Genomic DNA, 144,179 nt, shown 5'->3' on the forward strand with positions numbered 1-144,179 from the left:
CTGGGAACCTAGGCAGACTGCACATTGTATTTTATAACCAAATCCCCCAGAGTCCTTACACAAAACCTAAGCCATATACACATCTCTACTTTGAAACAGTGGAATCTTGGGGTGCAGCCAACCTTCACAAAACAAGTCAAGGAATTTCCCATGATGCCAAGGACTCCAGTCAGAGTGTGTAGTATATGGGCCACCACTTTCCCCTTTTACCCAGTTCAAATATATATATATATATATATTTTGCCGTACGCGGGCCTCTCACTGCTGTGGCCTCTCCCGTTGCGGAGCACAGGCTCCGGACGCGCAGGCTCAGCGGCCATGGCTCGCAGGCCCAGCCGCTCCGCGGCATGTGGGATCTTCCCAGACCGGGGCGCGAACCCGTGTCCCCTGCATCGGCAGGCGGACTCTCAACCACTGCGCCACCAGGGAAGCCCAAAGAAAGTTTTTGTGGTTTTTTTTGTTGTTGTTTGTTTTCTTTTTTTGAGGTACGTGGGCCTCTCACTGTTGTCAAATATTTTTTTAAGAAAGGAAGGAAGAAAAGAAGGAAGGAGGGAAGGAAGGAAGAAAAGAAGGAAGGAGGGAAGGAAGGAAGGAAGGAAGGAAGTCTCAGATAGATAGATGGATAGATAGATAGATAGATAGATGATAGTTCTTTCATGCTTCTATACCTTTGTACACATTCTACCCTCTCTTATAACACTTATTTGTTTTGCATGCCTATGTCTCCCATTTATATCTTTCACATTCATATCCTGGTCTATCATCACACCTAAAGGAAGAGGTCACAGGTAGAATATTTTTAAAATTCCTCACAGTTTAGGTCCTTTGGTCGGTTGACTGTATTCATGGCCCCAGTTCCTCACTTGTGCCATGTATGTGGCAGTGCTCTCATGCTCTGGGCTGAGTATTCTGCCCCACCCCTGACTCTGGGCTCAGAGAGGGGACTTGCTTCGGCCAAAGGGGTGTTAGCAAACAATTCAAGCAGAGGCTGTAAAAGTGCTTACACATTTCCACTTGTACTCATGTGCCTCTACCATTTCCGTGAGAACATGTTCAGGCGAACCTGCTGGCTAGTTATGTAGCACAGTGGCCCCCAACCTTTGTTGCACCAGGGACCAGTTTCATGGAAGACAATTTTTCCACGGACGAGGAAGGGGGCGCAGATGGAATGGCTCAGGTGGCAATGCGAGGGATGGGGAGTGATGGGGGGCGGCAGATACAGCGTCACCTGCTCGCTCACCTGCCGCTCACCTCCTGCTGTGCGGCCCGGGTCCTAACACACAGGAGGATTGGGGACTCCTGATGTAGCAGAACCAAGTTGCCATGGTTGCCACACAGCCAAGGCTATCCTAGAGCAGCTCACCAATCCTCAGACAAGTAAATGAACCCATCCTACATCAGCAGAGCTGCTAAGCCAACTCACAGCTGATTACAGGTTCATAAACAAGTGCAGCCCAGAGAAACCAAGCCCAGTGCAGAGCAGAGTCATGAGCTAAATCAGGGGTCAGCCTACTATGACCCATGGGCCAAATCTGGCCCACCACCTGTTTTTACATGGCCCATGGAAAAAAGTAATCACAGGCCATTCAATTTCATGGTTGAAAAATAACATTTCATAACACATGAAATAATATTTTATAAGAAAAATTATATGAAATTCCAATTTCAGTTCCATTAAAGTTTTATTGGAACATAGACACATTCATTTGTTTATATATTGTCTATGGCTGCCTTTGCACTACAAAGGCAGAGCTGAGTGTTTGTGACATGGCCTGAGAAGCCTAAAATATTTACTTTCTGGCCCCGTAAGAAAAAAGATTGCTACCCCCTGAACTAAGTGAATGTTTATTTCTGTATGCCCCTGGGGCTCAACGGTATTTTGTTATGATGCATCACTGAAGCAAAAGTTCACTGACACAACTTCTCATCTGAAAGCTAATTCCTTTCTCTCCCATTAGAGAGTGCTGGTGAAGCAGCAGGGGCTTAGGGTCAGAACAAAACCAGGCCCTCCTCACCACCACAGGGCTGAACTTCACCACCAAGGCTCCAAGGAAGAATGCCAGTACATCAAAGAATGTCACCTTCTTCAATGGTTCCCAGTCCAGGGAACAGATCACATCGACCTCTCTGCCACAGTGAGTGACAAGTGAGGATCCAAAAGGCCCCTATCCTGATGACAGAGCCACAAAACCTATGAGCCAGGGATTCCACATATTGCCAGCTGTATACCCAGAGATCAACTTGCATAGGAGTAGAGGTAGGGAGAAGAAATATGGAAGAGGAAACGAAACTGAGTGTTTACCTAGATCATCATATTGGACTAAGTTTACCAAATTGGACTAAAATTTAATTCCCACCTTGGAACCCAGTGATGGAAACTTGGAGGAACATTATTTCAATTAATAAAGAAAAATTAACAAGTTACCTGTTCTTTTCCTCTTTCAGTATAATATGAGCTAATTTTACAAACCTGATAGGAATTTTTGTGGAATAAATAAATAGATTAATGAAAAAATGAATGGTAAACTTCCCACCATACTGCTGTGTACTCTTACTAACACCTCCTGGCATTTCTACCCAGTCAAGTTATTAGTCTGGAAATAACCCATTCTTCCTCTTGAACTGCCTTCCAACTTCCAGAAGCAAGCAGTAACTTTTAGGTCCAGAACCCCTCATTCAGAAATGCCTAAACACCCTCCCTCTGATCCTTTGGTTCAGGAATCTAAATAGGTGGTCTCAAAGACTTAGATAAATTTACATGAAACAGGCATCTTCTGGGTTAGAGGAACTTGGATCTTTCAGTAGACTTTGGCCTTAAACCTGTACTGAATATCTTCTGAGATTGTAATGAGGCAATGTTTTCCCCAAGAGGAGAAAAAGTCAGATTCCCACATCTGGAGTTTGACCTTTGTGCATGTTGTCATTTCACCCACCATAGGAAACCTTTCTGGGATGGGCTGAAATGTGTAACTTCTCAACAGTGAGGCTGGTAGCAATCCCACCCAGCTGTGTGGAACGGGAAGTGACAGGGTAATTAATATTCTGTTAAAATTTCAGGGGGCTACACTAAAGCTGGCCAGATTTCAGGGCTGACTCATCATGTTAAAACCAAACATGGTATTATCTGTCCACTCTGCTGACTCACTTGTCATCCCTAAGAAATATGTACCAGGCAGAGCTGCAAGGTCTTGGATCTGCCTTTTTAGGGGGTTACCCTTCAGTACCAGCCATGCCAGTTCACTCTGTGAAGAAGCTTCTATAATAAGCCACGGATGGTTTTCAAATGTGTGAGGGACTGTTTTGTGAAGGGAGATGGCCAGCCTCTTTCCTGCATTGCTTTATATGAAAAAAACCAGCATGGATAGCCAACACAACTGACATTTGAGAAGAACCATAGCATTTCCAAGCTGGAAGGGAGGCTTAGAGATCAAGCTAAAAGTACTTTCCTAAGAGGGTGGGAGGATATAGAGCACAGTGGATAAGAGCTTTGAGTCAGGCATCCTGAATTCATGTCCCATCTCTGCCACTCATAGTGGAATTATAAGTAGGAGGATAATGTAGCTATTAAGTAACTTTAAGCAAATTGCTCAGACTCCCTGAGCTTCGATTTCCTTATCTGTAAAATGAGGAATAATTATAGTACCCGTCTCACTGGGCTATTGTGAGGATTAAAGGGGATAAAGTATAAAAAGAGTACAGTGCTTTGCACAAAGTGCTCAAATAGTAGCTATTATTAAGGCTGATGGGGCAATCCATGGAAACCTCTTTCCTGGAAACAGGATAGATGCCCCATGTGTTTGGTATTAGATGGGTAAAGGGTAGAAGAATATCATTGCAAGCTGGGTATTGATGGGGGTGGGGCAGGCAAAAGAGGAAAAGTTGCCCAGAGAAAGGATGGGTCCTCAGTGTCTTCAGGGGCTGTGCCTTGGGACCTCAGGTAGGGAAGGCCCCATCTTTTGGTCCCAGTTTTAGATCTGCTGAAGATAGTCATTCATTTTCAAAAAAAGACCTCTCTGATTATAAGTCTGTGAAGGCTCTGCTCAGATTTCCCTTTAAGGGCCTTAAATGCACACACAAGCCAGCACAGACCAGTTTAAAAAAAAAAAAAGCCTGGCCAGTAATGGCACACAGAAACTAATACTTACATGATACTGTTAAGTGCACTCTTTTTAAACCACTAATTCTTATTCCACGAAAAGTGGTCTTTATGGCAAAGTCCTTAAGAGATCCAACAGCTTGTATAACCAGCAAACCTCATGGTTGGTTAGCAGCTTCAGGACTTGGATTCCCAGTGATAAACAAAAGAATTCCAAAGGCCACAATCCATAAACTCTCCATAGAAACATATGGAACTACTTAAGTCAGTTGGCTCAGAGCTGTTGTTTTGAAAACAAGTATCCTCAGCCAGAATCTCCACTGAGTGCTATTTATTGAATGGTTAGAAGGGCAAGACCCCGTGGGTCCTGTAGGGCAGCTCTTGAGCAGTCTCAAACATCCTGCAGATATCTCTCCGAGCCTCCTGATACCCAGGAGAGGATAGAGGAAGTCATTTCTACATTTCTACCCATTCCACCAAAGGCATCGAGGACACTCATTGAGGAGTGTGCACTCCTCAAATATCCTTCTACAAACCTCTGATCGCAAGATCGTATGCCTCCAACTCTCTCCTTTCTTACTCTCATTTCTTTTTTGATGATCACCCCTACCATCAAGATTCAACTCACCACTCTGTGCTTTGTACCTTGACAATAGTCCATGAAAGCATACAATAACTGATTCCAAGCCTGTCTCCTACTGCTGAACTGTAAGTTCCCTGAGAGCAGCAACTTTTATCTGCTTCTCTTCCATATCTCCAGGATTTGACTTAGTAGGTGCTTCACAATTGTTTTCTTGTTGTATTAATAAAATCTAATTAATTAAGATTATAAATTACTGAATACATACTTAGGTCCTGACTATCCTGAACTGCTCAGTCAGTGGTAGAGCCAATGACTAGAACTCAAAATTCTGATACTCACTATTATGAGTTACTTCACAAGGACTTACTTAGTAAACCCATCATGTAATTGCTCACGCTCTTTGATGGAAAGAAATTATGTGGCCACCAAGATGCAGATGTAGGATAGCTTTGGGATCTATTGGTCATCATACTTCAAAACACGGACATAGCCAACTTTTCTGGCTTGTGCTCTGTGAGTAATTTGTCCTGGTCCCTGATCAACACAGATTGTCATTCTCTTTTTAAAACAAATAATGGGAGTTTTTTTTTTCTCATTATTAAAGTATTACTCAAGACTTTCTGTTCTAGCAAAATGCAGACTAAGATAAATCTCACTATAAAAACCTAGAAATGCTGGATAAAATATGTTTTAAATTCATAGTCAAGCTCTCAAGAAAGAAAGAGAAATCCTCAGGCACCAGAAACAGAGAGGTAATTGAAAACAGAACAAAGTTTCAAAGTGCATTATAGTGATGGAGAGTTTATTATTGATCTATTCACCTAAGTGCTTGGAATTTCATGCTCATGTGGAGATATAAGGTGGGCATTGGCCCATATGTACAGAGATGGAACTGAGGACACTGCATAAAAGTTACAACCCTTAAAGGACTGCACCCTATGTGAAGGAGCTAAGTAAAAATCCATCCATAGTGTAGGCAGATATCAAGGAAATTAAAAATGTAAATGGATGGGTTACAGAGCAATTCGATACAGCAAGAAAAGTCATAAACTGGAAAACAGATTTGAGGAAATTATCCAGAAGTCACAAGGACATAAAAGTCTGGAAAATATGAAAGATTAAGAGACATGGAAGATGGAATGAGGAAGTATAACATATATTTAATTCCAAAAGTGGAAAATAGAGAAAATAGGACACTTAAAAAAATTTTTTTAAGATAATGGCTGAATTTTTACATAAATGACTAAAAGACTTGAATCCTGAAGTTCAGTAATAATAAAAAGTTCTGAGAAGAATAAATTAAACTAAACCCAGAGCTTGCCATAACATAATAAAACTTCAGCAATTCAAAGACAAAGAAGAGATCTCAAAGTGCCATGCAAAAATAACCATGAATGTAGAATTCAATGCCCAGCTAAGCTCTCATTAAAAAATGAAGGTAAAATAAACATATATTTTTGGTGGGCTTCCCTGGTGGCACAGTGGTTGAGAATCCTCCCGCCAATGCAGGGGACATGGGTTCAAGCCCTGGTCCGGGAAGATCCCAAATGCCGCAGAGCAACTAAGCCTGTGCACCGCAACTACTAAGCCTGCGCTCTAGAGCCTAAGAGCCACAACTACTGAAGCCCACACGACTAGAGCCCGTGCTCCGCAGCAAAGAGAAGCCACTGCAGTGAGAAGCCTGAGCACCGCGACAAAGAGTAGCCCCCACTCACCACAACTAAAAAGGAAGAAAGCCCGCACACAGCAACAAAGACCCAATGCAGCCAAAAAAATAAAAAAAATAAAAAGTGACGAGATGCCTCAGTTTGGTCAGGGGTGTCCTCATTTAAAAATAATAATAATAAATAAATAAATAAATATATATATATATATTTTAAAGACCAAGAAAGTTTACTGCTCACAGATGATGAAATTAGCACCTCCATAACTGATCAAACTTTATGCTATGATTTCTAAAAGTTAAAAATTGAACTGACAAAAATATTCTAATGTTCTACTCCTTGAACAACAATCATGACCCCTTTATAGACCTTCAATGCCATATTCCTCTATTTTTTCAGAACAAAGAACCCCCTTCTTTTAGAAGGCATATTTGAATCTTTCTATGTATATATATTTGAAATCTTTCAGCCTTCTTGTTTTGAAAATGTATAGTTGACCCTCTTTTGAAATTTGTTTATTTGTGAGTACTAGCCCTCCCTTCCTTGTGGATCCTAAAGTAATTCTTGGAAGGGGTACATGTTTGCATGGGGGTGGAGAAGAACCTTGCATTCACATTTAAAAGAGAACTTACAAAATGTATGTACAAAGAAATGAGTTGTGATATGTAGTTCTGGCCTCTGGTTGCCAGTCTTTTCATTTCTTCCTGCATAAAGATCTTAAATAAATGACAAAAAGGCACATTTTAAAATACTAAATCTGTAGGTTTTCCAAAACATGGCCGCTTATTGAAAGAAATACTAAAGATATACTCACAAAGAAGAAAATTTTAACCAAAAAGTAAAGTGGAATGCAAAGAGCAATGGTGCTCAGAGTAATTAATAAATGTGGGTAAATTTAAACAAACATGTATTGGGAATTCCCTGGTGGTCCAGTGGTGAGGACTCAGTGCTTTCACTGCTGGGGCCTGGGTTCAATTCCTGGTCAGGGAACTAAGAAGATCCCACAGGGCACGGCCTGCCCCAAAAAAAACAAACACGTATTAGTCAGAGTTCTCCAGAGAAACAGAACCAATGGGATATATACAGAGAGAGAGATAGAAGAAGAAATTTATTACAGAAGTCTCATGATCTGCCATCTGCAAGGTGGAGAACCAGGAAAGCCAGTGGTATAATTCAGTCTAAGTTCAAAGACCTGAGAGTGGGAGATTGATAGTATAAAGTCCTGGTCAGAGTCTGAAGGCCCAAGAATCAGGACCACTGATGTCTGAGGGCAAAAGAAGATCCATGTCTCAGCTCCAGCATAAAGAGAGAATTTATGCTTCTTTCACCTTTTTATTCTAGTCAGGCCCTCAATGGATTGGATGATACCCACCCACATTGTGAGGACGATCTTTTTTACTCAGTCTAACTGATTGAAATGATAATCTCTTCCAGAGACAACCCCACAGACACACCCAGAAATAATGTTTTACCAGCTATCTGGGCATCCTGTAGCCCAGTCAAGTTGGACACATAAAATTAACTATCACAATGGAGAAAAGGGAACCCTCCTACATTGTTGGTGAGAATGTAAACTGGTTCAGCCACTATGGAAAACAATATGGCGGTTCCTTAAAAAACTAAAAATAGAGTTACCATATGATCTAGCGATCCTTTGCTCCTCGGGCACCTAGAACACCAACTCTCCTGAAGCTCCACTGGCCCCTTATACCCAATGGGCAGGGACTTTCCCTGCTGTACCTGCTTAAGTACACCTCTAGGTAGGAGAGCATGTTGGCCATGCAAAGTGCATATGGCAGAGCAGTCACTGCTCCATGTTGCTTATTGTGCTCAGCTCCTCCAGAGACCGTGGGGCTCCCTGTCAAACCTTGTCCTGCTCAAGCCTCCCTCCAAGGAATCTTGGCTGTGGCTTCTAGCAGCCTAGGCCTCCAGTCAGGCCCTGCCAGGCTGTCCTGAGGGCCAAGGGGATCAATATCTGTAACTGATGCTTGGCATTCCAACATACCTGGCACATTTGTTAGCAGCTTTGAATTAAGTCAAGCTTCTTAATTGTGTTGCTTAAATTTTCTAAATTCTTACTAACTTTTTATTTGCTTGATCACCCCTTTCCCATCTTTTGTCCTTTATTACATATTTAATTCTATTCTTTTGAAACCTTAAGTTAGTCATTATTGTGCTAATCAGCTGCCTTTGCTCTCAGAATCCTTAAGATCTACTCTTTTAGCAAATTTCAAGTATACAATACAGTATTATTAACTACAGTCAACACTATGTAAATTAGATCCTCAGAACTTATTCATCTTATAACTGAAGGCTTGTACACTTCGACCAGCAACTCCCTTTTTCACCCATCCCCTAGCCTGTTACATGATAGCGCAGATGCCAGGAGGCCAAAGCAGAACCTGCCAAGTCCTTTTAGAGGATAGGCCTGGAAATGGTACAGCATAACTCTTCCCTACTCAACTGGCTGAAGAAGTCACAGCCAGCCCATATTCAATAAAAGGAGAAATAGACTCCACCTCTCAATGGGAAGAGTGTCAAAGAATTCATAGCAATCTTTAATCCACCACCAATGCCTTTGTCTGTTTGTGACTAAGGTGCACTTGAGTGAACGCCAAGCTAGAGGTAAGTAACTGCTCTACCAATTCATTTGCATAATGAATTTTAAACCACTCACTATGTGAACGTTTGTTTGGATTTGTCTTTTGTCTAAGTCAGGGTTCAATCCTTGAAGCTACCTAGCTAGCTGGATAGATAGCTGGATAAATTTATTGATAGATAGATACATACATACATATATACATAGATGATATATTTGTTATAGGTTTGACCTTATACAAGGCTAGCTAAGCAGTCTCTATAAGGCTGTTATTTTTTTATCTAATGGTGGATATGAAGCCCACAAAGTAGACAAAATAGGTATAAATGACGAAGAGCAAAGTCAAGTTAGAACCCACCAGCATGAGCTAGAATAAGAAATTTCAGCATTACATTGGTCCATGTAATAAAGAGCTTTAGATGCTTTCAAAGTAATTTCAACTTAATTGTTTTTTAAATGTCTTAAATATTTTTTGTTATTTATTTGGGCAAAGTTTTTCACTGTTTTTTTTTAAACCACCAATTTGGAGAGATTAGAAGGGATCATTATTAATAAGTCTTGATCAGGAGTAGTAATATAGTCATTTCTAATATAAAACTTGATATAAGCAGGTTATGTGTATGAAAGAAAACAAGTTTCTCATATAAAATTTTGAAAATGCTTTAACTAGGCTTATAAAAATGTAATAGTTAATGTCTTATCTAATGTTTCATATTTTTTATAATTACATAGAAGAAAGGATGTTTATAAACATTTTGCTAAACCCTATAAAAATTTCCAAATCAATTCCATCATATGCTACTGTACTGTACAAATATAATTTTCTGTATGTGTCATGGCATTAAAAGGATTGAAATCACTAATATAAATTGATATATATAGATTTTTCTACCTAACAAAAAAAGTCACATTATGCTTAGGTGCACATTATACATTTGCAGAAACTGACCACATTTTAGGGAACAAAGCACATCTCAACATACAGCAAAGAATTAATATCACGTATACCAAGCTCTTTAACCACAATTCAATTAAGTTATAAATCAATGATATAAATAAAATAAAGCAAAAAGAACTCCACATATTTGGCGATTTTAAAACATGCATTTCGCCCACTCTCACCTCTTCTATTCAACATAGTATTGAAAGTCCCAACCACAGCAATCAGATTAAAAAAAAGAAATAAAAGGTATCCAATTTAGAAGGGAAGAGGTAAAATTGCCATTATATGCAGATAATATGATACTATATATAGAAAACCCTAAAGACTCCACACAAAATATACTAGAACTGATAAATGAATTCACCAAGGTAGCAGGGTATAAGATTAAAATACAAAAATCAGTTACATTTCTTTACACCAACAATGAAATATCAGAAAGGGAATGTAAAAAAAAAATACCATGTAAAATCAGAAACCCCAAAATAAAATGCTTAAGAATAAATCTCACCAAGGAGATGAAAGACTTATATGCTGAGAACTATAAAACATTAATAAAGGAAACTGAAGATGATTCAAAGAAATGGAAAGATATCTCATGCTCTTGGATTGGAAGAATTAATATTGTTAAAATGGCCATACTACCCAAAGCAATCTATAGATTTAAAGCAATCTCTATCAAATTACCCATGACATTTTTCACAGAACTAGAACAAATAATCCTAAAATTCAAATGGAACCATAAAAACCCAGAATTACCAAAGCAATCCTGAAGAAAAATAACAAAGCAGGAGTCATAACCTTCCCAGACTTCAGACAATACTACAAAGCTACAATAATCAAAACAGCATGGTATTGGCACAAAAACAGATATATAGATCAATGGAACAGAATAGAGAGCCCAGAAATAAACCCACACACCTACAGTCAATTAATCTTTGACAAAAGAGGCAAGAATATACAATAGGAAAAAGACAGTCTCTCCAGCAAGTGGTGTTGGGGAAGTTGAACAGCTGCATGTAAATCAATGAAGTTAGAACACACCCTCTCACCATACACAAAAATAAACTCAAAGTGGCTTAAAGATTTAAACATAAGATGTGACACCATAAAACTCCTAGAAGAGAACATAGGCAAAATATTCTCTGACATAAATTGTATCAATGTTTTCTTAGGTCAGTCTCCCAAGGCAATAGAAATAAAAACAAAAATAAATAAATGGGACCTAATCAAACTTACAAGCTTTTGCATAGCAAAGGAAACAATAAACAAAACAAAAAGACAACCTACAGAATGGGAGAAAATATTTCCAAATGATGTAACCAACAAGGGCTTAATTTCCAAAATATACAACTCAATATCAATCAATCAATAAATGGACAGGGGCTTCCCTGGTGGCGCAGTGGTTGAGAGTCCACCTGCCGATGCAGGGGACACGGGTTCGTGCCCCGGTCTGGGAAGATCCCACATGCCGCGGAGCGGCTAGGCCCATGAGCCATGGCCACTGAGCCTGTGAGTCCGGAGCCTGTGCTCTGCAACGGGAGAGGCCACAACAGTGAGAGGCCCACGTACTGCAACAACAACAACAACAAATAAATAATAAATAAATAAATAAATGGACAGAAGACCCAAATAGACATTTCTCCAAAGAAAACATACACATGGCCAATAGGCACATGAAAAGATGCTCAACATCACTAATTATTAGAGAAATGCAAATCAAAACTACAATGAGCTACCACCTCATAGCAGTCAGAATGGCCATAATTAAAAAGTCTACAAATAACAAATGCTGGAGGGGGTGTGGAGAAAAGGGAATCCTCCAACACTATTAGTGGCAATGTAAATTGGTGCAGCCACTATGGAGAACAGTATGGAGGTTCCTCATAAAACTAAAAGCAGGATTACCATATGATCCAGCAATCCCACTCCTGGGCATATATCCACACAAACTATAATTCAAAAAGATACATGCACCCCTATGTTCATAGCTTCACTATTCACAATAGTGAAGACATGGAAACAACCTAAATGTCCATCGACAGATGAATGGATAAAGATGATGTGGTACATATATACAATGCAATACTAATCAGCATAAAAAAGAACAAAATAATGCCATTTGCAGCAACATGGATGCAACTAGAGATTATCATACTAAGTGAAGTTAAGTCAGAAAGAGAAAGACAAATACTACATGATATCACTTGTATGTGGAATCTAAATTATGACACAAATGAATCAATCTATGAAACAGAGAGTCACAGACATATAGAACAGACTGGTAATTGCCAAGGGGGAGGGGGCTGGAGTGGGAGGTTGGGGTTAGCAGATGTAAGCTTTTATATGTAGAATGGATAAACAACAAAGTCCTATTGTATAACACAGAGAACTATATTCTATACATATCCTGTGATAAACCATAATGGAAAAGAATATATTAAAAAAAAGAATGTGTATATGTGTATAACTGAATCACTTTGCTGAACAGCAGTAATTAACACAACATTGTAAATCAACTATACTTCAATAAAAAATAAATAAATAAAATAAATAAAACATGCTTTTCCTCTAGGCAAATTCTTAATCAACTTCTAGTTTCAGCCTATTATCCAGAAGAAACTGTCTGAATACCTTTATGACAGGATGTTTTTGAAATGCCTTTATGTACATTATGGATCAAAGAAGAAATAAATAACATTGGGAATTAGAAAATACTTGGTACTGAGTTATAATTAAAACTCTATAAATATATGTGAGGTGCAGCTAAAGCTACACTTAGAGGGAAATTTATTGCCTAAATACATGTGTTGACACAAAAGACTGAAAATTAATGAGCTAAATAAACAACTCACTAAATTTTTTAAAAAGACAAATTGACTAAAGAAAATGATAAAGACTGAAAATTGATGAACTAAAAGCAATGAAACAATAGAGTTACAAAACCCAAAACTGATTTGAAAACAAACTTCTAACAAGACTTTGAATAAAAGAGAGAATAAGAATAAAAGATTTCATGAACAAAAGGAGACATAGTTTAAAATATGGTTGATACTTAATAATCATAAAAGAATGTTTTGAACAACTATATTACAAATTAATTAGAAAATACGTGAAAAAGACAATTTTTTGAAACAAATGTAAAACCAAAACTGACTCCCCCCACCACCCCCCTTAAAAAAGGAAATCTGAATAAACCACTGAACAACTGAATCAGCAATTAAAATGTACCCAGAACAAAATTTAAAAACATAGGCCCAAATAATTTTCAAGGGTGGTTCTACCATACTTTCAAGGAATAGACAATTCCAGAATCATCCAGAAAATAGAAAAGAAAAGAAAAGAAAGGAATCTATAAGCAACTATATTTATTTCATGAGGCAGATATAACTTGATCCCCAAAGCAGACACAAAACTGAAAAGTCAATTGCATTTCTGAGCAAAGACCCAAAAATTCTAAATAAAATATTACCAAATGGATTTCAGCAATGCAGTTAAATATATATGAATATATATTAATATTTTATTACTTTTTAAATCCTCACAATTATATATTAAAAAAGAAAAATATACATACATTTCAATACATGCAAAAAATATTTTACAGAATTCAATCATATTTTCATGATTAAACTGATAGCTAACTTCCTTAACCTGATAAAAAGTACTTACCAAAAATATACAGAAAATATTATACTTAATGATGAAATTCAGAAACACTCTTGTTTAAATGCCAAGCAAAAGAAGAATACCTATTATAATCACTTCTAGTTAATTTTGTTCTGGAGGATATAAACAGCACAATAAGACAAGAAATAAAATGAGTAAAGGATTGGGAAGGAAGAAACAGAACTATAATTATTTGTAGATGATGTAAGGGACTTCAGCAAAGCTGATGGATTAAAATATCAACATATATATATAAATAGCATTCTCATACATCAGCCACAAACAACTAGAAAAATGTAATTTTAAGATAGATTCCATTTACAACAGGAACAACAAAAAGAAAAAAAAGACCTGGGAATAAATTTAACAAAATGTGTAAGACTTTATGAAGAAAAAAATTATAAGTATATACTGACAGACTAAAATAAAAACTAAATAAATGGAGATATATATTTATTCATGGGTTGGAAAATTCAAAACCATATATATCTCAGTTATCCTCAAATTAAGCTATAAATTGAATGTAATTCCAGTCAACAGGGTTTTAAATAGAACTTGGTAAGTTAATTCTAATGCATATGGAAAAATAAAATGTCAAGAATACACAAAAATATTTCTGAAAGACGTAAGAGTTGACTTGAACAAATGGAAAGACATCTTCTGTTCTTGGAAAGGACAACTCAACATTGTGAACACATCAGTTCCTCCTAAGTTCATTTATATATTTACGGCAATCTTGATGAAAATACCAACAAATGTCTTCATGAATTTAGACAAGTCGATATTAAAATTTATATTAAAAAACATGAAATGATAGTCACGAAAACACCAAAAAAATGGGGAATTCCCTGGTGGTCCAGTGGTTAGGACTCAATGCTTTCCCTGTTGTGGGCCAGGTTCAATATCTGGTTGGGGAACTAAGATCCCGCAAGCCACCTGGAGTGGCCAAAAAAAACCCAAGAAACAAAACACAAACAATGAATGGAGGGAAAAGGAGTGTAGTCCTACCACATTAAATATATTCTGAAGCCTCTATAATTAAAACAGTGTGAAACTAGCACAAAAATAGGCAAATAGATCAATGGACTAGAATAGAAAGCTCAATAGTAGACACAAATTCATATGGAATTTTAATATGTTATAAACGTGGCATCTCAAATCTTTGTTACAGATGTGGATTTTATAATAAATGGTGCTCAAACAACTGGACATTCATTGAGAAAAAGGTAAATTAGATCTATAACTTACACAATACACACAAAAAAATTCAAATGGACCAGAAATCTAAATGGAGAAAAATGAAACCATACAAGTACTGGAAGAAAGCATGGGGAATTCCTCTTCAGCCCTTGGTATGGGAAAGACTCTATGACTCAAAATCCAGAAGGAATAAAAGATTGACAAATTTGACTACATAAAAAACATTTTATTTATTTTTTATTTTAAAATATTTTATTTATTTATGTTTTACTTATTTTATTTTATTTTATTTTTGGCTGCATTGGGTCTTCATTGCTGCATGTCAGCTTTCTCTAGTTGTGGCGAGCAGGGGCTACTCTTCATTGTGGTGCGTGGGCTTCTCATTGCAGTGGCTTCTCTTGTTGTGGAACATGGGCTCTAGGTGCATGGGCATGTAGTTGTGGCACACGGACTCAGTAGTTGTGCCTCGTGGGCTCAAGAGCACAGGCTTGGTAGTTGTGGCACATGGGCTTAGTTGCTCCGTGGCATGTGGGATCTTCCCGGATGAGGGATCAAACCTCTGTCCCCTGCATTGGCAGGTAGATTCTTAACCACTGTGCCACCAGGGAAGCCCCATAAAAAACATTTTAAATTGCATTACAAAGTGGCACTATAAATAAAGTCAAAGGGCAACTGACAAATTGGGAGAAAATATTTGGAACATATACAAGCAAATACTAATAACACTAACATATGACAAACTCTTTTAAATAAATGAGGGATAAAGGAACAAAACCCCATAGAAAAATGGGAAACATACATGAACAGTTCACCAAAAGTAGATATAAAAAAATCTTCAAATTTGCTCATAATTAGAGAAATAATCTTAAGATAATACTATGATACCATGTTGTACCTCTTAGATTAGAAAAAATTATAAAGTATGAGAACACAATCTGTTGGTGAGCCTATCAGGAAAAGACACTTTCATGCAATGCTGGTGGTAATGCAAACTGGTGCAGTGTTCTGGAGGAAAGTTTGACAATAACTAACAAAACTACATATGCACTTACCTTTTAACCCAGTAATACCACTTCTAGAAATCTACTCTGCAGATACACTTCCAATAACAGTCAGAAAAAAAATGTATGCCCAAGGTTAGTCACTTGCAGCATTGTTTGTAATTACAAAAAGTTGGAAACACAGAAAGAGAAATTAAGGAAACAATCCCTTTTACCACTGCATCAAAAAGAATAAAATACCTAGGAATAAACCTACCTAAGGAGGTACAAAAGACCTGTACTCCAAAATCTATAATATGTTGATGAAAGAAATCAAAGACCACAAAAACTGATGGAAAGATATACGATGATCTTGGATTGGAAGAATCAATATTGTTAAAATGACCATACTACCCAAGGCAATCTACATATTCAGTGCAATCCCTATCAAATTACCAACGACATTTTTCACAGAACAAAAAATTTTTTAATTTGTATAGAAACACAAAAGACTCTGAATAGCCAACACAATCTTGGTAAAGAAAATTGGAACTGGAGGAATCATGCTTTCTGACTTCAGACTATACTACAAAGCTACAGCCATTAAAACAGTATGGGACTGGCACAAACACACACACACATAGATCAATGGAACAAGATAGGCAACCCAGAAATAAACCCACACACTTATGGTCAATTAATCTACAAAAAGGGAGGCAAGAATATACAATAGAGAAAAGATAATCTCTTCAATAAGTGGTGCTGGGAAAACCAGACAGCTACACGTAAAAGAATGAAATTAGAACATTCTCTAGCACCATATACAAAAATAAGCTCAAAATGGATTAAAGACCTAAATATAAGACCAGATACTATGAAACTCGTAGAGGAAAACATAGGTGGAACACTCTTTGAAATAAATAGCAGCAATATCTTTTTGGATCCATCTCCTAGAGTATTGGAAACAAAAGCAAAAATAAACAAATGGGACCTAATTAAACTTAAAAGCTTTTGCACAGCAAAGGAAACCATAAACAAAATGAAAAGACAACCTATAGAGAGGAGAAAATATTTGCAAACAACAAGACTGACAAGGGATTAATTTCCAAAATATACAAGCAGCTTATATAGCTCAATATCAAAAAACAAACAACCCAATCAAAAAATGGGCAAAAGACCTTAATAGACATTTCTCCAAAGAAGACATGCAGATGATCAACAAGCACATGAAAAGATGCTCAACTTCTCTAATTATTAGAGAAAGGCAAATCAAAACTACAATGACATGTCACCTCACACTGGTCAGAATGGCCATCACCAAAATGTCTACAAATAATAGATGCTGGAGAGGGTGTGGAGAAAAGGGAACCCTCTTGCACTGTTGGTGGGAATGTAAATTGATACAGCCACTGTGGAGAACAGTATGAAGGTTCCTTAAAAACTAAAAATAGAATTACCATATGACCCAGCAATCCCACTCCTGGGCATATATCCAAAAAAGATGAAAACTCTAATTTGAAAAGATACATGCACCACAATATTCATAGAAGCACTATTTACAATAGCCAAGACATGGAAGCAACCCAAATGTCCATCAACAGATGACTGGATAAAGAAGATGTGATATATATATATATGGAATACTACTCAGCCATAAAAAAAGAATGAAATAATACCATTTGCAGCAACATGGATGGACCTAGAGATTATCATACTAAGTGAAGTAAGTCATACAGAGAAAGACAAATATATGATATTGTTTGTACGTGGAATCTAAAAAATGATACAAATGAACTTATTTACAAAACAGATGTAGACTCATAGACATAGCAAACAAACTTATGGTTACCAAAGGGGAAAGGGGGTGGGGGGGATAAATTAGGAGTTTGGGAAAAGCAGATACAAACTGCTATATATAAAATAGATAAACAACAAGGACCTACTGTATAGCACAGAGAACTACATTCAATACCTTGTAATAACTATAATGGAAAGAATATGAAAAAGAATATATATAGAATATATATACAGTAAGTCCCCTACATACGAACTACAAGTTGCGAACTTTCAAAGATGCGAACGTGTGTTCGCATGTCCCATCACATAAGTTAATTCACATGTCTGGTGTACGTTGTCATGTGCTTGCATCCTCTACAAGTAGTTGTGTTTTGTGTACTTTACTGTACTGTGTTTGTTTTTTATGTATTATTTGTGTGAAAAGTATTATAAACCTATACAGTACTATATAGGCAATTGTGTTAGTAGGGTACCTAAGCTAACTTTGTTGGACTTACAAACAAATTGGACTTTCACACACACTCTTGGAACGGAACTCGTTCATATGTAGGGGACTTACTGTATATGTATAATTGAATCACTTTTCTGTACACCTGAAAAATTGTAAAGCAATTATACTTCAATTTAAAAATATGCAAAACAAACAAAAAAGTTGGAAACAACAGGAGTTCTCATATATAGGGGAACAGCTGAATAAACTATGGTACATTCATATAATGGAGCACTATGCAGCAGTAAAAAAAAAAGTGAGATCTCTGTGATTTCCAACATACGCTATTAACAGATTTTTAAAAAGCAAAGTACAGGGCTTCCCTAGTGGCACAGTGGTTAAGAATCCACCTGCCAATGCAGGGGACACGGGTTCGAGCCCTGGTCCACGAAGATCCCACATGCCGCGGAGCAAGTAAGCCTGTGCGCCACAACTACTGAGCCTGCGCTCTAGAACCCGTGAGCCACAACTACTGAAGCCCGCACACCTAGAGCCCGTGCTCTGCAACAAGAGAAGCCACTGCAATGAAGAGTAGCCCCCACTCGCCACAACTAGAGAAAGCCCGCACGCAGCAACAAAGACCCAACGCAGTCAAAAATAAATAAATTTATTTTTTTAAAACTGTAAAGTACAAGAGTATCTATAGTACCACTTTACATGTAAAAAAGAAGAAATATGAGAAAATACACATGTATCTGCTCATTTGTGCACATGTAAATGATATATAGGAAGATTAAGCAGAAGCTAATTGAGATTGGTTACCTAGCAGAGGTAGGTGAGAAAAGAATGGATAGAATGGAGAATAAAAATGGCGATGAGTGAGGAAGCCAAACTTCTTTGAGTAAGCCATGCTTCTTTGCATTGTTCTGATTCTTAGAACCATAGTATGATGGTTAATTTTATGTGTCAACTTGACTGCCCACAGGGTCTCTAGATTAAACATTATTTCTGAGTGAGGATGTTTCCAGATGACGTTAACGTTTGAAGTAGTGGACTCAGTAAAGTAGATTGCCCTCCCCAATGTGGGTGGGTATCATCCAATTCATTGAAAGCCTGAATAGAACAAAAGGCAGAGGAAGGAGGAACTCACTCCTGTTTTCCTTCTTTAACACTGAGCTGGGACATCTCATGTCATCTTTTTCTGCCCTCCAGCTGGGATTTAAGCCATCAGCTCTCCTGATTCTCAGGCTTTGGACATGGACTGAATTATACCACTGGCTTCCCTGGGTCTCCAGCTTGCAGGTAGCAGATCATGGGACTTCTCAGCCTCCATAATTGTGTGAGCCAATTCCTCATTATACATACACACACACACACACAATCTCCTATTGGCTCTGTTTCTCTGGAGAACACTGATTAATACACATGGTAATATTTCACATCAAATAAATAAAGTAAATAAATAAATAAATATCAACCAGAATGTGATGGGGACCTCAAATGGAATACAAATAGTAACAAATGAACCTAACTGTATTATAAATGACTAAAAACCAAACTCAAGGGGGTGGCAAAGAATAAACTAAGTATTTTTGGAAAAGAGTATTTTGACTGGACACTGTAAACCTAAAAAAAAAAAAACTGTACACAAAATTCTGTATTCTGTTAGTATGGGTTGATAATTCTGAAACTACTTTATATGTATACTAAGATTTTAAAAATTAAGTAAATATATTGTGGATAATAAGAGCTAGGTTTCTTGCTGTAAACAACAATAAAAGCTACATATAAGGAGAGGAGAAAAGCTAGAATGAAACTTGTGGTACTGAGTAAGGTAAGAATACATGGTTTTTAATATGTATAGATATGAACAGATGCAGAAATAAATATGAATGTATAAATTTCTTAGTTCTATTGACTGTCTATTGTTCTATAGAAACAATGACATCCTGTAGCAATAAGCATACTGGTGCCCAGATCTTGGTTCAGAATACCATTTCTCAATAAAAGGAATCAGGGCTATAGAATTAACCCCAGAAAAATGGTTGAGTCCAGGGGTAGGGTAAGGAAAATTGAAGATGGTCTGGAACTACCTATTCTTCCAAGTAAGAACATGCTCAAAAATAAAATTGGGGGCATGTTGAAAGGGCAGAGAAGCAACTTGAAAGAGCTCCCAAAGGCCAAAGCTGGTTCAATTTAAGCAACAAAATAAATAATGATGGTATCAAATTATGATTCCTGTGTCCATACTAATATAAAGCAAAAATTAAATAAATAAACAGGAGAGAAGGGACAGCTCCTTCTTGCAATGGATGTCGATTAATAAATTTAAAAGAAATTATGGGAAATAGAAAGATCACCAGTAGACAAACACCCAGTGATAAATGTTGCAGGCAAGAACCATCCATGGATTCTAAAATTAGTGGACAAAAGTATGACATGAAATGGGATATATGCATAGTCTCCAAGTATCTCCCCAGAAGATACTTACTGACTGCAAAGGGAAAAACAATGTCTCACAGTTGAGAAATCTGGCAGACATCATCTTAGCCAAGTGATAAAGGCTAACATCAACACTAATGAATCATATTCGTACATGTGGCCCCTGATATAATGTGTTAATATCACTTCAGGGGTATCCTTGACAAAAAGACATAATCTCAATGTAATAACGAAAAAACAAAGACCATTCCAAATTAGGGAACATTCTATAAGTAACTGACCAGTTGTCTTCAAAAATGTTGAGGGCATGAAAGACAAAAAAAAGACTGAAGATATGTCACAGATTAGAGAACACTAAGGAGACATGACAACTTTTCTCATCTATAAAAAAATATATACATTTTAGGTTTGTTGCAGAAATAACAATAATGTGCACAGCACACATGGCCCCTGGCACCCAAAACTTGGTAGTTGTCACCTTCTTCAAAATAAAACCTAAGACTTGTTAAAAGATTTTCCACTCTCTTTATCTAATTTGATACACTCTACAGCCCTGATGAGGTAGGTAGGGCAAGTGTTACTGTCTCCATTTTACAGATGGCTTAGTGAAAATTCATAACTCCCCAGGACCAGAGAGCTGGCAAGTGAAAAAACAGAGACTTGAATGGCTTATGACTGCTGGCTTATGACTGCAGGTTTATGACTGCTGGTCAATTTGCATTTTTCACCAGATAGCCTCTCATTTCATCAAAGTCCAGAGAGTGCACTCATGGATAAGGAAAAAAATTGCAATCAAGAAGTTGAAAAATTATGGAGAGAAGGATCCTGATTAACCCTCAGTTCAAGAGAAAAAATTGTTCCATTAAGATTCCTCAAATACTGTATATTAACACATATATGTGGAATCTAGAAAAATGGTACAGATGGACTGGTTTGCAAGACAGAAATAGAGACACAGATGTAGAGAACAAGGTTATGGACACCAAGAGGGGAAGGTGGAGGGGTGGGGGGGTGATGAATTGGGAGATTGGGATTGACATGTATACACTAATATGGGTAAAATAGATAACTAACAAAAAAAAAAAATTCCCTTTCCCTGATCGTTCCCGATTTGAGATTTTCATAGTTCTTTGAAATACCACAAGATCAACAAAACGCACACACATATAGCTCCATGAGATAATGGAAATAGTGGTACTTTCCAGGGTAGAGGAAGAGAAATTCATTACATTAGACAATCCCAGAAGAATGACATGAGAGGCCAGGATGCAATGCAAATAAATGTAGAAAAGGAGGGAGGAAGAGGGGGAGAGAGGGAGGGAATTATTTCTGGCACACCTAATTACTACAGAAACTTACCTGCTAATCTCCAGGGTAATTCACACTTTTATAGATCATATGACAAATTACTTTTTCATATTTTATTAAAACAATCCTGAAAGTTTCAGATTTAGATTGTGAACAAACTTTATGTTAGATGCAATGGCAGGTCTAAATAAAAGTTAGCTGCTGAATCTAAGTTTTCAAAGTTTCCCTTTTATATAAAATAAAGTTTTTAATTCTTGTACCTATTTACCTTCTCATGATTTGAATAACCAAAACATTAAAACCACAGCCATATCCTAGTATAGAAAGCCCCAGAGGGGCAAAACTTCCACTTCCTGAGAATTCTGTTTGGCACCTGGAACATTGTGAATACACAATACAAACGACGCCGTGCTCCCCGTTCATTCTTGTTGGCAGCCTTGACAGGAAGATCCAGGTCAGATGAGATGAAGTACACAGGACTCTCATTGAACTGCTCCAGGACCTCAGGTTCCCTGACAACATGACCTCTAAGGTCTCACCTAGAGCTAAATTTCTAAGCTCTCTAAACTTTCTTTCTGAGCCACTGCTTCAAATCAAGTGTAATGAAGATATGAGATGACTGAACTTCCTCATAAGTGCAGTCAATGTTCATTAAGTCCTGCATATCTTGTATGACCCCAAAGCCTAGAGTGACCATAGTCTCAGGGTTAGGAGCTTGAGCTTTGGCACTTATGAGCTGTGTGACCCTAGGAAAGTAATCTAATCTCTCTGTGTTTTAATTTACTCAACCATAAAATGGGATCATACCTACCTCATAGTATTGTTGGGAGGAGTAAATGAGTTAATGAGTTTAATACACATTAAATGAATGCTTATAAGAATGTCTACAACACTGTAAGCTCTCAATAATTGTTAGCTGCACTTATTATCTTCTTTCAACTAAGCAACACTCTTTAATATGTGTAAGCACAAAGTCTATGGAAACACCTGCCACCAGGGAGAAAAGATGGAGTCAAATGTTCATAAAGGTCAAGGACAGGGAAGTATGACAATGCATTGCTTGCTGCAGGCTGCATCTGTTCAGCTGGGCTGAGATGAGGCTCCTGTAGTTCCACGGTTGGCCTGCACCACCAGCCTCTGCTGGCAGACTGAATGGCAGAGTGTGGGTGGACCAGGAGAAATCCATCCCTACCACTGGTCAGAGAGCCTGGCCCTGCATTCTCTGCCGTCCCACATTAGAGCACAATGGATGCGAAACACTGCTAACAGGCTTTAAGAGTTGGGAGGCTGGGAGAAAGAACTAAGGGCATAATGGAAGAGCCGGCATTCAGGGTATCTCTGCGAAGTGTTCTCAAGCTGCTTTTTGAGGGCAGGTGGGAGGAAAGCTTGGGGAGAAGTGAGCAGAGCTTTCCAGATGGGAGGAGTAGGATGTATGTGCCCCTGGGCATGAAGTTTGGGGAAGCCCACATGGAAGAGGACCACAGGAAGAGACAGCATGAAATAAAGTGTAGCAGCAGGTACAGTCAGTAATAGCCAGGGAGGATTTTTGCCTATTTTGCCAACTTCCAGAGAAAATCTCTGCAACTGGGTGTGCTTTGTTATCAGGTTAACTGCCTTTTAGGATTATATTTAGACTTTCTTTTTCCTTTCTTAGAAAACCTCAAATGATTGCAACTTCCACAGAATGTTTAAATAGGTCACAATAACCAAGGAATGCCTTTTTCCCTTTCAAACAGACACTCGAAACTCTAGATTCCAGAGAACTAGATTCCTCATTCTCCTGGGGAGACAGAGTGGCAAATTCAACCTGCCCCTCTCCCATCTCCCTTCATTCTATTTAAGGGCTCTCAGTTCACTGTTGAGTAAAAGGAAGGAGCATTTTCTCAGAATGAAAACCAATTCTCCAGTAAAAGAAAGCTAGGTGAGGATTTCTAAAGGTTAGAGACTTCTCACACAAGTCAGGGCATTTTATATCACTTGAGAGAGATAGCCAAGGGGATTGCAGGGATATTACTCTAGAGAAAAACAATAACATTTAAAACTGCAAACCCCACTAGCTTCCTTATATGGCAACCGATAGTGATGCTCAATACCTGCTGTCATGGCACAATAGTTAGATGTGAACCTCAACTCAATCACAGAACCCTTTCATCCATGCTGCTCATACAGAAAAGAGAAAAAATAATGGAAAATCTTCTAGGAAGAATTTTTCTTTTTTAAAGTTCACCGTGGGGTTCAGGGAGAACTTGGAAACAATATTCTAATTAGGAAAAAAGTTATCCTCACTGGGACAGGCACTTCCTACCATCCCTTTTCACAAGCTATCAACACATGCTTTACACATTTTGAAGTCATGGCTTCCCAGAATCTTCATCTGATTCTCAATTCCTTTTCCAATCGGGGAAAATGTTGCCAGAGATTTTCACTGAATGTCATTTTTACCAAAAAGACCCTGATTAAGAATTTTGGAATCTTGCACTGGAAAACTTTCCAGGATAGTTATTGTAATCCAGGGCTTCAAAGGAGTAAAAACTGAGAGTAAGAGAGAGAATTACCGAAGATAATCTGTAAGGTGGCTGCTATTAGTTACCCGTCCGCCCGAATTCTGGCTTTGCTCCTTCCCAGTGAACCTACTGTTGAGATTCTGTTAGCATTCCAGCCAGGGTCAAGGGATTTATGACAGCATAATATAGAGAATGAAGGAGAAAAGAAGATGATTCCAAGGCTTCAAGCCCAAGAAAAAAGAGAATGGGGTGGATGATACAGGGCAAGAGTTTCATTTTTGAAGGGAAGAGAATGGCGATAGGCTGAAAGGCAGTTAGAAATATGAGACTGGAGAGAAGGTGTGAAATCTAGCTTCAAAGATAGGGTCACAGCTAAAGCCATGAGATAAACTCTCCTACGATAACAGTAAGTAGCAACACATACACGTTAGCATACGCATCCAGGTACACAAACACACAAGGCCTGAGTTTCAGTGTAATCAGAAGGAGGAGGGGAAAAAAAGGAAAAAGAGAAAGACACAGTGAAGATAGGTTGGAAAAGCAGGAGAAAAAACTCTAAGATATTCCAAAAGCAAAGAGAATATTTTACTCAGGGGCAAACACTAACCAAAAAAAAACAAAGAAAGAAAAAATTGGTGTTACAGTATTCATATCATACAAAGTAGATTTAAATTCATCATTTAAAGTTCATCATTTCAGGTAAGAGATCACTATATAATGATAAAAGTCAACTTACAAGAAAGATAGAACAGTTCTCAAGTTGTATTGCAATGAATAACACAGTCTCAAAATGAAGAAAGCAATAATTGAGAGAACTTCAAGGGAAATAAACACTCTGACATCATAGTGGGAGCTTTTTACACCCTTTTACTCAATAAATGATTATCCTAAAAATCAGTAATATCATAAAAATATTGCTAATGATTTTTTAACTATCAAATTCCAAATTCTTTAATAATGGTCTTTAATATTCTTACCTCACTTATCTTCCTCCTACTTGAAACTCTCCAACTTTAAACGTGAACTCTGGTCAAGCCAGTTCACCGAACATACCTTCTTGGTTTCACTTCTATGCCTATCTTCAGGCTATGTCCCATAGCTGGGATGTTCTTTCCCCTCCATAGATTTCTTTCCTTGCAATTGTGAAGGAGGCTGAAGCAGGGCTGGCAGAAGCAGACTTCTGGATCACAGTGATGGAGGAGACAAAAAGGTAGGTGGGCCCCAAATACAATCCCATTCCTCAGCTTTCACTGGAGAGTTGTATTTGTTTCTAAATCTCCCTTCTGGTTAGGGGCCATTCATTCCAAGCAGTGTCCAAGCACTCAGCTTGGATCAAGTTTGGGAGTGACAATATGTGGAGTATGGAGAACAAGAAGGATGAGGGGTCACTTGTGTCCTCTCTTTCAGGAGAAAGTCAGTGGTCCAGGAAGGTAACAGGTGGTCCTGAGGCTGGGTGGATGAAGCAGAGTAGGAACAGAGTACCTGTGATGTCAAGCTAAAATGGGATAGACAAGGGAGGAGCCAGAAAATAACCTGAAGGTACCAGTGATTGAATGAGGAACACGAGATTGATAAGCCAAGATACAAGTTGAGTCTGATGTGGACCAAGTATAATCAGTTATATTGTGAAGTTTGGGGACTGGTCTCTTGATCCCACCAAGGAGCCATGGAATGACTCAATATTTTGGGATGGGCCCTTGACATTCTGCCTCTTCTGACAGGTAAGCCTTTGTCAGAATTTAGGAACACTTTGATCCCAAGGCACAAGGAAAGAGGTGTATTGCTTCCCTTTCTCCCTCCCATAGTTGTAATGCACCTGTAAGTAGTCAGTATGTAGAAAGTGACAAGTCATGATAAAGGTAATGCTGTCTGCAACTTCCCTAAGGGCAAGAAAAGCAGAAGAGTCAATGACCTTCCTGAACCAGACTGTGGTCCTGGTCCTGTTATAATTGTCAGCACTTTATGAAAAAACATAAATAATTCAAAGCTAAGTGTCAGATGTTACTTTTAATAAACTAACAATTTTACAGCATGAAAGCCATGTTGTTTGCTCATATTACTTGCTGTCTAAAATGAAAACAACAACAATAATATACCCAGATGTACAATACACCCTTAAATAGAAATTACAAAACCCACATAATGTCAAAAAAGGCCCTCTTCCAAATAACCAGAAAGCCATGAAAATCAATAAGCCCCAGGCTATCTTTACCCTGGGGATACCGTCTAAGAATCAGATGTTTAATAAATCATTAACATCTCTATGCTAATCATAGATGGTCCTGCCCCTTTCATAGCCTCAGAAAAGCCAGAAGAGGCCACGAAGACAAATTCACTCAGGTGTAGGTTGAGGCTGCTGTCAGCACAGGCAACTCGAAGAGGGCTATCGAAAGGGGTTTTAACTCCTTCACATGGGTCTCGGCAATGATTTTGTGGATTTGACACCAAAATTAAAGGCAACAAAAGCAAAAATAAACAAGAAGGACTACATCAAATTAAAAAGCTTCTGCACAGCAAAGGAAATCAATAAAACTAAAGGGCAACCTACCGAAAGGGAGAAAATATTTGCAAATCACTTACCTGATAAGGGGTTAATATCCAAAATATATAAAGAACTCATACAACCCAATAGAAAAAAGAAGTCCAATTTTAAAATGAGCAGAGGATCTGGATAGACATTTTTCCACAGAAGACATAAAAATGGCAAACAAGTACATGAAGAGTATTCAACATCACTAATCGTCAGGGCAATGCAAGTCAAAACTACAATGAGGGGTATCACTTCAAATCTGTTAGAATGGCTATTAACAAAAAGACAAGAAATGACAAATATTGGCAAGGATGTGGAGAAAGGGAACACTTGTGCCCTGTTGGTGGGGATGTAAATGGGTGCAGCCGCTATGGAAAACAGTACAAAGGTTTCTCTAAAAATTAAAAATAGAACCACCACACGATCCAGCAATCCTACTTCTGGGTATATAGCCAAAGAAAATAAAAACACTAATTTGAAAAGCTATATGCACCTCTATCTTGATGGCAGCATTATTCACAATAGCCAAGACATGGAAACAACCTATGTGGCCATCAATGGATAAATCCATAAAGGAGATGTGGTATATATACAATGGAATATGATTCAGCCATGAGAAAGAAGAAAAACTGCCATTTGTGACAACATGGACGGACTTTGAGGTGAAAAGTGAAATATGCTTTCACTTATACTAAGTGAAATAAGTCAGACAGAAAAAGGCAAATACTGCCTGGTATCACTTATGCATGACATCTTAAGAAAAAAAAAGTCAAACTCATAGAAACAGAGAGTATAAAAGTGGTTGCCAGAAAAGTGGCTTGGGTGGGTGCGTATGTTTGAAACAGGGAGAGGTTGGCAAAAGGGTATAAACTTTCAGCTATAAGATGAATAAGGTCTGAGGATCTAATATAAAACGTGGTGATTAAAGCTGCTAATATACTGTATTCTATTTGCTAAGAAAGTAAACTTAAATATTCTTACCAAAAAAAAAAAAGATGAATATGTAAAGTGATGTATGTGCTAATTAACTCAATGGTGGGAATCCCTTCACGATGTCTATGTATATCAAATCATCATGACGTACACTTCAAATAGCTTAGAATTTTATTTGTCAGTTGTACACCTGTGAAGCTGAAAAAAAGAAAAAGAAAAAGAAAAGAGGTTTAAGCTCTCTAGGGAACCTTCTAACGCTGAGTCTCTACTTTTTGGAGTACTATGAAAGCTCAGCTGAAAAGAAACAAACACAACAACGTCAAGTAGTGGTGATATCGATAACACTGGGGATAACAGCAGCTGCTGAAGGAGGGGTTTTCCCACACTGTGACTGACCAGGGGGGATCACAGTGCTATTGAGGAAACAGAGGATATGGCCCAACAGTGAGTACAATGATCTTCGCTTGGGTTCCACCTGAGAATAAGACTTAGCACCAAACTCCACATTATAAAGGATTTCCTAGTCTGTCAGTGTTCCCATGTAACTCAAAGAAACAATTCTGTTGCAACACTTAAATGGTTCCCAAGGTCTTAGACTGAGGTCCAGGTTTTTTCTTGGTTTAATGCCAGGTTTCCGCTTTCTTTATGCCAGGCTCTGTGTTGTTTTGTAAGTTACACAATAAAATGCTGTCTGTTCAAAGGGGAAGATCATTAGAGGGTTTGCAGGAGCCCCTCAAATACTCCACTCATTTTTAATGGGGCACTTGACATCCTGCAAAGTTCACACGCATGACGAAGCGATTGCACAGCATGAACTGGAAAAAAATCCACTATTCCTCCAGGAGGATGCTGATAACATGAGGTGACTAGTACACGACATGTTTTATAGGACAGCTCTGTAAATGGTCGTGCCCTTCAGCACAAAACGAATGAAACCATAATCATAAACCCAGTACCACTGTTACCACTGGGTGGCATTCTTTGGGATTAAATATATATCACATTGTTTCCAGGCCTGCTAGGGTAAAAACTGCTGAATTCAGATTGGCAATTTACTTTAAGTTTTGAAAATAAAAGTGATGTTCCAAAAACAATTTTTTTTTTTTTTTTTTTTTTGCGGTACACGGGCCCCTCACTGTTGTGGCCTCTCCTGTTGCGTAGCACAGGCTCCGGACACGCAGGCTCAGCGGCCATGGCTCACGGGTCCAGCCGCTCCACAGCACGTGGGATCTTCCCAGACTGGGGCACGAACCCGTGTCCCCTGCATCGGCAAGCGGAGTCTCAACCACTGCGCCACCAGGGAAGCCCCCCCAAAATTGTTTTTTAATTAAGACTTTATTTTCAGTTACAAATCAAGTCATTATGACAAATGTTGAGGAGGTGTCCAAAGATCTTCCCAACACTGTAATTTCATGGTGTTGAATATTGTTCAAAATAAATAGGACATTTGGTAAATATTTTAAAATCTATTCTTTATGGTTTCAATTTACAGTCAAAAAATCTAAGATATGAAAAGTCAGATTTATAGAAAAGATAAATTGGAGAAAGGATGTTATTTACATTTTCTTCAAGATTCAGCACACGATTCCTTTATAGTAAGCCCCTGTGATAAAATGACAATACTCAGGTGGGTTCCTGCTACTGTGCGCTTTGGGTAATTTTCTTCTGTCAACATTTGGAGGGATCAAAGAGAAGGGTTTTATTTCTCTTTCAAAGAGCGAACCATTCCCAGTCTCCTCTCTCTGCCAAGCTCCACATTTAAGATCACATCCAAGAGTCTGATGCAAGTCGGCTACCAATCTTTGCACCCTGTTTGAGGAAGGGTGCCCATTGTTATTTCTCCACAACTTTAATTCCTCCTTTCTCAGCCTTATGTAAAAAACATTCACCAGCTTTCGGGGACCCTATGACAAGGCTCCGTCATGGTCCTGGGCATCTAGACCTCATGGAAAGAAAATCGGTACTGGTGTCTGGATCCCAATTCTGACCCCACCACTTAATAGCCAAGTGACTGCAATATTCTGAAGCTTCAGTTTTCCCATCAATAATGGGGATAAGAATGCCCAATTCATTGGAGAGTGACAGGTTAAGTTAAATGTTGATAAAGCATCCAGGCCTGGGCATGTCACCTAACAGGTGCTTAAGAAATGGGAGTTTTCATGATGACAGCTATTATCCTGGGTGTTTTCTCTTTTCTTTCTCTTGTCTGTTTTTAATGTTCTTCCAGCAGGTTCTCAGTTGATCCAGAGTTTCTTCCCCCTGACCTCCTTATCTCTGTTACTAACCTCCTTATCTCTTACTCTCCGTCCTCACCAGCCAGCTCAGTGGATCAGCATTCCCATCCCTCTCAACAGGAACTATCACGCCTTTCTCCTTAACCCCATCTTGAGTCAGACACTGTTTCCATAGAACAGTGATGCATCTGCATGTCATCGTAGTTCAGTTCCTCTGGCCCCAATCACATTAAACAGGATGCCAAACCCACAGTAACTTTTAGGGAATAGAGACTCTGTCAAAAAGCTCCTCTGTATACTTAAAATAGGATTTGATTTATAACACTTCAGTGTACAGGCAACTTTCACGTTCAAGTCTGTGGTCCTTGAGAAGTGAGTTTCACAGGTTTAAAAAGGAGTTCTATGCAGTATTTGTCTCTATATTGAGCCTGGATAGGGAAGAAGACAGAAATAAAGGTACCTAAAATATATTGGGCTTCCCTGGTGGCACAGTGGTTAAGAATCCACCTGCCAAAGCAGGGGACATGGGTTCGAGCCCTGGTCCAGGAAGATCCCACATGCCGTGGAGCAACTAAGCCTGTGTGCCACAACTCCTGAGCCTGTGCTCTAGAGCCCACGAGTCGTAACTACTGAGCCCGTGCACCACAACTACTGAAGCCTGCATGCCTAGAGCCCGTGCTCCGCAACAAGAGAAGCCACCACAATGAGAAGCCCGCACACCTCAACGAAGAGTAGCCCCCGCTCGCCACAACTAGAGAAAGCCTGCAGGCAGCAACGAAGACCCAATGCAGCTGAAAATAAATAAATAAATTTATTTTAAAAAATGTATTGTCTATTTGTGCAAGGTACTGTGCTAAGTGTTTCACAATCATTATGTTATTTAATCTTCATAACTACCCTCATAAAATGAGTATTGTTAACCTCACTTTGTGATGAAAAAAACAGATTCCAAGAGGTCGACTTGCCAAAGGTATAAAGCTAGTAAGTGGCAGAGCCAATACAAATCTAAGATTGCCTCACTGTTAATGGTACAGAAAGCTTTATAAAATGTAAAACACAATAAAACATGTTCCTGTTGGCTTAAATATTTTACACAGTACTTTGGATCATTAGAGGTGAAAGGCCCTCATATAGGAGGGAGTAAGAGAACTATGACACCTTCAGCACCTGGGTGGCTGCAATACTCCCTAGTTGCAGGAAGTCTTAGGGGCCAGTCTGATCCATTCTTCATTTCAAGGCTTTCAGAAAGCCCCTCATTGCCTGGTGGAAAGTTTTTTGATTCAGCTCTCACAATCACAGTGAAAGTACTAACTCTGCTGACCACAAGTTAATCCTCTTTTCCTGAAACTGTGTATGGACAAAGGTATAGAAGGACTTTGGCCTCTTCCATTCTGAGATGAACAAGCAACAGGCCAGCCAGGTGTGGCCCTTTACCAGGAACTATAACATGACTGGGAGCTCAAATTCCACTGAAAATATAACCCAAGAGTATTGAAAATTATAGTTACCAGGCCTCCTTTCAGGGAATATACTGAATGTGGTTGAAAGGAATGCCTTAAATGCTGCTTGGGGTGAGAGAAAGAAACTCACAAAGGCTATGACAAAGTCATGGCTGACAAGCCCTCAGTTGTGTTCTAACGAGATGAGATTGGGATGACTACCAGACTCTTGTTTTGTAAGGTGGGGTTTGCATATTTGGATCCAGAGCTAGAATGTCCAGGAGAGGCTGAATCCTGTCATGCAGCATTTATTCATTCAACACAGGTATGTTGGGTGATCCCTATATGCTGTGTTCTGATTGTGGTGCTGGGGATAAACCAGTGAACAAAATGACAAACAAAAAGACCTCAGCCTTTCTGCTAAATAAATACTAAAAAGTTCTTAAAGGCATCTCATGCCAGCATGTGGCCAACTAAGCTAATGCAGAACCCCTTTATCTTACAGACTAAAAGTGACTGACATAATTTAACAAGCAATGTTTTTAACATAGTTGAGATTCAAAGAAAGGATACCCCAGGCAACATAAATGAAAAAGAAACATAAAATTGAAGCAGTAACAGTGGCCCAGGGAGAGGACTGGACTAAAAACGAGAGACCTTAGTCCATTAAGTGCCATGGTATTAGTTGTGATGGGTGTCAAGAGATATGGCCTTGGGCTCATATGAGACAGGAAGCTAGGACTGAAATTGAAACAGGAGGGAAGGGGGCAGGGCACAACCTTTGAAAGAATGACAAAGCCCAAGGACATGACATAAACTGATTAGAACCAAATGGGTCCAAGATGGCGGAGAAGTCAACTTCCACCAGACCTTGAGCCTCAGTATATGCTCACTGTAACACATCAGCCAGTTAAATGACACAACCACAGGCTCCATGACAATTCCAAGACTGACCATAAGGATCAGAAAGTGGGCATTGGCCCAATTCCTGGAAATCCCCGCCCCTTCCTGAAATAGCTGGAATACTCCTCCCACTCATTAGCCTATGAAATTACCCACCCCTATAAAAACTGACAACCCCATACCCTGGGGCCTTTCTCATCTTCTGAAACGGCCCACACTCTGTGGAGTATGTTTCTCTCAAGGCTGCTCTCGCCTTCTGGGATGGCCCACGCTCTGCCTGTGGAGTGTGTTTCTCTCTAAATAAATCCACTTCTTACCTATCACTTTGTCTCGCACTGAATTCTTTCTGCAATGAGACATCAAGAACCTGAGCTTCATAAGTCCTGAAACCACGTGTGTGATCTCAGTTGGAAGACTGTGGGTTTTGGCCAGGTTTGAGTCCCAGACGCATGGGTTCCAGTCCTAATCTGGGTTTAGGCTGGGTTCGAGTCCTGGGACATGGGTTCAAGTCCCAATATGAGGTGCACGGTTTCAAAATCCTTAAATAAAGCTGGTACTCACAAAATTTAATGCCCAGAGTGAAAGGGAAGTGACAAAGACACAAGGGAGGGTGTCTCTTCCCAGAGTATTTGGATGAAAAATAAAAAACACAGTTCTGTGCCATGTCCAGTTTAGGAGTTCTCATTTACATTGAGAAAATGAACATAAAAACTGGTCCCAGACTGGCATGTGACAAAAGCAAATCTAAACCATTCTCTACGGCACATAAGACCTTATAGAAAAAACCATTCCAACTGAAGATGAGTTCACAAAGCATATACAAAGCATATACAGAAACAATCTACCTTGAGAGAGAGTGAACACACACAAAAGTTATGGAGGATTAGCACGCCCAAATAGTTGAAGTAGTAAAATAATCTGGAATAGCCTATTTTAAAAAGAACATCTAAAAAGACTAAAAAGAAAAATGAATTGAAACTGTAAGAAAAGAACTAGATACTATGGGAAAAAATTAAGAATATCTGTTGATGTGCCACATTACTAACCCACTATGAATACCACAGTATTTACCAAAGTATTAAGCCACCTTGAGTGCCCTGATTCTAACTCTGCTTCCATTTTATGATTCTATAATTCTTTAACACATTCAGATAACAAGCATTCACCAACGTGAGGAGCAGAATTGGGAGAATTATTTTACTAGTGTTTCAAGAACTTCTCAATTCTATGTACCCATCTTTCCTTTGAATCATGGGGGACACTAAGGAACAAAGACATCAACTGAGTTTACCTACTGTATTAGTCAGGATTAAGGCTAAGTTTTTGTAACAAACAGCTCCCAAAATACAGAAGTTTAAAGAAGATAGACATTTATTTCTCTCCCAAGTCACTGGCAGAGCATCTCTGCTCCACCAGGTCATTTAAGGACTCAGGTTCCTTTTATCTTATTTCTCCATCATCTTATAGGGCTGAAGGAGAGTAGATTTTGCCACTCCAAAATATGACTTCTTGGCATATTGATTATTTTAAGCTGGTTATTTTTAAAAAGCCACAGAGAGAAGCTCTGAAAATTGAGTAGATGTTAGCCTTTTGTAAAAAAAAATTTACATTTACAAGGTGAATCTCCATTTGTAAGAGTGTCTACCTCTCTGTACCAGGAAGAGAAGGATGACTCTAATCATAAGAAACTCTTATCAATAGAGAAGGCAAGGACTTAAATCTGCATAACCACCTTACCTTTGTTTTTTTACTGTGCTTGTCCTAGTAACCTCCCATAACTGATTTCCCACTCCCCAAATTTTTTGTCTTTAGCTGAAGAGATGGTATTTAAGGCGATGACTTCGGCCATTTCAGAGGCTTATTCAGTTTTCCTGGTCATCTCCTGTGTTTACAGGAAGTATACATGTTATCAAACTTTTTTTGTTCTTCTCCTGTTAATCTGTCTTATATCAATTTAATTATTAGACCAGAACCTCGAAGGGAAGAAGGGAAAATTTCTCCACCTGTAAAGGGCATTTTACTTAATCTTCATGGTCATATTTGAGTCATAAAATAGTCCTGTTTCACTTCAGCGGCCAGGGGCCAGACCAAATGGGAGCATTGACTTACTATTTTAAGGCCAAGTTCTGGAAATGGCACACATCACTTCCACTCTCATCACTTGGCATGACTTCAGTGACTTGGTCTCAGCCACGTTTAAAGAAGTTTAAAGGGTACCTAGGAAATAAAGGGTACCTAGGAAATACAGTTTCTAGCTAAGTGACCATGTATCCAGCTAAAACTCTATCACTCTGAAGAAGGGGGCCACCTAGCAGTGTGTCATAGTGTAACAGGGAAGAGCAAAATCTGACTCCATGTTGGATCTGTTTCTTTTACTTTAACCTTTGCTTTTCATTGCTTTTGTTATTATAATCACTAAAATGACTATAATAGCTGTAAGCATACATAACAGCCTGCCTCAGGGAACCCTGCCCCTCTGCCTGAATGTTAAACTAAAGTGCCTTTGTTCAGCTCACATGAAGACAATCTGACCCTACCCACCTGTGAACGGCTGCAGAAAAGAAGAAATTAACACACCCCCTCCCCCTTTGCAAGACTTACGGCCTTTTTACTTTACTTCCTCACCTCCTCCCCCTCTCTGTTCTATAAAAGAAACTGGCTTCCAGACCCTGATAAGATGGTACTCTGGGACATTAGTCCACCATCTTCTCGGATGTCTGGCTTTCCAAATAAAGTCGCGATTCCTTGCCTCAACACTTCACCTCTGGATTATTGGCCTGTTATGCAGCAAGCAGACTGAGCTTGGATTCGGTAATATTGCTGTAATTCTGGCAAATACTGGGGGGGTGAGGTGATTAGCTAAACTTTTTCATTTTCATTTTTTAAAGTTTATTTATTATTGGCCTTGCAGCATGGCTGTGGAATCTTAGTTCCCCAAGCAGGGATGGAACCCGGGCCCTGGCAGTGAAAGCACCAAGTCCTAACCATTGGACCACCAGGGAATTCCTGCTTTTTTCATTTTTAAAATATGTTTCAGCCTGTCAGCCAATCACAACTATTTGTCAAAGTCCTGCTATTAGTTCACCACTGCAGGTAGCAGGAAAAAAAAAATAAAAAATGAGGTGGCAATTGAAGTGTAGCAGAATATGCCACCCCAAAATATTCCTCTTTGGCTTAAGGATTATTTTGAGCTGATTAGTTTTTAGAAAAAGTGTATACTGGAGGATTTCTAAACATGGAGTAAAATTTACTCTTTTGTAAGGGAAATTTACATTTGTAAGGGAAATCTCCATTTGTAAGGTTATCTCCCTCCCTGTACCAGGAAGAAAAGGATGACTCTAGGTCACAAGAAACACTTATCAATGGAGAAGGACACTTGACTCTGTATAACAACCTTACCCTTGTTTATCTTACTTTTCCTGATAAACTCCCATTACTGACCTCCCCACCCCCTAACAGTTTTTTTTTTTTTGTCTTTAGCTGAAAATGGTATATCAGGTGGTGACCTGGACCATTTCAGAGAGTTTTACTCGGTTTTCCTGGGCATCTCCCATGTATACACGAGGTATACATGTTACTAAACTTCTGTTTGGTTTTCTCTTGTTAATCTGTCTTTTATTACAGCGAGGTCTCAGTCAAAAATAATGAACGGTAAAGGGAAAATTATCTGAAAGTCACCACTCACCACTGTTGCTCTCTCTCTGCCCCCATAAAAGACTGCCATCCATTTCTATTGGTTCTACCAACAAATACTTACTCATCTCCCTTCTTGCCTCTTTTCTAGTTCAGTTTCTCATCAACATTTCTTGCAAGGATTATCACACGGATCTTAAGAGTTTCCTTTCTTTCTTGACTGGGAACTATCCTTTATATTGCTTCCTGAGTGTTCTTTCTAAAACACAGATCTGGGACTTCCCTGGTGGTCCAGTGGGTAAGACTCTGTGCTCCCAATTCAGGGGGTCCAAGTTCAATACCTGGTCAGGGAACTAGATCCCGCATGCATGCCACAACTAAGAGTCTGCATGCTGCAACTAAGAAGTCCACATGCCACAACTAAGAAGTCCACATGTTGAAACTAAATGATCTCATCTGCCCCAACTAAGACCTAACACAGCCAAAATAAGTAAATAAATTTTTACAAAAAAATTAAAAAAAATAAAATAAAACATGGATCTATCTATCTACCTACCTACCTATGTATCTTATCTATCTATCTGGTGTCTACTTTGTGGCAGGCACTGTCCTAAGAGTTTGGGATTCAACAGCGAACAGATACAGAAGACCTCATGATGTGTACATTTTCATAGAAGGAGACAAAGCATAAATGATAAACACAATAATGAGTATATTATAAAGTATTTTAGAAGGTGACAAATACCAAAGAAAAAGTAGAGCAAAGTAAGAACGACTGAGAGTGTTGAAGGTGGGAGTGGGATGGTTGGCCAGGACTGAAGCCGATTGAGAAGGTTGTTCATTAAATGAGAAGGTAACATTTAAACCAGTTCTGAAGAAGGTGAGGGAGTTAGCTGTGAAGATCCAAGCAAAGAGAATTTCAAGAAGAGGGACAGTTGAATTGTAAAGACCTATGGTGGGAGCCCTCCTGGCATGTTCAAGGAACAGAAAAGAGGCCAGTGAGTTTGGAGAAAAATGAGTGAGTATAGACAGAGATGGGATCAGAGAGGGTAGTAAGGATTTTGGCTTTCAATTTGAATATATCAGAAGGCACTGGAGACTTCTGAGCAAAAGAATGACATGATCTGACTTAAGTTTTTTTAATGTTTATAGCAACTTAATTTTTTTATTTTTTTGAATTTTATTTTTTATGTAGCAGGTTCTTATTAGTTATCTCTTTTATACATATTAGTGTATACATGTCAATCCCCATCTCCCAATTCATCCCACCACCACCACCAACACCACCCCCAACTTTCCCCCCTTGGTGTCCATACGTTTGTTCTCTACATCTGTGTCTCTATTTCTGCCCTGCAAACGAGTTCATCTGTACCATTTTTCTAGGTTCCACATATATGCATTGATATATGATACTTGTTTTTCTCTTTCTGACTTACTTCACTCTGTATGAGTGACAGATGGATGTAGACAGTCTCTATATCCATCCACGTATCTACAAATGACCCAATTTCATTCCTTTTTATGGTTGAGTAATAGTCCATTGTATACAGGTACCACATCTTCTTTATCCATTCATCTGTCAGTGGGCATTTGGGTTGCTTCCATGACCTGGCTATTGTAAATAGCGCTGCAATGAACATTGGGGTGCATGTGTCTTTTTGAATTATGGTTTTCTCTGGGTATATCCCAGTACTGGGATTGCTGGGTCATATGGTAATTCTATTTAAAGGTTTTTAAGGAACCTCCACAGTGTTCTCCATAGTGACTGTATCAATTTATATTCCCACCAACAGTGCAAGAGGGTTCCCTTTTCTCCACACCCTCTCCAGCATTTGTTGTTTGTAGTTTCTGATGATGCACCTTCTAACTGGTGTGAGGTGATACCTCATTGTAGTTTTGATTTGCATTTCTCTAATAATTAGTGATGTTGAGCAGCTTTTCATGTGCCTCTTGGCCATCTGTATATCTTCTTTGGAAAAATGTCTATTTAGGTCTTCTGCCCATTTTTTGATTGGGTTGTTTGTTTTTTTTAATATTGAGATGCATGAGCTGTTTATATATTTTGGAGATCAATGTTTTGTCTGTTGATTTGTTTGCAAATATTTTCTCCTATTCTGAGGGTTGTCTTTTCGTCTTGTTTGTAGTTTCCTTTGCTTTGCAAAAGCTTTTAAGTTTCATTAGGTCCCATTTGTTTATTTTTGTTTTTATTTCCATTACTCTAGGAGGTGGACCAAAAGAGATCTTGCTGTGATTTATGTCAAAGAGTGTTCTTCCTATGTTTTCCTATAAGAGATTTATAGTGTCCGGTCTTACATTTAGGTCTCTAATCCATTTTGAGTTTATTTTTGTGTATGGAGTTAGGGAGTGTTCTAATTTAATTCTTTTACATGTAGCTGTCCAGTTTTCCCAGCACCACTTATTGAAGGGACTGTCTTTTCTCCATTGTATAACCTTGCCTCCTTTGTCATAGATTAGTTGACCATAGGCATGTGGGTTTACCTCTGGGCTTTCTATCCTGTTCCATTGATCTATATTTCTGTTTTTCTTCCAGTACCATATTGTCTTGATTACTGTAGCTTTGTAGTATAGTATGAAGTCAGGGAGTCTGATTCCTTCTGCTCCACTTTTTTCCCTCAAGATTGCTTTGGCTCTTCGGGATCCTTTGTGTCTCCATATAAATTTTAAGATTTTTTGTTCTAGTTCTGTAAAAAATGCCACTGGTAATTTGAAAGGGATTGCGCTGAATCTGTAGATTGCTTTGGGTAGTATAGTCATCTTCACAATATTGATTCTTCCAATCAAAGAACATGGTATATCTCTCCATCTGTTTGTGTCATCTTTAATTACTTTCATCAGTGTCTTATAGTTTTCTGAGTACAGGTCTTTTACCCCTTAGGTAGGTTTAATCCTGGGTATTGTATTCTTTTTGTTGCAATGGTGAATGGGATTATTTCCTTAATTTCTCTTTCTGATCTTTTGTTGTTAGTGTATAGGAATGCAAGAGATTTCCATGCACTAATTTTGTATCTGGCAACTCCAAATTCATTGATTAGCTCTAGTAGTTTTCTAGTGGCATCTTTAGGATTCTCTGTGTATAATATCATGTCATCTACAAACAGTGACATTTTTACTTCTTCGTTTCCAATTTGGATTCCTTTTATTTATTTTCCTTCTCTGACTGCCGTGGCTAGGACTTCCAAAACTATGTTGAATAATAGTGGTGAGAGTGGACATCCTTGTCTTGTTCCTGATCTTAGAGGAAATGCTTTCAGTTTTTCACCATTGAGAATGATGTTTGCTCTGGGTTTGTCATATATGGCCTTTATTATGTTGAGGTACGTTCCCTCTATGCCCACCTTCGGGAGAGTTTTTATCATAAACGGGTGTTGAATTTTGTCAAAAGTTTCTCTGCATCCGTTGAGATAATCATATGGTTTTTCTTCTTCAATTTGTTAATATGGTGCATCACATTGATTGTTTTGTGTATATTGAAGCAGCCTTGCATCCCTGGGATAAATCCCACCTCATCATGGTGTATGATCCTTTTAATGTGTTGTTGGATTCTGTTTGCTAGTATTTTGTTGAGGACTTTTGCATATATATTCATCAGTGATATTGGTCTGTAATTTTCTTTTTTCGTACTATCTTTGCCTGGTTTTGGTATCAGGGTGATGGTGGCCACGTAGAATGAGTTTGGGAGTGTTCCTTCCTCTGCAATTTTTTGGAAGAGTTTGAGAAAGATGGATGTTAGCTTTTCTCTAAATGTTTGATAGAATTCACGTGTGAAGCCATCTGGTCCTGGACTTTTATTTGTTGGAAGATTTTTATTCACAGTTTCAATTTCATTATTTGTGATTGGTCTGTTCATATTTTCTATTTCTTCCTGGTTCAGTCTTGGAAGTTTATACCTTTCTATGAATTTGTCCATTTCTTCCAGGTTGTCCACTTTATTGGCACAGAGTTGCTTGTAGTAGTCTCTTATGATGCTTTGTATTTCTGCGGTGTCCATTGTAACTTCTCCTTTTTCATTTCTAATTTCACTGATTTGAATCCTCTCCCTCTTTTTCTTGATGAGTCTGGCTAAAGGTTTATCAATTTTGTTTATCTTCTCAAAGAACCAGCTTTTAGTTTTATTGATCTATGCTATTGATTTCTTTGTTTCTATTTCATTTATTTCTGCTCTGATCTTTATGATTTCTTTCCTTCTGCTAACTTTGGGTTTTGTTTGTTCTTCTTTCTCTACTTCCTTTAGGTGTAAGGTTAGATTTTTTACTTAAGATTTTTCTTGTTTCTTGAGGTAGGATTGTATGCTATAAACTTCCCTCTTAGAACTGCTTTTGCTGTATGCCATAAGCTTTGGATCATCATGTTTTCATTGTCATTTGTCTCTAGGTATTTTTTGATTTCCTCTTTGATTTTTTTCAGTGACCTCTTGGTTATTTAGTAACGTATTGTTTAGCCTCCATGTGTTTGCGATTTTTATGTGTTTTTTTTCCCTGTAATTTATTTCTAACCTCATAACATTGTGGTCAAAAAAGATGCTTGATATGATTTCAATTTTCTTAAATTTACCAAGGCTTGATTTGTGACCCAAGATGTGATCTATCCTGGAGAATGTTTTGTGTGCACTTGAGAAGAAAGCATAATCTGCTGTTATCGCATGGAATGTCCTATAAATATCAATTAAATCTATCTGGTCTATTATGTCATTTAAAGCTTGTGTTTCCTCAATAATTTTCAGTCTGGATGATCTGTCCATTGGTGTAAGTGAGGTGTAAACGTCCCCTACTATTATTGTCTTACTGTTGATCTCTTCTTTTATAGCTGTTAGCATTTGCCTTATGTATTGAGGTGCTCCTATGCTGGGTACATATATAATTGTTATATCTTCTCCTTGGATTGATCCCTTGATCATTATGTAGTGTCCTTCCTTGTCTCTTGTAACATTCTTTATTTTAAAGTCGATTTTATCTGATATGAGTATTGCTACTCCAACTTTCTTTTAATTTTCATTTGCATGGAATATCTTTTTCCATCCCCTCACTTTCAGTCTGTACGTGTCCCTAGGTTTGAAGTGGGTCTCTTGTAGACAGCATATATATGGGTCTTGTTTTTATATCCATTCAGCGAGCCTGTGTCTTTTGGTTGGAGCATTTAATCCATTCACGTTTAAGATAATTATTGATATGTATGTTCCTATTACCATTTTCTTAACTGTTATGGGTTTGTTTTTGTAGGGCCTTTTCTTCTCTCATGTTTCCCAGTTAGAGAATTTCCTTTAGCATTTGTTGTAGTGCTGGTTTGGTGATGCTGAATTCTCTTAGCTTTTGCTTGTCTGTAAAGCTTTTGATTTCTCCATCGAATCTGAATGAGATCTTTGTCGGGTAGAGTAATCTTGGTTGTAGGTTCTTCCCTTTCATCACTTTAAATATATCGTGCCACTCCCTTCTGGCTTGTAGAGTTTCTGCTGAGAAATCAGCTGTTAACCTTATGGGAGTTCCCTTGTATGTTATTTGTAGCTTTTTCCTGTTGCTTTCAATAATTTTTGTCTTTAATTTTTGTCAGTTTGATTACTATGTGTCTCGGTGTGTTTCTCCTTGGGTTTATCCTGCCTGGGACTCTGCACTTCCTGGACTTGGGTGGCTATTTCCTTTCCCATGTTAGAGAAGTTGTTGACTATAATCTCTTCAAATATTTTCTCAGTTCCTTTTTCTCTCTCTTCTCCTTCTGGGACACCTATAATGTGAATGTTGTTGCATTTAATGTTATCCCAAAGGTGTCTTGGGCTGTCTTCATTTCTTTTCATTCTTTTTTCTTTATTCTGTCCCACAGCAGTGAATTCCACCATTCTGTCTTCCAGGTCACTTATCCGTTCTTCTGCCTCAGTTATTCTGCTATTGATTCCTTCTAGTGTAGTTTTCATTTCAGTTATTGTATTGTTCATCTCTGTTTGTTTGATCTTTAATTCTTCTAGGTGTTTGTTCTTTAATTCTTCTAAGTCTTTGTTAAACATTTCTTGCATCTTCTCGATCTTTGCCTCCATTCTTTTTCCGAGGTCCTGGATCATCTTCACTATCATTATTCTGAATTCTTTTTCTGGAAGGTTCCTATCTTCACTTCATTTCGTTGTTTTTCTGGGGTTTTATCTTGTTCCTTCATCTGGTACGGAGTCCTCTGACTTTTTATTTTGTCTATCTTTCTGTGAATGTGGTTTTCCTTCCACAGGCAGCAGAATTGTAGCTCCTGACTTAAGTTTTTTAAAAGACCACTCTGGTTGTTGTATTGAGAGTAGACTGTTGGGTGAGGTTTGGGGCAGGAAGAGTGGAAGCAGGAAGACCAGTTAGAAAGCTATTGTAATACGGCAGGTGAGAGAGGATGGAGGTTTCTACACGAGTAATAATGGTGAAGCGCACCGGATATATTTTGAAAGCAGAGCCACAGGATATGATATAAGATATGAAAACAAGAGAGTAGTCAAGGATGTGATCATGGCATTTGAGGCTAAGCAAATGGAAGGATGGAGATGCCATTAAATGAGATGAGGAAAACTGAGGGAGGGGTTGTGTGATGTTTGCAAGGGTAGATCAGGAATTTGGTTTTAGAATAATAAACTTGTGATGTCTATTTGACATCTAAGTGAGGATGCCAAGTAAGCAACTGGAGGTATAAGCCTGGAGTTCAGGTAAGAGGTCTGGCCTGGAGATACAATAATAAAGCCAATAGGTGTATATGTACACACACTGTTATAAGCATTTTACATATGCTAACTCATTTAATCCTCACAACAACCCCAAGAGGTAGTAGGAAATATTATCCTTGTTACTGAACTCAGGTCTGGCTGCTCACCACTCAAAAATCAATACCTGAGACACAGTTGTTGGTAGAAAGGAAAGTTACTTTTAATCAGAATGCCAGAAATCTGGGGAGATGGTGGACTCACCATGCCCCCAAAACCACCTCCAAAGATTCTGCTCAGCCATGAAAGTTTTTAAAGGGAAGTAATCTCAGTTAATCACTGAGATAGGAGGTCAGAGTCATCTCCATCCCCCACTGAGTGCAGGTTCATTGACTCCTTGTGATCTTTCTTTAGATGCTATCTTGTTCACACAGTTTGTTCCAGAGATTATGGACGAGGAAGCTAGGGAAGAGATCTGGTCATCTGTTAATTATTGATTCTTCATTTCTACTTTGATCTACAGAAAGAACCAATAGGTTAGGCAAGGTATTGTGTGATCAAAAGATTTGAAATGTGTGCAGGGCCAGAGATGAGTAGAGCATGGAGGTGCCTGGTTTAAGGTTAGTGACAGACAAAAGGGGCCTCCTGTAGAGAGCTCTCTCCTGCTAAAAGCTGCTTACAAATCCCCACTTCTCAGAATATCATTCCACTTCTATGGGATCGTGGGTGAAGGTCTGCCTTCTGTAACTTCTTCATGCTGACACAGAGTGCCATGTTCTTAGAGTGGAAGATGTTGACATGGGTCTGTGGCATCTCTTTGCTGACAGTTGCTCCCGTTTACATATATGGGCAGAACAAGCTACAGTTATTCTGATGCCTGCAGATATAGATGATTATGAGCTACAGTGTTAATCCCATTCTCTTAAGGCCAGTTCTTGGAATTGTGCTAGCCATAGATTTAGTACTGCTCAAGATGTAGCAGCTTGTGTCATGGCTGCAGTCCTGTCATCATGTGTTGGCTTTTTCCCTCTGGTGGCAGTTATAGTATCTGTAAAGCAACTCAGGAATGTGCATCAGACACATTCTGAATGTGATTCTATTGTTCTAATCCTTAGCTGCTTGAGCCTGCTCTTTTGTGACTCAGGGAAGCCTGGGAGACTTCAGCTTTTCTACAAACAAGAGGCAGGGGAAATGGAGGAGCCTGCAGGGTTCTGCTTGGTTCCATCATCTCTTATTTCACGGACTGGAAAACTGAGGCACACAGCAATTAAGTAACTGAGGTCACAAAGGTAATTTGTGGAAGAGCCATGATTTTAATCCAGGCACGTAAGTATCACAACCCATGCTTTGAGCCACAATGATATAGTGCAGGTAATAACTTTGAGTCTTCGGCATATGAAGGAAATTTAAAGCTATGAGTCCAGGTGAGATCACCAAGAGAATATGATATCAAAAAGATGGTCTGAGAATTTGGTTAAAAATAAAATGGGGTGGGATGGAGGAAGGTGGGTAGGAACATAGATGGAAGAAAATTAGACCTGAGTAGATAAATTATGAAGCTGCATAATGGGCACATGGAGGTTCATTATACATTGCTATTTTTTGTATGACTAAACTTTTCCATTTAATTTGCTCAGAATCTGCAATTTGGGCAGGGCTCAGTGGGGACCTGTCATCTCTGCTCCAGTGGTGTCAGCTGTCAGCTGGGGTGACTCTCCTGGGCCCGAGGACCCATCTCTGAGTTGGCTCACTCACATGGCTGGCAAGTTGCTATGTCAGCTGGGAGCTCAGCCAGCACAGTCCTATCTTCATCTAGGGTCAATCCCAGATTTACTAAAGATAAGTAGCACAAACAAGAATTACTTGAGACTTCTTCAAGCATGTGCCTTACTCTCAACTGACAAATGACCCTTCAGAGGTCACTGAGGAAGATTACACTGATGCTGGGATTGTTTTCTTGATAACCGTTACAGGAAACAAGGAGAATACATTTGTTATCTAGGTCTTTGTAAATGCCAGGAGAGCCCCTGGACTTTACAGTAAGAGATATCTGAATTTTGTGCATACCCTTTGGCACAGCTCCTCCTTGGAACTTCTCCTTTGTAAAATACTGTAAATAGAGATTTCCCTGGTAGTCCAGTGGCAAGAATCCATCTTGCAATGCAGGGGACGCTGGTTCAATCCCTGGTGAGGGAACTAAGATCCACAGGCCGTGGGGCAATTGAGCCCTCGCGCCACAACTAGAGAGAAGCCTGCACACTGCAACAAAAGATCCCGCGTGCCGCAACTAAGACCCAATGAAGCCAATAAATAAATAAAAACTTTTAAAAGATAAAATTAAACTAAAAAATAAGAAAATACTTTAAATAGCTGCAAGAAGATAGGGAGAGGCTAAAAAGATATGTACAAATCCTTGTGTCTCTAACAAATAATAGGCACATAGCAAAAACTAATTAATCTTCTTATTTATAATTCAAAACTGTTCTGCTCATGGGTTTAAAGAAGGTTTTTACCATGGGTGGGTCAAGTGGTTGTTCCTCATCAGCATTCTAAGGTACTGACTGCCACTAAAACCCATCAGAGTTCACCTGAGAGTTTTTAACACTGAGACCTGATTTCTAAAATGCTTTGATACTTCAAATCAGGCGAGAGGTTGGAGTGCCAGTGCGGCATCTCTCCGCATGTACACCTGGAAAATATAGAAGGGTAAGGGGCAGCCAATCCTGAGATAAGTGGGTCACCTCACCTGCCACTGAACATACACAACTGGACTGCTGGGCTGTTGTAGAGGAACCAAGGAGGATACAATTTTAAAAATGCGTGGGGAGAACTGAAAGGCAAGTTTTGTTTTTACTTCCTCATTTCTCCTAACTTAAAAATACAAGGGCTATCTGAGACTATCAGATGTGAATTAGTACACATTTTGATCATGATGTAGTATTTCTGCAAGTTGTATCTTTGCTTGTACTTTATTATCTGAGAACAGATTTAAACAAGCCAGTTTTTCTCTGTGGTGAAGTCTCCAAGGGCATCATTCTCAACAACAGGTACCTGTCATTGACCCATGTCACTGGCCAAGGGTTGAAGTACTGGTACTTCTCAAACACTCAAAGAATTGAAATAAGTCTCAGGAACAGGTATAAACCCTTTCACCCTCTGCCTTCTACTAGTGTAACTTAATTAAATCACAGTAAGGGAGTTCCCTGGTGGTGCAGTGGTTGGGAGTCCGCCTGCCAATGCAGGGGACACGGGTTCGAGCCCTGGTCCGGGAAGATCCCACATGCCATGGAGCAACTAAGCCTGTGCACCACAACTACTGAGCCCGTGTGCTGCAACTACTGAAGCCTGTGCACCTAGAGCCCGTGCTCCGCAACAAGAGAAGCCACCACAATGAGAAGCCCGTGCACTGCAACAAAGAGTAGCCCCCACTCGCTGCAACTAGAGAAAGCTGGCACGCAGCAATGAAGACCCAAAGCAGCCAAAAATAAATAAATAAACAAATTAATTAATTTTAAAAACTCACAGTAAGTTAATGAGGCATTTGGAGAGCAAACTACTTCATTCTCAATACAAACACATTTTGAGCTCTTTTCTTCCTTCACCTCTCCCCACCACCTGTTAGTGCTCACCATCTTCTCCTTGGTTTCTAGGAGGTCCTCATCTCCTGATTTTCCTCTACCTTCCTTACTCTGCTTCTGCACCCAACCCCAATGTGTGGTTTTTATCCCCACACCATGCACCTCTGTGACACCAGCTGGGTGTCTTACAATTCAACTCAATTCTGACACTATCTACCTGGATGTAGCCTCAGATCCCACAAGCTAAGGACTCAGTGCTACAGTAAGACTGCCCCCTGCTCCAAACTTCAGAGGCTAATCGCAAGTCCAAGTTGTCACCTGTGCTTCTTACCCATCAGCTACAGATCAGAGGTTCCAACATCCCCCTCCTTGGGTTCAATTAATTTGCTAGAAAGGCTAACCGATCTCAGAGAAACATTTTACTTACTAGAGTATCAGTTTATTATAAAAGGGTATAACTCAAGAATGTCAGACAAAAGAGACCCATATGGCAAGGTATGGGGAAAGGACACAGAGCTTCCTGGCGCTCTGAGAGCACCACTCTCCCTGAACCTCCAGATGTTCATCAACTTGAAGCTCTCCCAACCCAATCCTTTTGGGGTTTCATGGAGGTTTCATTACAGAGGCATGGTTGATTAAATCATTGGTCATTGGTGACTGAACTCAATCTTCGACCGTCTCTCCCCTCCTTGGAGGCTGAGGGGTTGGAGGTGGGACTGAAAGTTCCAACCCTCTAATCACACGATTTGTTCTCCTAGCAAGCAGCCCCCCCTCCTCAGGTTACCCAGGAACTTTCTAAAAGTCACTCATTAACATAACAAGACACTTTTATTGCTCTCATCACTTAGGAAATTCCAAGGGTTTTAGGAGCTCTGAGTCAGAAACAGGACAAAAACAGAATATATATCTCTTATTATATATCACAGCATCACACTTACACATCTCAGACTCTTCTTCAGCTTCTCACACCTTCTCCCCATCATCCTTACTATTCCTGTGGGAGTAGCGGCAGTGGTAATAGCAGTAGGTAGAGAAACAGCACCAATGGCAGTGGTAGTAATAAGAGTAGTAACGGCATGGCAGTGTTGTTAACTTCAATTATTGTAGCAGTTTTCTAAAACTTTTCCCGAGCCTCAGTCTCGCCCCTTATTGCATCCTTCACATTACCACTAATATAATTCTTCCAAAATAAAAAGTTAATCATATCATGCCCTTTCAATCTTCTAATGTCTCCCATGACCTTGGGGATAAAATATAAATTCTTAGTATGGTATAAAAGTTCTGTCACCGGGCTTCCCTGGTGGCGCAGTGGATGAGAGTCCGCCTGCCGATGCAGCAGACACGGGTTCGTGCCCCGGTCCGGGAAGATCCCACATGCCGCGGAGTGGCTGGGCCCGTGAGCCATGGCCGCTGCGCCTGCGCGTCCGGAGCCTGCGCTCCGCAACGGGAGAGGCCACAGCAGCGAGAGGCCCGCGTACCGCAAAAAAATAAAAAATAAAAAATAAAAAGTTCTGTCACCACCCAGCCCTGTCTGTCTCAGCCCCTACATGTGCCCTTTGCCACTGCCATCCCAAACAACTTGCATTTTGCCACATACGGCATGCTATTTCTCACCTCTCTTCCTGGAGTGCCCTTCGCCTTATCTCCTGCTGGACTACCAACCCAAATGCTTCCCATGTATCCCTCCAAAAACAGCTGCAGTAAAGTTTCCTCTCTAGGAAGATGATCCCAAGTCTCCAGGCTACATCAAACACCACATGAAAAAGATTATTATTTTGCTCTTTGTTAATTTATTTGAATCCCTCTTTCTTGCGTGCCCAGTAGCCAACTGCAAGCATGTTAGAGATACTCAAGAAAAGGGTGAATGGATAAATGAGTGAATTATAGCTCATTTATAGATTAATACATACACTGCTTTTCTTTTTCCAGTTACAACTTGCCCTGTCTCCTCAGGTTGCTCATTGTCTAGCAAGGGAGACAGAAATGTAAGTATTATAATAATTTTAGAGGATTCATGGGCCCTCTTAGGCTCACTCAGGAATCCCACGTTAACAACCAATTAAATAATGATGAAATGGACATACAGGATAAAAGAGATCACACATCATTTAGTGACATATAGTGTCAGAGACTAGTCAGAGCATTTGCTTTATAAAATAAAGAACAGGGCCATGCCTGCCCTGCAGGCTGACAGTAATCCACTAGGCAGCACCTCTGGAGAAAGGTCACTCAACCAGTTTTGAATCCACCTAGTTGAGGGCACGGTGAAGTACCTGATAAAATGCTTTGTCGTAATCCTTTGTTTTTCTCAGATCTACTAACCTCATAAACTTTATTTTTAACAAATACATACTAGCCTTTTGTTCCTCTGGACTTTATCCACATAAAGCCTCGAGAGTGTCTTCCTGGGTCCTCTGAGCTCTGGCCATTTTCCATGTAAAGTTTCCATTCTGGTTCTCTGATCTTGCCTCACTCAATTGGTTTCTTTTCTACTTTCCTCAGCCCTCCTTTCAGCAATCTAATTCACAGGGTGTGACTGCTCACCTCACTACCTGCCCTAAGCTCTATTCACCACTTTCCTTAATCACAAGCCTTTTCTTCCACACCAAGCTTTCTTTTCTCATCACTCCTTCCTCTACCCTAGACTAGGATGGTATTTTCCACCTTCCTCTTTATCAGCGTTCTGTCTAGTCTTGGCCAGGCAGCAGCCTCTAGTTCACCCTGAAATGTAATCTCCAAAGGCCACATGTATTTGCATCTAAATATATCCTTTGTCAATACAGTGGTCCCTTGGTATCCACCAGGGTCAGTTCCAGGGCCCTCACAGATACTAAAATCCTGGAGGCTCAAGTTCCTCATGTAAAAATGGCACAGTATTTGCATATAACCTACACACATCCTCCCATGTACTTTAAATAATCTCTAGGTTACTTATAATACCTAATACAATGTCAATGCTATGTACATTGTTGTAAATACAATGTAAAAGCTTTGTAAATAGTTGCTGGTACACAGCAAATTCAAGTTTTGCTTTTTGGAACTTTCTAGGATTTTATTTTTTTTCGAATATTTACTATCCATGGTGGATCGAATCCATGGATGCAGTACCCGCAGATATGGAGGGCCGACTGTAGTCAGAAAGAGTATTACACAGCATCATACAGCACTGGGATCCACGTTTCTACATCCCAGTTCATTTTGCCATTGGTATCACCCCTGTGTGAGCCAAATGGCTCAACTGTTTAGAGCTGTCTTTCAAGTTTTCACGAGCTATAGAACTCCTTATTCAAATAAAATCTTAGGGCTAGAAAGTAACATTTAAAACTGACTTGCTCTGGCTGATGTGGGTGTGAAATCCTGAGCCCCCTTTGCCTCTCAGTCCCATCACCCCTACGGGTTCTGCAGAGCCTCAAGGTTGAAAAAAACACTGGGTTAGGGCACATTCTAATGCAGCTCAAGTGGTAAACTCCACACCATTGTTCCAGGTTTTGCCACCGGCCCTGCAGTATCCATGAAAGCAGCATGACAGTGGGCATGTGGGCCAACTCTGGAGAAAGACTGCCAGGATCCAGAGCCCCGGTCCCTCCGCTCACTAGCTGAGGCTCTTTGGGCAATTGACTTAACCTCTCTGTACCTCCACTTTCTCATCATAAGACAAAGATCATAATGGTTCCTGACTCTTTGCTTGTGAAAAGGATTAAATGAGTTCATAGGTGGAGAGAGCTTAAAAGAATGCCTGGCTGACCCAGAGAGGTGGTAAATAAATATTTGGTATTATTATCTTCCAAAATCATACTGTATTTGTAAAGAAGACCTGGGGGCAAAGTGTAAGTGACTCAGCACAGTCCTACTGTCACAGAACACAGCCTGTGTAAGCAGTCAGGACTGTCCCCCTACATAAAGTACCACAGGCCGTCCCTTTGCAAACTACGTCTTGGCAATGCAGGAAATGGTAACTCAGGGCCTTCAAAGGGGGCACTGGCTTCATCCAACAGAGTGACTAGCTCCACAAAGGAGTTTGCTTCCCAGGGTTTACTAGAGATTTAGATCAGGTGAAAGGTTATACACAGTGCACAGCTTTTCAACGGAAACGGACTGGGCCGTTTGATTAGACTTGTAAATCTAAGGTTAATTGGGTGTTGAGCATTGCAGCTATAGGAAATAGGGTACTTGGCATGTTTGTATATTTCTGAATCTGTCCCCTGTTTATAGCTACAAACATATGCCATTAATTTATGATTTTCCTTCTATAGGCTTCACCAGAGCAACACAAATAGAGATTAGTCATTAAACCCAGGAGGAATTTGAGAACAGGACATAAAATTTAAGGAAGGTTATACACTGAGAGAAAAAAAAATGATGTAAGAAGTAAAGGCAACAGGAAATTAGCTGCTAAATCTTCAGGATAATGCATTTTTACAAGTTGTTTTTAATAATACTCACTATATTGTACTTTAATCTGTGGTCCTCCAAGCTAAGCTAAGTGACTCCCAAGAGAAGGGGAGAGGTTTTTCTAAGTAGTGTAAATAAGTCTTTCAAATAAAAGAAAAAGAAAAAGAACTGAATCTTGTCTTTCCTGAGTTTGTATTTTCTTTATTACTCTTTGTCCACCAGACCCGCAGGGAATGTGGAGTGTGTAGGGATCGACTCTATTTCCTGACTGCCTGCTTTCCCAACTAAAACCTGGAATGAGAAGATGAGGCTGGGGTCCTTCAGGCTCAGCCCACATCAGACCCCTTCCTGGCCAGTGGAGAAAATGTAGGAATAGCTTTGTCAGCACCTTCACGCACATCCCTCTGACTAGAGTGGAAGGAATTGGTGATGATACAGTTCACATTCCCCATCCTCAATTCCAAAATCCCAAAAGCCCTGCAACCAAAAGTTTTTCCCATAAATTTGGCACAAAAATTCGTTTGGTGGCAAAATCTGACCTTCTTAACATGTAGCTGAGGACAGTCATTCTTTGTCTCACTTAGCGTGATGATACATACATTTTTGTGGTGGAAATATGATAATATTTATTTATGGGATGTTGATCCAGACCCCACTGGAAATATTATACAATGTATGAGATACATACCATTTTACCTTTCTAAAATCTATAAAATTTTGAATTTCTAAACATACCTGGTCCCTTGGGTTTAGATAAAAGATGGTGGGCCTGTCCTGAATGTTCTGAGGTGGTAAGAGATCTGAAAAAAAAGAGGACATATTCTGGCTCTGCAGAAGGTAACATGAACTGCAAATCTAGAAGTGCTTCAGATGGATGGGAACTCAAAGTGAGCTGTCGGTATTATCTATCTCAGCTTGAGGAGCAGGAAAGCAGTGCAGTGAGTGACAAAAATCGGTCAGCAGCCACATTCCTTGACCCACTATGCATCGCTGCCCACCAGTCTAGACTGAGGCCCAGCTGAGCACACAACAGAAGGTATTGCCACACCTACCTCCTAGAATCCTTATCTCGGAACCCACTGCAGGTGCTTTGGCCAGCATCTTCATTTTTTCACTCTCTTTCACCATCTCTCTACACTAAACAATTCCTCTTCTATTCTTACAAGTTCAATCTTAATCACCACGCAGAATTCACTGGTGGTGATAGTAAGTTTAGGAAATCTAAAAAGAACAATATTAGTTTCATTCTGGTTATACTTGTTTTATTTTTTTATTCTGGATTCACACTGGCTGGGTTCAAATGATGGTTCCGGTCATCTATGTGACTGTAGATGAATAACTTAATCTCCTTGTGCCTCAGTTTTCTCATTTATAAAATAGGGATAATAGTACCGATCTCACACAGTTGTTGAGAGGATTAAATGAGCTAATACTACATGAAGCACTTAGAAGAGTGCTTGGCAAATTGTGAGTGCTCCGTAAATGTAAGCTACTATTATTTCTGCGGCTGTCTGTAACTGTCTTCTAAATGAGCTCCGTATACTGGTAATGTTTTTTTCCTTATAGAATTCCTTATATCAAATTTCCTAAGATGGTACCATAAGCACATTTGCTGGTCAGTAATTATTTGCTAGGTATGAAGACAAAGGAGAAGAAAACAGCAACAACAAAAAATAGATGCACAATCAAAACCTCAGAATGAAATTACAAGCTTTCATCACATTGCCGACTGTAACATTCTTGTGTTTTGCACAGTTTCTCCCCCTCCTCTTTCCTCCTCTTGCTAATTTGTTTTAAAAGCTAAGAAATAAAATAAAAAGAGGATAACAAAAGACTTGGTGTACAAATTTCAAAATAAAACCATCAGGCAGGAACAAATCTTTGAGGAAGTCCTTCATAGTATATACACATTTTTGTTTTCAGATTACCCATCCCTTAAATTAATGTAAATAATATTAATCGAATTGTCCAGCTAAGAATACACTAAGGACAATTAATTCTGCATTAACTTGAACCCCAATTACTTAAACATTGTAACTAGGAAAGGAATCTTTCCAATGATATATCCTTCCCTGATATCTCACAAAGCTCTTCCATTCAGAGTTAGACCTTGGAGAAGATACTCCTTGACCTTCCCCAAGACATCAAAAGCAACACCTGTTCAAACTGGCATGTGGGTCATCTCCACCAATGGGTTCATAATTTTCAGGTTCATTTTCAGTGCTCTCTACCCTGTGTCCGTCATTGTAGAAGAGAAACTGAGAACCCCATATACTCACTATTCCTCTCTCACCTCCTGCTCTGACTATGGAATTAACGTTGGGGCACCTGTGACTTTTTTCTAAGGTCAGCCCTAATTGGACCAACTCATATTTGTTTTAGTCGAATTCACCTCCACCCTATTTTATTTATCAAAAAAGTACACACCAAAAAGAATGCACAACTTAAGGTGGAAAAAAAAATCACAGCTAAATGTAGGTTTAAAGCTGAAGAGACTTGAGATTGAAAAACTGCCAGTTCTCACTGCTCACTTACTCACATGAGGGTTTACAGCTCCTGAAATCATGCCAGGACTTTGAAAATGAAAGCTTGCAGTTAGAAAACGATGGCTCATGACAGCAGAGATCAGTCATGTGATAGGCCAAGCGTTTTCCGTCATTGCCTTCTTCAATCAGACAGAGCTCAGAAACAGAGGTTAATCGGTCAGATAGCATCCACAGAGGCTGAGGGCAGCAGAATCCGGCTGCAGCAATTAATCATTTAATTGCTTTCTGATTCACTTTAAATGTCTTTTAAAAAGATATTAAAGAAAAACATTATTGAAAGAACATTTTAGACTATTTAATAAAGATCCAACATACCCTTTGTGAACCAGAAAATAAATGGATCTCTAGCCCAACTCTGTTCAGTGTTTTCTTGGGCAACATTTACTTATACAGAGGAAGGAATGACAGAGTCTCTGCAGCAGGCAGAAGAAAAAGCATGGATAAAAGCACTTAGGAAAGAAAGTATGGGTGTAAATAAAAATAGGCTTTTTGTTTGTTTGGCTGTTTGGTTTTTTTGGCTAAATTGTAGAGTGTGTGACAGGAGTTGATGGGAGAGCCGACAAACATAGTAAACTAGATTTTAGAGAGCCTTGAATGCTGAGATAAAAGAGCCTGGACTTTGAAAGAAAAAAGAAAAAGAGAGAGAGAGAGCCTGGACTTGATTTACTAATTAGGCAATGGGAGCCACTGAAGATTTCTGAGCAGAGAAAGCCGCACGAGTAGGGTATAGCATGAACTGTGGGGTCCATCAGCCCTAGGTTATAATTCTAGCTATCCCTCAGAGCTGGTGTGAGCACATTAGGACCTTTTTGGAGCCTCCCAAGCTGAACAATGGAAGTAATAATACCATTGCCAGGGTTACTGAAACATTAGAAATAACATACGTAACATCCACAGCCCAGGGCTTGGCACAGGAAAAGCACCCAGCAAATGGTGTTAGCTGTCCTCCTGCTGTGCTCTGGGTAGGAAAGTCAAAGGGGAAAAGATGGGAGGAGGGAGACCAGAGAGGTCCAGGTAGGAGGTAGAGAGCCCAGACAAGACAAAGTACAGGCAAGGAGAGTTGCAAAGAGAAAACGGGACAGACTATGAGGGACACAACAAAGGTAGAACCCAAGGAAATGGAGACTAAGAAAGATTTAACTTGCTCGGAGCCATTTGACAATGACTGGACATGACTGAGGGAAGAGGAGAAGCCAGAGAGACTCCAAGAATCTGGCTGAGATAAGCATCACACAGGTGGGAGAGACGCAAACGTCTATGAGGTCCAAAATAAATAATAAACGTAAATAAATGCCAAACACTGAGCTTGCATTTCTAGAATGACTACAGAAATAACCAAAAACATATTTCTTTCTGCAATGATCCCATCTGAATTCCTGAGCTGCCCTGAGAACAATTTTTAAATCCACAGGGCCAGATGATTTTGGTCATGACATTACTCAGCGTCGTACACCAGGCAGGGTCCTCCTTCACCACACTCCCCTCTTCATGTCACCTCAACCACAGACATCCCACCGTTTCCTCAGGCACTTCCTCCTGCCTACACTGTCGTCACTTTATGATCCTCTCAGCTCAAATAACTGCTGATGCTCTCCTCAGGCTGGAACTGCCTTCCCCACAAGACCCAGAAGCTTGGATAACAGGTAGAGAAATATCTGGCACTTCACAACAGCGGGGCAGCACCTACTAACTCATTGCGCCTGACACTTTCATTGCACACTGCATTAGAAGTTTCTTCAGGAAGCAGCCTTAATAATTTTGTACCACTCTGCTCAGTGGGGATTGATATTAATTACTTACACAGAGGGGTGGAAGTCACTCTTTCAGGACAGACTTCTGTCCTCGTCTGGGTCATTGTGGGTTTCGGCCGTGTCAGCTCCATATAATTCTCGAAGGAATCAACCCATAGACACTTCCCAGCCATGCATGTGCCTGCAGGACACACAGGGGAAACTTTATAGCGTATATAAATGGGCTTTAGCATCACAGTATACATTTGGGGATGTATGTCTAACTTGTTAGACATACTGAAAAGCTGACGAGCCACTTGGAGCCTTTTTGGAGGCCTCTGCTTCGCACCGGCAGCCCTAGAGAAGCACAGGATTGCACTGTCTTCCCACTCACCTCCCTCTTGCTCTCCCTGCAGGAGCATCTCCGCCTAAGCTTGCTCTGGACTATTTAGAAGTTCTAGTGAGACTATGGGGTTTTTTTGTGTGTTTGTCCCTGAATAGTTTTTCTCTTCTTCCACTAAAGTTGTTTTTCTTGAATATCTCTGAGAAAACATTGAATATGGTTTAACTTTATTCGATCCTTAACTTCAGGACAAATGTCATGCTGATTTATTTCCAGTTAATGAGGTTGTACTTCCCATGCAACCTGACCGCCTCCAGCGTGACAAAACTCCATACACATACAGGATTTTAGAGGTAAAAATGTTTTATGCTTTACAAAGAGAAGTGGGACTTGGGAAGGGGGTTGACGACAATGGGAGGCCAAGGGTTGTTTAGAAGCCACCTCCTCACGGATAGGAAACTGTTCCTTCTGGATTCTTCACAGTATTCTTAATCCAGGAGCACTTGGCATCGGGCACTAAATGGGCTATTTGCACGGCTGATCCTCTGATGGTGTGCAAGTGCTTTTCTTTTCAAGTTACTCCTGGTTCTGGAGTGGAGGCTGATATGTATGGTTAAGAGTTCTACGTTTTTTTGTTTTTCTTTTTTTTAATCTCTGTGTACCAGACTAATATTAGTGCTGAACATCGACTACGCACTTAGTGCTACTATTCCTATTTTAATCCTGTGCCACCACTCTGTGAAATAAGGTATTATTATTACTCCTGTTTTTCAGATGAAGGAACTGAGCCTTACAGAGTTTAGATAACTTCCTCAAGGCCAGACAGCAGTAACTGGGAAAACCAGAACTCAAATCCAGGTCTCTTTCATACCAGAGTCAGAGTGAAAAGTCATAATAACTCACTGGGACAATAGCATCCACGAATGGGCATTTACTAGAAAATTCTGGCTTGCCATCCACAATAAAGGGGAAAAAGCCTCAGTACTTACCACTATGAGTTTGATTCCACATACACCTCTGAGCATGTAATAACCTTAACTGTTTCAGGAAGAGGTACATCAACTCTGTGACATTTATTGACTTCTTACTCTATACAAAGCACGCAGCTAATTAATCACTCAATGGAGGAGGTCGAGAAGAGTAAGATGTCCGTTTCTCAAGGTACCTACAATCCAGCTGGGTAGACAAGCCCTAAATACATGCAATGTGTTGATTGCATGTAATGATACGTGTAATGATATCAGGAAAGGCATTGCAAATCTTGATGAGATTCATTACCAACTTAACAATACAGAGCAGAAGTGCTAGGGTGAGTCAGATGAGAGGGACTTCTCTTCAAGCAGGAGTCAGAGAAGTCTAGATTGGAGGCATGGGACTTGAGGTGGGAACTGAGAGAGGGGTAGCCCTTGGTGAGGTTGGAGATTGCTGGAAAGTGGAATCGGCACCCAGGAGGAGTGAGAAGGTATCCCCGGAGTGGGTATGAGGGCTCCACGGTCCTGTGCCATTACACGGTGCTGGACTGGAATGCAGCATGAGCCCACAGTCGACAGTGACACACTATTACAGACTTAAGTGTGTCCCCTGAAACTCATGAGCTGAACCTCTAACCTCCAGTGTCAGTATATTTAGAGGTAGGGCGTTAAAAGAAGTAATTCAGGTTAAATAAGGTCATATGGGTGGGACCTTAATCCAATGTCCTTATAAGAAAGAGACACCAGAGATGCTCAAGCACAGAGGAAAGACCATGTGAGGACATGACAAAAAGGCAGCAATCTGCAAGCCAAGGGGAGAGGCCTCAGGAGAAACCAAACCTGTCAACACTTTTATCTTGGACTTCCAGCCTCCAGAACTGTGAGAGAACACATTTCTGTTGTTTAAGCCACCCAGGCTGTGGTATTTTGTTCTGGTGGCCCTAGTAGCCTAATTACACACACCTCCATCTATTTCACGTATAACTTCTCTGCCCTGGCAGGATCTGCCACCCCTCCCCTACGCTCCCTTGGATCCTAACTATCTTAGAGGGCTTGAAACCTGGAGTAGCAGGTTTCCAAACCTGTGGGCTCTTCCATTTGGTTATCATGCAGACCTCTGTTGGAATGCTTGAACAAGCTGAGGATGATCTAAGGCAGTGCATTTCAAATTCCCTATGGTGAAGAACCACCATCCCCCCATTCCTTGGCTGACAGATACACCATCTTACTGTGCTTGCTGAGTAGGCAGTAGCAGCCACAGGCAACTCACTGTGTAAATTTAACAATATTCTATTCAACAGTGTCCCCTGATCAGGTGTGTGGATACGGCAGCCAGGCAGTGGGGGGCTGGCAATGAACAGCACCCAGGGTGGTGGGGTGGGATGTAGGAGGAGGCCTGATTTGTACCATTTGCCCATTTGCAAGATGACAATACCTCCTGCCATGACTGATTTCAAGCTACCGACTTGAGGTCACTGAGCCACAGAGATGGGAAGAAACACCCACAATCGGCTCTCTCCAGCCGGTATCACCCACCTCCAGCCCATCACGGTGGCAGTGCACAATGACTGAAAAGTTTCTAAGTACTTACTTGTCATTTTTGGACTTAACTCCTTGCAGAAAGCAGGTCACACTTTGCATAACACTGACCTAAATGTTTTAAGTGTAGGTGTCCCCAAAGAGGTCCCCTAAAGTCCATTAGCTCACTGTTTTATCAGGATAAATTCTGGATCCACAAGGTTCTAAGAAAGCATTTTCAGAAAGGGCCTGTTTCCCCAAAATTAGCTATGAAAAAAATGGCAGAAGCTCAGCTCTTGTCTTCTCTCCCTCTTTTTTCTTCCCTTCATCTAGAAATATTATCTCAAAGACCTTCTCCCCATCTCTTACCTTTCCCCTTCCCTTGTCCTCTCTTTCCTAAAGGATTGTTCTTCCATTTCCCTTGCTTTCTTCCACATCACAGTTAAGCACAACCTTTCAAATGGTCTACTCTCTTTCTCCTACAACTTGGCTCTATTGTGGGGATGGGATCCCAGTCTTTGCTATAAGAAACAATGAAGGGATAAACCCACTCAGGCAACTCAAGGGTAAAACCCAGAGCAGCAAGCAGATTTAAAGGGCCGACAGGATTAAAGGAAGAAAATGGAGTTATATTAGCCCTCTTTATCCTTGCTTTTCCAGAACCAATTTGGCTTTGTTCTTTTTCTTTTTTTTCAAACACGAAGCCAGCCTTTAGTAGCATAGCGGAAGCCTATGGCATACAGAGCAGTGATTGGAGCGGGAGTGACACCGGCACTGACGCCCAGACAAGAGGTAATTAGGGCTGACCTTGGGAGGTGGCCATGAGAATAGAAACCAAAACACAGATACAAGCCATAAAGCCATATTTTGAAGTAAAATCAACAAGATTGGACCACTGATTAGAGATAGAATAGGGAAGGAAATAGGCAAGGGGAGAAGATGGTGCAAGGTTTTGAACACTGACTGCAGCCAGATGAGTCATCCTGGAGCTCGGCTCCGAAGGAGTTACTCAAATGAGAAAAATCCTTGGATGGCACCAAGCCCACTGCACACAGAATAAAGTCTAAATTCCTGTATAAGAACTGCCACAGTTCTGCACTGAGTTATCAGCAAGCTTGGACTCATTCATTCAGTCAACAGACATTTATTGAAGAGCTATTATGTGTTATGCTGGATCAGGGAATCAAAAATGGGGAAAAGGCACAGTTCCTGACTTTGATGAATTCAGAGCCTGAAGGGGGTAACCTTCAAATAAATCAATACACATATGCTCAAGCCCTGTTCACAATGTTCTCTTCATCTGAAATCCATTTGTTTATTGAGTGCTCACTCTATGCCAGAGACTGCTCTTGGCCCTAGAGACCCAGTCAAGTTAATTCCATTCGTTTCCCCATCAGACCTGTGCATTATTGGTTTGGGATTGTCTGCATAGAGAGCTGAGGCCAAAGGGAACCTCAAAGGGGAAAGACTGAAGAAGAAGAGGAAGAGAATCAGCACCAGACTCTTGGAGTAACGCCTACAGTTCAAGGATTAGAAAAAAGGGAGGAGAGCCAAAAGTGGCCAGAGGAGTAACCAGAGAGGGACAAACAAGTCATAGAAGCTGCATGTGGAGAGTTTCAAGAATAAAGAAGAATCTGGACTGTGTTCAATGCTGCTGAAAGGCTAAGGGAGAGAAGACTGAGAAAGGAACCCATACAGCCACTCACTTCAGGTGACAGATGGAAAGAAGTCTGTGGTGAGGGACAGATCAAAGATGCATCACAGAGCAAGGGGGTGCTTTATAAAGACTCTAGAGCAGGAACTGGGAGGGTGCAGAATTCGTGGACACAAGTGAAAATGTTGACCTTAGAGAGAGGAGAGACAATTCTTTCCCCAAGACCAGAAAGAAGGAAAGGACAGAAGAATATGCAGAGACACAGGGTAAAAGGAGGTCATAGAGGCCCCAGGAGTATTTGAAGTCAGACAATCCCATGTTTGGATTTCAGCTCTTCCACTTACTTTCTGCATCATATCAGGCAAGTTGCTCAAGCTCTCTGATCCTTAGTTTCTTCATCTATAAGATGCATATAATAATGCCTTTCTCATACGGTTGTTGTGAGAACACATGGAGAAAATATCTGTGCCACCAGTTTCCCCCTTGCCTTATCAGCTAAGGTACATAGGGGGGTCACATAAATAAATTCTACTGGCCCTTGCCCCTCGCTATCTGCTCATATAGCACCATGGCACTCTGCAAAGTCTTCTTGAAAAAGTGCTCACCAGTGAGCCCACCTCACTAAGCTCCAGGGGGTTAGCTAAGCCTCTGCTGTCTCCACACTGCTGCAGGTGAGGTCCTGAAACCAATGAGATGGCAAATCCACACATGCTGCCTGCTACTACAGAGTAGTGCTGAAGCAGCCTTTTCAGATTTTACTTCAAGCCTTTCTCTGATCCACCAGTCTCAGCCTGGGCCTGGATAGAAACCCGAGTGAAAAGCACAATGCTATACCTCACGTTGTCCCTCCTCTCTCACGACCAGGTTTGAGTCAGACTCTGGAAATCTCTCTATTCTTCATCTGAACACACTTTTGGCAGGTCCACCTCTTTAATGTGCTAAATGCCTCCTGATACGTATCCATCCCAATCTAGGTTACAGTAGACCCTGGCACACAGCATGGGCTCAATGAAAGTTAGCTCCCTTTCTCCCTTACCTCAGCACCACGGTTTCATTCATATTTCGGATTTGCCACGTCCCTTTTCCCATCCTTGGTTACATCTGGGTTTGACCCAGGTGCACAAAGACTTGGTTATACTGTATACTGAGCTTATAAATGTTTAGCGACCAGCTCTCTGGGAGAAAAAGCCTGATTTTGTAAGTGTTTGCCAATTTTCATGGTGTAAACACTCCCACCACGGCTGCTTTCAATTTATCAACATGACATCAACCACCTTGCAAAATTCCTGAAAATTTAACAATCAGTTCTCCCAAGCTGGTAGAAGTTTATCACTCAACTGGTTACCTGGAAGTCTTGGCCAGTAGTATACTGAAGCAGCTTTGAAGTTTCTGCCCATTTAATAAAGTGCCATGCATATCCGGCTACTGCTTTGTGAAGATAACATCCCACCCCAACTGCATTGCAATGGGGATGAATTGCAAAGGCACCAAGTCTCATATAGGGATCTTTGCTATTTTCATGTGGTTTGGGAAATGATTGTGTTTAAATGGCATTTTGAGGGAAACAGACACACCCTGATGGGTGAAATCTCAGGGATGATCAGTGAACAAAAACACTGTCACCAAGTAAGTAAACAGTGACAAGTTTATAAGATGCTTTTGGCAGTAGCTGGATTTCTCAGTGCTGAACACTTGAGTTGGGCATGGTGGGAGCGGCTGGTTAGCCATTTGTCAGGCAAAGTCAAAACAGCCCTCCAGCTACAGCACAGACGGCAGACTGCAGCTCGTCAGCATTTTATTTATGACTCTTAATTAGCAAGCAAAAAAGGAGGGAAGAAGTTTCCAGCTTGGGATATACATACTTATACATATATATTTCCCAGAAATTATCTTTGTCAAAATAATTTAAATCCCCACAACACTGAGAGGTAGATATAATTTACATTTTATAGAGAGGAAACTCCATCCTGGAAGGTAAATGTAACTATCCTAATCTCACCAATGAAGGTTCAGAGAGGCAAAATGACTTTTCCAAGGTAACACATCTAGAACGTGACAGAACTGGGACTGACAATCTTCAGACTCTAACACAAAGACTCTTTCAATCACACCATGGTTGGCTTCTATCTGGCATGTCATAGTAATAGTCCATTGACTTGGATTAAAAGAGAGCTGAATATCAAACTCATTACATTGGTGAATAAACTTATCGTACTTAACGGTTAGAATTAATTCTTTGGAGGGAGGGGAATTATTGAGTGAGTGAGGAACATAGGACAACTAAGTGAGTAGGTCAGCTCCCTGCCTGCTTTTGAAAAACCTGGGGTCTTGCTTTGCAACAAGCAGAGTCGAATCAGGCACAGGGCAGAACTAAAGAGTGGATCTTCACAGCCCATGAGTTCAAAGTGACTGTGCTCTGCGGAGGAGTCTTTGAGCTGTTGGGCCTTCAAGTGACTATGAGGTATAGAAGCATCAGAAACAAAAATAGGCCTGGCAACTATAAACACATACGATTGCATACCTCAAACCTCTATTTACAGATGGCATTCAAAAGGGATTGCACTGATTACTTCTGATCACTGATTTGACCCCCAAAAAATCCTGATACTTACATAATAAATTTTTAAAAATTATTGATATGTCACCTTTATTATGGGTTTATTTTGATTTTTAATTCCTGTGAAACCCAAAAAACAAAGCGTTTCTACTTATTCTCAAGAGTTCCATGCCTCGCTAAAGAATGAACTGGAAGGCGGTAACTTCCAAGCTCTCTGAAGAGGTGTGAAGGTCATTGTGGAGGTCGCCAGTATTTCTGGTTCTCTTCTCTTGCAGGGACAAGGAAGGATTGCACTTCTCCATCCCCTTGAAGATAAGCATGGCCACGCGACATACTTTGGCCAAGGAAATACGATCAGATGTAAAATGTGTCACCTTTGGGTGGGAGACTTAGTTAAGAGCTAGTGCACAATTACCCATGCTCGCTCCCCCTGATGCAGTGATTCCCCAGCAGACAGTCTGGGATGACAGACTATCTGCCATTAGGTCCCAGAGTCACTCTGACAGGCAGAATCTTTCCTGAGTTTTGGAAGCTATCCTTACCACAGCATGACTTCACCTATCTTACTAGGAGAGGAGAATTGTTTGGTGAAAGAGGAAGTTAACTAAGAGGAAAATGAAAAAGGAATAAGTCAAAAGCTGAAGACTCCGGGACATTTTTAACCCCATTGGAGGCCTAGCACTCTGAGTGCTGGAAAACCCAGTATCTAGGGTGCTCTTCTTCCTGAAGTGATCAAGGAAGGTAGAAGTTGGAACATTGGTCAAAATGAATCTGTACCCTCAGGTTTCCAAATGAATAACTGGAAAGGATCTAGACCCCTTGGAACCTAATAAGAAATCTCCTGAGCTGAACATGGAATTGAGATTGAGTCAAAATAACTTAACAAGTATCTATTAAGTGCCCATTCCTTGAATAAGACTATGTTTGGCATTACAGGAGATGCTTTTACAAGTACAGAGGTCCCTTCTTCCTTTCAAGGAACTTCAACCTAATTAGTGATATAGTTAATATACTCCCATCAATACTTAGAGCTGAGACTGACTACAACTGGAAGAGACGGAGGGGATGTTGAGGCTCTCAAGGCACGCAGCAGCAGAAGAAAGAGCTCCTCAAGTTCTTGGTGGCTCAAATGGAAGTAACCAAAAGCAAACAAGCTGCCTCATGGGGTCTGCCTCATTTCGGCTCATGCCCTCAGTGTAACAGTGAAGGACTAGAGGCCAGTAAACTGCAGCAGCTGTCTGGCCATCCTATCCTGTGTGCCCACCCCTCATCCCTGCTCCAGATGGCTTGGCTGTAACAATCAGGGATGCTGCCAACTCAATGGGCAACAGGTAAGTTGCTCATTGCTGCATATGTTATGGCAGCTAGAGGTGGCACTCGAGGTCTTTGGATTAAAATACGTCAGACCTTAGTAAGGAAAACTTGATAACAAGGAGACTGGTACCTAATCCAACCACTCCCCTGCCCCAGCCTGACCCAAACAAACCTGTGCTGTACATAACTGCATGACATCATGGTTCAAATATAGGTCCTGTTCCCCTTTCTCCAAGTCTCTGAAATCATTGAAGGTTGAGTGTAACGTACCACCCTTAAGATCATTCTTCAAGCTGCATGACTGAATTCCTGCAAAGAAGAAAAGAGGTGAAGAGTTCATCTTTTACTAGAGTTTGAGCAACCCACCAGGGCAGCGGTACCCTGACACCAGGACATCCAGCATTACTGAGCCTGAGTGAACAATGCTGCTCCTCCCTTTGTGTGGAGAAAGGGGCAAAATATCAGTCAGCATCTTTCACCTCCACAGCCCTCCTGAAAGGAACACCTGTGCCCACTGTCCAGACTGGGGAGCACCCAGAGCATGTCTTTAAGTCTTTAATAAGGGTGACTCAAGGACTGCCAATCACAGTCTGGCCCATTTGCTGGGAGGTGGTTAGGCCTCCAAAGCTCAATCTCGACAGGGACTATGTAATTAAGCCAATGAGACTCTCTTTCTCCCTCCTTCTCTCTCTCCCTCTTTCTCTCTCCCCCCCTCCCTACCTTTCTCCTTTTGGAAATGATTGGGAAATACAGGGAAGATGGTCATTGAGTTGTCAGTGGGAACAGAAGCTGAAAAGATGTATACGGAGAACACATGCCATGTAGGAAAGCTATGGGACAGAGGGTGTGAGAGTGCTAAACTAAGGAATGAGCTACTGAAAAGATGCACAGAGCTGAAAGCTGAAAGCTAGGCCAAGTCGGTGGCTCCAGTTGTGGTGAACACAGAAGCCAAGTCCCTATGATAGAAAGAGTGGGGATAGGAACTCCCATGGCTGAGCTGTGCTGGATTCCCCAGTTTCATCTTCCCTGTGGCCTCCTGAAGACTAGTTTCCCATAAGAGTCCTGTCTCCTGTATCCTGCCAACAAATCCCATCAGCAAAGTGCCCCCAGTGCATCCCAGCTCTTGCCCTCAAACTAATACACATGCAAAGGGCCAGGTTCTACAGATACCTGGACATTGGCCAGCCTAGACCAGCCCTGATGCTCTCTTACCCATGTCACCTGATGCTTTTCATCCCGGGCATTTGACACTTAGCATGTCAGGCTACATTGTTACTCATTTGTGCAGGTTTTCATGCTATCTTGATAGCTATTTGTTCCGTGGAGTATTTTTAGCACGAGATGAGGGAGGTGGCTGGGAGAACAGTTGGGGAGGAAAAGAAGTGTTCTAGCCGGGGACAGTGTCACACTCTCAATGCTGTGTTAAGTGCCGTGCACAAACACATGCTCCAAAGAATGATTGTTGATGATCTGTCTTAATCCCACCTTCCTGTGTTTATGAAGACAAGTACAGGCAATTGAAAATGAGGTCTCAGGGGATCCCTGACAATTGAAACTCTTCCTCCTTCAGGGAGCAAACCAGGAAACCCCTAAGTGCACCCATGTGGTCTTCATAGAAAGATATCACATAGGGCCGAAGATTTCAGGACAAAAAAAAAGAAAGAAAAGGAAAACGTTTTCAAATCCATTTAAAACAATCCGTGCAGCTGTTTCCTCAACTCTCCGGAAGAACTGAGACGCAAAATGCTATATATCCCCTCCATCCTCCCCTCACCCCAACCCTGCAAACTGGCTTTCAGGTGACGCAATCATGAGACCTCTGCGGTGAGCTCTGTCTGGAGGGATGCAACGGCCAACAGCACATGGGGTGCTGCCACCTCTTGGATGTTCATAGCCAAAGCAAGTCTCTGTCCCAGAAAGGATGTATTTCAGTGATATTATGAAATGTTAACGGGCAATCTGTTCTGAAATAATTGCTCAGTGTGTTGGCCTCCTTTTCCATTTTAGAATTTCAAAGGCATTGCAGGCCAAAAGCAGTGCCAGCCTATTAGTGGTACCTACGCTGGTTAAATCTAGCCCATGGCTACACAAAAGCTCTTCTTCTCAATTAATAAAATGCGATTAATGGTATCATTGAAAAACTCCTGCCACTTTAATTTAGAGCCAGTTAGAGCTTCAATTTAGAGCTGTGTGCAAATTTTAGGATATGCATTTTTTTTTTTACCTGACACGATTAACAGTACCTAATTTATGGGATACGCCCAAATTTCTGTAGGGAAAAAAGAATGTTTACCAGAAACATACACAGTAATGACAGCTTCCTTCCCCTTCCTTCCCTACACACACACACAGGCTCACACACCTGCACCCCAGTTCAATTCCAGTTATTCAGTGACCACACCATCTCTCTTGCCACTGGGAAACGTCATATGTCCACCTTGGAAATATCAGTCCAGTTCCTGAGAAGAAATACGTTGTTTCTCTTATTCTCCCAGGTATAGGTCATTTGAGCAGTTGGGTTGTCACTTTTTTAACCTCCACATTTCCCTAAGGATAGTGAGAGGATGATTTAAACAGCAACATTAGCTGCTTTAGGCTAGATTTTCAAAGCTACACCAGGGGAGTTAAGAGCGCAAATCCTGTTATTGTTACAGGATTAATGCACAGAAGTCCCAGAATACCACTTTGGAAATATAGCCAAAGAATAATATTTTAATGTACTGTATGTTATTTTTAGACTCAGCTGTAGCCCGATTATCAACTAGCATATCAAAAATGAGACAAGACAGATAGCTTTCTTTAATCCAAAATTCTAATGAGGTTTTTGGTGTTTGTGTTTTTTTTGACACTTAGAAATCTGGATATTCGGAGGAAAAAAGTAAAAGAAACTATAGCAGCTACCTCCTACCTGCTCTGTTGCTATAGAGGCTGCTACTCAGAATACTGGTTCTACAGAATATTTTAGCATTGTTTTTTCTAAGAGAGGCAGGTGGTAGGAAAAAGAGGTACTGAGTCATGGGGACCTCTTGACCACACCATAAAAAGCTGCAAATCAACCACAGCACACTTATGATTTCAAGGCACAAGTCAGGGTTCCTGCCATCAGTCATTTCTATTTCTGCTTTTACACATCTTAGATTGTTGTTCAAAAATAACTGTCTACAAAAGGTCTTCCAGTTGGCATAACTTTGCTTTCAAGTTGCTTTCAAGTTGCCCTGTGGGCATCAACCAACGTTTATTGATTCTCTAGATGTTGAGTTTTATTACACTGGGCTTGTCTTTCCTTTTAGCCTCAGCATAACTGCATAGATTGAAGATGACCATATCACTGTCTCTAGGCTACATCTAGTCGGCCAAACGATGGCTCCCCCAAGAACTCCTACCTTTTTGTTAGTCAAGAAATACTCTACACCAGTAATTCCTCTCACTGACTTTCAAATCCCAGAGGATCTTCCATTGTCTCAGAAGGTATTGTATCTTTCTAAAAAGGGAAAGCATGCTTGCACTGATCTGTTTCTGTGTGGGGCATGGTGATGGGGCCCAACCCCACTTCCATAAACTCTAGGATTTCACTATGTCAATACGGATGGTTTCACTTGTAGCTCTTCCTCTCGGGTCACCAAAGACTCACACACCCCAGAGCCGAACCCCTTTTGTACCACCAGTGACCGCCAGCTCTGACTCTGTTTTTCACAGTAGTGGTGACGAGGATTAAATGAGTAACATTCTAAGAGGCAATTCACACAGTGCTTGGGACATTGTAGACTCCCTGAGTTAAGGTAGCAGTAGCACTAACAATTTTAAAGATTCATCTCTTATGTTTATAGGCCTTTTTCAATTTATAAAATTATTTCTGTACTTTATCTCACCAGCGATACAGTGACGAGTCTTGGGGTGGATACTAACGCATTTAATGTGGAGCTAACTCAAGTTACATGCCGGTTTTTCCCATGTAGTTTGTACCTTGAGGTTGGCTATAAATAAGCCCTGGAATGAAATTCTCCATTTCAGTTTCTGGGGCGTTGTTCATATCATAACCACTACTCATCTGTGTTTCAACTCTGAAATGGGAGTGATTGGGTCCTAGACACTCAAAAACTAGAAAAGTGCTCCCAGTTATATATTTGAAAAAAAACTTTTAATAGATTAATAATTCTTATAATATCTACTACTGCTATAACTCAATATATTAGGCACTATGACATACACTATGAACAGTTCCTCTCCTTAAGGAACAGTTGTTTAGGAACTATTAGAATGCTTGCACACACCTATATTCTACCAAGAATACAAACTTACTAGCACCTAGCACAGTAGCACACCTAATATCTTTTAATTCTACATATTCATGAAATAAATACATAAATGAGTAAACGCTATGAGTCACTAAAGATGAATTTCATTGTCAGTAGGTGCAAGCAGGAGAGACTGAGAACTTGATGCCTCTTCTATAAAACGGAGGACCCAGCAATGCACTGGAGAATTATTACGAGGATAAAGGAGTCGAGGTATGTGAAGGACTGCGGTGCTCAGCCTTCTCAAACGGCTTGCAATGACCCTCATCCCCCAGGTTTTAATGCCCTGTGTAATCCCCCATCCTTAAGCATGAATTGGTAGCTTAACAGAACTACTAGAATAAGAGGTGATGGGATGTCACTTCTGTGATTAGGTTACAAAGGGCTGACTTCCATCTTGCTAGCACTCTCTCTTGCTGGCACCTTCCTCACCCCCTCGCCTGTGAGACGCTCATGTGTAGAGGGACTGAGGTAAACCTTCGACCAAGAGCTTGTGAGGAACTAGGGCCTTAGTCCAACAGCCCACGAGGAACTGAATCCTGCCAAAACCCACACGAATGAAAGTAATTCTCCCCTCGTCAAGCCTTGATTTGACCACAGCCCTGGGTAACACCTTGACTTCAGCTTTGTGAGAGACCCTAAAGCTGAGGACCCAGTCAAGCCACACCAGGACTCCTGATCCACAGAAACTGGGAGATAACGAATGTTTTAAGGCACTCCATTTTGGGTAATTTGTCAGGCTGCAGCAATAGGTAACGGATACAAGGACCTATTGCACCATGGCCATCTTAAAGTATGCAATATATAGAAGCCATTTTTTTCATAGTGGGGTTGTAAATTAAAGGGGCCTTATTTACAGGACTAGTTTTTAAAACGAGCAAAGAAAATCAGAGAGTTGCCCTTGCTAAGGAGAAGAACTAACTAGTCGGTAGAAAGGAATGACTAGGATCCATTCTGCTCGTAATCTCCTCAGCAAATACCAAGAGCTTGTCCTGTACGGCAACCAGCACCAAACAGCAGTGATGAAGGGATATCTTCAGTTACACAACTGGTGGGCAAAGATGCAATTAAATTCACCACTGCTGAGCAGGGGTTGAAATGGCAGTAGTCTCCTAGAACCACTTCCGTAAAACATTGGGAAACATGCTTGTTTAGCATGAACCCTGGCCTTGCAGAAATTAAATGATTCCCTCAGCAGTCCTATTTTGAACTGTTCTCATCGCCTGCTGAAGACAGTTGGCTCTTAATGCATTTTATCGAAGCACTTTCTGTTCCTTGGATAAAAGGAAGTACATAAATTTCAAGTGCCATATTACCATACATGCATGGTTCTGTTTGGGCACAAGCACGTTGTTCTTGTCATAAATTCTGACTCAGAATGGGAACTCAGGATTTACCATCTCACTCTTTATAGTTACAAGATCGACTAAAGTGATTACAAGAAGAAATATGTAAGCTTTGAAACTGTTCACACCAGTGATGTGGTTCAGTAGCTTGTAAAAGTTGCAAATAACAGCAAGCCAAAAGAAGGAAATTTCAGGAAAGATATATTCTTAAAAACAGGGTTGGTTTCAGAATCCAGGAGCAGTTGGTTCTCTTTGGAGCCAGAATATCCTCTCTACTGCCTATTGTTGGACCGTGGTCCTTGGAAACTTGGGTTTACTGCCCTGTAGCACACCCTCCATCACACCGGAGTTTCTGGGGCCCCTCTCCGAAGGGTGGCACCACCAGGAAGTGAGGGGCAGTCATTCTGAGGAATAAAATTTTCTCCAATCCTTTAAATCTTCAGCTACAAATTGTGTATATGTGTGTGTGTGTGTGCGTGTGTGTGCGTGTGCGTGTGCGTATTGGTTTGGCTGTTTTAGCCTGTCAAGAGGAATCTAGAGCACCATTATAGGCTTTTTTGCCCTTGGACTTTAGGCAGGATACAACAGCCACTAAAATGAAAGGCGATGCAGATAGAGCACTAGGGTGTGAACCTCAGCCTCACTCTTTACTAGCTGTGAGATCTTGAACAAATTATCTATATCCTCTAAGACTCAGTTTCCTCATGTGAAAACAACAGAATGATATTACCTCTGTTACATGGTTAAGGTGAAGGTTAAATGTGATAATCCATATAAAGCACTGAGCATTGTGCCTGACACACAGTAAATACAGTGTAAACTTAATGCTTACAGTATTAACTGTTTTTTATGTTATTCATCCTATTTTCATGTGTCAAACTGTTAGCTCTTTGAGGACAAAGAATGTTGGGATCTGGGGCATGGATTTCTACATACAGTTGTCCCTTAGTAAACCACTCCCCCAGATATCAAAATCCACACATGCTCAAGTCCCTTATATAAAATGGCACACATATAACCTACGCACATCCTCCTGTATACTTTCTCTAGAATACTTATAATACCTAATACAATGTAAATGCTATGTAAATAGTTGCCAGTGTGCAGCAAATTCAAGTTTTGCTTTTTGGAACTTTCTAGAATTTTTTTTCAAATATTTGAATCTATGAATGTGGAACTCTCAAATACTGAAGGCAGATTGTAGTTGGAAATTTCTGAGCCATTTTTCAGTGAGATTACCTAGGCTGAAAAATCCCTGCCAAGCAGTCCTGAGAATGTCCTCTTTCTACTCAGTCTATATTCCCTCCCTTGATGATTTCATCCCCTACTGATTTTAAATACTATATGCTTGCCACCAACTCCCAAATTTATATCTCCAGCCTAGATCTCTTCTTGAACTCCAGATTCTGTGTCTAACTGCCTTTTTGACATCTTCATTAGGAAGTCTTACAAGTATCTCAAACTAAATATATCCAAAGTGGGATCCTCTCAAGAATACATGTTGGGACGTCCCTGGTGGCACAGTGGTTAAGAACCTGCCCGCCAGTGCAGGGGACATGGTTTGAGCCTTGGTTGGGGAAGATGCCACATGCATGGCGCAACTAAGCCCATGCGCCACAACCTCTGAGCCTCCTCTCTAGAGCCTGCGAGCCACAACTACTGAAGCTGCGTGCCACAACTACTGAAGCCCATGTGCCTAGAGCCCCTGCTCCACAGCAAGAGAAGCCACCGGAATGAGAAGCCCGCGCACCACAACAAAGAATAGCCCCCACTCACCGCAACGAAGAATAGACCCCGCTCGCCGCAACTAGAGATAGCTCAGGTGCAGCAACGAAGACCCAAGGCAGCAAAAAATAAATAAATATTTTTTAAAAAAGAATACATGTTGTGTTTAGCTGTTATGACTCTTTAGATTCTTTGATCTGGAAAAATTCCTCAGTCTTTCCCCATTTTTAATGTACTAGACACTCTGTAAGATGTGTTGCATTTTGGAGGATGACCTCTGTCTTAGTCCATTCGGGCTGCTATAACAAAATACCACTGAATGGGTACCTTAAAAACAGCAAACATTTATTTCTCACAGTTCTGGAGACTGGGAAGTCCAAGCTCAAGGCACCAGGATGGTCATGTTTTGGTGAGGGCCTCTCCTGGTTCATAGTTCACACCTTCTCACTGTGTCCTCATATGGTGGAAGGGGGCTAGGGAATCTCTCTGGAACCTCTCTTTTAAGGCACTAATCCCATTCAGGAGGATTTCACCTTTATGACATGAGCACCTCCCAAAGGTCCCACCTCCTAACAATATCACATTAGGCGTTGAGATTCCAGCATCTGAATTTTGGAGGAACACAAACATTCAGACCATAGCAACCTCCAACATGGAACATCTGATGTTTCCTCATGATCTGGCTCTGGAAGTTCATTCTTAGAAAGAATTCCACAGAAACAATGCCACGCTCTTCTCAGTGTATCACATTAAAAGATACATAACATCAATCCATACAACATGGGTGATGTTAACCTTGGTCACATAGTCATGTTGATATCTGCCAGGTTTCTCCACTTAAATTCACCATTTTTTTCCTTTGTAATTGATAAATATTTTATGGAGAGCTATTCCTATATTATATCAAAATACCCTGTTCCTTGTGAATCTTCAGCCTTAGCTGATTGCCCATTTCAGCCAAACTCAACCACATCTGTGCAGGCTGCCAAATGGCAAGTCTCTGTTTACATTACTCATGCTACATTTATTAGTTGGCATTCTACAGGAAAGACAAGCTTTCCCTTTTATTTATTTAGATATATGGATTCATGGATTCACGATTTATTCAATGAGTTGTAATCCATTCTTCTTCTTTTTTTAATGCTAAGATTGTCCCTGATTTGGCCAGTGGGAGCCCCTGTGTCCTTCTGAAATGTCCCCGCTATTCACTGAGTATTTCCTTATTTTCTAACATAAGAAGATGTTCCAGGCCATGCCCCCACCTTGGAATCAGCCATTGGCCATTTCTCCAACGACCCCTAGTTTCTTTTAGTGCAGAATGGTATTTATTTTTTACTGATGCACCCCAAGGACCTACTAGGTATCTGGCACATAGAAAAAACTCAATAGATAATTGTTGAATAACCGAATTAATTAACGGATTAATATGAGATTATCTCCGTTTTACTTGTGAGGAAACTGTATCTCAGGAAAGCCAAAAAAGTTTTTCTAGGACTCATAAAGGTTAAAATAAATTTCCCAGGGTCACATAATATTAAGTCATTCCTGAAATTCTATCCCCAAATTGTTTAATTTTTAAACCATTTGGCATTTTAATAAATATTCATTAATTTGATTGACTGAGAATGGGCACCTCCAAGGTACCTAACTTAGAACAAAAATCATTTTAAGAACTATGATAAGATGATTTATTGTGTATTAGATATTGGTATTTCCTCAAAAAGAAAATCCTAGTTTTGTCACATGTTAAGGAGCAGAATCCGAAAGAGGTTCTTGAGAAGTTGGTGATATCTCAGAGTCACTGAGATCCTCAACATGATTATTTCTATACTTTCTAATTTTACTTCCTTTATTGGTCCAGGCCCCTCATAAAGAAAGAAAATCCCAGGGTAAATAGGTTTTATACACAAAGATGTTCATAATGGCATTGTTTATTATAGTAAAATGGTAAAAACAACCAAATGTCTACCATATGGGAATGGTTAAGTAAACTGTGGTATATGCCTTCATCAGTAATTGAGTTTGTACTTGTTGTCCTCCAGTCAAACTCAATGACAGATTTACCCAGATTAAACTATACTGACAAATCACATATATTGAGTGCTTACTACATGCCAGGCAATGTTTCGAATAATTTATATGTATTATCTCTTTTAACCCTCATGAAATCCCTATGAGACAGGTAATATTATGAACACTATTTTACAGATGAGGAATCTGGGGCTCAGGAAGGCTAAGAGACAAGGAGTAGACTAATGAGGGAAATGGCCTTTCCATCATTCTAGAAAGGTAGAGACAGAGACACCTGGGCTCTCATCCTGCTTCCTCCCCTTTAAATGTCTGGGTCTAATAAGGAGAAAGAAGAAACATAGTGATTTGAACAAGAATGTTTAATATAAAGAACTACGAACTATATCAGGAGATTGGAGTAAAAAGGAATTGGCTACTAAGAACTAAAGGGAACTCTGAAGGATATGGAATTAAGGAGCAGCTACTACCCCCAGGGATGAGATACAGTACCCAAGGAATGACCCCAGCCTCTCCTCAAACAGGACTGAAATCCGGACTTCACTGGAGAGAGCACAGACACACAATGAATGGCAGAGAAACAGTTATGGTGCAATGCTGACCAAACATGCTGGAAATCTGCTTCTGGAACTTGCTGGTAATCCATTCTCTAGGGTATTGGGAAAGCTGTTCATAGGGAGATGTCTCACTAGAGGCATTCCACTACAAAACCACCCAGGAAGAGATGAAAGAGTAACCTGCTGGTCACTGGGTATGGCTGGCTACCATGCGTGGTAGGTGCTGGTCAGAGCCAGGTGCTGGAAAAGCCACATGCACTCCAGGAGCCTGCCTAGGGAGCAGAGGCCAGACTAGAAAGCAAAATTCTTTCCCCCTGCAATGTCTCTCAAGCACTGTCTACTAACAAAGCTTAACATGGCACCATGTGGCAAAGAAAAATTACTTAAAGGGCCTACATCCATTCTCTAAGAGTAGGCAATGAAAGGCAAATTTGTAACTGTGAGGCAATAAACTGAGAACTGACACATCTTCCAAGGCAGGAACATCACTTATGCTTGCTGAGTTTGGTTCCAGGAAAGTTCAGTGTTATAATAATTATCTTCAACAGAAGTGTATAGTTTGTTGGTGTAAATTCTTCCAAGAATACAAAAGAGTGGTGAAAGGGTTGTGAAGCCTTCCAGATCCAGAGACCTACTATGGACAGTATCTGCTGAAGTCATGTGCCTTGTCTGGTTCAGTGTAGAGCAAGAAAAGCTATGCTGAGATATGCTACAACTGCTCCCACCCTTTGAGGACAACTTGATATCCATAAGATTTTACATCCCTGCCTTACTAATTTGGGAACATAATCAAAGCTGACTCTATGTGTATGTTGCAGTCTCCTCCACCAAGTTATGTCCTTTCTGAAATGCCATTGCACTGCATGGCGTGTTATGCAACCATCAAAAATGTTATTAAAAAGAGTTCATGGTAAAATGGAAAAATGCTTATGTTATAATTCACATGAAAAAAAGTAGGGTGCAAAATTGTAATATGTGAAACAAGCAAAGCTTTGTAAGAAAGAAAGAATAGAAGGAAATACCCACCAAATCAGTCATTGTCTCTGGGTAGAATCAGGGTAATTTTTCTCTTTTTCCTATTATTTTTCTATATTTTACAAATTTTACTATAGTGAACACATACTGGTTATAACTTTGGGACAAAATAATTTACATACCAATAACAACAACTATATATATATATATATATATATATATATATATATATATATGTCTTAAACTGAGCCAAAGTTTGGGATCTAGAATTTGACAAATAGAGTTCTCTATAGAGTATTTGAACCAGTTCTCTAAAGTTCACCCAAGCTGACTGGAACTTGATAGCAGTTTGAACTGAGATTAGACATATTGTCTACTCTGGATGAGATAGAAAAGGGCAGTATATTTACAAAATAAAATGGACTCTACTTCCTGCAACTTGAGTTATTGAGACTTATACATATATCTGATAAGATATAAGAGAAAACCCAATATAAAGAATTAACCAGCCAAAGACTGAAATTCAGCCAAATCTAAGTAAAACCAGCAGGATTTGAAATGTCAGCAACTTTCTCGTTTAAGACTAGGCAAGCCAGTCTCCTTTTAGTTCTAATAGCAATTTGGAGGAATCCCCTAAACACTGAACTCTCAGTTTAGGCATCTCTTCCTGGAAATTTTTATTTAAATGTCCCAATACAAAGCAGTATTGTATTCCCCAAAATCATGGTTGATACTAAATAATAAGAGTTCTGCGATTCTAAACTCTAGGACACCCTCACACTTCCCCTGCATAAACCTGGGCAGCCACACCTCTCTTCCAATCCCATAATAACTTTTAAGAGGAAAAAAAAATTGGATAAGATGTAAGAAATTCAAATAGCAAATAGTAAGGATTTTAAAATGATAGGAATAGCATTGTTCATTATCTGTGGATGCCCCTGCGCAGCCTGTCACTGGGAAAAGACAAACTGAACGGACCATCTAAATGAAATCTGCTGGGAGGCAAAGGATGACTTCATGACATCTGAGGATCCCTTCCAGTTCTGGGACTACATTATTTGGCAGAGATCTGGTATACAAGGAACATGTTAGAAAGAAACATTCATCCTACAACAGAATGAAGAGAGGAAGAAAAGTTGAGGCTATGAAGGAAGAGGAATACTAACTAGGGTGATCACAGTTTGCCAAGGAATGTCCTGATTTTAGCACTGGAAGTTCCACATCCCCACATTCATGGGCAAACCAGAATGGCTGGTTAGCCTACTACTTGGATCTGACAAAGATTAGCTTCTTTGGGTTTCCATGCAAATTAAAATTAATTTCCATGCAAATTCTAATTAACTAAGCCTCATGAACCCCTTGCCAGGGAGATAACTAATTGCCTCACTTTCAACCAATGACACTGATTTCTGCCCCTTCCGACCAGCTCCATTTAAGCATATTCTCACCATCACCCACGCAAGAGCGGGCCTCTATGAGTCCTTCCAATTGCAGATAAAGGAGCAGCTGGTGTGTGGCTAAATCCTGGGACCTGCTGGAAATGTTTAGGAAAAAAAGCTTATTCTTTCCTTTACTAACTATAAAATGGCAAGCCCTCCAGGAGAAAGAGGCCTCGTCTTTGGTGGTCAGTTCTCTATGTAAGAAATGTGTTACTAAAATCCTAAAAAACTCAGAGGCCCACATGGTTAAGTTTTTGATGAGCACTCCCTTCAGAAAGCACAATTCAACAACCCAAATTATTGAATAATCCATCCTATTATTTACTTGGTTCATTTTTAAAGGCAATAAAGAGTATCCACATATGTGATCTGCACAGTACTTTCCTTTTTTCCATGCTTTCTCTCACTTACTTCCTTCTGATGTTTAATTCTCTCCACCGCCCTCTGTGATCCCCAGAAAACTTCCTCCTCCATCCCCAGCCTGTGTGGTTTTCTTTCCATTTTCTGCTCCCTCTACTCTTAGCATATTAGCTTATCTCCCCTAAAGACAAAGCTTTTTCATAAAGAGGTGGAAGGAGGGGAGAAATTAGGTGGGTAATTACAGGATTCTCTTTGGCAGCCTAGGAAAGATAGGAAGTTTGAGAATATTCCCATGTTAATTATTTTTGTTCCATGGCACTCCTAATGCTGGTAAGCATCTGATATAGATCCCATAGCATGCCGGTGCTGAAAAGGACTGTAGAATTCATGAGCCCAATTCCCAAATTTTAACAAATGAGAAAACTAGCAGCGATATTAAATAACTTGTACAAGGTCTCTAAGTGTCCTTTTCATTGCTTTATGCTGTACGTGCTTAAATACTGTGACCTGTGGTTATCAAAAGGAATAATGTCAATGCCCTCCAGCCAGAGACCGCCAGAAATACAGTTATAGTTGATTATGTTGGGATTATGGCATGCTGCAGCAAGGAAAAACACACACAGTGAGGAACCACAGGGCATCTCATAAGAAAGTGTTAAAAAGGACTTATTATAGAATTTGGGCTCTGTTAGATGATCTGGGGGAGGGATTAAGGAAGCAGGCTTTGCTCTGGATTGGATGCTATCAGAAAGTGGGAGTACTTCTATGACTATCATAATAAATCTTATCTAGAAAGAGGGAAGACTAGAGCCAGGCTAAGGCTGTAATTGCTAAAGAATCCACAGTCACTCATATTAGCCAGAATAAAGAAATGTTTTGTCATGCTTGTGAATTGGACAATGTCCATATTTTGTCTGTGTTCAAACATGGTTACACAGTGGTCTTGTTTGTTTGTTTGTTTCCTTAATCTTCCATGGTCACAGAGTGGCCTTGTCTGCTGTTGATGTTTTGTGAAATTGTTTATATTCAACAGGAAAGCACCAAGACTCAGTGTCTGTCTCCTGGAAGTTGAGGACTGCTTTTCTCTTTCACATAATAATAAAACTACCTTCCAATGAGTGCTTTTAATGTGCCAGGAAAGTTTTCATCTTCATCACCAATCCAGGAGGTAGGTATAATTCTAATTTTCAGACGAAGAAAGAAAGGCTTGGTGAGGTTTTTCATTTGTCAGTGTCACAGAGCTAGTAAATGGTAGGGGCTGGGCCTCAAAACTAGGTAGTCTATCTCCATGGTCTGTACTCTGATCTGCTCTGTGGTACTGCCAAGTGTACACCAGAATATTGTTGGGAGGTGGGGGGCAGTTAATCTGTGGCGATGTGGGACGTTGTTGCAGTAGATACAATGGGGGGAATAAAGTGTCAGGAATTGCAGGCTGCACTGAATGATTGGATCATGAGACACTCAGGCTGGAAGAAGAGAAAATGTGGAAAAAAACAGCTGTGACATTTTGACCATAAAACGTTCTACGGGAATAGTCTAATAAAAGGAAAGCTGACTTATTGTTCCACAACTGAAGAATGAGTTTTATGATTTAGAATATTATTTTAAACTTTACTCTGTTTTCAGTATGAATTTAAATTGACAGACAGAAGAAGGAAAAAAATCAGCAGCAACTCCTCTGGCAGTCAGTCAGAGGATCTCAGTGAAGTCAAATGGTAAAGCAAAATTGTTCAGGGCTTTGTGATGGAAGCTGCAGGCACCTAGCAGTACCAGCGACTTAATCATAATAATTAGGGGAGAAATATAGTTATTAATAACCTCATAAATGCATTCACTTTTCAGAATCACCTTACAGATTGAAATGACAGAACGAAGCTCAAATTAACAGACAAAAGCCCCCATTCCACGGTTCCCCCACGCATCTCCAGCTCCTCCTGACTTTAGAGGGTGTTCTGGGCACACAGAAAGAACAGGAGCAGGATATCGATCTATTTCTAGTATTCAAAAAAATTCTTCTCTGTAAATTTCAAGGCAGCCAAGATCCTAATGTTACAGCAGCACTACATTCTGTGCTCACCTTAACAGATCTAAGTAAGAGCACTGAGATACAATATGCACTCCTTTCCCAAACTAAACAGAAACAGAGTTCTTTCAGGTGTGGGGTGGGAGGTGGTTTGATAAAAAGAAAGAAAGATAGGAATGGAAAAGCTTACTCTTCAGCTATCACAGCCTTTTCACCAATCTGTTCTCATTACACATTCACTCTTCCAGGTAGAATTCAACAACATGCCATGCCTCTACTTGTGACAGGCACTGTGCTAGGCTCTAGGGAAGAAAAGTCAGTTAAGACTCAATCCCTGCTCCCACAAAATTCTGCTTAGATTGTGTATTAGATTTTCCTTTCCAACATACCTTGCATAGCATTTGATAGATATTTCTTACTGATGACAATTACAAGGATGATATTGACAATGATGACAAATGAAAAGCATAGCTGACAAGTGTAAGTGGCAAATATGAAAAGATCCTGTCTCAAAGAAACTTTTATTCCAAAAAGTATTTATTGAGCAAGAATTTTGTGGTTAAGATGTTGCCCGGGGCTCTGTGAGAGGCGCAGTAAAGGTTTCCACTCCCAGGAAGGTCTGGTGATCCTATAAGCTCATTCCAGAGTGGGTAGAAATCCCCAGGTCAGCCTTTGGTCTCTCCAGGTCTCCAGATGACTGGTGGTCAGTGGAGATTTGGCCTGGCTGCTTCAGTTTCCATCACACCTCTAGCGTGCATTGAAAATTGGCCCAGGGAAGTAGTATATGGGACAAATAACAACAAAACAGAGTGAATTTACTCATTCTATGGGCAACAATACCAGAGAAAGCACTGTACATCCCACATTTTCAAGGCTGTGCATTCAAGGCACGGCTACTCCTGGGCCTGCAGCAGGATAGCAGCACATGAAAACCGCATGAGCTCGTGTCTGCAGCTTATCTTCTCCAGCACAAGGTCTTAAGAAAGATGTGTCCGTGTGGGAAGTCACTTGACTATGCCATGCACTGAAGCAACCAGTTTCATTTCAAAGTATCAGTGAGCATTGTGTGGACACAGAGCTACAAGGTTAAGTGACAAGAACATGGATAATTTCCCAGATATTTTCTAGGAGCAAATAATAGTCACTGGCTGAGGGATGGATTCTTTGAAGGTGCACATATCTGCCTCTGCCCCAATAAGAAGGACCATACCTCTGCTTGCCTCCCTGCCTCTGTCCCCTCCATCCCCAACTGGCACATCCTTGCAAAGACATCTGCTTTTCTGGATTCCCAGATGGTCCACCTCATCCAAACTTCCCAGGACCCTTAGCCAAGCCCTGGATTCTACATTTGCTCTACTTTTCTCCATTCCAGATGACCACTGTATCTTCACATTTGCTATTGTGATCATTGTTGAACCACAATGATGAGGATGGATGAGGATAAAGACACGCTTCTCAGCACAGCATACAGAAGGGAAGGGATGGTCCTGGTTGTTAAATCAGAGGTTCTTAGCCCCAATAATTTTAAAAAGGCAGATGAATCTCTGCTGATTGGGATCAGAACCTCAAGACTCTCCTTAGCAAGCCTCTTCTATCAATCAAAAACAGCCAACGGGGAAAGCAATTTACATGTACTGAGTATTTACTATTTGCCTGGCCCTCTGTTAGGTGCCTAATACTATCTATTTATCTGCATATTAGTCTGGCAAGCTTGATATTATTATATTCAGTAATTTCTACAAAACATTCCAGAGCCTGAAAAAGAAAAGATAAAGAACTTGCCCAAGGTCATCCAATTATTAAGTAAAAGAACTGAGCTTGGAGCCCAAGTCTATCTGATGCCACAGCTTTCACTGCATTCCTTAGGTGTTCATTCTGAAAATGTACAACAGAGGGTCATGGGGGTGAGAGACCTTCCTTCAGGGTCGTAGTCCATAAAGTCAACAAATCATACTTACCTCTCCTATAAACTTCACAGGAGCAAATGGATTCTAACCCCTTAGATTATCTAAATACATTTGTGATTTTTGTTAAAGCAAAGTAGCAATTATGTACTTGAAATATTTATAAAATAAGTCAAATACATTTGAGGAAAAATGTAAAAGCGTTGCAATTAAAGAGATCTGCACATACTGCAGGGTGTCTTTCTAACAAAAGGAGTAAGAAATAATGTTGCTAATAAAAACAATGATGATCTTGTTTAAATGTCCTAATAACTCATTTAGCACTGTTCTGAGTGGAACTATATATTAGTAATTTCAAAAAAAGTCTTTGATGAAAGATTAAATATATCTTCTGCTCATTCCCTCTGCAAAGCTAGTGATTGAAGTAGGCTTATTTGTCCCCTTTCTTCTAGTAGAATGTTTTAAGTGATATATAAATGTTTTTTCCTTGTATTCATACTGTAAGAGGAACCAAGTGGGTAATAAGAATAAGGAGTTATACTGATGTATCGCAAAGTAATGGGTGCCTCCACCATTACCATCACACACACACACACACACACACACACACTTACTTTAAATTCTCACTTGGGTTTCTATTGATAATAAGAACCAGGCAGATCTCACATTGCAAAATAAATATTCATTTAGAAAACTACATTAAATAGGAACTAATCTAACACAATTTCCTATTCATCTTTGGAAAGATTATCATGCTAATTAATAAAAAGCAGGGTTTAGTTTAGTTTTGTTTTCAGAAAGGGGGGATCTAAAAGTATACAGTATAATATATACTTAGCTCTTCCAGCAGAAATAAAGATTGGTTGATTAAATTCTAGACTGAAAAATTTCTCTTTGACACTTCAAATTTAACAATGTACAATATCTGTAGTACTTCTAAGCTACCAGTGTGGGAAACACAGGCCAACCCATTGTAGTCTCTTTTGAGATGTAGGACACTTAGTGATAGATCAAAATAATCACATGCTGTGAAATGGTCCACCTAAATGAACAAACCTACACTTAGCAAACTTATCAGATTGGTCATTCTTTTAAAATCCTATTTAGAGGACAATATTGGATATAAAGACCTTTGGCTGCAGAGCTATACTGAAACTCTCTAATGCAAAGCAAAATGGCTATAGTACTAATCATACTTTCTATAGGTAATTCACTGCCTCCACAGCTGCTACGGGCTTGCTCTTTGAGAAAGACAATATCTTATCCTTTCTTATTGTCTCAGTGCCTAGTATTAGGCATTCAGTAAATATTAGTTAAATGGAATGAATGAATCCATCAATTAACATTTGGTATGAAATAATTTCTACATGAGTATGCATATTTTGAGTGTTTTCTTCATCAGACGTTATCTGAAAAACATTCTAATTCTCAATAAAACAGGTCAAGTCTTATTTCTGCAACCCACTAAGCCAGGTACAACCTAAAACATGTTGATTCAGGCCCCCCAAAAAATGAGCATCAAGGGAGGTCATATTTTCCTCTGTGGACAAGATTCAAGCTTGTTAAAGACAAGCCTTGGGGCTCTGCCCAATTCCCTTCCAGCCCAGGGACACAAAATCCCTGAGGAGGAAACTATAATGAAAAGAAGCACGAGGATATTGAGTAATCTATTTGCTCCAAGTTAAGGTGGAATGAAAAACTGAACTCGAAAAGGAGGCACAATAGCTGAGATGTCAAAGAAGTCTGCATAAAAGAGCCATCTCTCTTCCTGCAGAAACAAATCAGCTAAAAACCCCAGCCCTTCAAGAGCAAAAATGGTCTTCTTTAGGGGTGACTATATAGGTGTAAATTTAGGCTGACTCCTGATAAAAAGGGACTGATTTATTTCAGTCAGTTTTTGAAACTATTAGATCAGCACTTTTCTTCTACCTTCAGGCTGAGGATCTCCTTGCTTCCCAAGCCTACCTGTTCTAGGACATGCCTTAGCCTCTTTCTACCTGTCAGTCTTTCCTCTGTAACCACTTAGCCTGAGTCCTGACCACGACTCCAATACTGAATCCCGCACCTTCATCTAAGTCAGGCCAGAGTCCCAGTCCATTTTAGAGCCACAGACCTGATCCTCATTCCTCAGCCCAAGAAAGACACATCGCTGAAGACAGGGTTGAGAGAAGGTGCTGTGCGGTTGATACATGAGCAGAACAGAAATAGAAAGTATTCTGATATTTCCTCCAGGAGCTTATGAAACCCGTGAACACCCGGATTTGCAATTTTACATCCATCACTGTAGTTTTATATTTTAGGTTGAAAATGTTTCAGCATATTGGATAGAAGTAGAAGAAAGAACAAGCAAGGGGCTATCATGTCAGACACACACACACACACACACACACACACACACGCACAGCTTTAAAATGAGGCCTGTGATCACGTGATTTAAGCCTCGTCTGAAACCTGTCAGTCTCTTTCAATGTTTCCCTCAGGTTCCTGTGACTTTAATACTGTATGAGGCTGTCATGCAGTATAATAATCAGGTATCATAGAATATTATCTTTTAATTTAGGGGTGATTGAGTATCACTTTTTATAAGTTCGTTGAGGTTAGAATAAAAAGAAATCAGTTCATCAGAGAAACAGAATAGAGAGGTGGTTTCCTAGGGCTGGGTGGTGGGGGAAATGGGGAGATAATGGTCAAAGGGTACAAACTTCCAGTTATAAGAGTAACAAGTTCTGGGGATCTAATGTACAGCATGGTGATTGCAGCTAATAATATTGTATTATGTATTTGAAAGTTGCTAAGACAGTAGATCTTAAATATTATCACTACATAAAAGAAATGGTAATTATGTGACGAGGTGGAGGTGTTAGCTAATAGCTAATGCTATGGCAGTAATCAGTTTGCAATATATAAGTGTATCAAACCAGCATGTTGTACACCTTAAACTTAATATTATTTTTCCATTATATCTCAATAAAGCTAGGGCTTGGGGGGGGGGAAGAAATTGGTTTATATTATAGCAAGAGGGATTTAGTTTACTTATAATAATTTCCCAATGGTGAGAACTTGCACCAGCAGCATGTGGTGCGTGTGGAAGGGAGAGGGTCCTGGATCTGAGAAACTGGGTTGGCTTTATCATATATTAATTGTGACTTTAATCAAGCTATTGGACCTCTCTGAATTCAAGTTGGCATGAGGTTTATTTATTTATTTAATATTTATTTATTTATTTATTTTGGCTGCGCCGGGTCTCAGTTGCAGCAGGCAGGATCTTTAGTTGCGGCGTGAGGACTTCTTAGTTGTGGGATGCAGACTCTTAGTTGTGGCATGAGGACTGCTTAGTTGTGGCATGCAGGCTTCTTAATTGTGGCATGTGAACTCTTAGTTGCAGCATGCATGAGGAATCTAGTTCCCTGACCAGGGATCAAACCCAGGTCCCCTGCATTGGGAACGTGGAGTCTTACCCACTGGACCACCAGGGAAGCCCCTGGTGTGAGGTTTAAATGAGATAATATAGGAAAAGTACTTTGTATATCAAAAAGTGTTTTTAAAAATAGTGTTATTATTGTCATAGTATGAATCCAGTAAGGTAACCCAAGTTTCTCATTACTGGCACACAATTGGCCTGAGCCTTCACTTTCACCAGGAAAGAACTGCAGTGTGGGATGAGGGATGGCTACAGTTCTGTTTAGACAAGAAGAATAAGGAAAGGAAGGCCTAGCCCCAGGAATATGCTGCAGTGTCAACAGATGATTAGAAGATGGTAACAGCAGGTGGCTGTGGTCTCATCCCCAATAAAGATGGCTTCAAGTGTAGAAAGGCCAGACAAAAACTTCAGTAGGAAATAGGAAGATTGGGTGAGGAGATATTGAAAAATCATAGAGTTAACTTTAACTCAAAACTCTAAGCTAGACATATTGTAATAAAAGATAGTAAAAGGACTTCTAGGTTTGAGCTCAGAACCTTTAAGGAACCATATTTTGTAGGAGGGAGGCCAGAATACTGTCCCAATTTTCAAAGAGGGGCCTTTTTCAGAAATAATGATCAACTGAGCTTAACATAAATCCTCAGAAAATCTTAAATGGATCACTTTAAATGACTTTTGAGAATAATTATCTTATAGAACAGAGTGTAAATATTTTCAAACCTTGACATGCTGACAGAAAAATTACAGCTGAGAGGAGCGAGAGGGTAAAGGATGTACTTTCATTTTTTATTTTTTTAAATATTTATTCATAGGGCTTCCCTGGTGGCGCAGTGGTTGGGAGTCCGCCTGCCGATGCAGGGGACGTGGGTTCGTGCCCCGGTCCGGGAAGATCCCGCATGCCGCGGAGCGGCTGGGCCCGTGAGCCATGGCCGCTGAGCCTGCGCGTCCGGGGCCTGGGCTCCGCGGCGGGAGAGGCCACAGCAGTGAGAGGCCCGCGTACCGCAAAAAAAAAAAAAAAAAAAAAAAAAAAAAAAAAAATTTATTCATTTATTTATTTGGCTACACCGGGTCTTAATTGTAGCATGTGGGATCTTTGTTGCCACATGCGGGATCTTCGTTGCAGCATGCAGGATCTTTAGTTGCAGCATGCAAACTCTTAGTTACAACATGAATGTGGGATCTAGTTCCCTGACCAGGGATCGAACCCAGGCCCCCTGCATTGGGAGCGCAGAGTCTTAGCCACTGGACCACCAGGGAAGTTCCAAGAAGGTATTTTTAAAAAGGCAGGGAGGTATGGATATCAATATCCTCATCTTAGAAAGTAAATGGTCAAGAAATTAAGTCAGTAGTTGATTGACCAAGAAAAAGATTTAAGTACATTATCTTGAGTTAAAAAAGTAACCTTTAGAAGAACTAAAAATAGTGATATAATTACATTACAAAAAGGAAGAGAGATGGGGGTGATGAATGAACTAAATTCTCACCTACCATAGCAGGATATCATTATAAAATGCCTGCAGCAAATGAATCAAGAAACACATAGTAAGTGTGCTTTTAGAGATTTGGGAGTAACAGAAAATGAAATACAGTAGAAATAGTTAAAGGTGCGGACTTCTGAGAAGTGAGGAGTGGGATGGAATAATGATACTTCTCAGTATTAACTCTTCCACACTGTTCAATTTTTTTTTAGCTTAAACCATGTTCATGGTTTACTTACATTTTTTAAAAACTGTTTTTAAAATGATACATGTGCAGTTTAGAAAAAGCAACTAATCTCTAGGACATCCTATAAGCTCACCAAGAACAATTTATCCCACACCAGCCTGGATAGGATAGGAGGTTGGTAGGAAAAGATCCTATTTATTTCTTTCCACCTCACACAGTACCCAGAATATAATATGCATTCAACAACTCTTTCTTGAATGAATGAATGAATGAATGGCGTCTCAGGTTTCAGCCATTAAGTCTCAGATGAAGTCTTTGTGTGTACAGTGAAGGAATTCAGGTGGACTAGAGTACAATGGATGATTTGTTTGAGTGGATGTAGCTGAATCTTTCCAATCCAGAAGCCCTACATTGGGCATTGGCGTAATTCCAGATCTCTCCTAGGGATCACCAGCACCCTCTGAATCACTGCTACCAAGACTTGCCAGTAACCACGCTCAGCACTGGCTACAGGGACTTCACCTCTCCCGCGCCCAGTTAAGACTCTAGCTCCACAAGAGTATCCAAACACCGAGGGGAAATTTTCCCTCTGTATCCGTTAGGTGTATTTAGCTGCAACTCCACCTTCAAAACGAGGCTTGGAGTGAGTCTTTTAACAGCATGAAAACATTATTTTGTGTTGAACTTGATTTTAAATACTGTGGCTCACTGTTTGTAATTTAATAATTAATCTGGCTTTGAGTTCCTCTGCTACCAAAACATTTTGAAGGTAGGTCTCCACAGCTGAAATGGACCATTCAGACAGCTAGGTCGAGAGATAAAACACTGCATACAAATTCAGAGCTGGGTGAATTAATTTTCCAGGTCTAGCTGGCTCTTGAATACATACATTTGCTTAAGAAAATTCCCCAGCATCTGGCTCTTTTTCTTTCTGTGTAAGGACAAGCACAGGGAGAGGAAAGTACGCCATCTGTCCTGAATGTAACTAATTCATTCCTCTTAATGCTAGGTGGAAACCACAATTTTACAAGTCAGAGAAGAAAACTTCAGAAATAATCAATGAAGTAACCTTAAATATACCTTTATGTGATACCAGACAAGGTGTTCACTTTCAACTTCAAGTTTTTCTTACTCCTAAATATAATACCTTCAGTTTGAATGTAATATACTAGAGTACGCTTGAAAGAAAATGTAAGACCTGCGTTTCCGTGGAGGAAGTCACTCTTGAAATGGATTTTGCGAGATGGATAAGATTTCACCAGGTAAAGTCTGGAATGGAAAATCATTCCAGGAAAAGAAGAATCTGGAGGCTTAAAAATAAATAAATAAAAAGTAATTTCTGACAGTTATGTCAGAATGTCACTTCTGAAGCAAAAGTGAGTTACCACAAATGACTCTGCTCAAATAGCTATTTATCCCCTCTCCTGTAATCTCCCTTACCATCCTCCCGCCACTATCCTCTCCCTGCTGCTCCATATAGCAAGCGTACCACATCAAACTGGAAAACTGTGACTCCAAGATAGGAAGCCCAGCTTGACAGGAGCAAAGCTGAATAGCTCTCTAAATCCAGACTCAAAAGCTCTGCCATTGAGTCTTAATGTCATTTAATGATAAATGATCCTTTCCCCACAATTTGCCACTGTTGTTAAACAGTGGTCTTAACAGGGCTCTCCCACCTGCACTCTACCTTTGTAATTAGTACATCTGGTCTCTGTGCATATATTTCATGGGTGACTCACATATAAGCTAAGTGATAGGTAACCAAATTACAAGGCTATAAATACATCAAGTGTTGCCTGGGAAAAAAGCCTGAGTGGTTTATGAAGTCAGCAATATTCTGATAACTGATCCTTACAACAGAGCTTAGTTTTCTTTCCCTCCCCCCTCCTCCCCACTTAAGTAATTTGATATTATGTATGTCTCTAAGCATAAATCACAAGTGAATTATTGGAAAAAGGTAACTTGGGCCTGAAAGATTTTAATTATAGCAACATTTTTTATTCATGAGAAGTCTCAGCTGGACCATCTCCAAATAGTCTGCATCTACCCAGAACATTTGGAAACAGGCAAGAACTTGTGGTATATAAAGCAAATCTGGCCATGCACCAATTGACTTCTTCCCTTGGTATCATCATTTTGTTTTTTCTGTCCAAGTGGTTGTTACCTACTGAATCCTAGAAAGAAATCCATTGGGTAGGATTTCCCAAAGTGCGGAATCCCAGGTTTCATAAGTCAAAAGGACCAAAATTGGCAGGAGATATCATAACAATGAAGACAACCAACACTGAATAGAAATCTACAGTTAATACTTTGCCAGTTCTATGCTCTCTGCATACCAATATCAGAGCTATTTTTATTTAAATTTTAAAAATTGTCCTTCTCCTGCCTAAAACACTTCTGTTAGCATGAAGACTAAGCATTTAATCTGAACTTCTCTTATATAGTTCTATGTCATGATGTAGTTCTGACTCCTTATTGAAAGAAAGAATGATGTTTTACCCATCTTTGTACCCCAAGCACCTATTGCAGAGCCTAACATAAAATTGGTGCTTATCAAACGTTTGTGCTAAACTATAAACTAAACCTAATTAAACAAGTCTTGAATCCATGTGGGGTGTGTGTGTGTGTGTGTGTGTGTGTGTGTCTGTATTATCTGCCTAAAGCTTTTGTGAGTTTCCTGCTGTTCACAGCTTAAAATCTAACCTCCTCAATGTGACATAGGGGACTTAGCTCAATCTGACTCCAATCTTCCCTTCTGGCATAATCCCCTGCCGCTCCACCTCAGCACAATATCTGTGTTCAGCTTCTCTGATGTCAGGGCAAAGATTTGCTCTCCTCCTAGGCACATTGCCTAGACATTTTTGGAATGATGATCTCACCTAATGGGAGTTGAGTCTTGAGACATTCTCATAAAGGTCAGAAGCAAAGACAAGAATGGGTCGTGTGGTGAGTACATGGAACAAAAGCTAGAAAACAAAGACACTGTAAAAGAATGAGAGAAGAAATTTAGGCTTAAATATTTTTTTTCTAAAAACTAGACCATGACTATAGGTGATGTTTACCTATTCATGGGAAAAGGGGAAGAAGGATGGATTTTGTTCTGGGAGTTAAAGAGTTAGAGAGTCAGTCCCAAGTTTACTGTAACAGCTGAAGCAGAATGAGTTTTACAAATATATGTATAGTCCCCCATGCAGTATGGCACGAAGTAAGCTATTTTGTTGATTATGATGAGTCAGCACAAAGTCAACAGGTTTTTCCCATTCGCCATGTTTGCTTTCGCCATTGTCACAAAGAGCTCAATCTCAGTTGAGCCCATAATCAGACAGGACAAGAACCGTGGAGAGGATCTGTGTTGCTTCAGTCAACAGCAGTCTTCCTACGTGGAGCAGGCTCTCTGCACACCCAGATCCCCACACTGCTGGAAATGGCTCAGATTACCACATGGGTCCGAAAGTGTTGCTCAACCTGTAGGAGCCAGGGCTGCAGGACCCCTGGCACACTTACAGACAGATGAGATGCTGAGAACTTCCTAACTTCCTCAGGATGCTCTCACTTCCTGAGATTGAACGAGATCATCAGAAGTCAGTATTTGCAGACAGCTGTACAGGTGACTCTTCAGGTCTTACCATAGCAACCTCACCAAAGAAACAAAAGTCTAAAATGGCCAAATGTTTTATGGGGAACAAGTGGCAAATTAGCAGGAAAAAGGCATTTCCCTCAGCCAGTTTCATGCTTCATCCTCAGAACCATCTTGTCTCTCCTTTTAAACTTGTCCTGGGTCTGTGGATTAAAAAATTTTCTCGGAAACATGGAATAGTGCACTTCCTAATTGAAGAACTGTCTCCATTTCTCTGGACTGCCCTCTCTCAAATCTTTTCTTGTGCAAGTTATAATGAACCTTTCTTTGTAACTAAGTAGGATTGGTCCAATGAGATTAGCTGTCCCAAGGGAATTGTCTCTGCTTATAATAGAGACCCTCCTGTAGAACAGCAATTCTCTCCTACAGGGGAAATGGAATCAAGACCAAAAGAAGAGCTAGATGCAAAACCAAGTCCAGATTTCTTCTGAGGAGAACTGCATTTCTTTCTCTAGCTGCATCCAAGAATTGCAGGGGTGGGGAGTGGAAGGGCATAAATCTATCCATAGAATCAGAATTTTTTAGCTAAATGAAGAAACTGAGGCCCAGAGAGGTGACTGACTTGCCTGAGATAACACAGCAAGGCTCTGACTGGAACTCAAGGCTCTGACCTATCACCTGATTTATTGCAAGAGGGAGGCAGAACAGAGTGTAGTCTCTGAAGCCAGACTCCTGGTCTGAATGCTGGTTCTGTGGTTGACCAGCTGTGTGACCTTGGGTAGGTTTCTTAAAGTCTATACTCTGTTTCCACATCTGTATAAGACGGGTGATTAATCCTTCCATGGAGGTTTTGTAAGGTATAAATGAGTGAGTATATGATCAGTGTGTAGAATGACAACTATTGGGATTTAGAAAGCAATTATCGTTAGCCTCATTTTAGCTGAGGATCCTTTCCAAACTTATCAAACAGCAAACCAAAAAACTGACTGTGGGAGGGGGGAAAACACCACAGAGCTGGGAAACAAGTTCTTCATATAAAGCCCTTGCCATTCCAGTCTCCTTCATACCTCGCGATCCTTTAAGGCAAGCAAGCTACACTATCGTTCCGTGTCTAGTTCCTTTGCCAACTAGAGCTAAACACTTCTTTTTTTAACTTTTTAAAATTATGATCCTAGGATGCATCCTCTCAGTGACAGCATTACTGGTCATGCCAGTCTGTACAAAATTATCTTTTACCCAGTATGGCATGGAATCATCAAATGAAGTGGTAGAGTTCCTCTCCCTCCTGTCACCAAGCCTGTCCACCTCAGGGTGTGACAAAACTTGAGTTCAGTTGAACACCCTGATCTTATTTTGGGCTAGGAAAGGAAACAGGGAGCCACTCCATGAGTGACTGCGAACAAATGAGGGTAAGTCACCCTCCCCTCATTGCATTAGGAGCCCGGAAAACACACAGCATGCACAAACAAGGTCCTAGAAAGAGAGACAGCAAATTCCTGCAGTGACCTCAGGAAGGAAGTGTCTGGGTATTTCTAACATTGTGCATTAGGGAGTTGGGGTGGTACTGATAGGAATTTGAGAAATGCTAAAGAGTAACTGAAAGAAATAGCAGGAGATGAGGAGGCAAAATGAACAAAATGCCAGATACGCCCAGGTGCCAAGGAGGAAGACGTGAGGAGGTGAGGTGCGAGGAGAAGTCTGTCACAGTGGCCAGTAATCCACGAGGGCCAAATGTTTGGCTTGAATAACTCAGAATCTGTTCCCTGCCTGCAGCAGGGTTTGGCAGTGAGTCAGCAAATCCAGCAACAGAATTTCTTTTTCAGGAGCCATAGACATTCCATTTACATACACACACACACATGCACACATACACACACACGTGCACAGACACTGTCTCTTGTAGATATGCCCTTTATCAGCAAGGAGAAAAATATATGACATTTCTTATTAGGTTTCTAAAATCATGTATATCTTCGAAGACTATCAGGACCCATTTGCCAAGAAATCAAAAGATTTATTTAAGCATCATTTTGAATATTCTACTAAGAATATGCCACATGTCTTATGGCAATTTCTTCGAACTCCTCCTTTTGTAAAAAGCAAAACAGAAACACAAGGGTATAACCAAAATGTTAACAGTGGCTATATCTGAGTTATAAGATTATAAGTTAATTTTTATTTTCCTTTTCTTTGTTGTTTATTTGTATTTTCTAATTTGTCGTCAATAAAATTGTATTATTTTTCTATTATTTAAAATATATGTCAAAGGTAACGAGAGAGTGAGCAAAAGCAAAAAATTTCCAATGAGCAGCCTTGCTGTACTATGGAGATCCCTCAAATGACACCTCATTGAACCAGCAAGTATCCACTACAGTACCCTGTAGAAAGGGCAAGACCACCAGGGAAGGGCAAAGGGAATTCAGAACACAGGGCAACCGCAGAGCTGATTTCACGGTCTTACAGGAATGCTGAAGCCTGTGTGGTGACTGTGCAAGATACACTTTAATATATTGACGAAGCTCAGCAGGACATTGGTAAACACCAGGCACTTGAGCAGCAGAAGCCCCCAAACTATTGCTGGTCCCAAGTAAGCCCTCTGCAACTCAGTTGGAATTTTCCCTCTGCAAAGGTACTTGCAGCTTTCACATCACACATGAGTTTACATGCTAATTAATTGGGTGCGGATAGAGGAGAAGTCCATGTAACTGAAGCAAGAGCTGTCTGATAATATCAAAGGCCATTTGGTTCTAGGTGTCAAGCAGACTACAAAACAGCTGTGCACTCCAAAATCTCTTCTGCTTCATTAATGGTAAAATATACTTAACAGGACCATTGGAGAGGCTCACTTGGGTTTCAAGTAACATCTTCCTCACCTCCAGCTGATGCCCTTAATATTAAGGAAACCACAACACCAGAAGCCCTGACCCTTCCATTAAAAGTACAATTGTTGCCCAACAAACCTTGCCAGGGTTGGCTCTGACTACTGGCTTTCAATTCAGAATCATCAGTTCCCACAAACTACAAGTATTTTACATAGACCAGAGATCACACCAGCCTCAGTTGCCATGTCACAGAATCTTTAGTGGGCCAGAGGTGACAGGCAACATCGTGTTGTCCAGTCACTTCAACAGACGTGCCCCGAGCACAAGGCAGCTGGGGGTAAGCAGAAGAAGCAGGGATTCAGGCAGAAGTACTGATCCTGAAGGAAGGAACGGGGGTTAGGGTGGGAGACCACAGTCCAATGAACAGTATTTGAAATGAAAAAGGCACATTTGGGCTCCCATCAGGTGTCATATCTCAGGTATCAGGTGTCACGAACAGAGAGAAGACAACAGCTGGGCATGGGTAGAGGTTTACCCATGATCAAGCCTGTAGCTGTATCTCTTTCTGAATCACCTACCTAGTATTCAAGTTTATCTAAGCCCTTAATTATCTCCACAGAGTTTATCATTAAAATCCTGAATCCCAGTCCTGAAGTAGAGGCCCCGCCTCCAGCCAGCAGCCCTCTTATTATGCTGCATGCCAGCTTTTCCCCTGCCTCTCAGCATTTCTCACAGACTCCCATATTATGGCACCATTACATATGGCAACAGGGTGAAGAAGAGGCATCTACACCTGTGCTTGAGCCCCAAATACCAGCTGTGCGATCTTGGGCAAGTTACTTTTATAAACTTCAGTTTTCTTATCCATAAAATGGGAATAATAAGAGTTTCTTCATCCTAGGATGTTGTGTGGATTAAATGAGATAATGAATGCAAAACAGAGTACCAGTCACATGGTAAGTGCTCAATAAATTTTAGGGATGATGATGAAAAAGGATGAGGAAAACAGGATGATAGATGGATCTTTTTAAATGGCCACATGCCTGGGATTCAGCCATACTTCAGTGGTTCTCAATCTGGGGTTATTTTGCCTCCAGGGGACACTTGGCAACGTCTAGAGACTTTATTGGCTGCATTAACTGGGAGCAAAGGGGAGGCATGGGGCGTGCTGCTGACATCTAGTGGGTAGAAGCCAGGGGTGGTGCTAATTGTCTTAAAACGCACAGCACAGTTCTCCTCCCCGCAACAGAGAATTATCTGGTCCAAAATGTCAATAGTGCCAAGGTTGAGAAATGCTGCCTGCCAGTACAAGCATCTCCCAACTTCCTTCAGCCCCTTCTGTCAATGTGTCCCTAGCTGGTGTCTGTGGCTGATCTCTCAGACCTGACCCATCCCACTGGCTCCTGAGCTCCTATTCCATGGGATTTTTTGTCAAATGGCCACCAGGCTTCATTGGCCTGAGCTGAGACCATAACAGCAGGGATGGGGAGAATGACCAGGCCTTCCCTCTGACCAGCAACAGGCGAGAAACTGCTTCCTGCAGGGCCGTGGCAGAGAGCCACATGAAAACAAGCTCAGCAGCTAGTAGAGCGTTCCACCCAAACTGGCTCCTCACCAGGCCCAGACCATGAGTCACCACCACATGCTACCGCCTCTTGCCGTGACCTTTCTTTATCCCTTCATTAGCTGTAAATCTTCAGGAGCAAAACAGCAGAGAACAGACTGGGAAGGCCCTGGCAGAATATTGTACCTGGCAAATGCCCAAATCAAAATTCAGAGTTAAGTACCCAGGCGCTGAATGAACGCCAATCCCGGCGAACCAAGGCTCCCGGGAGCCATCCCTATGCACCAGAGAAGTGGACAAATGGAACCCTCTCTCGACATAATTTAAATCGTGTGGCAGCACTGGAGCATCCTCTGCAGGAGAAGGAACAGATGTGTTTAGCAATACCCAGATGGCTGGGGACAAATTGAAGGACCTGTGTAATGTTTGCCCATACTTCATGTTTGCACCAAACCACATTGCACCCCTAAAGAAATCTTCCTTGTGTCCCTGATTCCTCTTGTGTCAAATGCAATTAATACTGTCGTCCATGCAGTGTTGTGAGAAACAATTAACAAATAACATAGGTTATTAAGTAGTGCTTTGGATCAAAATAAAGCAGCACTGGATTTTTTTGTTTCTGCCTTTCCAAAAGCAAACCATCATGCTGGGGAAAATCTCAATGGACCGGGCGGCTGCCTTCTGCAGGGGAGTTTACTCCGCCCAGTCTCACTAGAGTCATCTTTCTCAAAGTCTAGTCTAACCACCTGCATCAGAAGCACCTAGAGAAACAAAATAAGCTGATTCCCAGGCGACATTGACAACCTACTGAATTTCTGTGGGTGAGACTTTGGAAGATGTCCTTTAAACAAGTTCCATACTTGAGTTTTACACCCACTACAGTTTGAGAATTTTGTAAGAGTGAATAAACCCCAGGACGCACAGCCACCATCACTATTTCCAGGAGTAAGAAGGAAGACTGGGTCCTTTATCTTCTTTTCTCTGCTGATGTCACCCCATCTTATGCAAGTGGAATTCCTGGATGAGACAGGGACACATCCAGAATGATTCATCTGAACTAAAGTGTCCACACTCACACTTGTAATACTGACAGCAACAAATTGCCATTTGCCCTTCTGAGTTTTGTCATTTCTCTCAGCATTCTTGAAGCTTAAAAGGGCTGAGTGTTTCCCCTTTGCTGTCGGATGCCTGCTGCCCTGAGCAAATCCCCATCTCCAATCGCTCGTTACCAGGGAACTAATCATAAAAAACCTGACCCACAATCAATCAATCCCTCCTCTCCTCCCCCTCGACAACTGTTGTGAATATTTGGTATGTGTCCCAAACATTCATATTCATTGTCCTTACAACAGTCTTGTGAGAAATTCTCTCCATGGTACAGATAAGGGAACCAAACCGCTAAAAGGCTACATAAATAATAGAACTGGCATTTGACTAGGCTGTCTGACTCCAACCCCAATGCTCTTAAGAGCTCAAATTGAACAAACTCAATGCTCTAAGCCACTCTGCCTCCTACCGTCCCTAGGAAATTATAACTCTAAGTAGCTAGCAATTGAGTATAGTGTTTAGAGTTCAAAATCTCCTAACCATCCCATTAGCAAGCCCGTATGTGCAGACCAACCAAAGTGGAATTATTTGATGACCACTAGACCATTCGGTTTCATCCATTATAGGTAACTTCATGAGCTTCTGAGCTAATAACAACAGCTAACATTTGTTAAGCCCTTGTTGCTGCAGAGAACTGTTCTAAGTGCTTTAAGTACTCTAACTCGATAAATCCTCCCAACCCTCCTCTGAGGTTGGTACTATCACTGTTCTCTCTTCACAGCTGTGAAAATTGCAGCACTGACATGTTTAGTAAGGGGTCTAAGGTCACTCAGTGAGTAAATGGCTAGGCTGGGAAATATACCCAGATAATAATGCTCCAGAACTAATACCTTAACTAACCTACTTTACTGCATATTCCAGTATTAACACAATGAGAGCCACATCAATGCAGAGAATGGGGGTGGTGGTTGGTGGGGGGGGGGGAGAACCCGCTTTTCCTAAAGATCTTTCTAGCACCCTAGAGAATTCATATTGTTTTGAACTGGTCTCTGAAATGCTATAGAAAAAGGAGACCCATAAAATGCCGTGCAACCTCGAAGATGAAAGCTCTAAAATAGTGTGGGATTCTGTCATAAATAAAGTCCCAGAAAGAGATCAGGTCTGCAGTGTGCTTTCAGGTAAGGGCAGGGGGAAGCTTTGTTATGATTATTACAATCTAATTTAAAGCTAAAGCCAGGCTGGAGAAAAAAAAAAATTGAAAATAAACTCTCTCCTAAAGCTGTCAGCCTGGTTGTGGTCTCCAAATGTTTTAGTCACTAAAACCCCGTATTTAATGGTCACTTTTATAACAAACACTAAAGAAATATAAAGCTCTAAATCAGAGTTTATTTCTAAAGAATGGAAAGAAATGTGTTGCAGTGCTAAGGAAGGCCACAGAGAGAGAGGGCCACCGTGCTGCCCTTCCTGGTGTTGATTCTGAAGCAAGCACCAAGACCTCCAGTTTCAAGCTGGGATCCAACAACCTTACTCCTGCTTGAAGGGAATCCCCACTGTATGTGCTGAGGCCACATGGTTCCCAACATCACCGGAAACAGCAACTTCTGTCCATTTGGTCCCAGCCTGGAGCTCCACGTTCACACTTCCGAATGGCCATCTTTCCCGGTCAGCATATATTTTACACGGTGTTACTGCCACAGGAAGTAAATACTGGGTGGCCCAAGTGAAAGTCTCCCATAATCCTCATTAACAAAGTCCCAGAGCATTTATCTGCTAAGCCCCAAGGATGTGGTTTGTCTCTGACTATGTATGACATATTTTAAATTCTTTAGCTCAGAAGAACATTCCAGGGATTCTACTCCGGTCTATCACTAACTGCAAAACCAAAAGACCAAATGCTAAGACCATATTTGGCCAGACAATGTTTTCTAATATTAATAAGGTATTAACTAAAATCAGGTAAATATAATCCCAGCAAACAAGCAAATACCTCCTTATCCTTAAATCCTAACTCTGGTGTCCCCTCCTCTCTGATTCTCTCAAGTTAGTCTCTCCCTCTCCTGGGTTCCCAAGACATTCTGTTTATACCTCAATTATGGCACTGAACACCTTGTTTCTGATTATCCTTCTTACATCGGTCTCCCTATCTATACTATAGCCCCTGGAGAGTCGAGCCAGTGCCCTATCATCATAATGTTCTCAGCACTTAGAACAATTGGCAAGTTGGCATTCAATAAATATTAATTGAAGAAAAGAATGTGAGGGGAAAAAACATCAGTTCAATTCAAAATGATCATATTAATTAATTAACCCCATGGTACTGCGTCAATATTTCTGTGGCTCAATTTTCTGACTTGGCCTAGCTCTCGCTCTGGTTCTCTTCTACTGTGATCTTACATCAGAGTCTGGATTAGGTACCCTGAAGTTGGCGTAACAGATACATAAGCATATAGGTTTACAGTAAATTGACATACTATTTACTGGATTTATCAGCACAGGAAAATAGTGTATGGATGCCTCCATTTTCCATTAGCAAATTGGGTACGATGAATCTAAGACTGTGTCCTTTCTGCTTACTCCACGGAGAGGGAGGCAAGCCCACAGTCCACAGGAAACCAAGAATAGGACAGATCATTTGCCCCCTGTCATTATCCCCTTACTCTGCACCAATACCTTCCATTCCATTCAACATAAGGGCATCATGACTCTACACCCAAGTTACAGATGTCATAAAGTCCCTTATCATGGGGCAAGGGAAGCCTTGGTAAAGGCAGGACCAGAAGAACCAAGTCCTGACCTTTGCCCCAACATGCCTGAGTATATTCCTGAGCTACAGCTACATTCCAAAGTTCTCTCCTCTTCTACCACACATTAATCACCCTTTATTTCCCAGATGACAGAGGAGATTTATCAACCTGTAAGAATTCCCCAACCCACCTGCAAGCAGAAGAATTGTCTTTGTCAGCCTAGTTCATAAATCTTTTATGATATAGAATCAGAGAATGAGTAGCGGGAAAGAAGTCCAGAGAGGCATGAGAAAAAGGGGAAACTCCAATCAGAGAGGCTTGGTCAGTCTACATGATAAAGAGCTGGGAGGTGGGTGTTAGAGGGAGCAAATCTAGTTGTAAGTGGATATGTTGAGAGGTAGCAAGTGAAAGAGAATTGGAAAGGAAAAGAAGCAAGATTTTATGATATGTGGCTGACAGATAAGAGCAAGTTCCCTTTCATGTCCTTTGAAAGACCTAAGTAAAGATTGAAATCACTTTTAAATTATTTTTGGTCTAGGCTGGGCTTACTTATAGGGAATTCCATGCAGAGATTGGACCATTTGGGCTCTCAGCTTGCTTTAGAGTTATACCCACTCCTACCTAATGCAGTAACATCTTTCCAGTTTGGGAAACTTGTCTATGGTAAAAATCACTTTTCCATGCCCTTTCTAATATATTCCACAAGGGACCAACTTGGATCCACAAAGGATAATTAGACTGTTTACAAGGATATATAAAACTAACTTTTATGTTAGGTACCTACTATTGGCCAGGCACTGTGAAAACTGCTTTAAATGTGTTTGCTTCTTTATTTAGTGACGATGTTTTTTTATCCTGTCTCATTTCAGAAAGGCTAAAAAAGCAGCTTAGAGGAGTACTTAAAACACAATAACAGGAGAGGCCTTCAGGATACTGGAGGAGTAAGACGTGGAGATCACGTTCTTCCCCACAAATACATCAGAAATACATCTACATGTGGAACAGCTCCTTCAGAACACCTACTGAATGCTAGCAGAAGACCTCGGACTTCCCCAAAAGCAAGAAACTCCCCACGTACCTGGGTAGGGCAAAAGAAAAAAGAAAAGACAGAGACAAAAGAATAGGGACGGGACCTGCACCTCTGGGAGGGAGCTGTGAAAGAGGAAAAGTTTCCACACACTAGGAAGCCCCTTCACTGTTAGAGACGGGGTGTGGGAGTGGGGGAAGCTTGGGAGCCACGGAGGAGAGTGCAGCAGCAGGGGTGCGGAGGGCAAAGCGGAGAGACTCCCGCACAGAGGATCGGTGCCGACTGGCACTCACCAGCCTGAGAGTCTTGTCTGCATGACTGCCAGGGCAGGCGGGGCTGGGAGCTGAGGCTCGGGCTTCAGTCGGATCCCAGGGAGAGGACTGGGGTTGGCAGCATGAACACAGCCTGCAGGGAGTTAGTGCACCACAGCTAGCCGGGAGGGAAGCTGGGAAAAATTCTGTACCTGCCTGAGAGGCAAGAGACCATTGTTCCAGGTGCACGAGGAGAGGAGATTCAGAGCACGACCTAAATGAGCTCCAGGGACGGGCGCGAGCTGCAGCTATCAGCGTGGACACCAAAGACTGGCATAAAACACTAAAGCTGCTGCTCCCGCCACCAAGAAGCCCGTGTGCGAGCACAGGTCACTCTCCACACCTCCCTTCCGGGGAGCCTGTGCAGCCCGCCACTGCCAGGGTCCCGGGATCCAGGAACAACCTCCCCGGGAGAACACACGGTGCGCCTCAGGCTGTTGCAAACGTCAGGCCGGCCTCTGCCGCAGCAGGCTCGCTCTGCATCCGTACCCCTCCCTCCCCGCGGCCTGAGTGAGCCAGAGCCGCCAAATCAGCTGCTCCTTTAACCCCGTCCTGTCTGAGCGAAGAACAGACACCCTCAGGCAACCTACACGCAGAGGGGGGGCCACATCCAAAGCTGAGCCCCGGCAGCCGTGTGAACAAAGAAGAGAAAGGGAAATCTCTCCCAGCAGCCTCAGGAGCAGCGGATTAAATCTCCACAATCAACTTGATGTACCCTGCACCTGTGGAACACCTGAATAGACAACAAATCATCCCAAAATTGAGGTGGTGGACTTTGGGAGCAACCGTAGACTTGGGGATTGCTTTCTGCATCTAATTTGTTTCTGGTTTTATGTTTTTCTTAGTTTAGTATTTAGAGTTTATTATCATTGGAGATTTGTTTATTGATCTGGTTGCTCTCTTCCTTTTTTTAAAATATATATATTTTTTCCTTTTTCTCTTTTTGTGAGTGTGTATGGGTATGATTCTTTGTGTGATTTTGTCTGTATAGCTTTGCTTTTACCATTTGTCCTAGAGTTCTGTCTGTTTTTGTTTTGTTTTGTTTTTTTAGTATAGTTTTCAGCACTTGTTATCATTGGTGGATTTGTTTTTTGGTTTGGTTGCTCTCTTCTTTCTTTTTTATTACTTTTTAATTTTTTAAAAATATTTTTTTATTTTAATAACTTTATTTTGTTTTCTTTTTTCTTTCTTTATTCTCCCTTTTCTTCTGAGCTGTGTGGCTGACAGGGTCTTGGTGCTCCGGCCGGGTGTCAGGCCTGTGACTCTGAGGTGGGAAAGCTGAGTTCAGGACATTGGTCCACCAGAGACCTCCCAACTCCAAATAATATCAAATGGCGAGAGCTCTCCCAGAGATCTCCATCTCAACGCTAAGACCCAGCTCCACTCAACGACCAGCAAGCTACAGTGCGGGACACCCTATGGCAAACAACTAGCAAGACAGGAACACAACCCCACCCATTAGCAGAGAGGCTGCCTAAAATCATAATAAGGTCACAGACATCCCAAAACACACTACCAGATGTGGTCCTGCCCACCAGAAAGACGAGATCAAGCCTCATCCACCAGAACACAGGCACTAGTCACCTCCACCAGAAAGCCTACACAACCCAATGAACCAAACTTACCCACTGGGTAAGACAACAAAAACTACTGGAACTACAAACCTGCAGTCTGTGAAAAGGAGACCCCAAACACAGTCAGTTAAGCAAAATGAGAAGACAGAAAAACACACAGCAGATGAAGGAGCAAGGTTAAAACCCACCAGACCAAACAAATGAAGAAAAAATAGGCAGTCTACCTGAAAAAGAATTCAGAGTAATGATAGTAAAGATGATCCAAAATCTTGGAAAAAGAATAGACAAAATGCAAGAAACATTTAACAAGGACCTAGAAGAAATAAAGATGAAACAAACAATGATGAACAACACAATAAATGAAATGAAAAATACTCTAGATGGGATCAATAGCAGAATAACTGAGGCAGAAGAACGGATAAGTGACCTGGAAGGTAAAATAGTGGAAATAACTACTGCAGAGCAGAATAAAGAAAAAAGAATGAAAAGAACTGAGGACAGTCTCAGAGACCTCTGGGACAACATTAAACGCACCAACATTCGAATTATAGGGGTTCCAGAAGAAGAAGAGAAAAAGAAAGGGACTGAGAAAATATTTGAAGAGATTATAGTTGAAAACTTCCCTAATATGGGAAAGGAAATAGTTAATCAACTCCAGGAAGCACAGAGAATCCCATACAGGATAAATCCAAGGAGAAATATGCCAAGACACATATTAATCAAACTGTCAAAAATTAACTACAAAGAAAACATATTAAAAGCAGCAAGGGAAAAACAACAAATAACACACAAGGGAATCCCCATAAGGTTAACAGCTGATCTTTCAGCAGAAACTCTGCAAGCCAGAAGGGACTGGCAGGACATATTGAAAGTGATGAAGGAGAAAAACCTGCAACCAAGATTACTCTACCCAGCAAGGATCTCATTCAGATTTGATGGAGAAATTAAAACCTTTACAGACAAGCAACAGCTGAGAGAGTTCAGCACCACCAAAACAGCTCTACAACAACTGCTAAAGGAACTTCTCTAGGCAAGAAACACAAGAGAAGGAAAAGACCTACAACAACAAACCCAAAACAATTAAGAAAATGGGAATGGGAACATACACATCGATAATTACCTTAAATGTAAATGGACTAAATGCTCCCACCAAAAGACACAGATTGGCTGAATGGATACAAAAACAAGACGCATATATTTGCTGTCTACAATAGACGCACTTCAGACCTAGAGACACATACAGACTGAAAGTAAGGGGATGGAAAAAGGTATTTCATGCAAATGAAACCCAAAACAAAGCTGGAGTAGCAATTCTAGTATCAGACAAAATAGACTTTAAAATAAAGACTATTAGAAGAGACAAAGAAGGACACTACATAACGATCAAGGGATCGATCCAAGAAGAAGATATAACAATTGTAAATATTTATGCACCCAACAAAGGAGCACCTCAATACATAAGGCAAATACTAACAGCCATAAAAGGGGAAATCGACAGTAACACATTCATAGTAGGGGACGTTAACACCCCACTTTCACCAATGGACAGATCATCCAAAATGAAAATAAATAAGGAAACACAAGCTTTAAATGATACATTAAACAAGATGGACTTAATTGATATTTATAGGAAATTCCATCCAAAAACAACAAAATACATATTTTTCTCAAGTGCTCATGGAACATTCTCCAGGATAGATCATATCCTGGGTCACAAATCAAGCCTTGGTAAATTTAAGAAAATTGAAATTGTATCAAGTATCTTTTCCGACCACAAAGCTATGAGACTAGATATCAATTACAGGAAAAGATCTGTAAAAAATACAAACACATGGAGGCTAAACAATACACTACTTAATAACGAAGTGATCACTGAAGAAATCAAAGAGGAAATAAAAAAATACCTAGAAACAAATGACAATGGAGACACCACGACTCAAAATCTATGGGATGCAGCAAAAGCAGTTCTAAGAGGGAAGTTTATAGCAATACAATCCTACTTTAAGAAACAGGAAACATCTTGAATAAACAACCTAACCTTACACCTAAAGCAATTAGAGAAAGAAAAACAAAAAAACCCCAAAGTTAGCAGAAGGAAAGAAATCATAAAAATCAGATCAGAAATAAATGAAAAAGAAATGAAAGAAACGATAGCAAAGATCAATAAAACTAAAAGCTGGTTCTTTGAAAGGATAAAAAAAATTGATAAACCATTAGCCAGACTCATCAAGAAAAAAAGGGAGAAGACTCAAATCAATAGAATTAGAAACGAAAAAGGAGAAGTAACAACTGACACTGCAGAAATACAAAAGATCATGAGAAATTACTACAAGCAACTCTATGCCAATAAAATGGACAACCTGGAAGAAATGGACAAATTCTTAGAAAGGCACAACCTGCCAAGACTGAATCAGGAAGGAATAGAAAATATGAACAGACCAATCACAAGCACTGAAATTGAAACTGTGATTTAAAATCTTCCAACAAACAAAAGCCCAGGACCAGATGGCTTCACAGGCGAATTCTATCAAACATTTAGAGAAGAGCTATCACCTATCCTTCTCAAACTCTTCCAAAATATAGAAGAAGGAGGAACCCTCCCCAACTCATTCTACGAGGCCACCATCACCCTGATACCAAAACCAGACAAGGATGTCGCAAAGAAAGAAAACTACAGGCCAATATCACTGATGAACATAGATGCAAAAATCCTCAACAAAATACTAGCAAACAGAATCCAATAGCACATTAAACGGAGCATACACCATGATCAAGTGGGGTTTATTCCAGGAATGCAAGGATTCTTCAATATACACAAATCAATCAACGTGATAAACCATATTAACCAATTGAAGGAGAAAAACCATATGATCATCTCAATAGATGCAGAGAAACCTTTTGACAAAATTCAACACCAATTTATGATAAAAACCCAATAGAAAGTAGGCATAGAGGGAACTTTCCTCAACGTAATAAAGGCCATATATGACAAACCCACAGCCAACATCGTCCTCAATGGTGAAACACTGAAAGCATTTCCACTAAGATCAGGAACAAGACAAGGTTGCCCACTCTCACCACTCTTATTCAACATAGTTTTGGAAGTTTTAGCCACAGCAATCAGAGAAGAAAAGGAAATAAAAGGAATCCAAATCGGAAAAGAAGAAGTAAAGCTGTCACTGTTTGCAGGTGACATGATACTATACATAGAGAATCCTAAAGATGCTACCAGAAAACTACTAGAGCTAATCAATGAATTTGGTAAAGTAACAGGATACAAAATTAATGCACAGAAATCTCTGGCATTCCTATAAACTAAGGACGAAAAATCTGAAAGTGAAATCAAGAAAACAGTCCCATTTACCATTGCAACAAAAAGAATAAAATATCTAGGAATAAACCTACCTAAGGAGACAAAAGACCTGTCTGCAGAAAATTATAAGACACTGATGAAAGAAATTAAAGATGATACAAATAGATGGAGAGATATACCATGTTCTTGGATTGGAAGAATCAACATTGTGAAAATGACTCTACTACCCAAAGCAACTACAGATTCAATGCAATCCCTATGAAGCTACCACTGGCATTTTTCACAGAACTAGAACAAAAAATTTCACAATTTGTATGGAAACACAAAAGACCCCGAATAGCCAAAGCAATCTTGAGAACGAAAAACGGAGCTGGAGGAATCAGGCTCCCTGACTTCAGACTATACTACAAAGCTACAGTAATCAAGAGAGTATGGTACTGGCACAAAAACAGAAAGATAGATCAATGGAACAGGATAGAAAGCCCAGAGATAAACCCATGCACGTATGGTCACCTTATCTTTGATAAAGGAGGCAGGAATGTACAGTGGAGAAAGGACAGCCTCTTCAATAAGTGGTGCTGGGAAAACTGGACAGCTACATGTAAAAGTATGAGATTGGATCACTCCCTAACACCATGCACAAAGATAAGCTCAAGGTGGATTAAAGACCTAAATGTAAGGCCAGAAACTATCAAATTCTTAGAGGAAAACATAGGCAAGACACTCTATGACATAAATCACAGCAAGGTCCCTTTTGACCCACCTCCTAGAGAAATGGAAATAAAAACAAAAATAAACAAATGGGACCTAATGAAACTTCAAAGCTTTTGTGCAGCAAAGGAAACCATAAACAAGACCAAAAGACAGCCCTCAGAATGGGAGAAAATATTTGCAAATGAAGTAACTGACAAAGGATTAATCTCCAAAATTTATAAGCAGCTCATGCAGCTTAATAACAAGAAAACAAACAACCCAATCCAAAAATTGGCAGAAGACCTAAATAGACATTTTCTAAAGAAGATATACAGACTGCCAACAAACACATGAAGGAATGCTCAACGTCACTAATCATTAGAGAAATGCAAATCAAAACTACAATGAGATATCATCTCACACCAGTCAGAATGGCCATCATCAAAAAATCTAGAAACAATAAATGCTGGGGAGGGTGTGGAGAAAAGGGAACCCTCTTACACTGTTGGTGGGAATGTAAATTGATACAGCCACTGTGGAGAACAGTATGGAGTTTCCTTAAAAAACTACAAAGAGAACTACCATATGACCCAGCAATCCCACGACTGGGCATATACCCTGAGAAAACCATAATTCAAAAAGAGTCATGTACCAAAATGTTCATTGCAGCTCTATTTACAATAGCCTGGAGATGGAAACAACCTGAGTGTCCATCATCGGATTAATGGATAAAGAAGATGTGGCACATATATACAATGGAATATTACTCAGCCATAAAAAGAAACGAAATTGAGCTATTTGTAATGAGGTGGATAGACCTAGAGTCTGTCATACAGAGTGAAGTAAGTCAGAAAGAGAGACACAAATACCGTATGCTAACACATATATATGGAATTTAAGAAAAAAAATGTCATGAAGAACCTAGGGGTGAAATAGGAATAAAGACACAGACTTACTAGAGAATGGACTTGAGGCTATGGGGAGGGGGAAGGGTAAACTGTGACAAAGCGAGAGAGAGGCATGTACATATATACACTACCAAACGTAAGGTAGATAGCTAGTGGGAAGCAGCCGCATAGCACAGGGAGATCAGCTCGGTGCTTTGTGACCGCCTGGAGGGGTGGGATAGGGAGGGTGGGAGGGAGGGAGACGCAAGCGGGAAGAGATATGGAAACATATGTATATATATAACTGATTCATTTGTTGTGAAGCTGAAACTAACATACCATTGTAACGCAATTATACTCCAATAAAGATGTTAAAATGAAAAAAATAATTTTTGCTGTTCAATATTATAAAAGGTAGAGGTAACATAAGGCTATTTATGAAGAAAACGTTATAACAATAAAAATTACAATCGATCAAATAAAAATAAAAAATAAAAAAAAATTTTAAAAAAAGAGATCAATCCAAGTAGAAGATATAACAGTTGTAAATACTTACACACCCAACATAGGAGCACCTCAATACATAAGGCAAATGCTGACAGCCATAAAAGGGGAAACCGACAGTAACACAATAATAGGAGGGGACTTTAACACCCCACTTTCACCAATGGACAGATCATCCAAAATGCAAATAAATAGGGAAACACAAGTTTTAAATAATACATTAAACAAGATGGACTTAATTTACATTTATAGGACATTCCATCCAAAAGCAACAGAATACACTTTCTTCTCAAGTGCTCATGGAACATTCTCCAGGATAGATCATATCTTCGGTCACAAATCAAGCCTTGGTAAATTTCAGAAAATGAAATCTTATCAAGTATCTTTTCTGACCACAACACTATGAGACTAGATATCAGTTACAGGAAAATATCTGTAAAAAATACAAACACATGGGCTTCCCTGGTAGGGGAGTGGTTGAGAGTCCACCTGCCTATGCAGGGGACACGGGTTCATGCCCCGGTCTGGGAAGATCCCACATGCCGCGGAATGGCTAGGCCCGTGAGCCATGGCCACTGAGCCTGTGCGTCCAGAGCCTGTGCTCCGCAACGGGAGAGGCCACAACAGTGAGAGGCCCGTGTATCGCAAAACAAAACAAAACAAAACAAAAACACACATGGAAGCTAAACAATACACTGCTAAATAACCAAGAGATCACTGAGGAAATCAAAGAGGACATCAAAAAATACCTAGAAACAAATGACAATGAAAACACAATGACCCAAAACCTATGGAATGCAGCAAAAGCAGTTCTCAGAGGGAAGTTTATACTAATACAATCCTACCTCAAGAAACAAGAAACATCTCAAAAAAACCCTAACCTTATAGCTAAAGCAATTAGAAAAAGAACAAAAAACCCCCAACATTAGCAGAAGGAAAGAAATCATAAAGATCAGATGAGAAATAAATGAAAAAGAAATGAAGGAAACAATAGCAAACATCAATAAAACTAAAAGCTGGTTCTTTGAGGAGATAAACAAAATTGATAAACCATCAGCCAGACTCATCAAGAAAAAAAGGGAGAAGACTCAAATCAACAGAATTAGAAATGATAAAGGAGAAGTTACAACTGACACTGCAGAAATACAAAGGATCATGAGTGATTATTACAAACAACTATATGCCAATAAAATGGACAGCCTGGAAGAAATGCACAAATTATTAGAAAAGCATAACCTTCTGAGACTGAACCAGGAAGAAACAGAAAATATAAACATGACAGTCACAAACACTGAAATTGAGACTGTGATTAAATATCTTCCAACAAACAAAAGCCCAGGACCAGATGACTTCACAGGCGAATTCTATCAAATATTTAGAGAAGAGCTAACACCTATCCTTCTCAAAGTTTCCAAAATATAGCAGAGGGAGGAACACTCCCAAACTCACTCTATGAGGCCACCATCACCCTGATACCAAAACCAAAGATGTCACAAAGAAATAAAATTACAGGCCAATATCACTGATGAACATAGATGCAAAAATCCTCAACAAAATACTATCAAACAGAATCCAACAGCACATTAAAAGGATCATACACCATGATCAAGTGGAGTTTATCCCAGGAATGCAAGAATTCTTCAATATATGCAAATCAATCAATGTGATAAATCATATTAACAAACTGAAGGAGAAAAACCATATGATTATCTCAATAGATGCAGAAAAAGCTTTCAACAAAATTCAACACCAATTTATGATAAAAACCCAATAGAAAGTAGGCATAGAGGGAACTTACCTCAATATAATAAAGGCCATATATGACAAACCCACAGCCAACATGGTTCTCAATGGTGAAAAACTGAAACCATTTCCTCTAAGATCAGGAACAAGACAAGGTTGCCCACTCTCACCACTATTATTCAACATAGTTTTGGAAGTTTTAGCCACAGCAATCAGAGAAGAAAAAGAAATAAAAGGAATCCAAATCGGAAAAGAAGAGGGAAAGCTGTCACTGTTTGCAGATGACATGATACTATACATAGAGAATCCTAAAGATGCTACCAGAAAACTACTAATCAATGAATTTGGTAAAGTAGCAGGATACAAAATTAATGCACAGAAATCTCTGGCATTCCTATACACTAATGATGAAAAGTCTGAAAGAGAAATTAAGGAAATACTCCCATTTACCATTGCAACAAAAAGAATAAAATACCTAGGAATAAACCTACCTAAGGAGACAAAAGATCTGTATGCAGAAAACTATAAGACACTTATGAAAGAAATTAAAGATGATACAAATAGATGGAGAGATATACCATGTTCTTGGATTGAAAGAATCAACATTGTGAAAATGACTGTACTACCCAAAGCAATCTACAGATTCAATGCAATCTCTATCAAGCTATCAATGGCATTTTTACAGAACCAGAAGAAAAAATTTCAAAATTTGTATGGAAACACAAAAGACCCCAAATAGCCAAAGCAATCTTGAGAAAGAAAAACAGAGCTGGAGGAATCAGGCTCCCAGACTTCAAACTATACTACAAAGCTACAGTAAACAAGACATTATTGTACTGGCATGAAAACAGAAATACAGATCAATGGAACAGGATACAAAGCCCAGAGATAAACCCACACACATATGGTCAACTTATGTTTGATAAAGGAAGCAAGAATATACAATGGAGAAAAGACAGCCTCTTCAATAAATGGTGCTGGGAAAACTTGACAGCTACATGTAAAAGAATAAAATTAGAACACTCCCTAACCTAACACCATACCAAAAAAATAAACTCCAAATGGATTAAAGACCTAAATATAAGACCAGACACTATAAAACTCTTAGAGGAAAACATAGGTAGAACACTCTTTGACATAAATCACAGCAAGATCCTTTTTGACCCACCTCCTTGAGAAATGGAAATAAAAACAAAAATAAACAAATGGGACCTAATGAAACTTAATAGCTTTTTGCACAGCAAAGGAAAACATAAACAAGATGAAAAGACAACTCTCAGAATGAGAGAAAATATTTGCAAATGAAGCAACTGAAGAAGGATTAATCTCCAAAATTTACAAGCAGCTCATGCAGCTCAATATCAAAAACACAAACAACCCAATCCAAAAACGTGCAGAAGACCTAAATAGACATTTCTCCAAAGAAGATATATGGATTGTCAACAAACACATGAATGGATGCTCAACATCACTAATCATGAGAGAAATGCAAATCAAAACTACAATGAGGTATCACCTCATAGCAGTCAGAATGGCCATCATTAAAAATCTACAAACAATAAATGGTGGAGAGGGTGTGGAGAAAAGGGAACCCTCTTGCACTGTTGAAATTGATACAGCCACTATGGAGAACAGTAGGGAGGTTCCTTAAAAAACTAAAAATAGAACTACCATACGACCCAGCAATCCCACTACTGGGCAGATACCCTGAGAAAACCATAATTCAAAAAGACACATGGACCGCAATGTTCATTGCAGCTCTATAATAGCCAGGTAATTGAAGCAACTTAAATGTCCATCGACAGTTGAATGGATAAAGAAGATGTGGCACATATATACAATGGAATATTACTCAGCCATAAGAAGAAACGAAATTGAGTTATTTGTAGTGACCTGGATGGACCTAGAGTCTGTCGTATGGAGTGAAGTAAGTCAGAAAGAGAAAAACAAATACCGTATGCTAACACATATATATGGAATCTAAAAAAAAAAAAATCGTCTGAACAACCTGGGGGCAGGACAGGAATAAAGACGCAGATGTAGAGAATGGACCTGAGGAAACAGGGAGGGGGAAGGGTAAGCTGGGACGAAGTGAGAGAATGGCATGGACATATATACACTACCAAATGTAAAACAGATAGCTAGTGGGAAGCAGCCCCATAGCACAGGGAGATCAGCTTGGTGCTTTGTGACCACCTAGAGGGGTGGGATAGGGAGGGTGGGAGGGAGGTGCAAGAGGGAGGAGATATGGGGATATATGTATATGTATAGCTGACTCACTTTGTTATAAAGCAGAAACAAACACACCATTGTAAAGCAATTATACTCCAATAAAGATGTTAAAAAAAAAAGAAATTATAGGTAATCATAATGAAAAAAACTCATTAATAATTCTTCCCTTAACTCTAACCCTTGTTAAAAATTATGCCAATAACCTTCCAGAATATAATACACATATATTTAAATTCCATTTTATAAAATATCATATCTCATATACCATGTTAAACTTGATTTTTGCACTTAATGTATTTTGGATATATTGCTGTGTCAATAAGTATTTTCTATAAAACCATTCTCAAGAGCAGTACAGTAAAAAAAAAACAACACAATAACATAAATGAAAAGTGAGAGCAAATCTAAAAAACAGAACAAAACAATAACAGTGTAAAAATGGAGCCAGGTATGAGGCCAAAACTGCACACCATAATGATGTGTCCACACTTGAAACTGATGGACCACACATTTGGCTCTAGGCTTTCTAGCAGCTAGTTCAAAGACGCAAAACCATTCAGTTATACAAATCATCAAATCCATAAGATTAAAGCAGAGCAGGAGAAGTGAAACTGTTCTTGGTATTAAGACCAAATGAGAATTTCTTCAATGGAGAGGAACACTGCATGATGGACAAAACAACTTCCTCTACAACATCCTTAAAACAGAATTTCAAATACAAGTGTCAAACTCTATTTCTTATAGTGACATTTGAATATAGGCTGAGGACTTTATAACTAACTAAAAGAAATTGTGCACAGAGCTGTGTTATTTCATAACTCTCTGAAGTTGTTGGAAAAGAAGAAAATTTTTCTCTACTCTTCTAGGTTCTTTTGGCTAGTCTAATAATTAAATTGACATGAGACCAATTAACAGGAGAAAATCAAATTTAATTTTGTATGTACAGGAATCCTGTGTACATGAGAGGGTCAGAGACAGAAAGGTTAAATGAGGTATACATGCCATCCTGAGCTAAAGAATGGGATAGGGGCCTGAATTTGGTAATTAGATGTTCGTTCTGCCTGTAGATGGGTCCACTTAGAAAACATTTATATTCAGTAATAACTCTTTTCTGGGATAAATCCCCAATTTAAATTCTTCTAGGTAGTTAAGGGAGGGGCAGTAGTTTCTCTTGAACCTACAGCCTCAATTGCCCTTAACTCAAAATAATGCTCATGCAAAAGTAGAACATTTGGGGGAGCCTTCTTTTATTTATTTATTTATTTATTTATTGGCTGCGTCGGGTCTTAGTTGCAGCACGTGGGATCTTCCATTGTGGTGCACAGGCTTCTTTCTAGCTGTGGTGCGTGGGCTTCAGAGCGCATGGGCTCTGTAGTTGCAGCACTCGGGCTCTTTAGTTGTAGCCCGCAGGCTTAGTTGCCCTGCAGTATGTGGGATCTTAGTTCCCCGAGCAGGGATGGAACCTGCATCCCCTGCATTGCAAGACAGATTCCTAATCACTGGACCACCAGGGAAATCCCGGAGGAGGCTTGTTCTGAACGTTTACAAAGTCAACATTATTCTCCAGCCTTGTAGATGAGGAAATTAAGACTCAAAGAGGTTAATTGATTTGGTCACAAACACACCAAATGAGGTACACACTAAGGTTAGGGGGTTTGTACAGGGTCATCTGCCTCCAAAGCCCAAGCTCTTTGTACTACCTGTACTACTCTAGCAATGCCAAACCATATGACCAAAGGACTCATCTTTATCAAAAGTTATTTTCCTCCACAATAGGACATAGGAAGCATGATAATTTTTTACAATTATTATTACTATTAATTTTTGTCAACCCAATGGGTGAAAATAACATCTCATTTAACTGTTTCGTTAATTATGAATGAGGTTCAACATTATTAAATATGTATAAAAATTGGTTTTTTAATTGATGCATAATTTCTTATTTTATATTAAGAAGGTTAATTGTTTTTCTGCCATATATTTTTCAAATAAATTTTTCCAGTTAAAAAAAAAAAGTTATTCTCCTCCAAAGTCGACGTGATACATATGTATTTCCTTCTCAAAAACATAGAAAACAGATTTTCTCAGGAGACCATGTTAAAAGCCTCTGTTCTAAGCAAAGGGCTCTCATTAACTTTAGAGTGGTCTCTATTCCAGCATCAGTGTGTATGTAAGTATCCATTTAAGTGTAACTGAAGTAGGTGGCATCCATCAATGATGGCTCTGAACACCAGACTTCAGAAGAGGCTGACCCCCTGTGGGTGGTAACCAAGATCTTGTTATGTTGTGTCTTCCCAGGTGTCCTCCCTGGACCAGCAGATGAAGGTATCTCTGGGAACATCTCCCTCTCCTATAGGATGGGATGACAGGAAGAGATGCTCATGAAAAGAGGAACAGGAAGAGGAGAGGGAGAGGGAGGCTTGGTCAGATTGAAGGGATCTCGGTGGCATGCTCAAGAAAAAGGAATGTGTTGCCCAGACTCAAGCAGCTGAGGACCCACAGGCCCCAAAGTCCAGAGCAACAAGATGAAATAGCTATGTACAGGGCAGGAACAACTGGACAGCAGTCCTCAAATCAGAATAACACAAGAGTTTTCTGGAATCACATTCCCAGCCCTACCCCAGACTACTGAATGAGAATCCCAGGGCCAGCTGACCATGGGTGATTCTAATAGGCAGAAAAGTTAAGACCCTTTGAGCTAGGACTTGAAGTGAAGATCAGGTTTTTAAACTCACAAATATTTATTAAGGGCCTTGTATGTGCCAGAATTTAAGGCAGACACAGGAAAAGAGGGATGAGCAAAAAGACAAGACCTGGTCCTCAGAGCTTACAGCTCAGTGGAGGAAACAGACATTAGATAAACAAACATATACTTCCAAACCAACACTTCTCTCTCCCCTGGAATCAAGTCTGTTGACCCACAGCTGAATATACTGAATTTCACAAGACCCAGGAAACTTACCTCTAGGAAGTCTGAAGAGCTGCATTTCAAAAAGGCATAACCTGAAAGGAGGAAAGCACCCTCTTGTGGCCCTGGAGGTGGTGGTACCTGAAAGAACCCCCAGTTCTAAGAGGTAGGAGGTTGCCCTGGGCAAGCAACCTACGTAGGCAGCCCTAAAGCAGCCAGGAGTGTCAGCAGGCTCTGTTTTGCTTCAGTCATAAATCTCTCTTCGATGTCAAATCAGCCACTTCGTGAGAAGACGTTTTCCCTTGTGTCCACTGCTAAGCGGTTTTACTTCTGACCACCTGGGTTCTCTGGTGTGGAGTCAAGTGACACATTCTACATTCAAGGCAGTAATCCCAGTCCATTTCCACTCTCCCCACAGCTCTAACACACGGCAGGGTCTGGAACAGGGAGGCATTCAATAAATATGCAGTGAATAAATAAATGAAGTGCATTATTCCATCCAGCCCAACATTGCCTGCTTTGTGGGATCTTGGGAAGACTGGACAAATAATCACAGTGGTTGAGTCCTTGAATTCTCTGAAAATAAATGACTTCTTAAAATACAAAATACAATCTATGTTCCTCCTAAGAGTCTCTGTGAAAAGGATAATAGTCACAAGGGATATACTTTGTGCTTGGAGCTAAGCCTGGTATGGCTTAATTTGCAGTAAAGCAACATGTAAATTTATGATAATAAATTATATTATTTAAATGAATTATAAAAATAAGAGTCGCTCACTTATATTCAACTTTCATGAATGCCGACACTTCTTGAAGAACATGGAGGTCTGATTTGTATTCAGGCCTGAATACCAGCGTGAACCACAAGTGCCCAGGGACTGCTGGTTTCAACTATGTAGATCGGAAGCCTGGTCAAACACCAGCACAGTATATTTAGCATTTCCAGCACGTCTCCACTCAAGAAGCTGTGAGGAAATCAGCTCAGTACAGGGCTCTGGGTTATGAGATGGTGCTGACAAAATCACTCAACACCATTTCTCAGGGGTCACCAGGAAAGAAGGCCAGAACAAGGAGGAGAAAGGAGTACATTAGAGGGTATGACAGAAGAATTAGAAGGGCAAAGAGAGAGAGAAAAGCACAGAATAAAAAAAAAATTTTTTTTAGAATTATTTGTTACAGTACTTAATCCACAGAATCCAGAAGTAAACAAACCAGTCCATAGCCTCTGAAGGAGGGAATTGATTTTGAGACATGTTGATTATGCCTCTAACTCTGAAGCTCATGAAATACTCTACTGAGTTAAGAAACACCGGAGGCTAAAAAGTACTTCTGGCTAAAGAGTTAATCCATCTGTGTTGAAGAGACCACAGCACACAGGAGAAAAGACGGTTGGCTAAATAGTCCATCACTGCACTGCCATAGTCTCTCACCAGATCCCACTTCTGGAGCTGAGAGTCTCCTCTGTCCAGCACATCTGGCTAAACCCAAGTATCAGCTTTAACACCTGCACCTGTGGACTATTTGCAAGGGAGCTAATGATGACCAGAGAAACAGCTGAGTCACTTCCAGGTGAGTCACATCAAATCTCAACATTCATGATTTTGGAACCCTATCACTGAGGTTTGCTGCATACGATAATCCTATATTACTCCCAACCAACATCCTCATAAAATATATGGGAGGAGTGGTCAAAAATAGCTTTGGAGTCAGAGACTCAAGGGTTTGAACTCTGGGTTTGTCAATTAGTAGCTGTGCAAACTTGGGCAAGTTTTCTTACCTCTCTGAACTTTCATTTCAAAATGCAGATTATAATAGTATCTACCTCATAGGATTATAGTAAGAACCAAATGACATGACATATGTAAATCTCTTGGCAAATGCATGGAAAATAATAATCTTTCAATAATTTTTAAAAATGTTCTTACTTGAGTCCGAAGATACCAAATGACTTCCCTGAAGTGACACAGAGGCAACCCAGCACCATTTGCTCTTCACTATCATGAATGGATTTCAATTACTACTTGTAAATATTATTTATTCCCTCACCTAGTCTATTAGTAAATGTGCTCAATTTTGAAAGAGCCCTTGTTTCATCCCTCCCAAACATTTCAACCTCTTTGGAGAAATAGTTATTAATCAGCATTCTCTGTTCATAACCATTCAGTTAGGCTCACAACCAAATGTCAAGTGTTCAGACCTGTAAATGTTGAAATAATTTTGCCAGTAAAATTTCATGAGTTTCCTCATAAAGTATTTCAATTAACTCCACTTTGCGATCTTAATCCCTAAAACAGCAATTAATCTTTGCTAGTGGTGTTCTGGTTTTCCCTTTAATGAAAATTAAAATATCCTTGAGGACAGGATTGTGGCTCCTACTTCCTTCATATCTTACCCAATATTGGGCAATATTAATATCTGTCTGATCAGGTACATCCTTGGTATCACTGAACACAGCTATGATAATCTCTAGTTCAGGAAAAGAAACAAACTGAGTCTCTTTCTCAAACTAAAGACTGGGACTACAAAGTCATAAGAAAATTTTGAGAAAGTTGTTTCAACCAAAGCAACCGCTTTGAGGCCACTGTGGCAACTTCAGACTACATAGAGAGAGTGAAACAGCCTCCTTGAGTTCCCAGACCCAACATTCTCACCAGTCCATCTATATAGCCAGAAGGAGAGAACCTTCATACTGTTAAAAAAAATTAGAGTAATAAAAACCATACAATCTAAATTTCATCAGCCTGTGGGTACACATGAGATATCATTGATGATAGTATCTCTCCGTTCCCTCATAGATTTAAATAGTGAAGGACCTCAACACCACCACCCTCCCCCAGCCTTTCTATTATAGTTACAGGGTAGCTGCCACTTGTGTGATCATGGACAGTCCTCCTATGACCCTTACTCTATACTTCAAACCACAAAATACAGTCCCTTCCTTGCCAGTCTATGGAAATCCTAAGTCTTTGTCTAGGATTCTGTGCCTAATGTTCACAAACCTGTAACCCACCAGACCCCAGAATGGTAGCATGTTTCCTTCCGGGCTCTCTTGATCACAGACCACAGTGGTACTCACAGTGCAGGAGAGGATGCCACAGCTCTACGTGTCCTCACTTACCAAGTTCATGTATGTCATAATATTGTGGCTAGACACATGTGCTCCAGAGTCAGACCTCCTAGGAGAGAATCCTAGCTCTAATACTTAGGTAACTCTGTGAACTTGGGTAAACTGCTAAACCTGTCTAAGGCTCAGTTTCCTTATCTATAAAATAGGGATAATACTGTTATCTCAAAAAGCCTTATAAAAAGTAGTGAATGAGATAAGATTGTAAAGCAGCCAGTATAATATCTGGCACATGGTAAACACTCAGTAAACATTCACTATTGTTATACCTTGAGAATGAATCACTGGAGAATTATTTAATGACTGGCTGCCACATCCAGCAAGGGAAATCTAAAAGTAAATCCTTTTTTTTTTTTTTTTTTTTGCCAGGCATTATTCTGGGCCATATCAGATAGTTTAATATTCACAACAACCACTTAAGTAAATGTTCTCACTATTTTTATAGGCTCATAGAATTTATTTACCGAAAGTTAATTTGTCTATATAAAAGACTAGCCAGTAGCTGTGCAAAGCTCCTATTTTATCCAGTAAGTCATGGTGCCTCTCATGCTTCAGAAGACTTGAGAGCTCTTTATTGGTACCATAATCACACTGAAATTAGCAGCACACTCATAGGTTTAATCTGTGGTCCAGAAAGTTGCCTGACTCCTGCCTGTTTCAGTGTCTGTCCACAGTTCATAAGGACACAGCCAACTACACAACTGTTGGATTACCACCTTTGAAGTTTTTATTTATTTTGAAGTCAAGAGGGATGCGTTTTTACAAAAGTAATCAGACATGACCTTCAGGCATCCATGACTTCCTAGCAGGACTCCAGCAGTTGGTTTATCTCAAAGACTTTGGACCCATGGCTCTTCCAAGCCTCTTCGCAAGGAAAGGCTCTAAATCAGTTAATCCGTTCTGAGACACTAACTTCCTGAACTGGGGTTGGGGGACCCTTGTTTGGAGAAGAGAGGGAAGGGCCTACGACGAGGTCTAAGCTGCTCCTTTCAGCTTCTGGCATGGAACACTCACTACAGCTAGGAATGTTGGAGAATTCTGGCCCATCACTCAAGATTCTACCTACTCTCAGCTCTGTGCTCAATTACACCCTCCTCTGTGATACCTTTTGAGTCGTCAGCCATCAGGAGGTGCCATCTTTGATACTTCAGGAGGCTAAATCCCAGCAAGACCTTTCCTAAATCTTTACACACCTCTCCGTAGACAGGCACATTGGAGGGGTGCTCTGAGAGACTCCTTAAGAATCCTGTCTTCCAATTTCTGTATTCTCTTAAGGGCAAGGTACAGAGTTTTTACCCATTCTTCTTTCTTTCTTTTTTTTAACTAAATTTTTAAAATTTATTTTATTTTCGGCTGAGTTGGGACTTCGTTGCTGTGCGCAGGCTTTTCTCTGGTTGTGGAGAGCGGGGGCTACTCTTCATTGTGGCGCGCAGGCTTCTCATTGCGGTGGCTTCTCTTGTTGTGGAGCACAGGCTCTAGGCATGTGGGCTTCAGTAGTTGCAGCACACGGGCTCAGTAGTTGTGGCACACGGGCTTAGTTGCTCCGCAGAATGTGGGATCTTCCCAGACCAAAGCTCAAACCTGTGTCCCCTGCATTGGCAGGCGGATTCTTAACCACTGTGCCACCAGGGAAGCCCCCATTCTTATTTCTGAAGTCAGAATGTGTCATACAATAGATATGTACATTTCAGGTGGAAGTATCTCTTTTTTTTTCTCATTGTTATTACTACAATGATGCACTGACATTTACAAACTGCTTAGAATTCAGTAAAAGCCAAATAAAGACAATACCTTCCTCTGAGTTTCCTTGGTATTTTGTATGTTCCTCTATTATTATTTTCTTTTAAGTCATTTGCTGTTTTCATATCCCTCTCCCCTATTAGTCTGTAAATGCCTTAAAACCATTTGTTTTCATATCTGTCTCCCCTACCAGTCTGTAAATGTCTTAAGGGATGGAACTTGGTTTTGTTTATCCTTGTAGCCTCAGCAAAATGCTAGGTCCCTGAAATATAGTAGATGATCAACAAATATTTAGATGGATGCATGCATGCATGGATGGACAGATAGATGGAATCCTCAGAGACTTTGTGAAGAAGCAGGTGCTTGAGCAAATCTAACCTGAATTTCTCTTTTATGATGTCATCTTTTTACTGGATAACAGTTGAGAGACTAATAGAGATGACAATACCATCAACCAACTTCTCCTACTCCTTTTCCCCCTTGTCATTCTCCTAGCCATTCAAAGGACAGAAAAAGAATCCCAGTCTTCTTCATCCAACCATTTTCTTTACAGATAAGCAAGTTTCTTCAGAAGAATATGCTTAGTCAGTTTCAAGTATAGACTTTCTTTTTTTTTTTTTTTTCTTTGCAGTACACAGGCCTCTCACTGTTGTGGCCTCCCCCGTTGCGGAGCACAGGCTCCGCACGCGCAGGCTCAGCGGCCATGGCTCACGGGACCAGCCACTCCGCGGCATGTGGGATCTTCCCGGACCGGGGCACGAACCCGTGTCCCCTTCATCGGCAGGTGGACTCTCAACCACTGCGCCAACAGGGAAGCCCAGAGCTTTTTTTTTTTTTTAATAAATTTATTTATTTACTTTTATTTTTAGCTGCGTTGGGTCTTCGTTCAAGCGAGGGCTACTCTTTGTTGTGGTGCACAGGCTTCTCATTGCGGTGGCTTCTCTTGCTGCAGAGCATGGGCTCTAGGCATGTGGGCTTCATTAGTTGTGGTGCATGGGCTCAGTAGTTGTGGTGCACAGGCTTATTTGCTCCGCAGCATGTGGGATCTTCCCGAACCAGGGCTCAAACCCGTGTCCCCTGCATTGGTAGGCGGATTCTTAACCACTGTGCCACCAGGGAAGTCCCAGGGGCTTCTTAAGTACCATCTCATTTCCCTCTTGGAGAGTCCAACCTTGTAGACCACTGTAATACTGATATTAACAATAATAAAAATAGCTGACACTTATTGAGAGGCACTGTGTTACGGCTTTACATATATTGTCTCATTTTATCCTCATGACAGCCCTATGAGGCTCAGACAGGTTAAGTGCCTGCTTAAGACAACACAACTAATAAGTGGCAGAGCCAGAATTTGAACTCAGACAATCTACATTCAGAGCACTACTTGCTTAAGCTAGTCTCTCTGACAAAATCACCACATTTTTTGTATGTAGATATTTTGAGTGTTTTATTCTTAATGATAATCTGCTTTCATTCTATCACAGATGTGAAATATTTCAAATATGTTGATGCAAATTATTATGCAGGATATATTTAGGAAATAATTTAATGCCTAAATTAATCCCATGAAATGGGATAGACTTCTATTATGAAGGACCTTTGAAATGAGAGCTCAGATGGGAAACAGAACAGGAAAGCACATGGAAACCCAAGGTGCTGATTGTCTTTGCTGACTGTACCGGCCAGCAGTTGTCCCTTAGAGGGAGCAGTGAACTCACAGGGGATCATCGACTCTGTGTAAGATAACACGTCTTCATTAAATTTTTAAAAGGAAGAAAAGGAAAGTGTAGCCTCTGTACTGCCTACTTGAAGGTTACAACATATGCAAGAGGCTGATGTTTTCTCTTACTGGCTGTTGAAACATATCATATAACTTGTGCCTACTTAGGAATCAAGTTTGGGAAGGGAATTCCTACCTATGAATTCCTAGTAGCTGGCTTTATTAACATTTTGGGACATTAATGTTCTCTCTAACCTAATTATTCATGCTATTTTCAACCACAGATTGTGTCACCACCAACTCAGTCAAAGACTAAGGTAAAACAATCCTTGGAAAATTCCCGTGACATACTCATCAAAGAGGGATATGACCTTCAAAAGACTCACTGAAATGCTTGTTCAAAGTCCCAGCATTCTCTGCTCTTCACATGCACAACCGAGCATTCCCAACTCAGAATATATTTGCAATCTCAAATTCTTTACTCACCCCCACCTGCTTGGCAAAAGGCTTTCCCTCCTGGAACGTGCCACAACTTGTAGAAAGAACTCCATCTAGTTAGGAATGCTGCATGGACAGTGGTCATGAATAAGTTGTGCCAGGTGTTCACATGTCATGAATACCAGCCATGTCTGGTTATTTATAACACAAAGTCAGGGCAACAGAATGCTGAGTCTTCCAGACTACTTATCTGGTTGCTATGCTGCATTTTAGTTCATATCACAGACTAATTAAAGGCACTAAAAAGTATAACCTTTAGCTCAAATTTTCAAAAGGGAGAGAAAGGAGTCCAAAATGTACTGAATACCTACTAAAGGCCAGGCCTTGTGCTGGAAGCTTTACTTATGTTACCTCTTTAATTCCCACTACAATCATATGAAGGAGGTATTACTGTCCCCATCTTACAGATAAGGAAACATAACCTCTGAAGGATTAAATATCTTGCCCAGGTAAGTGGTAAAGCCAGGATGGGAAACAGGACTGTGAAAACCCAAATTCTATGTTTATTTTCACTACCAGATCAAAATTTCCCCTACGTTGCCTAGTCCAAAATCAGAGGCATAAGAATAATGGTTTAAAAGGTGCAGATTCTGCATTTGGCCTTCCTGGTTGTTTAATCTGCTCCATCACTTTCCAGGTGTGTGACCTCGTCAAATTACTTAACCTCTCTAAACCTCAGTTTCCTCATCTTTAAAAAATAGAGATCAAAAAAAAAAAAAAAATAGAGATCATTATCATGCTACCTCATAAATTTTAAATATTTGAAAACAATTATGATTTGGCCATTTTTTTTCCACAAAGCCTCCTCTCCCACTAAATAGAATAATGATAACAATAGTTAATATTTATTGAATACTTACTACAAGCAGGGCACTATGCTAAGGATTTTACATGAATTATTCTGTTTAATTCTAACAATAATCCAATGAAACTAAGCTAACACTTCTTGAGCATTCAATATATTCCAAGACCTGTTCTAAACCCTTTACTCACATTAACTGCTGAGTAACTTGGGCAGGTAATATGGTTGTCCCAATTTTGCAAATAAGAAAACAGAAAGCTCAGAGAGGATAAGTAAATCACCTGTGGTCACACAGCCAGGAAAACATGAAGCCATGTTAAGAACTCAGGCAGCCAGATTTATGAGTTCACAGTCTTAACCTTGACTCTTATGTTCCTGAACTGGGCTGGGCCACAAAAAAAACATCTGACTGTCCCTGTGCTTAAAGAGCTCCCAAACATATTCAAGTTATAAGACCTACATATTTAACAAATAAGGATGCTATAATATTCTGTAGCCAAATGTCCAAAATACAAAAAATATATTCTAAGGGTCTTGGAAAATAAATGAGAGAGTGGGGATGGTGGCCTGTGGGTTCTGGGGAAGGCTTCTGAGACAACTTGCACCTTTCACTGAGACTTGAGGGAGTGTGGTTAGTCAGGAGGTGAGATAGGAAAAGGAAGTGTCTCAGGAGGGAGACTCACCAAGTGCAGAGATGTAGATCTGAGCCTTGTTTGGGGAAGAATGAGGACACTGGCCTGACAAAAGATGGGTTTCATGTTGGACAATAACGTTAGACGTGAAGGAAGAACAATCTACAGGAAGACCCTTGACAATCGTCTAAAAAATGAGACATTGTTTATAAGAGGCAATAGGAAGCATTAGATTCTTGAGGAGGAGAGTCACCTGTTAAGAGTGTGACTCTTATAAGTGTAAGCACTGTGCAGCATGGCTTAGTATGGGGAGAATGGAGAGAGACATGGAGGAGTCTCTGGCAGGCACCCCAGCACGAGGCAGAGAGGGCCTGCTTTGACTAAAATGACAGCAGCAGGAGACAGAAGCAAGAGCCCAACCAGAGATACTCTGAGGATGGAATCAATGGACTTAGTGAAAGATTGATGCAAGAGTTTTTTGGAGAATAGGTCTGTGATGTTGGGATTTGGGCCCAGCTCAGTCACCGTCATACTCCCACACCAGTCTCTTAATGACTGACCGACACATTGTAGATGCTGAAAATATATTTGTTAAATAAATGAGTGAACCACCTAGCTTCCAGCCCAGGCCCTTCATTTTGCCCATGAGGAAAGATCCTGAAGGTTATGTGAATTAACCAAAAGTATGTATGTGTGAGCAGCAGAATCTAAACTAAACCCCCAAATCTTGAACAACTATTCCAGAATTTTTTCTGCTATAACTTATTCTTGATTTAGAAAATCCTGGGGACTATAATATTAGTGATATCCATAACAGAAATTGAGATTTGGGGAAAGATTACTGGGGCTCCTGGATAATATTAATTTGGTTTTAGTTACGTAAACACTGATGTAATGAGAGAATTTCTAATTAGAAATGTCCTGTAAGGGTTTTCAATCTGGGACTAGAGTAAAAGTGAGAACTAATGACTAGAGATAGATATATTTGAGAATCATAAACACAGAACTATTAGTTGAAGGCACGAGAAATATATTTCTATAATATGAATAAGAAATGTTTTCGAGAAGATTGCAGAGTAGAAGGACGTGCGCTCACTCCCTCTTGCGAGAGCCCCAGAATCACAAATAACTGCTGAACAATCATCAACAGGAAGACACTGGAGCTCACCAAAAAAGATACCCCACATCCAAAGACAAAGGAGAAGCCACAATGCGATGGTAGAAGGGGCACAATTACAATAAAATCAAATCCCATAACCTCTGGGTGGGTGACTCACAAACTGGAGAACAATCATACCACAAAAGTCCACCCACTGGAGTGAAGATTCTGAGCCCCACATCAGGCTTCCCAACCTGGGCATCCAGCAATGGGAGGAGGAATCCCCAGAGAATCAGACGTTGAAGGTTAGCGGGATTTGATTGCAGGAATTCAACAGGACTGGGGGAAACAGAGACTCCGTTCTTGGAGGGCACACACAAAGTAGTGTGCACATCAGGACCCGGGGGAAGGAGCAGTGACCCCATAGGAGACTGAACCAGACTTACCTGCTAGTGTTGGAGGCTCTCCTGCAGAGGCGGGTGGTGTCTGTGGCTCACTGCAGGGACAAGGAGACTGGCAGCAGAAGTTCTGGGAAGTACTCCTTAGTGTGCATCCTCACGGAGTCCTACATTAGTGCAACCAAAGAGCCTGTAGGCTCCAGTGCTGCGTTGCCTCAGGCCAAACAACCAACAGGGATGGAACCCAGCCCCGCCCATCATCAGACAAGCAGATTAAAGTTTTACTGAACTCTGCCTGCCACAGCAACACCCAGCTCTACCTACCACCAGTCCCTCCATCAGGAAGCTTGCACAACCCACTTAGATAGCCTCACCCACCAGAGGGCAGACAGCAGAAGCAAGAAGAACTATAATCCTGCAGCATGTGGAATGAAAACCACATTCAGAGAAAGAGACAAAATGAAAAGGCAGAGGATATGTACCAGATGAAGGAACAAGATAAAACCCTAGAAAAACAACAAAATGAAGTGGAGATATACAACCTTCCAGAAAAATAATTCAGAATAATGATAGTGAAGATGATCCAGGATCTCGGAAAAAGAATGGTGGCAAAGATGCAAGAAATGTTTAACAGAGATGTAGAAGAATTAAAGAAAAAACACCTAGAAGAATTAAAGATCAAACAAACAGAGATGAACAATACAATAACTGAAATGAAAAATACACTAGAAGGAATCAATAGCAGAATAACTGAGGCAGAAGAACGGATAAGTGACCTGGAAGACAGAATGGGGGAATTCACTGCTGCAGAAGAGAATAAAGAAAAAAGAATGAAAAGAAATGAAGACAGCCTAAGAAACTTCTGGGACAACATTAAATGCACCAACATTCACATTATAGGGGTCCCAGAAGGAGAAGAGAGAGAGAAAGGACCCGAGAAAACATTTGAAGAGATTATAGTTGAAAACTTCCCTAACATGGGAAAGGAAATAACCACCCAAGTCCAGGAAGCGCAGAGAGTTGCAAGCAGGATAAACCCAAAGAGAAACAATCCAAGACACATAGTAATCAAACTGACAAAAATTAAAGACAAAGAAATATTATTAAGAGTAACAAGGGAAAAATGAAAAATAACATACAAGGGAACTCCCATAAGGTTAACAGCTGATTTCTCAGTAGAAACTCTACAAGCCAGAAGGGAGTGCCATGATATATTTAAAGTGATGAAAGGGAAGAACCTACAACCAAGATTACTCTACCCAACAGGGATCTCATTCAGATTTGATGGAGAAATCAAAAGCTTTATAGACAAGCAAAAGTTAAGAGAATTCAACACCACCAAACCAGGTCCACAACAAATGCTAAAGGAACTTCTTTAAGTGGGAAACACAAGAGAAGAAAAGGACCTATAAAAACAAACTCAAAACCCAAAACTATTAAGAAAGTGGTAATAGAAATATACATACCAATAATCACCTTAAATGTGAATGGATTAAACGTTCCAACCAAAAGACACAGGCTCACTGAATGGATACAAAAACAAGACCCATATATATGCTGTCTACAAGAGACCCACTTCAGACCGAGGGACACATACAGACTGAAAGTGAGGGGATGGAAAAAGATATTCCATGCAAATGGAAATCAAAAGAAAGCTGGAGTAGCAAGACTCATATCAGATAAAATAGACTTTAAAATAAAGAATGTTACAAGAGACAAGGAAGGACACTACATAATGATCAAGGGATCAATCCAAGAAGAAGATATAACAATTATATATGCACCCAGCATAGGAGCACCTCAATACATAAGGCAAATGCTAACAGCTATAAAAGAAGAGATCAACAGTAAGACAATAATAGTAGGGGACTTTTACACCAATGGACAGCTCATCCAGACAGAAAATTAATAAGGAAACACAAGCTTTAAATGACACAACAGACCAGATAGATTTAATTGATATTTATAGGACATTCCATCCGATAACAGCAGATTACACTTTCTTCTATAGTACACACAGAACATTCTCCAGGATAGATCACATCTTGGGTCACAAAACAAGCCTTGGTAAATTTAAGAAAGTTGAAATCATACCAAGCATCTTTTCCGACCACAATGCTATGAGGTTAGAAATACATTACAGGGAAAAAAATGTGAAGAAGACAAACACATGGAGGCTAAACAATACGTTACTAAATAACCAAGAGATCACTGAAAAAATCAAAGAGGAAATCAAAAAATACCTAGAGACAAAGGACAATGAAAACACGATGATCCAAAGCCTATGGGATACAGCAAAAACCGTTCTAAGAGGGAAGTTTATAGCAATACAATCCTACCTCAAGAAACAAGAAAAATCTCAAGTAAACAATTTAAACTTACACCTAAAGGAACTACAGAAAGAAGAACAAACAAAACCAAATTTATAAGAAGGAAAGAAATCATAAAGATTGAGCAGAAATAAATGAAATAGAAACAAGAAAAACAATAGCAAAGATCAATAAAACTAAGACCTGGTTCTTTGAGAAGATAAACAAAATTGATAAACCTTTAGCCAGACTCATCAAGAAAAAGAGGGAGAGGACTCAAATCAATAAAATTAGAAATGAAAAAGGAGAAGTTACAACAGACACCACAGAAATACAAAGCCTCATAAGAGACTACTACAAGCAACTCTATGCCGATAAAATGGACAACCTGGAAGAAATGGAAAACTTCTTAGAAAGGTATTACCTTCCAAGACTGAACCAGGAAGAAACAGAAAATATGAACAGAGCAATCAATCACAAGTAATGAAATTGAAACTGTGATTAAAAATCTTCCAACAAACAAAAGTCCAGAACCAGATGGCTTCACAGGTGAATTCTATCAAACATTTAGAGAAGAGCTAACACCTATCCTTCTCAAACTCTTCCAAAAAATTGCAGAGGAAGGAGTACTCCCAAACTCATTCTACGTGGCCACCATCACCCTGATACCAAATCAGGCAAAGATACTACAAAAAAAAAGAAAATTACAGACCAATATCACTGATGAATACAGATGCAAAAATCCTCAACAAAATACTAGCAAACAGAATCCAACAACACATTAAAAGGATCATACACCATGATCAAGTGGGATTTATCCCAGGGATGCAAGGATTCTTCAATAATGCAAATCAATCAATGTGATACACCATATTAACAAACTGAACAATAAAAACCATATGATCATCTCAATAGATGCAGAAAAAGCTTTTGACAAAATTCAACACCCATTTATGATAAAAATTCTTCAGAAAGTGGGCACAGAGGGAACCTGCCTTAACATAATAAAGACCATATATGACAAACCCACAGCAAACATCATTCTCAATGGTGAAAAACTGAAAGCATTTCCTCTAAGATCAGGAATAAGACAAAGCTGTTCACTCTCAACACTATTATTCAAGATAGTTTTGGAAGTCCTAGCAATGGCAATCAGAGAAGAAAAAGAAATAAAAGGAATACAAATTGGAAAAGAAGAAGTAAAACTGCCACTGTTCACAGGTGACATGATACTATACATAGATAATCCTAAAGATGCCACTAGAAAACTACTAGAGCTAATCAATGAATTTGGCAAAGTAGCAGGATACAAAATTAATGCACAGAAATCTCTTGCATTCCTATACACTAATGATGAAAAATCTGAAAGGGAAATTAAGGAAACACTCCCATATACAATTGCAACAAAAAGAAATAAAATACCTGGAAATAAACCTACCTAAGGAGGTAAAAGACCTGTACTCAAAAAACTGTATGACACTGATGAAAGAAGTCAAAGATGACACACACAGATGGAGAGATATACCATGTTCTTGGATTGGAAGATATATCATGTGAGAATAACTATACTACCCAAAGCAATCTACAGATTCAATGCAATCCCCATCAAATTACCAATGACATTGTTTACAGAACTAGAACAAAAAATCTTAAAATTTGTATGGAGACACAAAAGACCCCGAATATCCAAAGCAATCTTGAGGGGAAAAAAAACGGAGCTGGAGGAATCAGATTCCCTGACTTCACACTATACTTCAAAGCTACAGTAATCAAGACAATATAGTACTGGCACAAAAACAGAAATATAGATCAATGGAACAGGTTAGAAAGCCCAGAGATAAACCCACACACTCCTTTGTCAACTAATCTAAGACAAAGGAGACAAGGATACACAATGGAGAAAAGACAGTCTCTTCAACAGGTGGTGCTGGGAAAACTGGACAGCTACATGTAAAAGTATGAAATTAGAACACTCCCTAACTCCACACACAAAAATAAACTCAAAATGGATTAAAGACCTAAATGTAAGACCAGACACTATAAAACTCTTAGAGGAAAACATAGGAAGATCACTCTTTGACATAAATCACAGCAAGATCTTTTTTGACCCACCTCCTAGAGAAATGTAAATAAAAACAAAAATAAACAGGCTTCCGGGAGGATGGCGGAAGAGTAAGACGCGGAGATCACCTTCCTCCCCACAGATACACCAGAAATACATCTACACGTGGAACAACTCCTACAGAACACCTACTGAACGCTGGCAGAAGACCTCAGACCTCCGAAAAGGCAAGAAAACCCCACGTACCTGGGTAGGGCAAAAGAAAAAAGAATAAACAGAGACGTAAGGATAGGGACGGGTCCTGCACCAGCGGGAGGGAGCTGTGAAGGAGGAAAAGTGTCCACACACTAGGAAGCCCCTTCGCGGGCGGAGACTGCGGGTGGCGGAGCGGGGGAGCTTCGGAGCCGCGAAGGAGAGCACAGCAACAGGGTGGTGGAGGGCAAAGCAGAGAGATTCCAGCACAGAGGATCAGGGCCGACCAGCACTCACCAGCCCGAGAGGCTTGTCTGCTCACCCGCCGGGGCGGGCGGGGCTGGGAGCTGAGGCTCGGGCTTCGGTCGAGCGCCAGGAGAGGACTGGGGTTGGCGGCGTGAACACAGCCTGCAGGGGGTTTATGCACCACGGCTACCCGGGAGGGAGTCCGGGGAAAAGTTTGGACCTGCCGAAGAGTCAAGAGACTTTGTCTTCCCTCTTTGTGTCCTGGTGCGCGAGGAGAGGGGATTAAGAGCGCTGCTTAAAGGAGCTCCAGAGACGGGCGTGAGCCGCGGCTAAAAGCGCGGACCCCAGAGACGGGCATGAGACGCTAAGGCTGCTGCTGCCGCCACCAAGAAGCCTGTGTGCAAGCACAGGTTACTATCCACACCCCCCTTCCGGGGAGCCTGTGCAGCCCGCCGCCACTGCCAGGGTCCCGGGATCCAGGGACAACTCCCCCGGGAGAACGCATGGCGCGCCTCAGGCTGGTGCAACGTTACGTCGGCCTCTGCCGCCTCAGGCCCGCCCAGCACTCCGTGCCCCTCCCTCCCCCCCCCCCCCCGGCCTGAGTGAGCCAGAGACCCCGAATCAGCAGCTCCTTTAACCCCGTCCTGTCTGAGCGAAGAACAGACGCCCTCCGGCGACCTACACGCAGAGGCGGAGCCAAATCCAAAGCTGAGCCCCTGGGAGCTGTGCGAACAAAGAAGAGAAAGGGAAATCTCTCCCAGCAGCCTCAGAAGCAGCGGATTAAAGCTCCACAATCAACTTGATGTACCCTGCATCTGTGGAATACATGAATAGACAATGAATCATCCCAAATTGAGGAGGTGGACTTTGAGAGCAAGATTTATAACTTTTTCCCCTTTTCCTCTTTTTGTGAGTGTGTATGTGTATGCTTCTGTGTGAGATTTTGTCTGTATAACTTTGCTTCCACCATTTGTCCTAGGGTTCTATCCATCTAGTTTTTTGTTTTTAATTTTTTTTCCTTAATAATTATTTTTTTATTTTAATAACTATTATATTTTATCTTACTTTATTTTATTTTACTGTATCTTCTTTCTTTCTTTTTTTCCTTCCTTCCCTCCTTCCTTCCTTCCTCCCTCCCTCCCTCCCTTCGTTCTTTCTTTCTTTCTACTTCTACTAATTCTTTCTTTCTACTTTTTCTCCCTTTTATTTTGAGCCGTGTGGATTAAAGGCTCTTGGTGCTGCAGCCAGCAGTCTGTGCTGTGCCTCTGAGGTGGGAGAGCCAACTTCAGGACACTGGTCCACTCCCAGCTCCACATAATATCAAACGGCGAAAATCTCCCAGTGATCTTCATCTCAACACCAGCACCCAGCTTCACTCAACGACCAGCAACCTACAGTGCTGGACATCCTATGCCAAACAACTAGCAAGACAGGAACACAACCCGACCCATTAGCAGAGGGGCTGCCTAAAATCATAATAAGTCCACAGACACCCCAAAACACACCACCAGATGTGGACCTGCCCACCAGAAAGACAAGATCCAGCCTCATCCACCAGAACACAGGCACTAGTCCCCTCCACCAGGAAGCCTACACAACCCACTGAACCAACCTTAGCCACTGGGGACAGACACCAAAAACAACAGGAACTATGAACCTGCAGCCTGCAAAAAGGAGACCCCAAACAAAGTAAGATAAGCAAAATGAGAAGAAAGAAAAACACACAGCAAATGAAGGAGCAAGATAAAAACCCACCAGACCTAAAAAATAAAGAGGAAATAGGCAGTCTACCCGAAAAAGAATTCAGAATAATGATAGTAAAGATGATCCAAAATCTTGGAAATAGAATAGACAAAATGCAAGAAACATTTAACAAAGACCTAGAAGAACTAAAGATGAAACAAACTACGATGAACAACACAATAAATGAAATTAAAAATACTCTAGATGGGATCAATAGCAGAATAACTGAGGCAGAAGAACGGATAAGTGACCTGGAAGATAAAATAGTGGAAATAACTACTGCAGAGCAGAATAAAGAAAAAAGAATGAAAAGAACTGAGGACAGTCTCAGAGACCTCTGGGACAACATTAAACGCACCAACATTTGAATTATAGGGGTTCCAGAAGAGGAAGAGAAAAAGAAAGGGACTGAGAAAATATTTGAAGAGATTATAGTTGAAAACTTCCCTAATATGGGAAAGGAAATAGTTAATCAAGTCCAGGAAGCACAGAGAGTCCCATACATGATAAATCCAAGGAGAAATATGCCAAGACACATATTAATCAAACTGTCAAAAATTAAATACAAAGAAAACATATTAAAAGCAGCAAGGGAAAAACAACAACTAACACACAAGGGAATCCCCATAAGGTTAACAGCTGATCTTTCAGCAGAAACTCTGCAAGCCAGAAGGGACTGGCAGGACATATTGAAAGTGATGAAGGAGAAAAACCTGCAACCAAGATTACTCTACCCAGCAAGGATCTCATTCAGATTTGATGGAGAAATTAAAACCTTTACAGACAAGCAAAAGCTGAGAGAGTTCAGCACCACCAAACCAGCTTTACAACAAATGCTAAAGGAACTTCTCTAGGCAAGAAACACAAGAGAAGGAAAAGACCTACAATAATGAACCCAAAACAATTAAGAAAATGGGAATGGGAACATGCATATCGATAACTACCTTAAATGTAAATGGACTAAAGCTCCCACCAAAAGACACAGATTGGTTGAATGGATACAAAAACAAGACGCATATATTTGCTGTCTACAAGAGACCCACTTCAGACCTAGAGACACATACAGACTGAAAGTAAGGGCATGGAAAAAGATATTTCATGCAAATGGAAACCAAAAGAAAGCTGGAGTAGCAATTCTCGTATCAGACAAAATAGATTTTAAAATAAAGACTATTGCAAGAGACAAAGAAGGACACTATATAATAACCAAGGGATCGATCCAAGAAGAAGATATAACAATTGTAAATACTTATACACCCAACATAAGAGCACCTCAATACATAAGGCAAATACTAACAGCCATAAAAGGGGAAATCGACAGTAACACATTCATAGTAGGGGACGTTAACACCCCACTTTCACCAATGGACAGATCATCCAAAATGAAAATAAATAAGGAAACACAAGCTTTAAATCATATATTAAACAAGATGGACTTAATTGATATTTATAGGACATTCCATCCAAAAACAACAGAATACACATTTTTCTCAAGTGCTCATGGAACATTCTCCAGGATAAATCATATCTTGGGTCACAAGTCAAGCCTTGGTAAATTGAAGAAAATTGAAATTGTATCAAGTATCTTTTCCAACCACAATGCTATAAGACTAGATATCAATTACAGGAAAAGATCTGTAAAAAATACAAACACATGGAGGCTAAACAATACACTACTAAATAACGAAGTGATCACTGAAGAAATCAAAGAGGAAATAAAAAAATACCTAGAAACAAATGACAATGGACACACGACGACCCAAAATCTATGGGATGCAGCAAAAGCAGTTCTACAAGGGAAGTTTATAGCAATACAATCCTACATTAAGAAACAGGAAATATCTCGAATAAACAACCTAACCTTGCACCTAAGCAATTAGAGAAAGAAGAACAAAAAACCCTCAACGTTACCAGAAGGAAAGAAATCATAAAAATCAGATCAGAAATAAATGAAAAAGAAATGAAGGAAACGATAAAAAGATCAATAAAATTAAAACCTGGTTCTTTGAGAAGATAAACAAAATTGATAAACCATTAGCCAGACTCATCAAGAAAAAAAGGGAGAAGACTCAAATCAATAGAATTAGAAATGAAAAAGGAGAAGTAACAACTGAGACTGCAGAAATACAGAAGATCATGAGAGATTACTACAAGCAACACTATGCCAATAAAATGGACAACCTGGATGAAATGGACAAATTCTTAGAAATGCAAAACCTTCCAAGACTGAATTAGGAAGAAATAGAAAATATGAACAGACCAATCACAAGCACTGAAATTGAAACTGTGATTAAAAATCTTCCAACAAACAAAAGCCCAGGACCAGATGGCTTCACAGGCAAATTCTATCAAACATTTAGAGAAGAGCTAACACCTATCCTTCCCAAACTCTTTCAAAATATAGCGGAGGTAGGAACACTCCCAAACTCATTCTATGAGGCCACCATCACCTTGACACAAAAACCAGACAATGATGTCACAAAGAAAGAAAACTACAGGCCAATATCATTGATGAACATAGATGCAAAAATCCTCAACAAAATACTAGCAAACAGAATCCAACAGCACATTAAACGGAGCATACACCATGATCAAGTGGGGTTTATTCCAGGAATGCAAGGATTCTTCAATATACACAAATCAACCAACGTGATACACATTATTAACAAACTGAAGGAGAAAAACCATATGATCATCTCAATAGATGCAGAGAAAGCTTTCGACAAAATTCAACACCCATTTATGATAAAAACCCTGCAGAAAGTAGGCATAGAGGGAACTTTCCTCAACATAATAAAGGCCATATATGACAAACCCACAGCCAACATCGTCCTCAATGGTGAAACACTGAAAGCATTTCCACTAAGATCAGGAACAAGACAAGGTTGCCCACTCTCACCACTCTTATTCAACATAGTTTTGGAAGTTTTAGCCACAGCAATCAGAGAAGAAAAGGAAAAAAAAGGAATCCAAATTGGAAAAGAAGAAGTAAAGCTGTCACTGTTTGCAGGTGACATGATACTATACATAGAGAATCCTAAAGATGCTACCAGAAAACTACTAGAGCTAATCAATGAATTTGGTAAAGTAACAGGATACAAAATTAATGCACAGAAATCTCTGGCATTCCTATACACTAATGATGAAAAATCTGAAAGTGAAATCAAGAAAACACTCCCATTTACCACTGCAACAAAAAGAATAAAATATCTAGGAATAAACCTACCTAAGGAGACAAAAGACCTGTATGCAGATAATTATAAGACACTGATGAAAGAAATTAAAGTGATACAAATAGATGGAGAGATATACCATGTTCTTGGATTGGAAGAATCAACATTGTGAAAATGACTCTACTACCCAAAGCAATCTACAGGTTCAATGCAATCCCTATCAAGCTACCACTGGTATTTTTCACAGAACTAGAACAAAAAATTTCACAATTTGTATGGAAACACAAAAGACCCCGAATAGCCAAAGCAATATTGAGAACGAAAAACGGAGCTGGAGGAATCAGGCTCCCTGACTTCAGACTATACTACAAAGCTACAGTAATCAAGACAGTATGGTACTGGCACAAAAACAGAAATATAGATCAATGGAACAGGTTAGAAAGCCCAGATATAAACCCACGCACCTATGGTCACCTTGTCTTTGATAAAGGAGGCAAGAATGTACAGTGGAGAAAGGACAGCCTCTTCAATAAGGGGTGCTGGGAAAACTGGACAGGTACATGTAAATGTATAAGATTAGATCACTCCTTAACACCATACACAAAACTAAGCTCAAAATGGATTAAAGACCTAAATGTAAGGCCAGAAACTATCAAACTCTTAGAAGAAAACATAGGCAGAACACTCTATGACATAAATCACAGCAAGATCCTTTCTGACCCACCTCCTAGAGAAATGGAAATAAAAACAAAAATAAACAAATGGGACCTAATGAAACTTCAAGGATTTTGCACAGCAAAGGAAACCATAAACAAGACCAAAAGACAGCCCTCAGAATGGGAGAAAATATTTGCAAATGAAGCAACTGACAAAGGATTAATCTCCAAAATTTATAAGCAGCTCATGCAGCTCAATAACAAAAAACAAACAACCCAATCCAAAAAAGGGCAGAAGGCCTAAATAGACATTTCTCCAAAGAAGATATATAGACTGCCAACAAACACATGAAAGAATGCTCAACTTCATTAATCATTAGAGAAATGCAAATCAATACTACAATGAGATATCATCTCACACTAGTCAGAATGGCCATCGTCAATAAATCTACAAACAATAAATGCTGGAGAGGGTGTGGAGAAAAGGGAACCCTCTTGCACTGTTGGTGGGAATGTAAATTGATACAGCCACTGTGAAGAACAGTATGGAGGTTCCTTAAAAAACTACAAATAGAACTACCATATGACCCAGCAATCCCACGACTGGGCATATACCCTGAGAAAACCATAATTCAAAAAGAGTTTGTACCTAAATATTCATTGCAGCTCTATTTACAATAGCCAGGACATGGAAGCAACCTAAGTGTCCATCAACAGATGAATGGATAAAGAAGATGTGGCACATATATACAATGGAATATTACTCAGCCATAAAAAGAAACGAAATTGAGCTATTTGTAATGAGGTGGATAGACCTATAGTCTGTCATACAGAGTGAAGTAAGTCAGAAAGAGAAAGACAAATACCGTATGCTAACACATATATATGGAATTTAAGAAAAAAAATGTAATGAAGAACCTAGGGGTAAGACAGGAATAAAGACACAGACTAGAGAATGGAGTTGAGGATATGGGGAGGGGGAAGGGTAAGCTGTGACAAAGCGAAAGAGACGCCTGGACATATATACACTACCAAACGTAAGGTAGATAGCTAGTGGGAAGCAGCCGCATAGCACAGCGAGATCAGCTCGTTGCTTTGTGACCACCTGTAGCGGTGGGATAGGGAGGGTGGGAGGGAGGGAGACGCAAGAGGGAAGAGATATGGGATCGTATGTATATGTATAACTGATTCACTTTGTTATAAAGCAGAAACTAACACACCACTGTAAAGCGATTATACTCCAATAAAGATGTAAAAATAAATTAATTAATTAATTAATAAATAATAAACAAATGGGACCTAATGAAACTTAAAAGCACTTGCACAGCAAAGGAAACTATAAACAAGACGAAAAGCCAACCCTCAGAATGGGAGAAAATATTTGCAAATGAAGCAACTGACAAAGGATTAATCTCCAAAATATATAAATAGCTCATGCAGTTCAATATTAAAAAAACAAACAACCCAATCCAAAATTGGGCAGTAGACCTAAATAGACATCTTTACAAAGAAGACATACAGATGGCCAAGAAGCACATGAAAAGCTGCTCAACATCACTAATCATTAGAGAAATGCAAATCAAAACTACAATGAGTTATCACCTCACACCAGTTAGACTGGGCATCATCAGAAACTCTACAAACAACAAATGCTGGAGAGGGTGTGGAAAAAAGAGAACCCTCTTGCACTGTTGGTGGGAATGTAAATTGATCCAGCCACTATGGAGAATAGTATGGAGGTTACTTAAAAAACTAAAAATAGAATTACCATATGACCCAGCAATCCCACTACTGGACATATACCCAGAGAAAACCATAATTCAAAAAGACACACGCACCTCAATATTCATTGCAGCACTATTTACAATAGCCAGGACAGGAAGCAACCTAAATGCCCATCGACAGATGAATGGATAAAGAAGATGTGGTACATACCTACAATGGAATATTACTCAGCCATAAAAAGGAATGAAATTGGGTCATTTGTAGAGATGTGGATGGACATAGAGACTGTCATACAGAGTGAAGTAAGTCAGAAAGAGAAAAACAAATATCGTATTTTAACACATATATGTGGAATCTAGACAAATGGTACAGATGAACCAGTTTGCAAGGGAGAAATAGAGACACACATGTAGAGAACAAACCTATGGACACCAAGCGGGGAACGTGGGGGACTTGGGACTGACATATATACATATAAAAAAAATCATTATGGCAGGCTGGTAAATGCTAACCAAATAACCTCATCAGGGGAAAATCTACAGCCTTCATTTGGGTAAAAACAATCCATTGAAACACCTCCCCTGACAGTGAGATTAATTTCACTCTTCCAAAAGTGTGTTGTAAGCAACCATACTTCCAGGAGATGCTTCCCAAAGGAAGAGCCCTGGGGAAAACTATGTATGGGAAACGCTATATGTTAAATGTATCTTATGATCATTCACAACACATATTAGCATAGTAAAAGTGTGTAGTAAAGAAAAATAAATAAAATGTAAGCATAATGTAGGGATTGACATAAATTATAATAGTATAAATTTATTTTATGCTTTATTCAAATAAAACATCGTTTTTAATTTAAAAAAATGTTTTCAGTTTCCTATTACATTAAGTAAATATTTTGTAGTCTACTGAAGAATTGTTGAACAAGCAGTGCACTTAACAGCTATCAGTGTGTTAATGTCATTGGAATCACTTCATTTGCCCATGCTAATCTTGATCTGCCTGCATACACAATAATTCAGGGACTGCTGTACTGGCCAGTCTATACTGGTGCCCAGTGAGAGCATTGCCAGACTCCAGATCTGTCTCTGTGTGTCCTGTTGCCATCTTTATTCTGTACTTTTGTTACATCTTGCCAACTATTATTTCCAAAGGTAAAGCAAAATAATCTTAAAATTTTTCTGATATTTATGGAATATTCCTATTCCATAAATGAAGCAGAGGCCTTGAATATTTTTGCTGCTTCATCGTTCATGACTGAGCCCACACATCCCTTATCTGAGAAGTTTCACCGAAATCCAATCTGTGATCCTCGTATCTACCCCATTAAGCAGTCAGTCATTCATTTCCCTCCATTCTTTCAGTACTCTAAACGTATTTCAGTTATAGAATATGGCATGTTGTTTTGTAAATGCTTCTGTGTATCTCTCTTCAACTAGCCAACACGTGTGTCCGTAAAAATAAGCTTTTTAATCTTCCTCATCTTTATGATATCAGTACTGGCACATGGCAAAAATTCAATTCATCTTGGTTAAAATCTTTTAATATCTGGGCACCTGAAGATTCGGGGCCATCAAGGTTGATCTAGTAGTTCATGGGAAGAATAAGCCATGTTCACACAGACTCATTCCAGCAAGAGGGAGAAATGCTTTCTCAATCATAGAAACCCACATATGGGTTAACAGCTAGGGTGTGAGATGGAGCAGAGAAGAAGAAATGCTATAGGAGAGGCAGATAAAGTTGGGTAGGTCTGGTGGTGGGTCTTACAGGAATGTGTATGAGAATTTTGTGTGGGAGGGTCTTACAGGGATATGAATGAGACTTTGTATATTAGTTTCCTATTGCTACTGTAACAAATGACAACAAACTTGGTGGCTTAAAATAACACAAATCTATTACCTTACAGTTCTGGAAGTGAGAAATAGAGTTACCGGACCAAGGCTGCATTCCTTTCTGGAGGCTTTAAGGGAGAATCCATTTTCTTGCCTTTTCTAGCTTTTAGAGGCTGCCCTAGAGTTTGGCTCATGACCCTCTTCCAACTTCAAAGCCAGCAATGATCATCCTTTCTCACATCACTACACTCTTGACACTTTCTTCTGCCTCTCTCACTGTGATTACCTTGGGCCCACTCAAATAATTCAGGATAATCTCCCCATTTTAAGGTCAACTGATTAGCAATATTAATTTTTTTGTGAAACTTAATTCCCTTTTGCCACGTAACCTAACATATTCACAGGTTCCAAGGATTCAGACATGACAACTTTGGAGACCATTATTCTGCCTACCACACTCAGTATAGGATAGAAAGCCTCTATCCAGCTCTTAAATCATAAATGCCATGATGAAATCATAGTGCTCTAGACTGAGCTGCCCTAAACTGCCCTCTCCAAAACCTTTTACAATTAAGTCACCATGACGATTCCCCCCCCCCCCCCCGGGCACAAAGAATGTTAAAAAAGAAAATAGCAGATATACATGAGGTGCTTCACTCACATCCATATAGACAGATAACAACATTTGAATCCTTCTCTGTGTACATATGATGCTGGACCTAAGAAATGACCCAGTTGTCATGTGATGGGATGCCCACATGCATAATATTTTGAATAATTTTAATTCATTTAATGCGATCTGAGTCCCTACTAATCTGGTGGGTGATATGATTCCCGTGACACTGACAGGGCTATGTGATTCTTTTGCTTTTGCATAACACTAATTAATAATGACAATGCAACTATCTTGAGTGTAGTTGTCATCTTTTTTAGAGCTCAAGGAGTTTCATAGAATTTATCTTTTTTCTATCAAAACATATGCCTATGGGGTTACCAACTGCAATAGCACTATTTGAGATTAAAATAAGAAATAATTTTCAAACATCAGTGAGAGGCATAAGGAAATTTATAAATACAGTGATCTGACTGAAAAAAATAGCCAAACTGATTGTTTTCAGATATGCAAATTGTAAAGTCAATGATGCTTAAGTGAAGATTTCTGAAGTTGACTATTTGTATCTTCAAAGTACAAGTGACCACGGCTGCATTCATTCATTCACTCTTTTAACACGTGTTTCGTATAAACTTCCAACTACCAGATACCATTCTAGGCATAGGGAGTCAATAAAAACAAGACAAGTTCACTGTGCTCGAGGAGCTTACTGTTAGTAGGAGACAGACCATACACTTTTAACAAACAAATTATCTTTCAGGTAGTGAAAAGTACTCTGAATAAAGGAAAAAATAGCACAGAGCAGAAAGAGAGAGAGAGAGAAAAGATCAATGTTATTTTAGTTATGGCGGTCAGGTACGGCCTGACCAGATATTTGAATAAGGGGCAAGCCATATGAAAAAATGAGAAAAGGGTGAGCATGCCAATTTGATTCAATGAGCAAACATTAATTAAGCATAGACTATGGGCCAGGAATCATTTTTGGTGCTGGGGAGAAAGCAAGTATAAAGATTCTGCCTAACGCAGGACAAGCCTGAAGAGATCAAGAAACAACAACAAAAAGTATATGCACCATTGAGTTATATTAATAAATGTCTTTACCAAACCCATTTACCCTGTAATTATTTAACAGGTGAAATAATTACCAAAAGCACAAAATCTTAGTAGTAGAGGTCAATCTAACTACCCCTCTTCCTAGAGCCAAGGTTTTAAAATTTCTTGCAATAGGATCACTTGATTAAACAAAGTCTCATGTGGAATTGCAACATAGTAAACAAATAAAAGTAATCTCTTCTGCTGAGGGATTTGTGGCTATCCATAGCCCTACCTATTCTGCCTCCCCTCCAAAGCCCCCATCCATGTTTTGCAGTGATATTAATTTCTTAGTTTTGATAATTGTACTATAGTTGTGTAAACTGTTAACATTAGGAGAAGCTGGTGAAAGATATATGGGACCTCTATGTACTACTTTTGCAACTTTTCTATAAGTCTAAAATTATTTCAAACTAAAAAGTTCAAAGAAAAATAAAATCCCACTACCATCACTACTAGGCAGCCCACTTAGGGCACAGGGGACACCATGTGAAGCCATTAACCCTGCTAACTAGCCATGCCTTGCTGATGTCGCCTACTTATATGAGACCTTAAGAAAAGGGCAGTTCCTTTCTGGGTAGCCTATTCTGGTTTTTAACCATCTTCCACAACAGAAAATTCTTTTTTTTTTTTGTCTGCATTGGGTCTTCGTTGCTGCGTGTGGGCTTTCTCTAGTTGTGGTGAGCAGGGGCTACTCTTCGTTGAGGTGTGAGGGCTTCTCACTGCAGTGGCTTCTCTTGTCGCGGAGCATGGGCTCCAGGTGTGCGGGCTTCAGAAATTGCGGTGCGCAGGCTCTAGGGTGCGCGGGCTTCAGTAGTTATGATGCGTGGGCTCAGTAGTTGTGGCTCACAGGCTCTAGAGTGCAGGATCAGTAGCTGTGGCACACGGGCTTAGTTGCTGCACGGCACGTGGGATCTTCCCGGACCAGGGACTGAACCTGCGTTCCCTGCATTGGCAGGTGGATTCTTAACCACTGTGCCACCAGGGAAGTCCCACACCAGAAAATTCTTTCTTATGACTCTTTAAACCTTTCATGCTCTGGGATAAAACCATTTTTTTCAAGTTTTGTCATCAATAGATAATTAACTTGACTTTTACAAAATAATACTCTGTGATATATTCGTAGACCACATCATTTTCCATCAACCTTCTTTCTACAAGTTAATGCAATGCCTTCATTTTTTCTCACAGGTCTTCTTTTTCCACATTTGAATCATTTGGGGGACTCACCACTTTCAGTTCTTTTTGACCTTCTTAAACTATGGTGTACACAGCTTATCACTGGACTTTTAAAAAATTAATAGAAATAAAATTAAAAGAGGAGCCACACACTGTCAAATACCTTGGGAGACAGGGCTGTGTTACTACTTAGACATAAAATATTCCTATTTGGATATTATTGCTGTAAAAACCTCACTACATTACCATATTTTGTTTTTTCTTACACATTTTTTCACATCACTCATGACAGTCGTTAAGCCAAGTGCCCCAGACATTTGCTCCTAACCATTGAACAGCCAGACTGAGAACTTTAAGTCTTTTAGGGAGTCACAACTGCCAAAAATGCTCTCTCACCAGGAGACATATTCCCTGAATTATATAAAGTATAAATTTGTTCTGAACTCATTCACCTGTTATCATTAAACAATAGGTGAGGAAACCAACTAACTCTGTGACCCTGTCTGTTAGACCTCTCCATGCTTTAGTTCCCTGTCTGAAAAGTGAGGATAAGTGTTTACCGACTTCACGTAGGTGTTGCAAAAGTTGATTAATGCTTATAAGGCACCATCTGATGAGGGGCTCTGGCTGTCCCACCCAAGTCATCATAGGCTGTGGTATGCATGCTTCTCTCAAAAGGCACTCCTCAAAGCTTGGTACCATGACTGTGGATGATATGCTGCGGCCCATCACTAGTTTGTGACCCAACTGTACTTTCAGACATGCACACCAAGAGCCAGTAAGGCTATCACCCAAAGCTGAAAAGCAGTTTTTCTAATGCTGCAGGCTCATGCACAAGGCACCAAAATAGCACTAGAAATACTATACCCATATTGCTTTATCCTAGACATCTGACACTTGTAAAGCTGATGCCAAATTTCTTGTCACATATGTGTCTGGAAGCCTTCATGCTGAGAGGCATTTCTCATCTTCTGACATTTCAGAGAGCTGCATGGAGCTAGACAAACACAGACCCTCCTTCAAAAAGGCTTGAGGCAAATGCAAGAATTCTTTCTGAGTGACCTCCACGGTCCTAATTGGAGGAGATCCAAGACACCCTTCGGCACATCTGTAATCCTTAGGATGTTCCAAATGTTTGAGTGTGCTTCCTCCAGTGAGTAAGAGCTGAACTGCCCTGGCTCTCCAAGGTCATCTGGAAATGATATACCATTAGCCAAATGAGGAAATGCTACTGCAGGCAAACCAACCATAAGATCAAACGATCCTCAGGGGTCCCGGAGCCCAGATACTCTGTCTTTGGTGACACAGGCCACCTCCATCTGTTAAAATCAGGCTTCAGTTGACTCTCATTACTGTTGTGACTGACTCTCCCAAACAGAAACTAAACTAGGATTTCTGCACATGCTACCACAGTAGATAATTTCCAGTGATTCCCTTTTCTTCTGATGTTGCCTCCACAACCTGCCTGACAAAGCAGGCACCGTGAAGACCCTATCCCCAGCCACCGAGGAGAAAAGGTTTTTAATACGAGAATCCCTAAAGCAACATGTGTCAGAATAACCTAGTTTTAAATGTCAGTCCCCGGGCTCTAATCCAAACCTTTGAATCAGAACCTCTGGCACATAAGATCCAAAATCTGCATTTTTAACAAATTCCCCAGATGATCTTTCTGTAACTTTTATTTTCCCAGATAATTTTTATGCACACTAAAGTTTTTAAAGCCTGACAGAATTTTCAAGTAAATTAAAACTCACACAAACCCTCAGCTTGTTGGGAGAGTTTCTGGGCACAGGCCTATGGTTAGTGGTCATTGAGTCATCTACCCGAAGCTCACCCATAGGCAAACTGTGACTGTACTCAAGAGGAAGGAATGCATTTCATGATTTCCTGCTTCTCCAAGTCTCATTGTTCATGCTCTTCCTTTGGGATCATAAGTACTGCCATATGATGCTTCTGGCGTGAGTTGCCTTGTATTGTTTAACTTTTTTTTTTTTTTAAACATCTTTATTGGAGCATAATTGCTTTACAATGGTATGTTAGTTTCAGCTTCACAACAAAGTGAATCAGTTATATATATACATATGTTCCCATATCTCTTCCCGCTTGCGTCACCCTCCCTCCCACCCTCCCTATCCCACCCCTCCAGGCGGTCAGCAGCACCGAGCTGATCTCCCTGTGCTATGCGGCTGCTTCCCACTAGCTATCTACCTTACGTTTGGTAGTGTATACATGTCCATGCCTCTTTATTGCTTTGTCACCGTTTACCCTTCCCCCTCCCCATAGCCTCAAGTCCATTCTCTAGTAAGTCTGTGTCTTTATTCCTGTTTCACCCCTAGGTTTTTCATGACATTTTTTTTTTCTTAAATTCCATATATATGTGTTAGCATACGGTATTTGTCTCTCTCTTTCTGACTTACTTCACTCTGTATGACAGACTCTAGGTCTATCCACCTCATTACAAATAGCTCAATTTCATCTCTTTTTATGGCTGAGTAATATTCCATTGTATATATGTGCCACATCTTCTTTATCCATTCATCCGATGATGGACACTTAGGTTGTTTCCATCTCTGGGCTATTGTAAATAGAGCTGCAATGAACATTTTGGTACATGACTCTTTTTGAATTATGGTTTTCTCAGGGTATATGCCCAGTAGTGGGATTGCTGGGTCATATGGTAGTTCTATTTGTAGCTTTTTAAGGAACCTCCATACTGTTCTCCACAGTGGCTGTATCAATTTACATTCCCACCAACAGTGTAAGAGGGTTCCCTTTTCTTCACACCCTCTCCAGCATTTATTGTTTCTAGATTTTTTGATGATGGCCATTCTGACTGGTGTGAGATGATATCTCATTGTAGTTTTGATTTGCATTTCTCTAATGATTAGTGATGTTGAGCATTCTTTCATGTGTTTGTTGGCACTCTGTATATCTTCTTTGGAGAAATGTCTATTTAGGTCTTCTGCCCATTTTTGGATTGGGTTGTTTGTTCTTTTGTTATTAAGCTGCATGAGCTGCTTATAAATTTTGGAGATTAATCCTTTGTCAGTTGCTTCATTTGCAAATATTTTCTCCCATTCTGAGGGTTGTCTTTTGGTCTTCTTTATGGTTTCCTTTGCTGCGCAAAAGCTTTTAAGTTTCATTAGGTCCCATTTGTTTACTTTTGTTTTTATTTCCATTTCTCTAGGAGGTGGGTCAAAAAGGATCTTGCTGTGATTTATGTCATAGAGTGTTCTGCCTATGTTTTCCTCTAAGAGTTTGATAGTTTCTGGCCTTACATTTAGGTCTTTAATCCATTTTGAGCTTATTTTTGTGTATGGTGTTAGGGAGTGATCTAATCTCATACTTTTACATGTAGCTGTCCAGTTTTCCCAGCACCACTTATTGAATAGGCTGTCCTTTCTCCACTGTACATTTCTACCTCCTTTGTCAAAGATAAGGTGACCATATGTGCGTGGGTTTATCTCTGGGCTTTCTATCCTGTTCCATTGATCTATATTTCTGTTTTTGTGCCAGTACCATACTGTCTTGATTACTGTAGCTTTGTAGTATAGTCTGAAGTCAGGGAGCCTGATTCCTCCAGCTCCATTTTTCGTTCTCAAAATTGCTTTGGCTATTCGGGGTCTTTTGTGTTTCCATACAAATTGTGAGATTTTTTGTTCTAGTTCTGTGAAAAATGCCAGTGGTAGTTTCATAGGGATTGCATTGAATATGTAGATTGCTTTGGGTAGTAGAGTCATTTTCACAATGTTGATTCTTCCAATCCAAGAACATGGTATATCTCTCCATCTATTTGTATCATTTTTAATTTCTTTCATCAGTGTCTTATAATTTTCTGCATACAGGTCTTTTGTCTCCTTAGGTAGGTTTATTCCTAGGTATTTTATTCTTTTTGTTGCAATGGTAAATGGGAGTGTTTTCTTGATTTCACTTTCAGATTTTTCATCCTTAGTGTATAGGAATGCCAGAGATTTCTGTGCATTAATTTTGTATCCTGCTACTTTACCAAATTCATTGATTAGCTCTAGTAGTTTTCTGATAGCATCTTTAGGGTTCTGTATGTATAGTATCATGTCATCTGCAAAGAGTGACAGCTTTACTTCTTCTTTTCCGATTTGGATTCCTTTTATTTCCTTTTCTTCTCTGATTGCTGTGGCTAAAACTTCCAAAACTATGTTGAATAAGAGTGGTGAGAGTGGGCAACCTTGTCTTGTTCCTGATCTTAGTGGAAATGCTTTCAGTGTTTCACCATTGAGGATGATGTTGGCTGTGGGTTTGTCATATATGGCCTTTATTATGTTGAGGAAAGTTCCCTCTATGCCTACTTTCTGCAGGGTTTTTATCATAAATGGGTGTTGAATTTTGTCAAAAGCTTTCTCTGCATCTATTGAGATGATCATATGGTTTTTCTCCTTCAATTTGTTAATATGGTGTATCACGTTGATTGATTTGCGTATATTGAAGAATCCTTGCATTCCTGGAATAAACCCCACTTGATCATGGTGTATGATCCGTTTAATGTGCTGTTGGATTCTGTTTGATAGTATTTTGTTGAGGATCTTTGCATCTATGTTCATCAGTGATATTGGCCTGTAGTTTTCTTTCTTTGTGACATCCTTGTCTGGTTTTGGTATCAGGGTGATGGTGGCCTCGTAGAATGAGTTGGGGAGTGTTCCTCCCTCCGCTATATTTTGAAAGAGTTTGGGAAGGATAGGTGTTAGCTCTTCTCTAAATGTTTGATAGAATTTGCCTGTGAAGCCATCTGGTCCTGGGCTTTTGTTTGTTGGAAGATTTTTAATCACAGTTTCAATTTCAGTGCTTGTGATTGGTCTGTTCATATTTTCTATTTCTTCCTGATTCAGTCTTGGCAGGTTGTGCCTTTCTAAGAATTTGTCCATTTCTTCCAGGTTGTCCATTTTATTGGCATAGAATTGGTTGTAGTAATCTCTCATGATCTTTTGTATTTCTGCAGTGTCAGTTGTTACTTCTCCTTTTTCATTTCTAATTCTATTGATTTGAGTCTTCTCCTTTTTTTCTTGATGAGTCTAGCTAATGGTTTATCAATTTTTTTTATCCTTTCAAAGAACCAGCTTTTAGTTTTATTGATCTTTGCTATCGTTTCCTTCATTTATTTCTGATCTGATTTTTATGATTTCTTTCCTCCTGCTAACTTTGGGGTTTTTTTGTTCTTCTTTCTCTAATTGCTTTAGGTGCAAGGTTAGGTTGTTTATTCGAGATGTTTCCTGTTTCTTAAGGTAAGATTGTATTGCTATAAACTTCCCTCTTAGAACTGCTTTTGCTGCATCCCATAGATTTTGAGTCGTCGTGTCTCCATTGTCATTTGTTTCTAGGTATTTTTTGATTTCCCCTTTGATTTCTTCAGTGATCACTTCGTTATTAAGTAGTGTATTGTTTAGCCTCCATGTGTTTGTATTTTTTACAGATCTTCTCCTGTGATTGATATCGAGTCTCATAGCGTTGTGGTCGGAAAAGATAC

At 40.1% G+C, this 144,179-nt stretch overlaps 1 long non-coding RNA gene across 1 annotated transcript; it reads right to left on the bottom strand.

Moving 5' to 3' along the window:
- Window positions 1–25,566: 25,566 nt before the first annotated feature.
- Window positions 25,567–98,355, bottom strand: LOC137223407 (uncharacterized). Its single transcript, XR_010942857.1, has 4 exons — window positions 97,976–98,355; window positions 63,336–63,472; window positions 54,877–55,008; window positions 25,567–25,661 (listed from the first exon to the last, which is right to left on the bottom strand). It is a non-coding gene; the product is annotated as an uncharacterized lncRNA (long non-coding RNA).
- Between the last annotated feature and the right edge of the window lie 45,824 nt (window positions 98,356–144,179).

The sequence above is a fragment of the Pseudorca crassidens genome, chromosome 4 (assembly GCF_039906515.1).
Source record: "Pseudorca crassidens isolate mPseCra1 chromosome 4, mPseCra1.hap1, whole genome shotgun sequence".
In the NCBI taxonomy this organism is placed as follows: Eukaryota; Metazoa; Chordata; class Mammalia; order Artiodactyla; family Delphinidae; genus Pseudorca; species Pseudorca crassidens.